We start from the raw sequence: 109,827 nt of genomic DNA on the forward strand, positions 1-109,827 counted from the left end.
TATACAAAGGAGCCATGAAACAATAGACAGTTTGTTTTGTTAATTTTATGAAAATTCTTTATAAACTAAAGGCAGTAGTTTTAATAAACCCATTAGTATAGATATTTTTTTCTGGTGTGTGTCTCCTGCTGACGACATATTACAGTTAAACTATTCTTGTTATTACCCTGTGCTTCCCCAGGAAGCAATAAGACTTGCACAACAGGTAGAGAAAAGTAATGGTGTCACAGACTTGGTCCTGTTCAGAGGCCAACAGTTATTGCTAAGGCTCAGTTACAATGGCAGATGTTAGATATTCATTTAAGCTAGCACATTAGAATCCAGGACCATCTAGTGTGTGAAGGGATGAGAAATTTTAGTTCACTCCACTAGAGAACAGAAGCAAACTCTGGATCCAAATATCTGCTACTTAAATGCTCACTGACAGAGAAGTAGCAATAAGAAACAATAAATAATAATTCTGTGCTCATTAATTCATCCTTGCTGAACAGCCCTGGTAATTTTGCCATGTGGGTTTTTTTGTTATTTTTTATTATATGTTTTAAGTTTGCTGAAAAGAAACACCACGTTTGTGATGCTTGATATTTACCATATAAAAGCCGGCATGGCAGTACTCATTAAAAAAAAAAAATCATATTAACATCTCAATACTAATGGATCAAAACTTAATTGTTTTTTGTCCTTTTTGCATATCATTAGCATGCGGTGTTTTATTTCTCTTTGACTAGTGCTTCCATTAAACAATCCAAATGAACAGTTTGCTGGCAGCTGTTTTAATGAATGTGCTATCTTCAATAATGCATTAAATTAGACCAAAAAGCTGTATTGAGGGATGATGTACTAAATTATGTGGGGTTTTGTGATTCATCAGGCCCATTTTTTCAGTGTGTAATGGATACTTTATTCTTCAAAGCTGGGGCATAGCTCTACAGGGGGGGAGAATCAAGTAATAGGAGAAAAGGACTGAAATAATGCATATAATAAATGTTGATGTATTTAAACATGTAGATGGCTTCAAAGCTACTGGTATTTACATGAACCAAGAATGCCACAAGAACAGCTCTGCTGTATTAATATATGCTGTTGTACCCTGTGTAGGTTCTTACAGAACACTCAGCCTGAGCATCCCCTCCCTAGCAGTGCTTGAAATAGGGTGACAAACATCTGTAACATTGTCCTGCCATACTCTTCCTCTTGAAATAAACATCTCTGTGAGTTTGGCAAGTCATGCCCTCCATTGCTTCATACAGCCTCCTTAGCTAGGCTTGTAAAGAACTGGTCAACATCAAAGCGGGCTTGTTTTTATTCAATAGGTCAGATCTATTCCTTGCTCCTTGGTATGGAGTTGTGGGTTGTGTTGTGGTAGTTTCATGTGTTCAGTTTATTTACTCAGGATATATAGAGGTCAGAACTCTGCTACTCCCCTTGGCTGCCTTAATACTTTAACATAATCCTCTTGTTCAGAATGAAATGTATCTGCTTTCCTGGTTGGTTTTGCTTTCTGATCATACTTGCATATTGCTCACTGTACCTACTCTGTTACACCAGAAGGTGGTTTTAGCTTCCAGTCAAGTTGGTGTCAGACTACGAGGAAGAAATGTTGCCTCCTTTTCTCCCTTCTGCTGCACTGAAACACCTCGGGGGGGTTTCACAGCATCACAACAGCAGAGACATCCTTCATTCCTTAAAGAGAAAGGATAAAGATACTTAGGTAGGCTTGATGTGCCAAAGGCTGAGATGGTCAACTCTGTTTAGATGCTTAATGGATGAAGAATCACTGACATTTTAAACCCATGAGATATCTCCTTCTTTGACTTCCAAGGCCTACTGTCCTGTTTTGTGCTTTGCCTGGTCTGAGCAACTCAGCTCTAATCTCCTGCATCAGTAAAACTGGGATTTAGAAACATTCCATGCATTTCAGGGACAAGAATCTGCAGATAATCTCAAAACATGTTTGACACACACTGCCAAGATCAAACCTCCTCAGAAATTTCCTGATAACTACTGCCTTTTAAAATCATGGAGATGGGGTTCTCCTCTTTGAACAGATCACTGGCCCAGAAAGTGAGGGGGGCAAGTTCAATTTCTCCCCCAACCTACCTATGTTTTAACTAAGTCATGTAACACAGTGGAACAGGCTGGTATGTGGAATAAATAGATGTTCCCATTAACATTTTTGCCATGTTCCTTGACCTGTTGCAGGGTGGATCCTTACGGCCCACGACCCACAGGATAGCTGCACTGCCTGCACATTCACTGTGTGCCATTGACCCCTCAGGAATGACTGCTGAATAGAAAACACAGACAGTCCTGGGAGCAAAGACCAGATCGTGGAATTTCTCCATCTCATCTGAGTGGTCTAATTCATAATTAAAAGCAGTCTGAATGATTCTCTGTTTATCTCTGTTAATGCCATGTTCCTTTCTAGCAACATTAGAGGAGCTGTCTGCGCTCAGATTTGGCTGAAATAGGATGGTAAGGGAGCAGAATTTTGGGGGTTTGCATCTGAGAGTACTACAAATGTCTTCATATGATGATCTCTTCCAAGCTTTAGTATCTTTGCCTTTCCAGTCTCTGAGCTCTTTTGGACAGGAGCGGACTCCTGTTTGTGCAGTGCCCAGCACAGCAGTGGCCTCTGGGTGGTACTGCTGCACCTGTGTAAATGGCTCAAGCAAAATTCAGATTTCACCTCCCTTTCCAAGCAAACTACTTGTAAATGTACTGGGTTTGTGGCATTTTTATAACTGTGTCAGTTATAAATTGACGGCTACAGTCTCATAGCCTGTGTCAGTATTTAAAACTGGTAAACTGGTTAGTTTTATCCTGTTAGAGTCAATATCTGAGTATACTCATGTCAAAAGCACTTGTCTGAGTCTTGGCATTGCTATGCAGTCACCAGACATCTGTTAAGGGAGCTTAGACAGCCATTGTGGTCAGAACAACGGGCAGCCAACATTTTAAAACTACCTAGTTATTAAAAAAACCCACAAAACCAACAGAATAATTTCTGGAAAGAAAAGGCAACATTTTTCTAGCGTTCAAGGTACTTTTCCTAAGGGGAGGGTGGGCGTGGGGGGGGAGGGGCAGAGAGTAGTGTTCACATGTCAAAATACCCCCAAAAAAAACAGAAAAAGGAGAAAAAAATAAGAAAAGGATAAAAGAATTATGCAAAGAAACCAATTAAGGACAGGTAGAGTCAGTGATTTTGAAAACTGGGAACAGGAATTTAAAAAGTAATAGTGTTGGCATAAATAATGGTGCCGTTGAAAGCAACAGTCAAACTTGACTTTAGGATGAATATTACACAAAACGCTGGTGTATCTTCACATCTTCTGGTTTATCTAGGGAGTTCCCACTCATGTAACTTTGAATTATGTTATCCCCGTATGTAGTTCAAAACTTGGAATGAAGAATGAGAAGCCAGCTAACCATACTTGTGGCATTATAATCTCCAACAGCCAAATATCTAAAATAACTAATATTCGGGAAATCCACAGAAGTATAGCATTGATACATTTGAACATTGCTTTTATCTGTTTACCAAACTAGTTGATAATTAAAAGTAACAGTAAAGCCTTTTGTAGCAAAATATCAGCTTTCTCACAACAAAATTCTGCATGGGAGCAAGCATATCAGTTTTGGCACATCTGTGGAAAGCTGAAGAAGGAAAGCAGGGAAGTAGCAGTATTTTTTCTGTCTCTTCCACTCTAGTGTGAGACATCTCAGACAGTCAGAGGTGAACACATGCTTTGAGAACTTCGATTTCTGGTTTTTAACTTGGAAATCACCAGGACTGTTTAAAAACACCCCTGCCTTCTAATCCAGAATCAGTATCTCCTTGGTAGCAACATAAATGAAACAGGGGAGTTGAATTAGCAGGGACTTTTACTCCCATAATGAAATTGGAACAAACACGACTAAAAGATCTAGCTAAGATTAATATGCTCTTTTTGTAATACCATGTTCATACACCCTTCATCGATCCAGTGCGTGTACTCAAAAAATGCCTTTGCTGCACTGCACTTCTATTTCCAGATTGTCCCAGAAAGGGCAGATTACAGATCAGCTCTCCAGCCTTGGAGCTGTGTCTGACGCTGGCTGTACACCTGCAGAATGGACAAATGGGACTCACAGACAGAAAGATTGATAAATCCGTCACTACCCAGAGCCAGGAGACCTGGCAAGGCAGGAGGGATGGCAGAGGTTTCTACGCTGGTCTAATGATCTGTTGCAGAAAAGATGTCAAGCACTCTGTAAGTTATATAGTATATGGAAGAGAGGGTCTAGAAAACAAGTTTGGATTTAAGTTTTTTAACTGTACTTAAATTCCCCTCTAGGTATCTTTGCAATTTATTTCATCTTTTGTGGCTGAGTGGGTTATACATAGGGCAAGGGCAGGTTTTTGCATGCTGAATGGGAAAAAGAAATCACAAAAACAAATTACATGGGCAGTTCTGGATATTCAGCAAAGGTTTCTGCTTGATCAAACTGAACTTGGATGAGAGATCAGTCACTTATGTTTTTTTAAACCATTCCCCATTTGAAAATTTAACACACCCACTTTGATACAAGAAAACCCTTCCAAGCAACTGCAAACTTCCCATGCCTTTTTGACATGGTATCGGTGCTGCTCAGATGTGCCTCCTTGAAAAACCTATTTACTCCTGGACCGAGGGGGGTTTGTAATATTTAGGTTTTCCTACATATGTGATATAAACAATGCTAAGCATATTACTGTTTAGTTTTTTAACATGGTGACTTCTAAGACATTTTACAATATCATAAAGCATTCAGTCTGTTGACCTATACTTAGTAAAACTTTGCAAACTGTAAAAATCACTTAGTTATCCATATGATGGAGCTGCTAACATGGACAATATTTTTTTCCCACTTTATGGCAAAGCTCCTCAATTTCTTGAATCTCCTTCTCCCACTGTATGGAGATAGAGAAAACTAAAGATGACAGTAGAGAAAAAAAAAAGAGGAAAAAAAAAATACCAGAATTAATTGAACCCTCCAGTATATTCACGTCATCATGAAATAAGCCATTTTTCATGTGTCAATGTCCAATGTTCCCCAAAGACAAATCAAGCTGAAATCTGGATTCTTGGCAAAATGAATGTCATGGATTTTTAGCCTCCTGGAGAGAAGCCGTACTTCTGTCATTACGGTCATCAGCATTTTACACTCAAACAGTCTAGCTGCTATTTCAAAACCTTGTAACATTATCAATTCATTTATTAACAACCTTGAACTCCGCATCTGCCCCTCTACCTTCTCCTTCTTCCTATTCATCAGTGGTAAGGTTCTGTGAAGGAAATTATACCCTCCAATATACTTGTATACTGGAGACAATGCAAAGGTTCAAGCTTATTTGAAAGCATAATTAGTCTTTGTTCTCAGTGAAGACTCATTAGGAACAAACAACCCATCCTGATTTGTAAGATCCAGGCTGATATTTTCTGTCTATAGGGAAGGGAAGTGATTAATGCCTTTGAAAGCCAGAGCGATTTGATATGGAATCGATGAGTCAAAATAAAATAAAAAAATGTCAAATTAGAGCTGTTAGGGATAGTTCTGTCTAGACAGACCTACAAACTAGCAGACTCTAAGCTTAATGCATAGACAGTATATTTGGATATCATAAATGCTGATTTTGTGGAGCAGCTGGGGCTCACAAAAAATGCTGCAATGTTAGATTTGATCCTATAGAAAATCTATTCTAGCAGTGATTACAGTGTACTTCAATTTAATATTAATTCAATAAGGAAAAAGCCAGAAGGAGTCATGGTAGTTTATAAAAGGTAACCGTATAACAAAAAGAGAAATTCAATTAGCAGGAAATTAGCAACATCTAAGAAGTCGAGATGTTTGCAAGAGACATCGAGAATGATGAATCCATGCTGTAACTCCAGGAAAACGTTTAATTGCTCAAATATTTTAGAGCAAATTTATACTTAACAATGACATATTGCTGGGACCAGGTAGTATCCATGCAAAAACTCTACAGCAGCTCAAGTGTGTCATTGCTGAACTTCTCACAGGCGTTTGCCCCATCATTCAAAGCAGGCTCGGTGCCAAACAAATTAGAAGCATCAGCTGGGACATCAGTCTTGAAAAAACACAAAAGCTGCTCTGGGGGACTATATTTCAGTTAGTCTCATTTTCTGTCAAGCTGATTTGTACAAATTATCATAAATAACTGAATATAGAAGCATCTGGATATGTATGATATATTGGAGGACAGTCCATACAGCTTTTTAAAGCAAGGTATGCTCATGAATATACAAGTGTTTCTGAAAGAGCCAATATGCTTTTGGTTAAGCTGATTTTTTTTCAGTATATTTGGATTCACAAGTATTTTCACCGTCTTTCCCTAAGCTATCGTGACATAAGAAAACATAACAGTATTAACAGAAAGGAAACAATAGAATACAAAATTCAGTTTTCACTATGGAGGGAGACAAGAAACAAGGGGAGGTTCAGCATTCAGCCCAACTTCTGTGGGGACAAGGCTATATAAATTAGGGCTTGTCAGCTTGGAAGAGAAGTAACTGAGTTTTATGCAGTCATGAATGACAAAGAGAAGCTGAATAGAGAATGATTAATCATTCTGCCTTTCTCAGAAAAGCACAACTAAGGGACATCCAATTAAATTACTAGGCAGCAGATTTAAAGTAGATAATAGGAAAGGTTTTTTTCTTACAATACATAATTAAATTGCAGCGCTAATTGCCACAGGATGTTGTAGAGTTCTAATGTTTAAATGATTTAAAAATGGGGCTCAGAAAATGGTAATATTATTACGCATTGGTGGCTATCAAAATAAACGCTCCAGATGTCCCAATTCAGCGATTTCTGAAAGCTGGAGAAAATGCCTCAATATTTTTCTTATTTCCAAGATATTTTCCTTACAAAGCTACCCAGTCTTTGTTAAAGATGGACTTCTGCTGGTACGGTAGTGGCTCTATTTTTGTAAAACTAATTTCACAGTCATTTTTCAGACTGGAACTGTACTTTAAAATAATCTCACCAGACTTGGAGTTTACTGTCCATGCTCTGACCTTATTGTAATGCATCTTTTGTATAGCCCAGACTGGATTACTGCAATTAATTCTTTACCGGCTTGCCTGAAAGGCAGGTCCAGCCTGCAGCTATTGCGGCATAAAGCAACAGGCTTATTACCAGAGAAGAGCAGATGGGATTACTAGACTTCCTGCTTCTTTGTTCCGCGTTGGGATCCTATCAGTAACTATACTGATTCAGAAATTTCTATTATAGGATACCATGTAAGCAGCACCCCATAGTAGATCTCTACTTATTTAGGGCATATAATTTCTCAGGTTCAGCAACAGCAGGTTTCACGGGCACATTAGGATGTTTGGGGTTGGTGTTGAACACATTTTATCAATGCCTCAAAAAAAGAAATAGAGCCATCAAGTCTTCACAGTGGTTTCTAAAGAGTTTATAAAGTTCTGGGTTATTCAAACTCATCACCTGCTGAATGGAGCTCATTAGCAATTTATTAGTAATGTCAATATTGGGACAAGAATAATTTGTGCTCTAAAAAATCAAACAATTAGGTCAAATATTTTAATGACTAAGATGTTCAAACCCTGTTTGCAGAAGACTAGCAGGCCAGCATGAAGATCATGAGATCATGGTTCAGGAACACACAGTTTATCTGCCAGCACCTCTACATGAAGCTACATCGTTAGTGAAATTGCATGTACATTTAAAATAAGGCAACAAACACAACACAGTGAAATGCATTTTTACCTTTTACTAGATCCACCTGGTCAGGAAATGCCTGGAAAAAAGGTAGGGTCTCACACAATGACGGTGAGCCTGCTAGTCAAAGCATGCACAAGTTTAATCTGTTTTCTACCCGTACTACTGGATGGAAACTAGGCTGAAAGCAGGCCCACTCAAGGAAGAGCCAACCTTCTGGACCACTTGCTTGGGGACAAGGTGTAACGAGCCTGATCCTGCCTGTTGTGATCAATTCACCTGAACTGCCCGGAAAAGCTTTTCTACCCGTGCTAGGGCACTATGCTCAGTCCTAACCTTTTTCTCCTTTGGAACTCAGCTCTGAAACAAGTGTCTGCATGCACATTTCTGTAGGCGGCACAAACAGTAGAAGGCAGTTGGAAATTTGCACTACTTTTACTCATAGCTGAGGGCACGCATTTCCATGGTGATTCTGTAGCATCATCTGCCATGACGCTAGGTGCTCTAGGATCTCTCCAAACGTGTCTCCTGACGTATCTCCAAACTGGTATCTGTGTTAGATTTTTTTAATGATGCAATATCCTGACCACACACTGTCATGTTCCTGTTCTGGCAACGGAAGAAATCAGATAATAATTTCCTGTTTTTTTGTCGGCCCACTAAATAACTTTGCTTGCCTAGTTCAAAGAAAGAAAGTAAATCCTCCATTTTGAATCTCTGTCGAGTATTTCCTCTGCCTCATTGCATGATCCAGCACTGATACTACCACAAACTTCTTGGCTTTTTTTTCATTGTATGTTACTGATGTCTAATAAACTCGATGCTACATACACTGTTAATTACCTTTTTTATCACTTTACAATCTTACTGGACCGGCACATGCATTTCTAAGAATTGAGGCTAGTCCTGTTATTAGTGATAACAACCTGAGAGATATGCCTTTTGCCTGGGGCTAAACATGTAAAAACTCAGTTCTCGTTTTACTTATGGGAAAAAAGATTACAGCTATCTGTACTAGTGAAAACTGGATCATGCTACTCACTTTGATGACACATGGCAGAATCGGGGCCAGACGGTTTTTACACTGTCAACTTTTTCCACTTCTTTCTTCCAAAGGGACAGAGGAGACACAAGAGAAGTGTCTGGGGGCTGTACTTGTTCTCTTCAGTGATAAAAGTTACATTATCTGGAAGTCAACACTCTCTGCCCTGCTCTATCTTCCTTTCCAGCCACTCTTGTAGTACCAGTTGTTGTTATTTGCACTGTAAAAGAGCTTAAAAGACAGACGAACAATAGTGCCGTTATCCTGTGCATGTGCAGAAGAATGCTTCCAGACTGAACAAAAGAGAGAAAACCGTGACAGGCTGGATGACTTCAAAGTTGACTTATGCCCTGAACAGAGAATTAGTGTCTGTTCCCCCCTTGCATAAGCAACCCAAGGCAGCGACAAAGCACCATGAAGGCAGCGGTGGCCGCCACTGCGACCACCCTACCTAGAGCTGCTGCTCCAGAACTGGGCAGCGACCAACTGGCAGCTATTATTAGCGGGTGTTATTAGTGCTATTAGTTATTAGAGCTATTAGTGGGTGGGAGAAGGAACTCACATGCTTCATGGTGATTTGTTCCCTATTTCATATCAGAGCTTAAAGACTTCAGGACAGTAAGTTAGGAGGTCATCCCCTGCAGCCGTAGCTGGGGGAAATGAACCCAGCGAGGGCTGTGTGATCGATGGCTGAGCTGCCTTGGGCAGCACCAAACCTCTGCTCACCTACCAGGCACGAGGGAGGGACACAAGCAACGGGTTCTTTCCACACTGGGAGATGAAGGACAATGTAAAAACACTACAAGGAGCGAACGTTACCCGTGCAAGACTTGAAGGCAACAAACCCGCCTGCGTACGTGGACTGCGTTAAAGGAAGCCATCTCAATACAAGGGCGTCTTTCATCTCGGGGGCTCTCCTACACAGAAACGCTTAGGTAGTTACGTGGCTTTCTGCTACGCTTGGTTCCGTCTTCCTGCTGCACCAGCAACGCTATCTTTAAAAATACGTGGCTTTGCTCGCTGTGAATCAAAACTCCCAGAATCAGCACAAACCCACAACCGCCTGCTTTCGGCTGAATTCGTCCTTTCAAGCCCAACAAAGCCCCTACTTGTGATTCCCATTCCCATCACACTTTAAATCCGCATAATTACAAACCCGACACCACCGGGCTCTAATTACACGGCTCACGGGAGGAGCGGCGTCCTGGGCCGCATCCAGCACGCGGGGGGGGGGGGGGGGCGGGGGGCGGGGGGCGGCACCTTTGTTTAAAGCCCCGGGCGGAGGCGGCCCCGCCGCCCCCAGGCCTGCCCGTGGAGCTCCCCGCGGAGGCGGCCCCGCCGCCCGTCCCTGGGCTGATGGCGGGGCGGCCGGGCGGCTCTTTGTTCCCGCCGTGTGCGTGTGCGCGGCGCTCCGGCTGCCGGAGTGGGAGGGGATCCCACCCGCGTCCCCGCCGCCGCTGACGGGAGGCGCGGCGAGCGGGGCGGGCGGCGCAGCTCAGCGCGGGGCCGGGCCGGGCCCCCAGCGCGGCCAGCGGCGCTCCACGGCGTTCCCGTCTGCCCGCCGCCCGCGGGGCCGGGCGCTGCCCTCCGGCGGCGCGGCGGAGCAGGTGCCGGCGGCGGTGCCGGCGGGGCGGCGGGATGGAGGCTGCCTTGCTGAAGCCGGCGATGATGGCGGAGGTGAAAGGGAGCGGCGCCGGCCCCGCCGTCAGCGCCGAGCTGGAGGTGAAGAAGCTGCAGGAGCTGGTGCGGAAGCTGGAGAAGCAAAACGAGCAGCTCCGCAGCCGCGCTGCCGCCGCCGCGGTCGCCGCCGGCCCGCCCAGCCCGCACCTGCTGCTGGCCCCGCCGCCGGCCGCCGCCGCGCTGCGCCCCGCCAGCCCCCCCTCGGCGGCGGGCGGCGGGGCCGCGTCGTGCTTGCCCAGCCCGGTGCCCACCCTGCTGTGCGCCGCTGCGCTGGGCCCGCCGGAGCCCCTCGCCTACTTCAAGCCTTCGCCCGGCTTGGCGGCGGCCGGCGGCGGCGGACAGGAGCCCGGCGGCGGCGGTCCGGGGGCGGCGGCCACGGTGCTGGACGAGGTGGCGGTGCTGGAGCTGGAGGACGGCGGCTGCGGGCAGGACGAGGATACCTGGTACGTGCGGCGCGGCCCTGCCCCGCCCCGGCGCGGGTGGCCGTGGCCCCCAGCCCCCGCAGCGCTCGCCCCGCCGCTGCTCGCCAGGCCTCCATTAGCATCCCCCAGCCCACTCCGATCCACTTGATCTCCTGCTTAAACTTAAATCTGCCCTTTAAAAAAAAAAAATTAATTATTTTTGTTTTCATTCCCCCACCCCACCCCCCCGAAACGTGCGGTCCCTGCGGCGGGGGGGCCGTGCCCGCGCTCAGGCGCAGGTGGGGGCTGCACCGGCCGTGGCGCCCTCGGCCGGGGCGGGGGCGGTCTGTGCTCGTTTCCCACTCGGAGTTAGATCGCCTCTCTCTAATGACAGGTCTCAGCCTAGTTTCAGCCTCCTGTTTACATAAGGAATTAAAAATAGCGAAATTGTTCCGGGAAAGCCTTTATTTGCGCAGCGCTGCCTCCCCATCCTAAAATCTCTGCCCAATTGCCTCCCACCTTCAGGGATTTGGGAGGGCTTTTGTCTTTTAGACATTGATCCAAATGGGTGGTTGCGTATCTTCAGCGCCCACGTTGCTCCCAAAGGCACGGCTGGGTGCTAGTATAGTCAATAAAGCATGAATGAATAGTGAATGAATAAAGCAGAAAATAAAATCACCGAGGGGAATGATGGCACTCACTTAAAAACAAACAGAAGAGGAGATTACAGGCTAGAGATACAAGTAAATAATCCTGGTGTCTCAAAACTTGTCGTAGTAATGTGGACGAACGTTGTAGGGATGCTGCTGGAATACTATGGGAAACATTGGCTGTGTAATCATGTTACACATAATTCGTGCTCAATTGTTTTAAAGTGTCAGTAATAAAATATTGTTTATCTTTAAATAACTGTTTTCAGTATCTGCGAAAGCTTCAGTGTAGTTTATGTGGCTGGTTTTTACATCTAGCTGAAGTTTAGGCCAGCCAAGAATAAAATACAGTATAATGCAGCCGAGATGCATTTAAACATCCTTATTTTTGGTAGAAGAGAAGGGATTTGAAAATCAGTCTAAATATGGGAAATATCTCCTGTATGCTGGTTCTGTGTCCTTCATGATACAAATAATACCATATTGCTATTTCAGAAAATAGCTTTTAAGAATCATCAATAAATTGCATAGGAATTTTTGTCAGTGTTGTTTCATTGTATGTACTGTTAGCCTGCGCAGGGCCGTTTGGGGCTTGTCAGTCTGGACTTGAATCAAATTTTACATCACTTCTTACCCCTGACTTACCTTCACATGAAGGAATCTCAAATTTGTTTTATCCCATCCTGTTAAACAAAACGTTTTCCCTGTTTATGTTTATGGGTGGTGGACAGTCATTGTTATTTCGTGTTCCTGTTTGATTTGTCCCCTGGAAGCAATCCTGAATGCTTTGGGGGCTGGGGGTGGGGTGGGGCAGAACTTACCTTCATGTCAGATATCTATGTGTCCACAGAAAGAATTTCATGACAGGGATTTGTTAACAAATTTATTCCAGTAAGAGCTAATTGTTTTAGCTGTTGAACGTTTTTGGTTCAAGGCTAAATCTCTGCCATTGTCCGTGAGAGGTCAGCTGTGTGATGCCAGCTACTTGGGGCTTTTTTGTAATGTCAGTCTTTAAAGCCTGCTATCTGGAAAGCCAAAGACCAATGCATATCCTACTTGATGATTAGTAATTTTAGGCCTTAAATACCTTTGCTTTTTTTTTTAACTGCAGTTACCAAAAAAATGTAGAATTGGCATCATTGCAGACAAGTCAGACCTCTTTCTGCTGTTCAGCTTTTTGCACATCAGTCACATGTTTAGCTTTTGAAGTACTTCTGCAGGTTAACAGGAAAGCTGAAAGCTTTCATCTTATTTTTTGGGGGGTTGTTTTTGTTTTTCTCAGTATCACTTTTTTAAAATGTGTAGTCAGGGGAAATGAGTCCTCTCCTCAGAGAAATTCAGTAGTTGATCTCTGCTGGGACTGCCAAGAGAGAGCAATCACAGTGAGGGTATTTATTCCTTGTGAGCTGGACAGAGTGCTGGTTGACTCAAAGGAGAAAAAAACCCAAAGATGGGGCAGACACTGGAGAACAGTTGCTCTTGGGGGACTTTGGTAACTGTTGAGCCAAAACCCTAGAGGTGAAAGACTGCTAGCTGTTCTTTTTTGGTTTTTTTTTTTTGGTCTTGCCTTTTGCACCTCCCATGTGCTGGTGAGTGAGGATCAGCCTTTTGACTGTCCGCAGCCCCATCGATCGGAGGCGGTCAGGCCAGGGAGCTGTGCAGCCAAGAATAGTTCCTTTCCTGGGAGATTTGCACTTTCCCAGGTGAACCATTGTCTGCTTGTGTCTGCTAATCTGCAAGGGCAACAGCAGCAAGGCAGATCCCAGCTTCAAGAATTTCCCCATGAAATCTGCTTTGATACTTGGCTTCCTAGTGTGCTTGACCATCTGATTAGTTGCCTACACTTGTCTGAGAATAATGCATATATGCTCGCTTTTCTTGCACTTTTTTTTTCTGCTGGAATTGAATATCAGAATTGGATTTTCATTGTTTCTCAGAAAATGTTTAATGTTTAAAAATCTGACTTGTACAACATTCGGCTCATCTGGGAGGAGGTACTCTGTATGAAAATTAAATGTAATGAGCATTCTGACAAGTTGATTAAATTGTTATAGGTAAACGAGTGAAATAGATAACAGTGAAATTATGATTTAAATATAAAATCAAATACTGGAAATTAGATGGTTTCAATAAAGATAAATATATAGGGGAAGATTGATAGCATCTCTGGTGTGTGTGTGTACAGCACTTAATGCATTTGAAGTTTGGGGCAGTCCTGAAATTCAGATAGTGGTAATGAGATGGCAGATTTTTATGAGAAACCTGCTTGAACTTTGTTTTGATGTGCCAGGCTGTAAAGTTCATATTTTGCCACCCACTTTGAGGAGGAAAGGAGAAAACAAAAGTAATGTGAACTCTTCTACTTCAGAATATCTTTTGTTATTAGATATACTGTAGGGCTTTGCATTGTTATAAATGATTAGTGGGCAGGAAAGAACACAAAAGTTTTAAGTATTGCACATCTTGCTGATACTTGTGTGTGTATTTTGGTTAAGGTTGTACGTCTTGCCTACCAAGACTCTCACTCCTCAAGAGAAATCACTGAGTCCTCTGCAGTGGTGCAGACGTGTTCTGGATCATCCAAGTCCTGAGATAGAGGCTGCAAAACGTTCCCTATGCTTTAGATTGGAACAAGGTAATCTTATTCTTTGAGTTTCTTTACTAGTAAGTTGGCATTTTTGGTCTGGCTTTTCACTTGTGTTTGCTTTTTTCCACAGTTTAGCAAGCTTTACGAATGGCAAACATGCAGGTTTTTTCCTATGTATTCAAGTCTTCCTCCACTACATAAATGCCAACAATTGTTTGAAATATTTTTTTTTTGTGAACATGCATTTTTTTACAATGTTCTTCTTCATTAATCCTTTTTTTTTCTCCTGCATAACTCTTGTCTTCTAAACTTGACAGTTTTCATCCATTGCTTAAAATACCAGACCTCTTGCCAGGAAAACTTGGATGCTAACTTTAATATTGATACCTCTATTGAGATTCGAGAAACAGTGCTTTCGGGTTTTTGTAAAGTCAAAAATTATCACAGTGCTTTTTATGTATGTTTTTAAAAACGTATTTGTCCACATCTAATGTAGTATCAGGACATTGCTAAGTGTAGGACAGACCAAGAAGGGCTGTAACTTGACTGCTGGCACCGCTTTGTTGGGCTCTCATTAGTCTCAGGTACTGGGATCAATCTGATGGCTGTTTGGTGCCAGTGAACTTGTAGTTGCATCTGGGCATGCTGAATTCTGATCTAAATAAATATCAGCCAGCATTATTTTTACTTTTTTACCATCTAGGGTCCCATTAGGATTGTAGTAAGTGTTGTTGAAGAAAGCGATCAAGGCAGGATATTATCTTAAGGGTTATAACTCACTAGGCAAGGAGCAGCAAATGAACAATATAGGAAGATGGCAGGAGAAGGAAATAAAGCTAATGACAATACGAGCATATGGGCGTATCAGTTAGCTACAGCCGCCATTAAGAGAGATTGAGCATGTTCCTGTATGCTGTGGAGGATATGGGTAGCTGTGGATTAGTCTTATCCAAAATCCGGCGTTTAACTGAGTCGGTCTCTGAAGGCGTCTGTCTCTTTATATTGACTGTAAAAGATTCTATGATGATTGTTTTCCTAGCCATATTTAGTTGAGCTCAGTTGCCTAAAGTTAGGTGGGCCAGACTGCAGGTCCTATGTTGGTAATCGTCCCATCTAGCTTTAGGGTGGAACTTGGCTCATGATTTGGACACTTGATTCAGGCATCTGTGGTGTGAGCTGGGTGTCTGTGTGTGGCAGTCAGTGGGAGTTTTGGCCGTAGGGTCAGAGGAATTGGGGGAGCTGCTTGGGTGACAAGGTGTAGGTGTTGGCCTTAAAATGAAGTCAATTGCTCGCTTGAGCCCACGGACAGCCGTGGGTGCTTGGTACTCCCATCTGCTCACCTGAAAGTGTCTCTGGTGTAGGGCACCCCAGTCTGGTTTAGAAGCTCAGTTTAGATTGCCCCACAGAGGCATCTAGTGCCATTTGAGATGGCCTTGCTTACCCTGGTTCCCACTCAGGATAGATACACATCTTCCATAGGTCCTGTGGCTTATCTGCCATTCCTTTGATGGCATAATGGACTCACAAGGGCCTCTCAGATGAGGAAGTGCATCTAGGTATGGGCAACTGAATCAAGCCCATAATGTGAATGCAGAAGCAAGCCAGAGGAGCGCGTGACCTGTTTTTCCCCTTACAAGTTATTATTTAAATTTAATAGACAATAAAGGTGAAATTATTGTTTCAAATTCAAATCACTCTGTGCTTATCAGTTCAGTCTCTGTGCAGAAGTCACACTGAGTGACATGTGTCAGAGCTATGTTGACAATGAATTGCTTTGATCCATATGGTCTACTCCTGGTGCTTGTTTCATGAGTTTCTTGGGTTTGGTAAAAAGTTTCTGAGAGACTATATAAAACTCATTATGGGAGCAGTGTGTTCAAGGAGGGAATGGACTCGTATTTCTACTGCAGCAATTCTATCCTAAAATTGTTTTAATTAGTAATTCAGTTAGACTTGATTAACTCTCACATTTCTAAAGATTTTTATTACCTGTGCTTTTACAAATTACGTAATAAGCAAATGTCATATTTCTTACCCTAATTTTGTAGAAGTTGTTTTCACAGTATTTATTTCTTCCTCAGTTTTAAAACCATGTGTGAGATTTTTGTAAGAATCTAGTAATTCTGTTTTAAAAGCACAACAAACTTTTTGTAATCTGACTTTTCCTGGGTTTTGTTTTGCAGTGCACTCTTAGCAGTAATTATGTGTGTATAAATACATTCACATAATTTTATCCTGATTTTAAAAGTGTCTCAGTAAGAATGGCATTCTTCTTTTCTGGTACTGAAGTTTAAAACTTGTGCTTGTAAGTTGAACAGTGCTTTTCCCTTTTATCCATATGCCTTGCAAGGATGTTTTAGAGGGATTTTGAAATCTAGTTGTGCCTCTTCTGTTTGGTACTGAGTCGATGGTACTTGAGAATTACTAAATGTGTAGTCAAAAAACATTTATAATATACCAATGTGTGGTTTCTGAAATGGCTTACAGGTAGAATTTGCTTAGTAATTTTGTCCATGGTGCATTAAACAAATAATTAATCCAGTTTTAGGTACTATAGTGCACATAGAAATAAAAAGCAGTAGAAACTCATTTTTGCCTGCAAAGTCAGCATATCTGAGTAAGTGCATGCAGAGAGTGTGATCCAAATGTAATAAAATTTTGCCAGGCTATTTTTCTGAGTTTTAATTGATTCCTGTTCTCTTCCTAAGATTTTTAAATCTGTGCCTATTTATTCCTGCTCTTGTAAATTTTCCTTATTACATTATATCCTGATTTTCATAGAAGTAGTCATTTGTTGTCTGAAATATCCCAGTGTTAGGATAGTGCATAACAAGGCTAAAAGTCTTGTGAGAGACCTGCCAAAGCAGCCGTAGGTGATGAAACGCTGCAATGACTACATCATCTTTCAGGCTGGAGAAACACTCAAATGATGTTATTTTCTTATTGCCTTGTTCTCAGCAGCTTGTTTCTTTTCTAGTGAAAATTACTGTTTTAAGTATGTCATGGTGGAAGTAAGATTTCATCTTGTCGTAAATCTGTAAGTGTATAAGCACAGCGGTGGTCTCTAGCAGGTGATTCTTATGTGAACTACTGTGAGAACCTGGACAAGCTTCTCAACCTTCCTCTGGTCCACCACTAATTAGGTAAAACTTCTATTGTGTTTATAATGAGCTAGGCTTATTGCAAGCCCTGTTTCCGTGGATTAAACGTGCTAGCTTTAAGGAGGATGAAAGTTAAATGTAACCTCTTATGATAAGATTTTTGCTTGGAATTGTTCCTGTTTTCCGTGAGCATTTATACTGTTGAGGTAATAATACTTGTTTATGGGGTTTGGGGTTTTTTTTTCCTCTGTGGCCTGACCTGGATCACTACTTTCTTTTTGCTTTTCTTCAGTCATCTTTTTGTTTGAAACCTTTCTGGTTTGTTTTGTTTACAGCAATTATCTTATCTACTGTAGTAGAGTCAGTTTCCCTCTCCCTTTGTTTTTTAATCTTCCTGTCTGTTTTATTTCTTTTGATGCATTCAAATCATCAGGGCCACATTAACAGTCTTAACGGTGTGGTGGATCATCTTCTGTATTTTCTTGGTAGTACTTGGAGATGTTGGGACATGGCCGTATTAAGCCCTGTGAGCAGAGAGATGTGATGTGTAAAGTTCCTAGCTGATGCAGATGGGTATAACCCCTCTAAAATAGATGGCATGGTGTTGATTGACATCCTGGCTGAAGATACCCTGTGTGGCTTCACTCCTGTAAAAGGCTCTGGGGCAGGCAGGTGGATAAACTGAGGAGTTAAGCAGCTTAGCAAGGAGTCAGTCTGTAGGAGCTCAGCTTTTATGCAGGGCTTCAGAGCATATCTCATCCAATTCAGCCTTCCAGACAGAAAACTCCTCTTTCCTGGAGAATGAAATATTGGCTAGATTCAGAGTTTGGCTTTAGATAAGTTCTTATTCAGAAATACTCCTTCAGATCTTTACAAAGAGTAAGCAACAGAAGTCTGTAGGTTTTGCAGTTGGCTGCAGTAACTTAGAGCTTTAAGATTAAACTCTGTTTCATTTCTTAAAATGAGTAATGTGCTTCAGGGTGAATGCTGTTATGTTGTCTGTGGATGAGAAGGTATGCTGTGAAACAGATCTGTGGTAGTTTCTCTCCAATTGCTTATGATTTTACAAAAACCAGGAATCTAATCGGTGACCTTTTAGCCTTTATTGTGCTGGATCTCTGTCACATGTCAGTTAAGTTTCATATCTAAACATATAACATACCTGCAAGAAAAACAAGGGGGGAAGGAAAAAATCCAAACCAAAACAAACGATTTATTTTGACAGTACTGTATTCTTTTTACATGTAACAAAAAAAAAAAACAAAACAAACCCAAAACAAACAAACCAAAAATCCCCAACAACTTGCAGCTGGTAGGGCCCCAGGCGGCAGGTTTTACCTGGACATACAGCTTGCTGCTTACACAGAAAGAGGCGAGGTTCTGTCTCATTTTCCTGATTCTCTTCCACTTCCCAAGCGTTCATAGTGAAGTCATTTAGTTTGGAGTCTTTAAGATACAAAATACATTTCATCAGCTGCTAAGGATTTATCATGGGGAATTTCTATGCTGTAGTCTAGCAGCAGTAGCAAACAGAAAATACTGTAACTGGATAAAAATTTTTATTTTGTATGCATGAGCTGGATCCAGTGCTGCACCCAGTGCAAGGTGGGATTTTTTTATTATTTTCAAATAGGTTTAAGTTTATTTGCTGTCCATTGATGCATCAGCAATGTATGTTGTGGCACTCAGGACTGGATTAATAAGATTTAATACAGCTTTCTCATTCTTATTTTTCATATAAACGAAGATTAAAGTTTTACGTAAAATGCTTTTGGGGTCGCAAATGGTAACGTCCTGAAGCTTGCAGATGATTGCGTTTTTGTTTCCCTCATAAATAATAAAATGTCTAAAGCTTTAGAAGGAATGAATTAAGTGGCATGACAGATTTGGTTTTTGTTTTGTGTGTGTTTCTGATAATAAAGGGTGATGTGCAACTGTAACTCCTATCAGCATCTGAGCACCTTTCGGGGAATGTGACATCTCAGAGGACAGGATGCATAGCAGTGTTCTGCTGTAGTATGAGCTTAGTGCTCAGAGTACACATATACATGCGTTTATTTGATGTAACCTGTTGTAACAGCTGCATAATTCCAAGGAGTTCTTAGAGATTTTGCAAATACTGGTATCACTGGATATTCTAACACAGCTGCAAGATGATTGGTATGTTTCAATTTGGAAAAACTTGGGTTTGATATTCTACTTGCATTTCAAGCAGAGTATTTCTGTCTATCTGGAACATTTCTGCTCGGCAAGTACATTTCAAGATAAAGTGTTTGGTTGAAAACCCTTATGGCAACAAATGCACAGAAGATCAGACACTTTTTATCCATTTCAAGGATATCTTTTGCCTTTTTAATATAGCTCTTAGATATGACTTCTTTGAAAGTCTTTCTACTTTTCTTTGAATTATAATATATGTACTGTTTAAGAATTTAATTTCATATTTGGAGATTGTTGTGCATCACAATTAAATATTTTCTTAGAATTGATTTCTGGTTGTCATTATAAAAAGATACTAAATTCTGAAGTCTTTGTAAAGGTTGGTAGAGAGGTGGTGTTGGTTTTCTTAACATCAGTTGAGAAGATACCCATCCCTTTTTAGAGTGTAAGTGTTCTGTTAATCCACAGTAGCTACTGAGTTGGAATTATCAACTCATCATGAGTGGCTGAACAGCTAGAAACACTGTCAAATTTTACATGAGGATTTCAGTAGGCTTATTTAAAATAGGAATAACTTAGGCTTGCAAAATAGTCTCAGTCTGTAATGCAGCATATGTTTAAAAGCAGTAGTAGTAGCATCAACCCTGACAGTTAACATTAAAAATACAGACACAATTAGTGTTATCCAGCAGAGTACTAATTGCTGGTTTTGTTACCAAAATATGCAGCTAGTTTCCTGGATAGAAATTAAAAAGAAACCTAGTTTTTATTAATGGTCCTGGAGGCACTTGAAAGCTTAACCCCTGAAGATATTTTTTCTATGGAAAGGAGGTTCTTCTCAAAACGGTGCTGTTCTGGAAGCTGTCGTTTCATTTTTGCTCCTGATAGTCTATAATGTCTTGCTCATTGTTTGCTGGTCCCCAAATTATTGTTACAGCTTCTGCTGATTTTCTTTCACTGTCTGTTTTTGATGTATGCTGAAGAGAGCTGGGAGGGGAGTAACGTTCTGGAATGTAGATGAGCCTCCCCCATGTGGTATATAGAGGTAGCACTGCTTCTTTACTAAAATGTTTATTTCTGTATTTTTGCTTTCAGGGAGCACTTAAGTTCTTGTCTTCACAGCACTGCATCTTTTGAGATGCTTTTGTTCTGACTGTTTTATGCCGTGATGCCTAAGTATATTTTTGTTGGTTACTTCTGGCATATAGTCCACAGTCCTGTAAATATGCCATACAGTCTTTCTCCTTGGCAGCTGACCTCACGTTTTAATATATTAGGAAGATGTCAATTATCTGCACTTACTTAACCAAGTGTTCCATATCCAGCACTTCTCAGTTCGTATTTTATGGAAATACAATATTTATACAATATTTACACCAGTCATTTTCTTTTACATAAGAGTTCACACAAAAGTTACTGTAATAAAATAAAACTTTTTTGACTCTACCTGATACTGAAATGTAGTCAGTAAGCTCTGACCTGAATACTTGAGGCACAGGCATTTTGAGAGTTGCTTGATCTTTATGCTGCAAGACAGAAGATGTTAGTACAAATGACAGAAGTATAGGAGTTTATAAAAATAAAATTCCTGAGCATTTTATTAATTTTTCTTTCATGAGCCTCCCTTAAAATGCTGTTTTCTTAATTCTACTTCTAGAGTGGGTTGTATTTGTAAAATGTATTATTACAGAAAATGTTTTCTTGTGGAATAATCACTTTTGGTAGGGTCACTAAGCCATCATTAAAGTCTTTGAATGTGGCTTGATCAAACACTGTAATGGAATGCTTCATTAAAAGCTTTGCACTTCTGAGAAGTCTGAGGGAGAAAAGTAGTATAAGTATGCCTGCAGGACAAAAAATTGCTTTTGTCAGAAAAAAAAGCTGAAAACCTAGGTAATTCTTGTTTTGAAAAGCATTTGCAGCAATTTAAAGTTTACATTTTTACCAATTTAAAAGGATCGTAAGAAAAATACAAAATAAGAAGATAAAGTCACAAAATATACTTCATGTTCTTGAATATTTTAGTTTAAAGTATTTAGTTATGAGATTTTATGGAAAACTGATATGAGGTAACGATTAATTTTTAAAGTGATATCGAGCTAATGCCTTTAGCGTTTTTTTCATTGGTTTATTTATTTTTAAAATGTTTTTATTTTATTACCACAATAAAAGTCATATAAACCAAAACAGAAGAGGTATTGGATCACATCCGCTGGTGAATTTGGACTACCATTATCACTTCTGTGGTGTGAAGTACTTGTAAATAGAGTCTACACAGCTAGCAGACCTGAGATTAAACCCACTTTGTAACATGAGAGAACTCCGTACCATAACTGCATTTTGAGAGAGCTTTTTTCTTGAATGTGGATGGCTGAATATACCCAACCCTGTGTGCCCCGCTACTGCAGAGGGGCATTGCAAATGCATTCTGACTTGGAGCAAGTGTTTTCCCACTTTTGAAAAGAAAGGCAGCTTCTCTTGTATTCACTTGTCTTCCTCCGTTATGTAGTGCCAGTGTTGATCTTGCTACCTGTGCTGTATTAATTCAGGATGAGATGGCTTGTACCTTGAAATGTACATTTCTAGAATGGTTACACATAGAAGTAGAGGTGGCTAACCTTGGACATATCCTCACGCAGTCAGATAAATTCCACTGTAAGAGTTCATGAGTTGTATCCTCTGCTGCGTAGGAGGGAAGATCAGTTAATTTCTCTTCTCAGCTTTGTCTGCAGCTGCTGGAGGACAGGTTGTTTCTAAGTATGGTAAGAAATCAAATCTCAGGTAACTAAAGAGCTTCTTTTGGTGCTAAAGGTTATGAATAATTTTACAAACCTTAGTAATTTAAGTTAGATACCTGGGAAAAACTGGGTACCCATTGACTCTGAAGAAGCTAAAGGGCAGTTCATCTAGCCTGTCTTGATTCTTAAACAGTTGTCCGAACTGAGTATGGAGATGCTTGTTTCTCTCTGCTAATTAGAAAAGATGTTAACATCTGAAGGAGTGAAATGGCAGTATTCCCTTATACTTTTAACAAGTCTTGAATACCCTCTGCATTTTGGAAGAATAGCCTGATGCCTTTTATTCAGAGATCGTTTCTTACTGTCTTTTCAGTCATGGCACTTTAGACCTTGCTCATAATAATTTGTTTAGATGCCTAAGTTCATTCTCCAGAATAGGGACACACAGGGCACTTGGGGTTTTTTTTGGTGTTTTTGTATACTAGTAGCTTATCTGAGTCTTTCCATAATTGGTGCAAAAATTTTGTGCCACAGTCCAACTATTTCACCAGTGTATGGTATAAATACTGTAAAATGTGTCCTCTAGTCTTAACCTGAAATACATGGGATGTTGCCTTGTGTTGCATCTGAATCACAGAGGAAAATCTGTGTGATTGAATCTTCCTTGGAAAGATTTTTTGTGTCTCAGTTACCAGGACCAGATGTGGATGCAGCTGTTTCTGTTGTCTGATGTAGGTACCTTGTCCTTGGGTCTCAGGCATTTACATGAATTCATGGAACATATATGGCCCAGATTTATTCCACCTAGTTGTAGGCATGTGCCAGATACACCTAATTTAACAGAACAATCGCTTTGGCCATGATTCATTTGTCTTAACGAGGGTGCTAAGTGTAGTTTGATGTGCTGTTGGATCCTTGAGGTACATAGAGGGGGCAGATGGGCATGATACATAAAAGCCTCACTTAACTGGACCAGCTGGAGCACCTGAAATGTCATTACAGTCAGGTTTTAGACAACTGAATCATGCCCTGGCTGTTTTGTACTGAAGGGTGGGCTGTGCTCCAGGCTGTAGGTGTTTCAAAGTGAAGCTGTGTAAGCATATGAGATAAGACACAAGAGAGCACACTCATCTGTTTCTCCAGAGCTAAAGCTGTTGGAGTCTCAGAACCAGGAGATTCCTCCTCTCCAGGCTACTAAATGTGAGACTGCTGCAATTCCCTGTTCCCATGTCCAGCCAGCTCTAAAACTGGAGTCTTGCTAGCAGATCTCACACCCACACTTGTACTTGCATAGCCATGTGGGTCCCTGGTACCTGCCCGGACCTCCAGTGTTGGGCACCAGGCCCCAGCTTTCTGGTAGCTGACCCCTAGATCCATTGTCCCCACAGCATCCAGCCCCCAAACTTCTGGTCCTATTCACTGGCTAATCTGACTTGATGTTTGTTGGCATCTCACATGCATATTCATATGGACCTCTGTTAGCTGGCCGAGACCCAAAGTCCCTCCAGCATCAAGCCTGTAGCCCTGCAGTTGCTTAATAGTGGGTTTCCAGACTTTGTGTCCTGTTCACTGGCTAGCATGGTTTGAAGTTTGCTCTCACACATGCATGTACATTTGCACACTCACATGTGGCAGAGAAGGCCCTTTGTGCAGAAAAATAGTTAGAAGTAGTAGTACTTTGAAGACTAATCAGGTGCAGGGGTAGCTCGTGTCAGTGGTCTGACCAGCAGCATGTTTACACATGGCTGGCCCCTCTCATCCCCTGTGTCTTATATCCCATGGATGTTCCTTACCTATTCATTGTGATCCCTCACTTTCTTTGCCCTTGTCTCCTCCTGACTAAGCAACCTGCCCCTAATTCCTTTTCTGCACTGGTCCCAGTTTTGCTACACCTGTACCCAGATTTGGTATTTCTGTTACTGTTACTTAGGTCGTCTCTACGTTACATGGTGTCACAGATGGGGTTACCAAGACACTGCTGAGCAGGGTGCTGCTCCGCAAAAGGTCCCTGGTGCTCCCTTTTCAGCTGCCTGTGAGATTCAGCTGTTTCTCATGTTAACAGCCCTCACCCCCTGTAAGACCTGGCCATCCCTCACTCGCTGTTAGTCACTTCTGGCAGCTTTACTGTTCCTTGTTTTGTTGAGTAACATCTCCTGTGTGATCTGTAGTTCCTCATGTTGCATCCAGTTACCTTTACTGCTGGCCAAGGAGGACAAGCAATCTCCTGGCATATCTTCATGCAAACGGTCTTTAAAATTCCCATTATAGCCAACAGAAAGACAGGACTGGGTTTGGTTGTCCATGTGTATGGCACTACTAATGCCTTTGAAATGCCCTGAGCAGATGTCTAAATACCATGAGATGCCTACATGTAGGTAGCTGAATTGAACTGTAGACCTCCATTGACTGTTTTCAGAGCTTAGGTTGCAAAACTTAATTGTGGACACTGTCAGTGTGCAGAGGAAATGTCTGCAGGATAGCAATGAATGCCTGAAACAATCCTATGAGAGAAAGTAGATTTCTTTTTCTTCTCAGGGATATATATGTTTGTGTCCTACATTTTTAAGTAAATACTGTTTTTGTTGGTAATGAAATCGCATTGATCTCTTCAATGATACAGGTATTTTTATGCAGGTGACTTGCATATGTAACTGTTAATTTGAAGGAATTACTTTAAGAGTTTTGGAAGGAAAACTTGTAATTATTTTCTAATTAATTCTGGGTGTAGCTTCAGGCTGTAGATTTTAAAATACTAACATATTGGCATGTGGTTCCCAAGGTTTTTCGTGCATGGTGTGGCTGTAAGTATTTATTATTTTGTTGTCTTTTCAGTTTAGAATTGCTTTTTACATGTGAAGAAATTCAGTATGCACTTGTGTGCTGGTAACTTTTCAGTCATGTCATTGAAAAGTTACTAGCACACAAGAAAATGAATAGTGCAAGGTAACTTGCATTTGTATATTTGTAGCACGTGAATGGACTTTTAAGTGGCATTAACTGCTAGCGGCTTCCTTTAAAGTCATTTGAAAGCCATGTAAAGATTTGTGTCAGAAATGAAAGTAAGCTGTTAGGGCCTGTCATTTGTTTTATTCTTCAGGCGTGGATCATATAATTCCAATTTCATTGGGCTCAAGGTACTACCACAGTATAGCCTTAGTAAAAGAGTAGGATTGGGTGTTAAGGCTTAAAAATTTGCATCTGACTGGTAGCATTTTTTTCTTTTTTTTTTTTAATTTTAATTTGGCACATAATCTGTTTGTGATTTTTGGCTTTAGGCCATTTTTTCTTCATAACATGTCTTAAGTCTGTTATAGGTGCATGGAAAGATTTTGTGGCCCATAGTGTGTAGGTGTTAGTAACTTTGTCATTTGTTGTGGTGTTGCCTGCAAATACAGAGGACTGGGATCAGCATCTGAACACCTTAAGGTCCTTTCTTCCTGGAAGTCCACCATGTCCCTCAAGTAGCTCTGTAAAACACTAGCAAACCTTCTCAATGTTCTTTGTTCCTCATTCCCAACCCATAGGGAAGGCAGGGGAGAGAGCAGTTTGTAGGCCAGCATAAAATAGGGCAGGATGGAATGATGGAGGGAATCACTGCTTCAGCCTGTTCCTCCACAGGGTCACCAATTTTCTTTTTTGTCATTTCTGTTTCATATGTTGCAATTATACCGCCTCATGGTTTTTTAACATCTTCTGAAACATGGAGTGTGAAAAAACTAACTGTAATCACAAGTGGATCTTTGTTTATAAATAAAATAAATTTCACTTTTAAGTAGGCACGTATGTTCTTGTTGTGTTTGACTTAGTCCAAAAAGATTTTGATATTTTTGGCTTATGTGGATGCTGATAAATCTGAGATACTTACTTGGAAAAAACAATTTTCTTTTTATGGAGAACCTTGAAGAAGCATCTCAGACTTTATTGTCCAAGCCCATTTCTGCTTACTGTGGACATGACTGCTTCTGGTGGTAGAAACGCTTAAAAGTTACAGTACAGTGCTTTTTATCCTGAAAAGGAAGACCTGGGCAGAAGGATGTTGCAGCAATGTAGTAACTGTATTGATGGTGCTTCTGGAACTTGTGTGCTTTGACTCTTGTCTCTTGTGCTTTTCTCATACTTCCCCTGTTGTAATATTCTCGTGGTTGATAATGTTATACTCCTTCTGTAGCTTATACCTATGTTAATTGTTTGCGAGGAGCAAGGATTGCCTCTTTGTTAAATGCTTGTACAGTTCTTGCTGCATTGTAGGTAGCTCTGGGAGGTACTCGCAAGGTGAAGTTTACTTACGGAATCTCTCTTGAGATGTCTGAAATCACGCCAGGGGAGCTTAAATTTAGGAACGTGCTCTGAGTTAGTGCCAGGAGAAATCAATCTTTCTCTAGAGAGTCTGAAGAGACTAGTCTGCTTAGACTAAAAAGAAGTCATTGCAGAAGCACTGGCCCCCATGACAGTAATGGTAATGATAGTATTACCTATATCAGTCATTTTACCTATTTTCCTAAAGTAACTGTTTGGTTAGCACTTCTTAATTTGACTCTAGGTTGGTGTTGAACTTTAATTGTACATGAGGATATGCATTCTGAAAACTTTTATTGTATTTGTCGGTCAATTTTACAGTATCTTTGATTTTTGAAGGGATTTGTATCTTTTCTCTGCTTTGGGTAATAGTGTTAACACTTTCTCATAGTAAGTGCGTAACTGTGACACCTGCTATATTTATCCAAAAGCCACAGGGGTCCTGGAGGGTAAGTGCTGCTTTTGACCTTGAATGGATCCCAACTTTAAGCTTTTCCAGTCTGATTCAATATAGGCAGCAGGTATACTTGTGCAAAGAAAAAGGAGTGTGGTATCTTGGAGGAGGGTGTAAGTCAGAAACTGTAGACAGAGAAGCTCTCTTGCAAAACCCTCCTGCCAGAGGTTTAACCTGTGAATAAAGATGGCAAGTGGATATAGTTGTAGGGGGAGCTGTAGTGTGTTTGTGGGTGTTGGATGTAGGAGAAATTCAGGACTAACGAGTAGGGTTAGAAAAAATGCAGTTTAGAGTTTGAATTATTTTCTTTTTTATGTGATGATAAATGATAGTTATGCATATATTTATATATAAAGTGATATAACATATGGGCAGACACATATATTTGAATTCCACCTGGTATGTAATCATGATCCTATACTGCTAGGTGAAGGATGGGAAAACGCCCTTCTATGAGTCTGTTATTCATAGAATGGATCCCTTACCCTTTGTGCTTACCTCACTTGCAGATGATAATGTACAAAAGAAAAAAGAATTATGTATGCTATCAGAAATTTTAAAAAATAATTACATATGCTACCAGAAATTTTAAATTTAGGAAATATAATTAGCTATATTTTTCCTCCAGATGCCTGTTCTCCTGAGCAAGAATTTACATCTTTGATTCAAATTGTAGCTAACGTCTGGTACATATCCACTTAAGAGAACTGTCATATGTTCTGTGTGGCATATAGAAATTAAGTTCTTTTATTAACTAGAGCAAACCCTTGCTACCTTGTCTGAAGTAGTACACTAACTACTATATAATAGTCTGGTGGTTTTTTTAACTGTAGTGCAATGAATAGACTAAAGGAATAGGATGTCTTCAGCAGAAGAGCGTGACAGCCCCTTTTGTAGTAGCTGAGCTCTGATCTGCAAGGAGAATTGAACTAATACCTGTTCTTTAAATCAAACAGAGAAGGGATAAGTAGCCTTGCTCCTCGTACTAGAGGAATCACCTAAGTGTGGACTTAAAGAGTGAATGGGCGAAAGCCATCTTCCTCTGTTTTATGAATGACAGTGAGCCCTTCTTGCAATCTATATTACAAAATCTGTTCTACTCTCTAAAGTAATCCTTTCAACATGTTTGTTTTTTAAAAAATAAATTTAACACTGTAGTTGAATGCTTGCCCTAATTGTTACATACTTATGAAGAGTTTTAGCTGATGTGGTTTCATTTTTTTCTGGAATGGCACTTCTGCTACTGTCTCCTGTCTTCTTATTCAACTCCTGAGACCAAAGCTGCAGAAAGGGAGCCTGTTCATCAGAGGTCTGTGGGACTGCTGTGATTGCAATGACTCAGCTCCTGTACTGAATGCATAGGAAGATAAATACGATGACACAGATGATCTTAGACCTACCAGTGTAAAGACACAAAGACTCAAGACATCACAAAGCAGCTGTTGTTCTCTAAGGGATGAAAACAGCATTTCCAAAAGAATGGATGCACTGCTGTCATTGGGGTTTTAAAACTGCTTTTGGCCGATTGAACTGGAGATATCTAATGTACAATTGCGAGAGATTGGTAAGGTGGGCTTTAAACTGAAGGGCTCGGGGAGGGGTCCAAAGTGGCAATGCTCAGGCCATCACATCCAACTGGGGAATAATCCAGGCCAACCAGAGCAGCAATACATGTTCCTTAACTGCCTTCCAAGATAAGAACCAGGAGGCCAGCCACCTCAAGAGTGTGCAGGGCTATGGTGGATCCACTTGCACCCTGCCTGAGAAACCTGCATGCTCAATTACCCACGCGTCTGAAATGCCTGTACACCAGCGTGCTCAGTTTGGGCAATAAACAGCAAGAATTAGAGATCTGTGTGCGGTTGCAGGGCCATGATCTCATTGCAGTTAGAGACATGGTGGGACGGCTTGCATGACTGGAATGCTGTCACGGATGGCTATGTACTTTTTAGGAAAGACAGGCCAGCAAGGAGAGGTGATGGAGTTGCTCTGTGTGAGGGGGCAACTGGAATGTATTGAATTCTCCCTAAGGGTGAATGCAGAATGAGTCAAGAGCTTATGGGTGATGATTAAAGGGAAGGCCAACATGGGTGACACTGTTGTGTGTGTTTACTACAGGCGACCTGATCAGGAAGAGGGAGTTGATGAGGCCTGCTACAGACAGCTGCAGGTAGCCTCACCATCACAGGCCCTGGTTCTCATGGGGGGCTTCAACCACCCTGATACCTGCTGGAAAGACAGCACAGCTGGGCACACACCATCCGGGAGGTTCCTGCAGAGCATTGATGATAACTTTTTGACACAGGTAATGGAGGAGCCAACAAGGCAAAGTGTGCTGCTGGACCTTGTACTCACAAACAAAGAAGGACCAGCTGAGGGCAGCCATGGTGGCAGTGACCATGAGATGGTAGAGTTCAGGATCCTGTGTGGAGGAAGCAGGGCAATAAGTAAGATTGCAACCCTGGACTTCAGGAGAGCAGACTTTTGCCTCTTCTAGGACCTACTTGGAGGAAACCCATGGGTTAGGGCTCTAGAAGGTAGGGGGTGTCCAAGGCAACTGGCTAATACTCAAGCATCGTTTCCTCTAAGCTCAAGACTGGTGCATCCCTATGAGTAAGCAATCAAGCAGAAGGGGCAGGAGGCCTGCATGGTTGAGCAAGTAGCTTCTGGCAAACCTCAAACAGAAGAAGGAAGCTTATGGGATGTGGAAAAGGGGACAGGCCGCTTGGGAGTAATATAGGAATGTTGTCAGAGTACGCAGGGTTGCAATGAGGAAGGCTAGAGTCCATTTGGAATTAAATCTGGTGAGGGATGTCGGGGACAAAAAAAAGGGCTTCTTCAAGTGCATCAGCAGCAAAAGGATGACTGGGGAAAATGTGGGCTCGCTGCTGAATGAGGTGGGTGCCTGGTGAGGAAGGATAAAGAAGGCAGAGTCACTGAATGCCTTATTAGCTTCAGTCTTTACTGCCAGATCTGGCCCTCAGGTTTCCTAGACCCTGGAGGCAAGAGAGAAAGTCGAGAAAGGCTCACTCTTGGTTGAAGAGGATCATGTTAGAAATTATTTAAGCAAACATGATACCCACAAATCCATGGGTCCCAACCGGATGCATCCCTGAGTGCTGAGTTTGCTGGCAGATGTTATTGCTGAGCCACTCTCATCTTTGAAAGGTCCTGGAGGACAGGAGAGGTGCCTGAGGACTGGAGGAAAGCCTGTGTCACTCCAGTCTCCAAAAGGGCAAAGAGGAGGACCCAGGGAAGTACAGGCCAGTCAGCCTCACCTGCATCCCTGGAAAGCGGATGGAACAGCTTCATCCTGGAGGTCATCTGTAAGCATGTGGAGGAAAAGAAGGTTATCGGGAGCAGTCAGAATGGATTCACCAAGGGGAAATCATGCCTGACCAACCTAATAGCCTTCTACTATGGAATGGCTGGCTGGGTAGGTGAGGGGAGAGCAGTGGATGTTATCTGTCTTGACCTCAGGAACATTTTTGACACTGTCTCCCATAACATTCTCAAGCTTAGGAAGTGTGAGATGAGTGACAGGGAGGTAGATTGAGATCTGACTGCAGGGCAGAGCTCAGAGGGTTGTCATCAGTGGTGCAGAGTCTAGCTGGAGGCCTGTAGCTACCAGTGTACCCCAGTGGCCAGTACTGGGTGAAGTCTCACTCAACTTACTCATCAGTGACCTGACTGAAGGGACAGAGTGCACCCTCAGCAAGTTTACTGATGATACAAAACTGGGAGGAGTGACTTGCAGGAGTGAAATAATGGTCTCAATGACATATCAATATGATCCTAGTTGAAGACGCTTTACTTAAGTTTCTGCAAGTTTATAAACAATTTTCATATTAGTATACAGATCACACCTTAATTCTATTGGTTACATACACCGTTCAGATTTTGCTATACAGATACTAATTGGTTAAAAGCATACAAGCAGTTAGTCCCATCTTTAAAATAGTTGACATTCCTGCAGTTACCAGCTCCCAACTCAACTCCTGTTTTTTTGCCTGCTTAACTGCCAGAGATCCTGTTTTCTTTGTTCTCGGTGTCTTTCTCACAGCCTTGCAGCCTTGCTGACCAGACAAAGCTTTTAATCATATCAAGCTGGTAAAGCAAGAGTGACTTTTGATAGGCCACATGTCCCTTTTCTTCCAAATACATTGCCACAGTGACTGATACAGCAAAAGGTTGTGCTGCCATTCAGTGAGACCTGGGCAGGCTGGAGAGTTGGGCAAAGAGAAACCTAATGACATTTCACAAAGGCAAGTGCAAAGTCCTGCACCTGGGAGGAACAACTCCATGCTCCAGTGCAGGCCGGGGGTTGACCTACTGGAAGGCAGCTCTGTGGAGAAGGACCTGGGAGTTCTGGTGGACAGCAAGTAGCCCATGAGCCAGCAGCGTGCCCTGGTGGCCAAGAAGGCCAGTGGGATCCTGGGGGGCATCAGAAGGAATGTGTCCAGCAGGTCAAGGGAGGTGATTCTCCCCCTCCACTCTACCCTGGTGAGGACACATCTGGAGTGCTGTGTCCAGTTCTGGGCTCCCCAGTTCAAGAGAGTCAGGGAACTACTGGAGAGGGTCCAATGGAGGGCTGCGAAGATGAGGGGACTGGATCATCTCCCTTATGAGGAAAGGCTGAGAGAGCTGGGACTGTGTAGCCTAGAGAAGAGAAGACTGAGAGGGGGTCTTGTCAATGTATATAAATATCTTAAGGGAGAGTGTCAAGAGGATGGGCCAGGCTCTTTTCAGTAGAGCCCAGCGACAGGACAAGGGGTGATAGGCACAAACCGCAGATGATCTCCAGAGATCCCTTCCAACCCTCACCATTCTGTGATTCTGCGATTAGGGAGAATTATTTCTACACAAGAAAGCCCTGTTAGGTTAACTGATTTTGAAAACAGGCCTCCTTTTCAGATTGAAGTTAAGAAAATATGGAAGACCTGCAGGTTTTTTGCTATGTGGAAAGCAACTGGCTGACAAGATAAAAATTTCTCGTGTCCTTAGTAGCCCTTGAAGGGGCTGCTTGTATGCAGAGCATATACAGGCAAACAAAAGACCCCCACCCTTCCTTGATGTGGTACCAAAACATAAGCAGGCCCTAAGAGTTCATCCTGTCAGTGCATGCAGCCTGTGTACACCATGCAGAGGCAGGCCAAACAGCCTAGCTCCAGTACATCCACACACCGCAGTGCAGTGCCGCATGGGTAATATACATCAGTGTGGCTATCGCTTTGATCCAGCTTGAATGAATGTGATGATACTCCTCGTATTTCAAATTTCAGGTCACATCTCTAGCTACCACATATGTCTCTTTCTGTGTTTTAAACATGCTGTAAGTGCTTTCAAGGTAAGGTTCATACTACTTTAAGCCACTTTGAACTTCAGGCTTGAAATTGGGGACTAGTTGAAAAACAGACATCTCCAGAGCATGAGATCTGTCTTCTTCTGGTGACAGGGAAGGACAGAGGGAAGCCTAGTTGGTTAAGTAGGACTGGAGGTTGAATTTGAACATTGAAAACTAGCTGAGGTGAATATAGACCACAGAGTTTATTAAAGATGGAGGACATGCTGTATTTTGCAAAATGTTTTTCCCCTTCTGTGTGGCTAAAATTCAGATTGGCTTCCATACCATAGCTTTTGTAAGAATTTTTAGTCGCCAAACAAAATTAATTTCTGGCCTTTACTTATGCTGTGGTAAACTGGAATTAATTGTCTTGAAAGCAGGCCTTCCACCACTGTGAAATTAACCTATGACAAGAAGCAAGTAAAATGTCTCCAGTCTCATGGTAGGAGGCGAGGTAACTAAACAGTATTTAAACAAATTATCTTTTGTAATTACATCACATGTAGTAGATAGAAATAGTAGAAAGCTTATAGTTGTAGAAATGTATTAGGAAAAAGACCAAGTTGATTCAAAACCTATTGAAATCACTGGAAGGCTTTAACTGACTTTCTTGTGGTTTGTGCATCATCCTTACATTAGTTCCTAAACATATTTTGCCTACTAATTATATGGGGCTTGGGATGAGTGTCAAATCAATTTGAGAGGCATCTTCTGCTTTATATTTTTTATATTTGAGGTTAGAAATATGATAAGCTGAGATTCAGTATTTATTGGTTCCTGCATGACTGAAAATAGAGTAAGTTCATGCTCTTGATTTGGCTGGCAGTGATCAGTACAAACTTTAAAACTCTGGAGCTCTATTCCCCATAGTCAGAGACTTTGCTTGAGGAGGACTTTGCAAAGCTTGGCTATACACCACAGAGTTCTTCTGATGCACATTACAGAGCTACATGTGGTGTCCTTGCCATTGTATAAGTGTCAGGAAGTTCAGGTCTGTGTTAGAGACCTGAATGCAGCATAGTTCTGTTCATTGGGAATGTGAAAAGATGTAACTCCATAACCTGCTTTGGCAGAAGTCCCTGGTATATATACGTTTGCTGTGGAAAGTTTTCCTTGTGTTGATGTAACTTCTTTACTTCGTGGCAGTGCTTGTAGAGTGTTGACATAAAGAACAGCTTTCCTCAGTGGTGTAAGAGGCATTTACAGCTCCTACTATACTGTATTGGCAAAATACCCCTGTACCAACAGGTTTACTTGGTCCTTATTAAGTAATTCAAAAAATTGAATGGTGCATGGAGTAGACTTGTTTGGGAAACAAGTATCTTTGAGATGCAAGAGAGATGCCCAAGAAAACCATCGTTATAATAAGTACTAGTTCAAGTAAACTGACAGAGAACTGTCCAAAACCACATTTACCTTTGCTAGCCTTTACTGCAGCTGAAAAAGATTGTCACTGCACCTACATGACTTGTACAAAGGTGGATGAAACCCCTCTGTGAATAAGGGGACATGAAACTGCTTCTGTTTCCCCTTGGATGTTGAGGCAAACTCCACAGAAGGGTACCTCTGAGGAACAGAGCTGTGTGGCTGGGGAAGAGGAGGACCTGTAACAAGAGTCACATTCCCAGTGTGTACCAGATGGATTAGTAGCTTGAAAGCCTGCTCCTGAATAATAGATAACCATGCCCAGAGAAGTGGCAGGCCAGATTTATGATCATGGGCCCATATTACAAGCAAACCCCCCATCCCAGCATGCATTATTAAGCTTATATATGATACTAGGTTTCTCTCTTCATTGATTCTCAGCTAGTGAGAGTGGTGCGTTAGAGGGCTCAGCATGCCCCAGGAGACATGCGTGGGAACAGTTGTAGAGCTACAGCTGCCCAGTTCCTTTCTGTAAAGTGATTTGCAGAGTCTCTCAAAATAGCAATGCTGATAATTACTTTTCATCTCAAAGTGGAATGACCCATCTTAGTGATTTGGTACTGGGACAGCATGCGCTGCTTCTGGGGCACAAGGAATTTGTCTGTCCTGGTTAAGGCAGTGTAATTAGCATTTTTGTTGAATATATTGATCAGATTATGGGCCTGGCTTTAGACTTGAAACTTCCTTTGTTTCTTTACAGCAGACCTGAAAATTAGTGATGATGACACATTTTATATAAAAATAGGAAATATTGACTGTGTATAATTTTGGTCAGTTCTCTGTAGCTGTATACAGGTTTTGCACAGGGACAACTGTAAAGTACAAACACTAAAACCAGCCTGATTTCAGGTGTGGTTACCAAGGCTGCACATCCTTCCTCCTCTGTGAGCATATGTTGTTGATCCCATTACAGCTAAAGGCACCTTTCAGTGAGTTGATGACAATATGGCAGTTTTGAGTGAGAGGGAACAGGTTTAAGTCCTATTTTTTATAATGCTATTCTCCACAGAACTGTGGTGTCAATAATCTAGCGCAGTAGCTATCAAACTGCTGCTCACCAATGCTTTACTGTGTGAGAGCTGGATCCTGGGCAAGCATCTCTAATGAGGATGCTGCAAGTTTTGAATTATGGAGGCTGTGGAGGTGACTGATGCAGCTGCATACTCTTTGCTGCTGCTTATCTGCAGACATTTGCTTGACTGCTTCAGACCTAGAGAGAATACGTCATACTGGTTTGCAGAGCAAATGTCCACTGGATTGAAGAGGTGTGAATTAGATGGCAGACAAAGGTTGCCAGGGCTCTGCAAGAGTAGGCAGCGAAGAAATGTCCTGAGACACAGGCACGTTATTTTTCAGACCTGGGAGACTATTCAGACCCAAAAGCCAGCATTTAAAGGAGAAGACAAAAAGACATTTTTCAGGTCAAAATTTAGTTGGTTTTACTATTTGTGCAGTATTATGGCAAATGGAGCATTTAAAATGGTGCTGAGTGATTGCAAGATATGCTTCCCACAGTGTTCTGTAAGATTCTGCTGTATCACATTTTCACTGAAATACAGACAAAGCCATTACCAAAGGTAATGAATTCGAGAAGGAAAATAAGGTTGGGTTAAGTTTCACAATGCTTATGCAGTGAATAAGAGCATGAGAGTTCAGGTTTTGCTTATGATGACATTAGAGAACTTTAATGTCTTTTTCACAACCATAATGTTAGAGTCTATGTAATAGACCTGTGCTTTATAAAGGGAAATACAAACTATTTCACAAATTGTGCCAACTGAAATGTTTTCCCTTTGCATTAACAGGCAGTGAGTAAAACATGATTCCTGCTGATCAGGATGATCAAATGACATTAAAGTGGTACATACGTCTTGACTTCTGACACAGCTCTGCTTAAATGTAACACTTTGCCATGCCATAGACTGCAACAGCAGTATCTGTGTGAAGAAGCCTGTTTCATGTTAGTGAGGTGAAGCCACCACTCAATATGGTGTGGAGATTTTTACAAGGTTATTTGGACTATTTGAGACCAGATTGGTTATACCCACCAGGTTGGTTGCAGCTAGCTGCTAGTGAAGGTGTGCTGGTTGTGAAAGAGATGTTAGTTTCTTGCTACAGTCCTGCCTTTCTCTAGGTAGACACACCAGCCTCCTCAGAGGTTCTTCAGGGCTCTTGGACACTCTGCTCTCTTGTATGGTATAAACAAACCTAAAAGTCTCTTGTGGATCAACTACATTTGGAATAAGATGATCTTAGATTGCTGTTGTTGTCTTCCTCTCATCTATTTACATGGAAATGTAACCCATTTTCTTTTTGGCAGGGATATATGTCTTGTTCTAACTTCATTTGTGCCTACAGGAATGGCTGCTCCTTCAGATCTACTAGCTGAGATGATTAGATAATGGCTTCCGTGCCCATTTCAGTCAGTCTGTGCTGGGTAAGCCTAACCAGAGACCTGATAATTTACAGCCAGAAGTAGCGGAGGCAGGAGGTCTATCCAGCTGGCACAGCAAGATTTGGAAGATGTTTCTGTGGCCTTATGTGCATTGTCTGCCCATCATGGTGATAGCTTTACTCTGAGTGCCGTGGTAAAGTGGTTACCATTTAGTTCCCTTTTTTGTTGCTCATTGTTAAAATGTAATGAAAGTGCTGTTGTTTTGCTCTGCACTGTATATGTAAGCAAACAATCAGTGTCAGACATTGAGTTCATCTCACCTGCCTTTACACACATTGTGGAGGCTGTTCTCTGACAGGCTTTTCTTTTGGAGGCAGTGTTGGCTTCAGCAGCCCCACCTTTCTGCTGCTGTTCTCTGCTGCTCCATCTCTCCCTTAAAAATGCCCAGGTACAGCTGGGTTCCGTCTTCCTGGTAAAGGAAACTGAGGAACTCTTCCTTGTTTAAAAAAATAGATTAATAAAAAGATCTTTTTAAACAGATTGGATAATTGATCTGATTTAGCATGAAGTCTTGCAAGGATGGTTGTACTTGCTGGTGCAGTGCACCAATGCAGCTGAGAACATAGCATGGGGAGGATCAGGGTAAAGCATTAGCCTGTGGGAAGGTATGAAGTGTTCCCCTTTCAAGTGGATCTGCTGCCAAGAAAGGTGTTTGATAATTTTAATTGGGTATCTGAGCTGTTTTAAGTAGGATGGATGCAAGCATTGCAATGCTCTAGCACTGCAAAAGAGTTGTCTTTTTCAGTTGCTTAGGAAAATGAAAAACTGAATACAGGCTCTGAAATCTGTTTTTAAGCTCTGTTTGTTGTTCTCTGTAATGAATGCTGTCAGAGTGAGTTTCGTTTGAATATATGCAGAGATCTGTATCAGAGCCAGTCACACTGGGCTGCCTTTGTAGGCAGCGAAGACAATGAGGCACAGCTCATCTGCTTTTTGAGTGGAGGTGAAGTACATTGTGTCCTGTGTGACAAGGTCAAGCATGCGTGTATACATAAGAGCATCTTCACTGTGTCTGTGACACAGGATCCAACATCCAAAAGTGCCATAAATAGATACTAGAAGAGACTGAGAATATGGGGAAATAGCATACATGCCTCTCCTGACAGCCTCCCAGTTGTATTTCCAGTTCAGACACTGACTGAACCAGATGCGAACTCTGATTTAGATGTGCTTGATGGATTCCTCTTCTGTGAATTTGTGTGATCTTCCCATGTAAATTTTTGCATTCACAGTACCCTTGGGTAAGAATTTCTTGTTTTGGAAGGCTCCTAATTCCGTATTTGAAGGTGCCTAAAATTAAATGGGGTAAACACTCTCTCCTTAGTGAATGAAATGCTCATAGTTTGGCAGAAGAATCTGGGGCTATGTATTGTGTTCTAGGTTACCTGATGTGATAATATACAAGAATGAGTCTTCTGCTCAGAAAGGTATAGCTTATTTCAAACTAGGTGAAAAGTAGGAGCTTGCATGCTCATGGCTTCTGGTTAAGAATCCACCAAATGGAGTGGAAATGCATCAGACTGGCAGTTTGTATAAAACACCAGTTGCTGAGTATGGGAACTGGGAACAGACATTTGGGCCCTAGGTCATGCCTAAGGCTTAATACTGCAGCATAGTATTTGGCCTTTTTCTTCAAAAAAGGGAGCTGGGAACCATGTTTGGCTGCTACCTCTGGTCAGAAGATTTGCTTTTGGACTTGTGCATGCGGGGAGAGTTGTACACACAGGAGGAAAATGAATGCTGAGACAATTACATTTTTCACAAAGCCTATGTGCTTCGCTGTTTATATAGCTTGTTCAGTAAAAAGTTTGCCTTAAAGAGGCAAGTAAAAAAACAAACAAACCCACCCAAAACACAGCAGAAAACCCAGCCTTCCAAAGCACATAACTAAGGCACAGTATCTTTTGTTGGAGGTAGCTCATCCCTCTTATTTCCATTTAATTTGTAGTCTTTTGAATAAGTTGGTGTCATAAAATATTTTTTATGAGAAAGTTGGGTCAGAGAATAGCAATTAGAATCTCTCTGCCCTCCAGCACATTGCAGATGGAAGGCAGTGTTGTTTTTCCTGGATGTAATGTGTCCAAAGACAATTTTCAGGTCAGCCTTTCACTGAATTACGTTGAAATACAGTAGTTGCACATCTGTCTTGAAAAATATATATAAATCTTCCCTACTTCCACCAGCAGGTAAACATTGGCACAACTGGAACGTTAGACAAAGTAGGTCATTCCTGAATCTTACTGAGATGTACGTTTTTGTCACCAACTGCAGTATGCCAGACACCACTGCCGATTGCTTTGCTTTGCTGCGCTGTGCTAGCCCAAAGTTCTAGGAACTACTGCAATTGGGATAGGCTTTCTGATTGTACCTTTAAAAGAGGCCTGTGCTGCATTTGCTGGGGCAGATCTTCAGATATATGAATTGTTGCAGCTCTATGTACCAAACAGTTGTATACCAATACATACCAACTGAACTGCTCTCTCTATACTAATATTACATCCTTTTATATAATTTTTCTAAAAAGGACTTTATGTGAATGAACTGGCAAACAAACTTTTTCAGGTACTTCCAGATCTCACATGCTCTTTAAAACTAACATTATTTTTCAGTGTTCCTAGGCTTAGAGGAAAGTGGGCAATCTTTATTAATTTTCTCATGTCCTCCTGTCACTGTGTGTTTGTGTGGTAGGTTGACCTTGGCTGGAGGCCATGTACCCACCCTGTCACTCCCCTCCTCACCTGGGCAGGGGAGAGAAAATGTAATGAAAGGTTTGTGGGTCGACACAAGGACAGGGAGATCACTCAGCAATTATGTCTTGGGTGAAACAGGCTCAACTTGGGGAAAATTAATTGAATTTATTGCCAGTCAAAATCAGAGTATGGTAATGAGAAATAAAACTAAATCTTAAAACACCTTCCCCCACCCCTCCCTTCTTCCCGGGCTCAACTTCATTCCTGATTTCTTCACCATTCTCCCTGCCAGCAGCACAGGGGGACAGGGACCAGGGGCTGCGGTCAGTCCCTCACACGCTGTCTCTGCCGCTCCCCCCCCTCAGCAGGAGGCTCCTCACACTCTGCTCCGGCTCCAGCCTGGGGTCCCCCCCCGGCAGACAGCCCTCCATGAACTTCTCCCACACGAGCCCTTCCCATGGGCTGCAGTCCTTCCCACCCTGCCCCAGCGTGGGTCCCTTCCCCGGGGTGCAGCCCTTCAGGCACAGGCTGCTCCAGCGTGGGTCCCCCGCGGGGTCACAAGCCCGGCCAGCAAACCTGCTCCAGCCTGGGCTCCTCTCTCCAGGGAGCCACGGGTCCTGCAAGGAGCCTGCTCCAGCGCAGGCTGCCCACTGGTCACAGCCCCCTTTGGGTGCATCCACCTGCTGCGGTGTGGGGTCCTCCATGGGCTGCAGGTGGGGATCTGCTCCACCACTGACCTCCATGGGCTGCAGGTGGGGATCTGCTCCACCACTGGCCTCCATGGGCTGCAGGTGGGGGTCTGCTCCACCACTGACCTCCACGGGCTGCAGGTGGGGATCTGCTCCACCACTGACCTCCACGGGCTGCAGGTGGGGGTCTGCTCCACCACTGGCCTCCATGGGCTGCAGGTGGGGATCTGCTCCACCACTGACCTCCATGGGCTGCAGGTGGGGATCTGCTCCACCACTGACCTCCATGGGCTGCAGGTGGGGATCTGCTCCACCACTGGCCTCCATGGGCTGCAGGGCACAGCCTGGCTCACCACGGGCTCCAGAACCTGGAGCACATGCTGACCCTGGTGTCTGCAGGGCTGTGCTTCTCACATAGTCTCCTCGCTCTGGCTGCCATTGCACAGGTTTCCCTCCCCCCTTGTTAAATAAATTATCATGGGGATGCTACCACCATCACTGATGAGCTTAGCCTTGGCCAGCTCTGGGGCTGTCTTGGAGCCAGCTGGCATTGGCTCTGTCTGATGTGGGGGAAGCTTCTAGCAGCTTCTCACAAAAACACCCCTATAGCACCCTGACGACCAGAATGTTGCCACGCAAACCCAATGCAGTCCAAACTTTGACAGTTGATTTCATTAGACATTTGAAGCTGAGCTTGGTTACTTTTTATTACTTTAAAGTAGCACAAGATGAGTATTTAATCTCTTTTTTTCTTTACATTCCAATCCTGTACATTGGCTATTAAAACTACTGTGAAAACTTAGAATTTTGTAGAGAAACTCAATTCTTGCAGAAGATGATCAAATGAAGCCATTTCATTGCTGTGTAGTTTCTCACCAGCTAGCCAGTCTTAAGAAGAGACATGTATGTGAGAAGGCATGGATTTAGTGTAGGAAACCAAAAGCAATGAAAAACGTTGGCATATATTTTTTCAGTTGTTGTAGTCTAATTATGGATGTTCAAGGGTAAGGATATACACTAAATTCTGATGGAAACCCCTGTTTACTGGCTCTTGATAGGAGTCCCCTTGTGCAGTGTATGCTTAAGGAGTTTCTCTCTGTTACCATTGCAGCTGGGAAAGAAGAGGTGCTTTGCCTCTCTTGACCAAGAAATGAAGGGACAGAAACAGCAAACAAGCCCCAAGAGCATTTTGTGAGCTGTGTGTGGTAGTGCAGGGAAATAGTTTTGGGCACTTACAGTTTCAATGTGACTGAAAATGTGCATTAAGCATGTGAAATGTGACTCTGTGCTGATGGCAAAGATGCTACCACTAGTGGGGATTGATGAAGGAGCTACAGCTGTGGTTAGGAAACCATATGTGCTGGAACAAGCTATTGAGATGACCACGCTGATGGCTGTGCGGACAGTGCTGCTTGAAAAGTCAAGGTCACTGTACAGTAATATTTACCAAGATGGGAATAGGTGTGTGCCTCGGGCTAGTTTCCAGTTTTACAAGTACAACTCGATACTCATACTTAAAGTTACCAAAGCTGAAAACATTGCTGTCGCAAAGGTTAGCTTTGAAGCGCTAGGTTTAAATAAACCCTGGAAGATGTTACAGGCCTTTTCTTTGGAGCACAGAAGCTGAACGCCTCACCCTGTAAACTAGAGCTAAGGATTGTACGTACTTCTAAGGTCATGTGTTTGGGAGCTCCTGAGGTCCTTGAAAGATGGTATCTACTCAGGCTTTGCTTTGGAAACTTAGCTACCTGAACTGTTCCTGAACAGGGGCACCACAATGTTGGTTGCAGTTAAGTATCTAGCACCTCTCTAATACCTGAGACTGCTTCAGGTTCTTACAGGAGCTCTGGGTTTCCCGTGAACTGGAGTAAATCTCTTCAGGCTGGCGAGTAGTAGGAGCCCAAGTGTCCTGCTTCTTGAGCAAGTGTCCCAACAACGGCACTATTCAGTAAGTACTGGGAGCTACTTTCATCTCTTCTTCCTCTGGCTGTGTTTTCAAGCACATTAAGACACTATTTCCAGGTGTACATCTGACTGTAGGAGTAGATTTCAGACTGAATCACTGTTTTATAGGGACCAGAAGTGAAGGTTAAAATACCTGTTGTTGGGAGGAAGGTATTAGATATATTAGATATGCTTCACTGAGGTGATGGCTCTTAGCTGGTTTAGATGTTCTTATCTATGGTAAGGAGAGGGTTTTGAATTCCCTTCTAGCACTCTTGAGTTTCTCCAGTGATTAACAGAATGCTTCTGTTTCCCATGTAGGACTGTGCATTTTACTCCTGAGAGAGATACCTCGCTTTTAAGCATGGCTGCTGTGCAGCCGTGCATATGCATCAGGGAAGTGGTTTGGGTTTCCTGCTCGAAAGAAAGTATGCAGCAGGAAAGTGCTGTATGTTCAAAACTTGCTAGATTGACAGTATTGTAAATACTCCTACCCTGTTGGCTCAGAAGAGGGGTTTTGTTCAGGCTGTGTAATTATACCCATATTCAGATGTCTGCATATATGCAATTTAATTTATTTTACCTCGAGCTTAAAAAGCATCTTTTACTCTTGCCCAAAGGTCTATATGAAACTTAAGCTAATTGAGTGCATAAGCAAGCTAGATAATGCCTTCTATAATTTAGTAAGTTTATTCAGTCGTATAGCTCAATTATTTATTTCTTTATTTTTTTCTGTCTTTATAGCAAAGAAATATTTTTTGTTTTGCTTACAGTGAATGTAAGTCCCTATTCTGGCAAACTGAATTTGTTGAGTTTCAGAATACAGTTACAAGAATGGAAGGTGTTTAAAACGTGCATGTACTTCTTTTGGTGCCTTGGACACCCTGATATCCTTAGCTAATATAATGTCCTAGGTATGTCTCGTTCATCGAGGACCTGTACTTGACCTGTCCCTGTTTACGTCAGTGTGACCCCACAAAATTAAAACAACCTAATGGAAACCTATGCAGGTTTTTACCTCGTGTCCCAGCTTATGAATGTTCTCATTAGTTTGAATAGCAAATTTCATCTTCACTTTCAAAAACATGATTATATACATTTAGAAATTGTGTACCTTATGTAGATTAAATGAGAAATTGCTTTTAGTAAAGGAATTGCTTTGGATATGGTACATGCAGTGGTTTTACAGGGTATGCCATTCCTTTTGAGCCATGCAGTTCTGTAGATGTTTACTTGTTCAGGCTTTCATGTAAATTTTCCATCAGTTCTTATCAAATGCTAATTATTCACAGTGTGGTGAATATTTGTGTTTATGTAGTTGCTCATATTTTTCTATGTGAGTTACTATTCTCATCTATTTTAGCATTTTGATGTCTCTAGGAAAGTTCTGAAAAGTGAGCTCTTAATTTTTAAACCTTCAGTTGTGCTAGTAAATATTTTTAATTTATGAACAGGCGCACTTGTTGCTGATTTTATTTTTTAAAGCAAAAGTTTGATTGCTTATGTAATCATTTTGACAAGTCCTTTTTTAAAATACAGAGTAGGCATTGTGTAATGCAGTTTCTTGGCAGTCTAGTTGCTAAGACTTGATCAAATACAAGGAAATCATACTCAAAAGGTTGGGCATTTGCAATCTAACTGTAGGCTTTGATGACTGGGACAATTTGTGCTTATTTTATTACAGAATATTAGTTCCAACAGTTTTGTGCTTCAAGAAGTCAAATTGTTAATGTGTTTAACTCTTTGCTGTCAGTAAATGAAATGGAGGTTTTGGCTTCTTTTCTCTTAATGGGTCTTTAGGTGCCCCTGTGTTCCTTTCCATGGTTGATACCTTTTCTTCCTTCAGTGCATCTTCCATGTAAGGTACTCAGAGCAGGATTATTCAGGCTTCTATTCAACTGCAAAGGTTAGAAACTTCCTTTGTTTTTAAATAGTACCTGAGTTTCTTATTTCATCTGTGGGCAACCGGAGTTGGGGTGTTAAGAAGCTACAAATACTGTAAAATTCAAAACTTAATAGCTGGGCTTTTAAGCTTAGAATAAAGATCTTAACAACGTTGTCTCATCCATGCATACCATAGTGGTGTTTTATCATGCTAACCAAAGTAGTCTCAGAATCAGTGTGGAACAAAATAACTATCCTAAAATGTCTATCCATTGCACAATTTTGAGATTTTACAGATTTCACATTAATTTATGTATTTGCCTAGATGTCTGTAGCACTTGCTTCCTGCATACCTTTTCATGGGTTTGGCATTAGCACAAGATTTCAGTAAGTCTAATTTTGCTGTGTTTGATTGATAGTGTGGAAGTACTCAATATGTACGTAGATATTTCCGTTTGAAACTTAATGAAAACAGTTTTCTATATTTGATCCTAAGCAATGGAGTTAATCATATGCCTAAAAATTGTCAGTCCTTTGCTGATGCTTAAACACTATGAAGTTTTATTTTAGGCACAGTGGCAAAAGTTCTGCAGTTGAGGATATTTTACAGTGTATATCTAGAGATTTAATACATAGATTAGTGTGGATAGAGTTTCTTGACTTCTTCATCCATCTTTCCTTGTGAATACATTCTGTTTGAAAAAGGAGTCTGAAATCTGGTTTGCCATAAATACTAATTATATTCTTCATGTGGGTTCTTGCTTTCATAGTCGTGATAACTGTTGCTTTGTGCACAGTGGGCCAGCTCACAGCGGTTATTGTGGAGGGTAATGAATGAGGTTTATTTGTGCTGTACGGTTGACCACATCTGGGAGTGAGAACACGCTGGCAGCTAATTGGCCTGGCAAATGATCAGGCTGCTGCAAAACAGGATCTTGTGTTAGGCAGAAAAATACAATCACAAGGAACTGTCATCCCTTGCTCCTTACTAATGGTTTCTGGTGGACATGAAAAACATTAGTTGTGAATATGATATTGGGATCTACTCTTACTTATCACATGCGTTTCTTTCAATGAATGCCTCAAATCAGTTTGCAGTTATTGTTCCTTGTGAGTTAGTCTCATCCCCAGCAATTTGTGTTAATTACTAATGTATAGAGTTGTGTCCATCTGCATTTGCTCTTCTTTTGTCCTGGAGGACTTGCATGCTTGACTCCTGAACTGCTCACGTTAGTGAATGTTATGGACAAATAGCCGTGCCGAGGAGCCTGTGTCGTGTTGCTTGGTATTGAGCAGTTCCCTAGAAGCCGTGCTGATGCTGCTCCTAATTAAGATCTCAGACCTGTAAGGGTTTTTTAAGCTTGGAGGAACTAGAATCATCAAAAAATGAGGGAATGGCAATAATTATTTGGTGAAGGGACAGCAAAGATCACAATTTGAATTTTTATCTTATTAATGCATAGCTTTGCTCCCTCCCGCAGAGGCTGAGCCTTGCAGATACTTCCCCTCCCTGGCAGACTGCTTTGTGCCAGTGCTGGAACCAGGTGGTTGCCTTTGCTTCAAACTTAGCAGCACTAGTGGGAAGAGTAGAAAAGGCTGCTTATTCCTTACAAACCCAGGAGTGCTTTTGAATGGGTTAAAGCAAAAGGAATAGGGAGGAAATAGCATTTTTTTGCACTGGCGACAAACTGATTACTCCAAAATGTTGCAAGGATGTGATTGACAACCTGCCAACAAGATACCATTCCCTGCTGTTCCTTACATCCACTTGTTACTGATATTATCAAGACAGAATTAAAGTTCGTATGTCCTGCTAAATCACTGTGGTGACAGTAAGGTTTTGAAACAGAGAGGCCCTGAAAATTGTTTGAATATCTATCTGCGAATGTTTAAAATAACTGGATCAATAGGTCCAGATAACATGGCAGGTTTGTTGTATTAGCTAGCCATGTGATGGAGAATAGCTTTTGAGGGCTTTTAGGCCCTTCTAGTTTTGAAAACCAGTTTGCGGCATCTGGCACCATGCAGTAACGCCTGCTAAGCACTGAGGTTATGCCACTGACTGCTAAGCTACGTGTAAGTATGTTCCTAGCTCCCTCCCTTCCTTGTGTCACTGTACGTAACATTTGTCAGCACAAAATAGATTCTATCACAAATAAAGATGTGATACTATCGTTTGTTCTTCATCTGTACAAACTTTGCTTGTATCTGAATGGGTTCTCTGAAAATTACATTTTTTTCTGGAGAGTATATCAATATTTTATATTTTACCTTTTGAATGCATGTTAAAAAATAGGCAAAGAACAGTTGTATTCATATTTTACTGCATGAACTAAGAAAATTTAAATTAAATAAGCCTTTAGGGTTTTGGCCTATTCTGAGCTCTCAGTGATGTTACTGAGCAGACAAGATGCCTTACAAGCTCGTTGTAAGCAATATGTAAGAAAATAAGTGCCCTGTTCTATTATTTGGTTGATCCTCCAGAAACAGTGAAAAAAAGTTCATGTTTATGTAATCAGGAATTTGATGCTGTAAAAAGCGAAGGGGAAATATGGTAGCTTAAAAGCTTGCTGTGGGATTACAGTTGTTTTTAACTTGACGGTTAAGCATTATTTACTGTTGTCTCTGAATTCTTATAGCTGATAATTTAACTGCTAATTCAGTTGTGTGATGATTAATTGCCATGAACCTTAAAAAGCACTACAAATTTTTCATCTGTTTTTCTCTTAACAGTAGTTTTGTTTACTTCCTGATACTTTGTTTGTTGGCACCGTATGTAATGAAAATATACCAAAATGGTGTATACACAGAAGATGGTAAACAAGACATACTTGCTAAAAAAGTTTTTGGAGCACACTTTTACATGTGGAAGGCTGTAGTGATCCTCTTGTTTGCTGTTCAACTTTGACCTTTATTTTCCTTTTGCAATAAGTAAAACATGTATAATGAACAGACTAAGATGAGATGATTTTTTGCTCTAACAGCACTATTCTATTAATAACTGTAAATCTTTTTTTCCCCCTCTTCCCTTGCATCTGTAACAGCTAGCCGATGGCGGAACCTCTTCTCTACACCTGTCTCCTTGGCTTTTCCCTATAGTCCTGTTGCGAGACTCACCCCATATACCAATGGCTTTAATAGTCCCAGCTTCTCTAAAACCTCCAGTAAAGCAATACTAACACCTGAACGGACAGGTAATGCGTATCATTTTATTGATTTACAGTGCTTGCAAAATTGCTTAATTTAATCTAATCTTGCTGGCATTTAACAGCAGTACACTGTTTGGATTGGATGATTGTATATAAACTCTCATCTCAGAGGGAGAACTTTGTAAAAAATGACCTAAAATGTGGCAATTAGCTAGCTGGGTAGGTTTTCTTCTGTGTTACAGTGCATGTTACAGGAAAGTGGTACTTGTAAACAAAGCCTATTTCTCAATAGTGATTTACCTGAGAGTATAGTTGTGACTGTGTCAGTTTAAACAGTCTCCAGCTTTGTTTGCCCTTTATTGCTCATTTCTGCCCCAGTGTGTCCCTTCCTTGTGTCTACAGAAACATTTGTACAGCTGTGTAATGAAGTTGCAGGGAGAATTTCTCTATAATAGCAATAGCCAACAGAATCGTGGCTGTTTTCAAACTGGTATTGTTGCTACTATCGAAGATTTATTTTATGTTTGCTACTGATTTTCAGGGGACACAGGAGTTTTAGGAAAAATACAGACTTTCCAGGGGCTGTAAATTGCAGAGAGTTGCATTTTTCCTTTTTCACTACAAGTATTGGGGATCAGTTTGTCTCTATGATTTCTCTTAAGCTGCAGTGGTAGCAGAGAAAATAATCTTCTGGGGAAGAGGCATTAACATTTTATTGCTGATGAGAGCAGGCCTGGTCTGAGGTCGTTAACATCAGTGTCACACTGATCCGTGCACTGTTTTCTGTGTGTGATGTCATGTGCACATGACAGAAAGCCGTTTTAAGGCGTATGGGCACTGTGGGTGACATACAGCTCCAGACTGAACACCTGGCGTAGGTGTCTACGTGTGATTGAGATGTCTGAGCCCCCCTATTCATTGGGATGTAGTTTAGTTCCTAAATGAAAGCATCTCATGCTATTGTAGATACCCTCAGGTATCTTGTCTGGCTTCACACTGCTGCTTGAAAAGGGCACAGCTGCTACTACCTCTGCAAAACCTTGAGGAACATTGTAACTTCCAAATTTGAAAAAGCAAACACATTTATTCCTTAGGATCCTTCCAGAGCAAAGTAATCCCATGCGTGTCCTTTTCTGTTGGAGATATTATTAGAGAACAGCTGAATTTCAGATTAATTTTAGGGGGCTGCTTTCAGCGGTGCTAGAGGATGCAAACACATCTGTGATACAAGCACAGCTGATGAGCTGTAGTCACAGTGGTTCTCACCCTGCAGGCTGTGGGCCTCTGGTGGTCCAGAGGATATTAGAAAGTGATTACTGTTTTATTTGAAGAATTTTTCTTTAAAGTTGGGCAACAGCAAGCTCATGCAACTATTTGCAACTTAGTTTATATTTTACTATCATGCAGGGAAAACGTAGAATCCAGAACCCTCTCCAAAAGGTAGCTCTGTGAAGGAGACATTTCTTTCTCTGTTGTTGCATAATGTTCAGTCTTAATTGTTATTGATTTCTCTGACGATTATAAACGATTTAAAAACACAGTAAAATTTAGGTAAATGGCTCTGACACGGAGTCTGAGTACTGAGCTGAAGTTGGTGACACATACATGCTTGCTTTCTAGAACAGGATAAAGAGAACCACAGTCTCGTCAGAAGGATTCAAATGCAGATGTATTTAGGCTATGCTAACTAATCCGAGCTGTGTGGGTAAATTATTTGTTGTCTGGGCAATGTGATACTATATTCGGAGCTATACTCTATTCAATAGAGAAATAGAGAAATAGAGAAATTCATGATTATTACTACATTTACTACTTTTCACAAGTATCAAAGCCCTTTGTTAGTTGTTAGTGGATTGCACTACACGTCTGAAGGTTTTTCTCTGTTATACAGAAAATATTGTAAACTACTGTAATATAAAGAGCAGAGAGTTGTGAATGGAAGATGGCCGGATGTATTCACAGACTAAAGGTTATGGTTTTTTATATAGGTTACATTTCTAGGAGTTCCCCTTTGAGCCCACAGTCATCAATAGACAGTGAACTGAGCACCTCGGAGCTGGAGGATGATTCCATCTCCATGGGATACAAGCTGCAGGATCTCACTGATGTTCAGATCATGGCTCGTCTACAGGAGGAAAGTAGGTGGCTTTTTTTCATTTTTCAAAATAGTCTGAGGAAGATTTTCTCTAACAGTCAAAACTGCTCCTGTCTGGTCTCAGTTAGGTAGATCTTTCTTAAATGCTGTTGCTTCTTGAGTGGCAGATGGAAAAACACTTCAGCTGCTCAGAGGTGTGCACGTCATTGGGTTCAGATTCAACTTGATGCTTATATTTTTCTGAATCCCAACTGGTAGCTCCATACCCATTGAGTACATTTAGATTTAGAAGATTTACAATGTCTTACCCCATTAATTAAAATAATTTTATTTCTGGGGAGGGAAGATGCTAAAGCAGTTTTCTTATGTATATGTAATGTAAAGAAACATTTTCTTATGTTTCATGAGAAAGGTAAAAGCAAGCAGCTCTTGTAGGTTTCTTTGCCCCTACTTTGACTTCCTTAATTGTCAGATTAATTTTAAAATTAATTCCCCTTTAGATCCTGAATTGGGGCGTTTAACATTTTGGTTTGAGACAAGTGACTATGTACAAATCTGAGCTCAAAACCTTGTTTGACATAGATTATAGTTTGGCTTGGTAGTAATCTTTGGAAGATGTCTTTATTTATAAATAAAGGGCATTTGACTTAGAAATCACTCAGACAGTGAGTGCAGTATCTTTCTCACTTCCTATTAGTGCCAAGTGAGGCGTAAAGGAGGAAATGATGAGATGAAAAACGAGAAGTTCAGAGATGGTGACTGCAGGAAAATACCAAGTAATAAATGACAAAATAAAATGAAATAAAAATGTGAGGAAAAAATTAGAGCTGCGATATGGTTGCAGCAACTGGACTGAGCAGGCCAGAGTGATCACTTGTCAGCAGTTGAACTTGCGGAGCATCTGGTAGCACTCGCTACATTCAGCAGAGAAATTAGCAGGTGTGAGACTTTCCAAGACAACTGAATTCTCAGCTGGAAAATGTGTATAGTCACAGCTCGGCAAATTTCTGATGTTATGTGAAAGTTATAATAATTATTAAAAAAATATGACTATCAAAGATACAAGGGATTGCATTACTGAGCTGTGCTCATCTCCTTCAGAGTGATGTTTAAAAATGACTTCAAGTACTTAGCTCTTTAAGGAATCAGGTCATTAGTAAACTGAACGGAAAACCACAGTTTTTCTTCTAATCTATGTCAGGTGTAATGGTTTTATCTCATCCTTACAGTAGCAGCTGGTGCAGAATGTTTGAGCACATGATAGTTGTTGTCCACTTAATCCTGTGGAAAGTGTTAGTGTTATACGTGCATGCAGGCACGCTCTCTTCACGGCCACGAATAAAATCCCACTCGAGGGCTGGAGGGAAGCATAAGAAGTTTCCATTATGAAGCAAAGACATCTGTCAAAGCTGAGGGCTTTTTGTAAATCTAGAAGAGTTGTTGTCTGCAGCTGCTGGCAGAGTTACTCAGCTCCTGGAAATGAGATGTACATCCCCTTTTTCCCTGGCTGCTGTGTGGCTGGGAAAAGGAGGGATGTATGCAGGATGTGGATGTTTCCCTCTCACTTGACCTGGAGCAAACATGCTCTTTTGGGGAAGCGCTGATAGTGGGATGGTTTTCAAAACCTGGCATTCTGAAAAGGGGGTGGTCAGATGTGTACCTGTCTAAAAGACAGCTGTGTTACCAATAAACCTTATCAATGAGACCAGGTGCTAGCAGGAACTAATTCTGGTTCAGGGAGGTCGGAGAGCCAGAATATTTACATGGGTTCTAAGTTTAGGAATGTCATTGTCAGCATTTTCATTGCATGAGTATAGGAGTTTAATAACAATAACTTGGAAAACTAATAGTGTTAATTCCTCTAATTAAGAGTGTTTAAAAGTTAAAAGCTTAATACTCATGTGATCTTTCTGTTGGCAGAAAAATAGGTGCCTCCTGAAGGCAATTCATCTTATGTTCAGAGAGGCATCTAAGACATCTCACAGGTACTGCATTTTGGAGATGCCTGTACTCTTTTTTTATATTTTTTATTAAAAAGGGATCTCGAGGGAAATAATTCAGGCTTAAGTGCCTGAAAGGTAGACATGGAAAGTTGGATAAGATGAATCCTACCTCAAATCTTCAGCCTGGTGATACTGTAAATGCAGTTCTTGCTGTAAAATTATGTCTGCTTACCTACTTAGTTTTCAAAATTGAAGTGCGTGTTCAGAGTTAATTACAGCAGAAACCAAATCATCTTTCTCTTGGAATTTACAGGCCTTAGGCAAGATTATGCTTCAACTTCAGCATCTGTGTCAAGGCACAGTTCAAGCGTCTCTCTGCATGTGGGAAAGAAAGGGACATGCGGTGACCAGGAATATGATCGCTATAGTCTTGAGGATGAGGAAGAGTTTGACCACCTTCCACCTCCGCAGCCACGGCTGACTCGCTGCTCCCCCTTCCAGAGAGGAATTCCTCATTCACAGACTTTCTCCAGCATCCGGGACTGCAGGAGGAGCCCTACCTCCCCACACTTCCCTTCAAATACCTATCAGCAGCCCTACTACTCTCCTCAAGCCCAAACTCCAGAGCAGCAACCAAGTAGGATTAATGGAGGTGGGTTGCATACTTTTCTGAGAAGTTGTCTTTTTTTCGCTGCAAAGTGCCAGTGCCATTTTAAAGATCAAGTTGTGTCAACAGAGTGAAGTGTGTTTAGAGTATGACAGCTAGATCAGTCCATGAATTGTGACAAGGAATTTAAGCCTGTGAAAATGATTTGAGGTATGTTCTTGCTAAGTAATTTGCTACAAAATGTGATCTGTGACTGAATCGTGGAAGTTGTTGCTTTAGTCTGTTTTAAAGTGCTGCAAGGATAACCACAAGTCAAGAAAGAAGAAAAAGGAAAGAACATCTTTTAGCAGGCTGGTAGTTGGCTAGATGAACTGATGAGGCTTTTGAGCTTGGCCTATGCAAGTCCATTGTGAATACAGTAAACTACAAAATAAGGTTTTCAGATTTTCGTTCCCTTTTTTATTTCTGACTTTGCTGTTAATGAAACTATGCTGTCAGTCTGCGATGAGTGCTTATGGCAGGGGTCAGGTCAGCACTGTGCTCGTGTTCTGGGTCTGGTAGGGCAGACTGTAAGTGGGAGATAATGTCACTCCCGAACTATCCTGAGCCATTGCTGCTTTTAGGACTGCATTTGAGATGTATTCCAGAGTGTCTGGAAGATTTGTCTCTCGGTGCTTACTCAAGACTTAAGTTTCCCTCCGTTATTGCTGTTACCTTCCTTCATTCCTTACTATGATCACAATTTTCTTCCTCCTGCTGCATCTTACTTTCCTGTTCCTTCAGTCTTTTCCCAAAATTAATTCAAAACAGTCAGTTTTCAGTCAGAGTCTTGTTTGTAACGTTACAGCTTACAGCTCACCCTTGGGCAAGAAAATAAAGGTGCTATTTACAGAGCGCTGTAGATATGCATGTTGCTTTCCTGACAAACAAGACATGACAGGTTGGTGCCAAAAGCACTTGCATTCAAATTAAGACGTGGCATGGAAGTATAATCAACAAGTGGCAGTTCATGAAGAAGGGCGATATTAACAGAAGGTAGAGCAACGTGGGTGTTACAGTTGGTACAGCATATGTGCCATATTAATTTCAGTGTTATTTTTCTTGGTGGTGAAGGACAAGAATAGGACAGCACTCATGGGCTTGCAGAAATGTTGGGGAGATAGAAAGGAAGGTTATGGGGCATTTTTTATTTAGGAATAAGGACAGGATGTGGTGCTGTGATCTTTTTGTATGGTCCTCAAGTGCTTTTTCAACTATTTTTTGGTGTTCAATGTCAGTGGAACTTAAACATTGGATTCTTGCATGGAAATCTCAGAAAGTACTTACAAGGACACTACAAACACTAGATTCCTAGTTTATTAACCAGAAAGCATATAAATATAAAAGGCCACCAACTTTACCCCGTGGTTGCTTTTTTTCTCAATAACTGTGAGGTACTGGATAATCTTTTGGTGTCACTTAGAAGGTGGACACACACAACTTCAGTTACCTGTTTGCTGGAGTGGCAGACAGTCCTATAATAGCCAATACCACTGTCTTTAGAGGGGAATTATCTCTTCAGCTTCTGTACCTTTATCCTCTGACTCATGCAGCACTGATCCACATAAATAGCAAATACTGATGGGGAGAAACCTTTTACTTCAGCCGTGTACAGTTGGCAGGCTGGCAGACAAGAATTCAAGTCATCTTTGTATTTGGTATGTCTGAGTAATATTATGACAACATCTTCTCATCATTACTTCTTACCGTCTTGGCAGCAATTTCATTGTCTTTCAAGAACTCCTACACATTGAAATGGAGGTAGACTGCAAAATAAGAATTTATCTGAAGCTCAGTGTGGTGGATGGTGTGTGACAGGTTCCACACTGTTACAGCTTACCAAGGCAAAAGAGAAGGAGGGGTGTGATAGGTGGAAGGACTAAACTGTTCAGTTACTGCTATCAATATATGTGGAAAGCATCATCCATAATTAATCAAAATCGCACATATCACATCCTGCGCTGCTCTTGGCCATTACAACAGTCTGCCCAAATCTCACTTCCTCTCTCTTCCCCTAAAGAGATCACTTGTGTTCTTGTATGTGCAGTCAGCAGTCTGTCCCCTCGTTCATCTGGTCATTCACAGAGCTCTCCGTAAGAGTAAGTTGCAAGTAACTTGAATTTATCACTTGGTCTGGGGTGAAAAAACAGTGTTTAGCTTTGACACAGTGTCTCCTCAAATATGTGTTTAGCTCAAATAAAATTTTTGGCCTTTAGGGAAACAGTATGAGGGATGCTGTCCTGCCTGCTTTTATTCATATGGTACGCTAGATGAGGTACTTACTCTAACTTTAACTATGTGTACTGTAACAAATACGCTGAAGGTGTGATAAACTTGGAAAACTTTAATAATTCTTTTAAGAGTATATTGGTGGCCTGATGAGGAGCACCTGCATTTAAATGCTGGGATGTGGGTGCCTACATGTGTATGAAGGGCTGAATTTAGCTGCCCACGTACAAGTGCTCAGCACTGTATGAGATAACTTTGATGCACCCTGCTTGGCTTCACCATCACCATGGGTCAGTGCTGTTTAGAGGCCATAGACAACCCAGGGTGTCTCAAATGGCGTAAGGTACCTATATGTAGGCAGTGACTTGTGCACTAGGTGTCTGGTCTCCCACTATAACTAATGGTCTGCTTGTTCTTTATTCACAGGCGACTGCATTTTAGTTAGCAGAGAGATAGTCTGAGGGTTCTGGCACTAATCTGCCTGTGCTTGGAATGAGGATAAAATGTTTTCCAGCTGTGTTTGAGGCTGTAATTTTGAGCTCACACATTGTTCTTGCCAGTGTATTGTAGTAAAGCGCTGCCCCTGCTGTAATTTTTACATTCTGCCCTACTTTAAATTGCTGTATATCTATTTTACAATAAAATACCATAGATCTGTTTTAAAATACCACACCATCTAGCCCCTGCTCTCTGGCACAAGTTCTTTTTCTCACCTTATCCCACCCATGTCTGAGTGAATGGTACCAGTGCCATTTACTGCCAGTCTCCAACAGCTGGCTGTACTGAAAGGCTCCTGGTAAACACTAGCATAAAGTGGCAGATGTGTTAAGATGTGAAACGTATTAAAATGTGTTCAAGTTGTATTTGGGGCCACTTTTAGCACAGACTTTAGGCATACCTGTTGTTACCTCTTAACATTTTTGCAGCCATTGCCTGTAGCGTGTGTATGTTATCTTTACTTTCTAATAAATTTTATTTCCAGTTCTGGCAAGAATACACTAATAGAAAAGCTTTGCATGAATTCTGCTTTTTTCCTTATTTAATTACACCCTCTCCCTAAATCAGCTGAATTGTCTGTAACAGTGAGTTACATCAGGAAAATTCCATCTGTGGACTTTTTAAGGCATTCTGGTTTTCAGGGATTTTTTTTTAATTGATCAGTGGGTCAAAAATAGATCATTTACAGAAGATCTGAGAGAGATGGGAGGTGAATAGCTTTTGCGTATCTGTTGCAATTAGCTAAACGGAATCAGTCTAATTAATGTGTGTTTCATAATTTGACAAAAGATTTAGTATGTTGGCAGTGGAAAGATTGCTGTTTATACCTCTCTCCCCTTCCTCTAATTTGGAGAAGTTCATGGTTAACAACTTAAAATATTGCTAATTCTATTAATACCAAGAATACTTTATATTTAGTAATTTCATATAAGAAATACCACCAAATTCCATAAAACCAAGCTGTGTTCTGCTTTGCTGTCCATAAATGCACACCATTTTTATTATTTTTTTTTTTTACTGTGACACAGAAGCCCTTTCATTTTCACTTTTAAAAAATATTTTTTATTTCTGTTTGGTCACTTTGTTCATTTTGAATATATGTTAATATTTGTACTCTTTATTACTTGTGATTTTGTGAAACCAGAAGTAAGAGATCTATAGTGCTGTGAAATCATCCAGAGTAGTCAAAATCAAGGATAGACAAGATACTGCAAATGGGATTGATCCTCTTGAGGTCAGGCCCACTTTCCAAATCTTGAGATGAGCTTACTCATAAACTTTTATTCTGGCACCCCTTATTTCATGTGCATTTTAAAGTGTCCATTTTTATAATACCTGAAAATTAGAAACTCTGTACTTCAGACAAATTATTCCAGCTAAAGAGGGAGTTTATTATAATGCAGTGAGAAGGGGCAGGTGAAAAATGCATCCTTCATTGCATAGCAGTGCATGCAGTTTGGTTAATTTTATGGTATATTTTCCATTACCTTTTCATGTTGTTTTTTTAAATTTTTAGCTTGGTTGATACCTTCATAAACAGGCCACAGATACCATTCACTTGAAAAATTTTGCTTTTATTTTCCAGAAACTTAGTGCATGTGTTTCTGGGGAATAACTTTTCTCAGGCACAATATTATGATTATTGGCTGTTGCAATACTTTGGAAAGCTACAAATATGGGGGTTTGTTGGGGTTTTTTTAAGCGAGGTCCAGGCAGGTATAGAAGAACAGCATTTCAAGGGCAGTAGGTTGATGTTTAGATATGAGTTCAGTATAGACTAACATTGATTTCTGTGTTCGGAGAGGTCGGAGAAGATCTGTTCTTGCTGATTTAGAGAGTGTTTTTCTGCTTACAACCTCTCTTCTTCAGATAAGAAGGGAGAATTCACTGTAGGAGATTGTTGCAGACTTTATTAAAGAAAAGGAGAGCAAAAATCTTACTTTGTCACCTTTGTGATTCTGTACAGCCTGCTCTAGGTGGGCCTGCTGTAACAGGGGGGTTGGACTAGAGAATCTCCACAGATCCCTTCCAGCCCTCTCACCCTTCTGTGAATCTGTGAAGTTAGGTTGAGAATAGTGATCAGTGGGGAGAAGTCATGGAAGGATAATGGAAAAATCTTTAATTTGCTGTAGCTGTCTGTGGTGGGAAACGTATGCCTGTGAAGCCAGAGCGAGATGGAGTAATAGTTCTGAATAAAATGAAAGCGTTCAATGGTAGCAAAATGTAGGTATTGAAGAATGGTGTCTCTCTCTTTAACTGAGACTTGCTTTTAGTTCTTAATCTGTATTTCTGTTTTTAAACACTGATGTCTCTGCTGTATCAACTGATGATTCCTAAGACCTTTAACTAGACCCTGGTGTATTTGGGATGTCATAGATGTTATCGCCATAACAAATGTAAGGCAGATACTGAACTCGGGTCTTCCAAGATGAGAAAGAGAAATTAATCTCTTAAAGTGAAGGTGTAATTGAGTGTACAAGTTTGTTAAGGTTTCAGGCCAAACTCTGAATATTTACATAATACAGATTTATGTATTTAAGTTACAACTTAAAATAGAAAAACACAGATACTTTTTTCCTTATGTTTTTTCCCCAACTTTTTTGTGCATACAGTACAGATAAGGCAGAGTTGAATTTGTAGTGTTTGTGTGAAGTATTAAAATAGATGTAAGGAATTGCTAATGTAGCTTAAATGTTGATACCGATTTCTCTGAGACCCTAATAATTATGGTTTACTGTATCACATTCCTTAGCAATGGTGTACTTTTGGCAAGGCTTTTGAGTCCTTTTGTTCAAATAAAACATTGGTAACACTTGCAGAGAATAACAATAAATGAATAAATGTGTTTTAAGACACTTCACTGTAGGATCAACTTAAGTCCTCCTTGCAAGGAGAGCCTCACTGGATTAGGTGCTTTGGCAGAGAGAAGATGATACGTATCAAGAACTGCTACAGAACTCCCAGTCTGGCAGCCCACCAAGAGCGCACCTCTACTGGGGCAGCTTTGCTCCCAAGGGCAAGGTCTGTGCATGCTACATGGACTTTTATCTTCAGCTGGTGATAGTATTAGGCCAGGGAAGGCAAAAAAAAGAAGCGGTGGAATAGGGGCAGCTACCTGCAGAGCTGGGACCAGAAGACAGAAGGCAGGTGCTGCCTGTTCTGGTGTCCTGCCAGAAAGAAGCTGAGCCACCAATCCCAGGCTGACTTCAAAGAAGTGGCATCAGGGGAAGAACATCCTGGAAAAAATCAGAACTGAAGCAGCTGGGTAAGAAGCAAACTGCTGTCTTTACTGTAATTTTTTGGAATGTCTGACAAAATAAGGGACACTTTTGCCTGCTTTTTGACCCGTCTCTCACTAGTAGTGAATATGATCTGTGCTGTGGGATGGTCTTTTCGTGCACATTTTCAGTTGAGGGCAAAGAGCCTGTGTTTCACAGTTCCCAGTTTTTCCTGTGCTGTAGGCAACGGGCAATTCAGTATGGATGTCACATATGGGAAAAAGTGTAAACATGCAGCAGGCGATTCTTGGTGTATCATTCTGCTGCAAATGTGTGAAACAAAGACAATGTCTGCCACCTAAAGAACACTGAGGAAGTGACAAGCCTGTGTGTACATGCATGAACTATTCTGAGAAGGTGGGAATAACCAGGCATTGGTTATTGACTGCCTTCCATGACCTATCCCTGCATTTTCTTCAGAGTTTCAAATATCTCAATAATACAATGTCTGTAGGTCATGCTGTTAACATCTCAAAGAAGGCTGGGAAAGGCGAAGATACATCTGTGATACTTTATATGGCTGCATCCTACTTAAACATTGTGTTTATTTTGGCTTAGATTATAGCTGAGACTCAGTGGTGGGTCACAGTAAATATGGATGCTCTAGAAGGTGCAGGTCCTTTGGAGTTTCCCGCTGGTGTTAATATCCACATCTTCCTAACAAAATGAACTCTAAACAACCAATGATCTTTTTAGGCTTGCCACTGAACCATGTTAGTGCAGAAGAAGTACAGAAACTGTAGCAAATACCAGCCTCCATCATACACAGGACTGTTCGGGCAAATTACTTCTCACCTGAGAAGACATCTCAGCTCTGTTCCTTCACTCCTTCTCTGTTAATTTTCTCATCAGTCTTAGAAGAACAAGGATCTCTAGAGAGGGAAGGTTTGCTGCTAGCATTTTGGAAAAGTATTTTTGTTTTCTTCTCATATACTTCCAGCAAGTCTGTATATCATCACGTCTCAGTAGCCTGGAAAAATACTAAAATCACATAACACCACTTCATACATCAGTCTCACAAGAGCCAATGTTTCATTTACAAACAAAGTATCTGTAAGACTCTTCCCACTGTTCTTGGGAAGGGAACAGGTGACAGAACAAACTTCAAGAAAGAGATGAAAGAGGATGCATCATCCAAGATAAAAGCTGCAAAGTGCTGTCAAGACAAACATTTCTGGGTTTTCCCCAAACACAGAACTGACCTCCTATTTTCATTGCTTTTCAGGGCCATTTATCTCAGCAGACACAAGGACCCGTCAAAGAAGTAACACAGATGCTTGATGGATGAGAATTTGCAGGTGTAGCAGGAATCTGCTGCCTGAGGACTGAATGAATCAGCAGCAGAACAGACTGTTGGAACAAGAAGGGACTAATGAACAGGAGGCAAAAGACGTGGCCAGCCATGACATGGAGGAAATCCAGGCTACTTCTGTACCTATTTTTTCTGCTGCTGTAGCTGCATCCACTGGACAATTCAAGGCGCAGACTGTGCCTGTGGTGGCTGATGCAGTCCCTGAGTGCAAGAACATGTAGTGCCCAAGGAATTCTGTTTGTACAATGTGATATGTGGATAGTATTACAAAAGCTATTATATGCAGTGCCATCTTCCCTACCACATCCTGTTGCTCAAACCATTTTTGCTGAGTGCTTTAATGTTGACCTAGGGTTTTAAAGGCTAGACAGGGCTCCAAAATTAATAGTAGCTACAGACAACCCATATTCATGAATTTTCTGCTGCTCCGGGCCAAGGGTTGCATCATAGGACAGTTCCCTTTCCAGTTTGCAAAGTCATAAGTATTTCAGAAATGGGGACATATAGTAGCCATGTGGATGCCATTGTTTGCATCCCCAGGACAGTTTTGGAAGCCGGGTGACTGACATTTTATCATTGTTCTATTAGTGATATTAATACCACCTGACTAAACCACAGTGGTAATCCCTTTGCTAATGTTCACTGCTATATTATTGACAGTTTCAGCCTGCCAGTGTCAATGACGAGTCGAAGCACAAGAACTCTTTAACTCTTTGATGAGAGATTATCATTAAACTGGGTTTTTCTTAGGATTTGGCTGCACTCTAGTTTCTGGGAACTCAAAACTTGCATTTCCTTTTCCTGCACTGAACTTCTCCCTATCTTACGTCCCATACCTTCCGTTTGATTTAAAAAATACGAAAATGTAGTGTATTTAACTCGCAGGGATATTTAAACTATTTCCTAGACAGCAGTGGGTTTCTGTCAGACCATCTATGGTAGCTGAAAGTCAACCTTAGTTGAGATGGAAGAGAAGGTCTGTCATTACAGGACTTAGTGTGCATGATACATTGTCAAGGGCAGGTAGGCACTAGCAGCTGGGACTTGGGACATCAGGATATTAGAAATGCTGGACCACTGAAATACAAGGATGTTTTTGACTATTTGCAAGATTCTGTACCAGTTTTTACCACGAGGACCAGTCATAAAACAGCTGGAGTGGTAGCTTTGCTGTGACTCGATTTGCTGGAGTTACACAGGCGTGACATGTATTGAAGTTACTGTTAAGTGACTACTGACACCCCGTATAGACAGAACTGTACTGTCCCTTCGTATTACTTGTCAGTTGTTAGCAGCTTTAAGGATTAGAGGAACTCATGATGGTGCTAAATAGGTTATATATTTATGTGGACTGACAGAGATTCTAAGTAGATTCGTTGTTTCCATGGACTAAACTTGCCTTGTGTGAGCTAGGAGGCTGACCCAAAACAGCGGTTCCAAGCTGTGTGTTGTTCCTGTGCATAATCAGAAATGTCAGCCTTCAAATGCCCTGCTTGCCATTGGAGAGCACTGTCGTAGCTGCTGTTTAGAAGGCAATCATACCCAGCTTTCTGTTGCAGTGTAAGAACAGGAGGCAGACATCTGCCAGGTGCTGGAACCTACAGCAGCGGCAGGAGCTGGTGGCCTCCACACTGACCACGGTACCAGGAGAAACGTAGCTGCCTCAGCAGGGCACAGCTTTTGTGTTCGTGGTGTTGTCAGTGACAATTTAACGAATGACCCATTATTTCCCCACAGCAGTGCTTTACTCTGAAGTCTTGTCACGTCACAGGAGGCAATTCATACCAGGTCATGCAGTGTGTGCCTTTCTGCCACCGTCAGTCTCTTCTGATTTTACAGGACTGAGTCATCTCCCTTTGGCCCCATGGCAGAAGAGACCAAAAGAGCTTCCCCTTAGATTACCTAATGCTGTTGTGGTTGGGAAGTCTTCTTGAGACGTCAGACTTGGTTTTGGTTTCTCTCTCCAAATCAGCTAGCGTGAGTGGGGTTGCGAACATCTTCTAAGCTTTTAGACACTTACCTTAGGCATTGAACCTGCCCCAAAAATATTTGGGACATTTGCAGCTTGCTTTTTGTGAAAGGCCCTACAGGTCTGTTTTGAAAATGCCCGCCAAATCAGGCACCACAAGCAGGACTGTAGGGAGAACCACCAGATCTGAAACACCTGATGTCAATGCAGGGCTCCAAGCAACTGAGCAACATCAAGATTTAGCAGGTTTTGCGCATAGTCACCAGCAGAAATATAACATGCTAATAAGGGTAGATACTGAATGGAAATTTTTAACATCTCAATGGCACCTGAAAGCAAGATTTATCTCACCTGTCTTTAGACATGCACAGTGTAGATTTCCTATGTGTGACATTGCCCCTGGAGCCTTGCTTTGTATTCACTGCAAAGAAACAGGCACATTTAGGACATGACTCATCTGACCTACTTTACATGTTTATGTGAAACTCATCCTTACTATGACACTTCAGTGTTTGAATCCTTGTGATTCCGATAGTGTACTGCCTGTTGGTGTCTTTAAGATGATTTGTGAATAATCGTGCTGTTACAATAGCCAGAGGGGTTCAACTAGTAGGCTGTCAATAACATATTTATATTCTTCCTGCAGAGCAAAACCTTTCTTTGTGTTGAAGTAATTTGTTTTAGTTTTGGTTTCTACAAAAATTATTCAGAGGCTGCTTGTGTTGGAAATTCTGACCTAACTATGGATGTTGTCTTCTTTTGCTTCAGATAAACTTCGGAGAAGCATGCCTAACCTCGCGCGGATGCCAAGTACCCCCACCATTAACAGTAACACTGGCTTTGCTAGTTCTCCAGTCACTGTGAGGAACAGTCAGAGCTTTGACTCCAGTTTGCATGGAGCGAGTAATGGGATTTCAAGGATGCAGTCATGTAGTAAGTACCTGTCGTCTTTGGCTGCACACAAGGAATCGATAGAGTGGTAAAATACATGTCACTGAACCCCCTGCTTTATGAGAAATTAAAAGTAGACTGTGTTACTTTTGCACCGGGTTTCAATATAGCTCAGAATTTTCAAAGTTTCTATTTTGGAAAGCAAATTCTGCTGATCCTGTTATGCAGTATTGAGAGTTTCATCACCACCTTCTTTTATTCTTTACCCATTCATTTTGTGCTAACTTAAAAACTAAAATTATAATAATAATTAGTATTGTAGAAGCACCAATAAGGCAGTTAATTCATACAAACTTACAGTTTTAGGTTTGATACTGGAATTGAATACTGCCTTTCTTTGAAATTTATACAATGCTGGCTTTACACTACATTGTATAAATACTATCTTCAAATACGTGACCTCTCTCCTTTAATAAACTTCACTTTTTAAATCTAACTTTAATAAAGTTGAGCCACTTCCGTCTGAGCAGATGGAGGGTTATATCCTCAAGTATAATATACTTGTTGAGAGGGGGGATTAAAATTACTCTGTAATTAGTTTAATTTAAGTGACTTCTTGATGAGGGGATGAAGGGTGTATTGATCTAGTGGATGTTGAATTATTAATGTAGAATGTGAACAAGATCATGATTCAGATTCATTGTTTCTAGCACAGTGGTTGAGGTACTTTCAGAGGAAATGGAAAAAGTAAATTTCATTGGATGCAGGCAGGAGAAAGGATTTAATTTACACCTCCCATGTCCTGTGAGGTTTTGGAGGGAGAGGTTAGCAAAACCTTTTCCTGTGGATATTTTCTTTCAAATTTGAGCAGAATTTACAAATGTTTTTAAGACCACTATATTGCATCTTTTCTGGAAAATACACTTAACTGCTGTATTTGTTTTGTTATATTTTTATCCTGTTTGAATAGGAGAATGGAAGTAGTTGTTCAGGTTCCCACTTGAATTCGCATGGTAGTGCACTGAAAGTTTATTTACTGATTTAAAAAAACAACCAATTTCTCTGTGTGTTTATGTATGTAATATATGTGTGTGTGTATAAAATGTGATTTTTCTGAAGTAACTTTTTGAAAAACATTTCTAATAAGTGCTGTACTGGGGTATTTAAGAAGCTGTGCTATGTTAAGAGTTCCATAGCAGTATATTGCCAATGTTGTTTAATTGAATCGCACATCTCTGTTTTCTCCTGTACCTTTAAATGATTTTAAGACAACCTTTTTCAAAGACTTGAAAAGCACTTGGCCTCTATGTGATGTGTTAGTTTATCTGCTTCAGGCTTTTGACAGTTTGCTTTTGACATGGGTACTCTGGAACAGATGTGTGTCTGCCGTACACCAGAGGGCAGGAGTGTGTAGAAGATCTGTGTGTAAAGCTTCTGAAACCCGTAACATTGATTTAAAATGGTAGTTTACATAACATTGACCTTGGTATGTGCTGTTATATTCAGGATCTTTTTGTAGCCTTTTCATTGTTTTTATACATGATGCTTAAACTTCTGTGGTGATTTATAACGCTTTAATGCAACGTTCCTTAAACAAGATTAGGTTATTGCAAGCAACCTTACAAAGATCTAAATGATATAACAGTAATTAATTGATACCTGCAGCATTTTTTCGTGTTTAAAGCTCTAATTGCATAGGTGGAATTAATGTGCTTTTAATGGCTAATTAAACCTCTTTGAGAGGAAAAAGAAGGATGAATACGGGGTGCGGTTTTTGTTTAGGATGGGGATACAACAGGGTGTTTTAGTTCAGTGCAGTGTTACTGGGTACAGTATTGAATCCAAGGGTTTTTTCAAGAGTTTATAATTAGCAAGTAAATTATATAATGATGTGTTTATCCCTATTCGGATCTGTCTAGAAATGAGCATTTACTTCTTGACCTCATCTGTTGCATGCTTGACCGTGTTATGTCCTTTTCTACCACTCTTTACAGTTCCATCACCAGGACAGCTTCAACACAGAGTTCACAGTGTGGGACATTTTCCAGTGTCTGTCAGACAGCCTCTCAAGGCTACTGCCTACGTAAGCCCAACCGTACAAGGCAGCAGTAGTAATAGCAGTATTCCAGTGTCCAACAACGTGCAGTTATATTCTAACACTGGGATCCCGATGCCAAACAAGACTGCCAGTCAAGGGATTGTAGGGCGCAGTGCCCTTCCAAGACCATCACTGGCCATCAATGGGAGTGGCATACCCAGAAGTAAAATTGCACAGCCAGTACGAAGGTAAGAGTTAAACAGGCCTCCTTCCCTATGTGGATGGCTTTGGCTTAGATTTTGGGTTTGGGGGTTTTTTTCTCCTGGACATGAAGCTGGGCTATAAAACAGAAGAGTTTCTAGCTCCTGGTGCTGACTCACTGCATGGGTGAAGATTTTTTTCCAGAAATAGTGATAAACAATGGTTGCTGGTAGCTGCTAGTAAACTATGATAATTGATAGAATGTAATCAATCACATATAAATAAGAACGGATTGCTGGCCATCAATAAGAAATCAAAATAAATGGAAACCTCAGGTCATTAACATATGTGGCCTGCCTTCTTCCAGACTTGTGCCAACTGCTATTTCAATGTCACAGGATTAGCAAATCTTAAAGAGTACTCAAATAGAAAGAGTTCCATCCCTGTGGTTGTAAGTGGTTGTAGACTGTGAAAATGCAACTCGTGACGTTACAGCATTGCAATGAAGGAAATATCCTGGATAGTTCAGTCCTTGGGTTGAACCGGCATCCTTTCAGTTCCAGCTGGGAGACAGTAGACTAACAGAAAATCGTGGAGTATCACATAGTCGCAGTGAGCTATACTGTTAAGCAAATGCATTTTTGCATTTTTCCAAGAGAATTTAATCTCCAAATGTGTGTGGGGGGGGGTTAGGGCAAGCAATAAAATAAGCTTGAGGAAAGAGACTTGTGTTTTAATCACCTTATCACAGCTGGGAGTTAAACTCTTAGGTGTATGTTCTGTGATTAATAGGTGGTGAAGTTTGTCAAAGAGAAACTTCTATCAACTTGTGTCAGCTCTTCAACTGTTTCTTCCCATTGCACACATCCCTTTTCTGGTGAGGGTCTGCTGTGTGACCACCTGATTTCCTTTTGGATAAACTGTCACTGTTTAGCTCTCACCATTTTTATACTTTTCACTAGATACTGACTAGATCCAGAATAAGTTCAATTCCTCGCATTCTTTCTTTGGTTGAGTTACTTAGGGATTACACTGATGTGACTGACAACAGATTTTGACCAACTGCAGTGAAACTCTGATAAAGAGCTGTCAGGTTTCTTCTTTGATGAAGTCTGTACCATGAGATTTCTATTATAACCTTCTTTGCTCTCTGCTGGAACACTCTGTTAGAGTTCTTTATAGTAGAGAGTTTTCTTTCTTTTCTTCTTTTGCCTTTCCTCCACTTAATGTTCTTCTGCAGAGCTCTTAAATCTTTCATAGCAACATGTGAGAAAGAGACTTTCTGGGCCACGAAGACCAGTCCCTTACTATTTTGTAACTTTTCATACATCAGACAGTATTAAAGAAAAAACAAAATTAAGAGGTTTCAGTTGGAGGGCGAGACACTGTACTATCAACACTGTTTTTATTAGAAGCTGATTCAGACCAGTTAACAAAGCTATTTATAGTCCAGAAAGTCTGGGTTCCTGTCGTCTTACCTTCAAATGTACCTTAGCAGCATCGTATGTTGCCATGGAGCCAGACTGATGATCCTTGAAGATGGATGGTCTTTGCACTGTGGAAATGACAAGGACGCTAAAAGCACAGGCAGATTGGAGTTCAGCCTACAGTTCTTTAAGACCCTCATTTCATTTTATTTATGCATGTAGAAGATAAGGGCAGTTTCAGTTCATATGGAATTTTCTTGGAAGGAATTCAGCCATCGGAGGCAGATTTTCTCACTGTTGACTTTTGTCACTATGGTCATTTCTAAGGAATGGCATTGCTAGTTATCTGTTCAAGAGTCTAGCTTCTTTCAGTACACTGGAAACTAAGCAGTGTTTTTAGTCGTGACTTGATTAAAGGTTTTTTAAATAAATCAGATGTTCAGGGAGAATGTCATATTAAGAGCAAAGCTCTGTCTTCATATGTATGGCCAGACTGTTAGGTAGCCAAGTTACTGGTATTTTTGATACTTAAAATAGAATCAATCATAGAATGGTTTGCGTTGGAAGGAACCTCAAAGATCACCTGGTTCCAACCCCCCTGCCATGGACAGGACACCTTCCACCAGACCAGGTTGCTCAAAGCCCCATCCAGCCTGGCCTGGAGCACTGCCAGGGATGGGGCAGCCACAGCCTGGAGCACTGCCAGGGATGGGGCAGCCACAGCTTCTCTGGGCAGCCTGGGCCAGCATCTCATAGGTTGTAAGACACTTTATATAGGCCTGTATTAGGGAACTTCAGTATTTACTGTGTAGGATCAAACACAGATCCCCCACAATGAGGGGTTGCTTTTGATAGTTTGTAAAATAAAACCATAATAGCCAAGATAACCAACTTGGCTAAATATTAACTGCCTTTCTCCTTGCCGTGAGAGATTCATGCATCCACAAGCAGTGTAAAGAAACTGTAACAGTACATTCCATCTCTTCTTGGCCTTACAAGTCAGACAGCGCCTTTTTTTTTTATTCCTGTTGAATGAATCCGTACAACCCTCAGCCTTCCCACTCATGCTTGGGGCTTCTTGCAGACCCCTACCTTCCAGTCCTTCACCTTCTATCCTTACACAATGTGAGGGGCAGCAGTGACAGGTCCCGTAGGGTTAGGTGAGTCGGGACCCAAGTGGGACAGCCAGGCTGCCCCACAGTGCACAACCAAGAGTAGCACTGATGATGACCAGGGTCAGCCAACAGTCCCAGTCTCCAGAAAAGTCCACAATGATGAGGCAGGCCCTAGCTGAAGTCAGGAAGTCAGTCGGCAGCTCAGGGTATGGATCAGTCCCAGGTGCCAGGCGCAGACATGGCTGCAACGTAAGCATAGCTCCGGAGGCCAAGGTGGGAGGCTTGCTTGTTCCTTCTGCCTTATACTGGAGCCAGTCACTGCAATCCAGCTGGCAATGGAAAAGTAGAAGAGGACTATAGACCCTCCAAAACTCTGTTATTGCAAATCACGTGGCATCGTACTGACAGCTTGTACTTGTTTGAAACGGTTTTCAACACTGGCACATTTTCCCGTTCACTGCCCTGTAGCAGAGATTCAGCTGTGGATTTTTTTTTTTATTATTCTTACTGTTGCTTTCTAATTATTCTTTACTTTTTACCCTCTCCATTTTTTCTTGAAGATTGTTAAACATACTTTCCTCTTTTTCTTTCTGGAAAAAAAAGAAATTAAAGCAGCAGTTGCAGAAGACAGCAGAGGCAGGTCATGTTTTATGCTTCAAGTAACTGGATTTATATCAAAGATAAGGGATCCCACAACAAAGTGGAGCTGCAGAAAAGCAGCTTGGATGAACCTAAATTTAACCAACTTTTTTTTGGTTAAGTGCAATGTTTTTGCCATAAAAAAGGAGTTGTAGCAGATAGGCGAGAAGCTGTTCTGGTGATTGCTTTTAACTTACTGACTCTGCCTGGGTTACAACATACCTCTGCCTTTTTCCAGCCAGGGGCATTGGGAAGGGAGAGGAAGCATCAGTAACTCACAAGAAAAGCAGAGAAGTGTGAGAACAAGATACCTGGTTTTATAAGAAACAGTTTCAAAGAATTGAGACACTTTATTTTCAGCAAATTCTGGTGTAACAGAAATGGGTTGTGGCAAATTCGAGATAGCCTGCCTCATCACCAGTGAGTTGGCATACAGGTGGTTGGTTTTCCTTTTTTTAATTTTTCTTGAAACAGTTACCTCAGTAGTACCTGGAGGGTTTGGAAGATGGTCAACAAGCGTTTTATAGCAAGACCCTGTTTATTAGTGAGAGATGCAGGGACGGTGTGAGAGTGGGGGCCCAGAGGAGGGTGAGTTCCCTGCAGGAGTGCTGGTGCTGAGGCCAGCAAGTCTCTGACTTTGGCTGTGGCATGGAAGTGCATTGGCACGTCTTGGATGAGGGCTGGGAGCAGGACTTGGTAGAGTTCTTAATCAATATAGGATTCTTAACCAATATAAAGTTCCTTAGTGTCTGCATAGTGTTTTTATGAAGTGCTGGGTTTTCGTGACCATGCTGAGCACAACAGCTTTTTGGAGAATATTTCCCATTAAATCTATGCTGTCCATAGTGACAAAAATAGGTTTTTATCATCTATAGCCCTGAGAAAATCTTCCCATTTAGAGGGGTCTCATGCATTATGGCAATTACTCACCAAATTCTTTTTTACAAACCTTTTACCCAGTTAGGACCAGTAAGAATAATGGGATCTAATTGGAGGTGGCCTTAATTTCACCCTAGATCTTTACATTTGCATTAGCATGGAGCCAGAAATACACTAGTGATGTGTCCAAGCAAGCCACAACGCCACTGTCACTGCAGAAGTAAATAATGTTTGTTACCTTGATCATCTTTCACATGAAACATGACTTCATTTGCCTTTTTTTTTTTTTTTTGTCATTCGGTTAATACAGTTTTCTTCAGCCTCCAAAGCCACTTTCGTCACTCAGCGCAATGCGGGATGGGAACTGGAGAGATGGCTGCTATTGATGAAGGATGCCCATCAGCAGTGGAAAATAAATAATGCGGATTTCATTACCCAGCTGGCTGGGTAACAATGATTTGGGAAAGGAGGGTCATACAGCATTATTTCCCCTGGGATTTTAATATTTAACCATCCATAATGCAATGTCATTTTTAAAAAATGAACATCTTATCAAATACTAAATATTGCACTTAATCAGTTACCTGAACAGCTGCATTGTTATCAGACTAACAATGGCAGTGTGGGCATTTGGAAATGAAGTATTACTTATGTGCAAAGTACCAGAATATTTCCTTGGAAAGAACTAGGGTGATAATGCTTTCAGTCAGCTTTGCCGTACTGAAATTTTAAGATAATTTATTCAGTGTAAAGGCATCATGCATTTTATTTTGAATTTGGGGGGACTTATGTATGTGCTTGAATTCTTTTCTAGTGTTTCCAGTACATTTTATTTTGTATACTTACATTCATTTAAACTTGCCTGAACCTTGAACGACAGAGAGATAATTTAACTTTTCTGTGCCATAAATAATATTTTTGGGGTAATGTACTTTTTTAGGGCTAGGAACATATCTTACAAAATCGTACCATTGGCAATACAAAGCAGTATATTTATGTTGCAGAAGCACAAAAAAAGTAGCATTCACTGGAAATTGCCATCCAGCTGGGTCAGCATGGTTTTGTTGGTCTTTCACCATTTGTTCAATTGTTAATTTATTGTCATAGTGTTTTGTATTTAAAATGGCAGCATAAGTCACATTGCACTTACAAAGATACAGTGATCTCTAAAACTACAGTTGATTTTCAGTACTTTATTACAAAGAATAAAATTGTAATGTTTTATTAACAGTTGCTTATGGAAAATGAGTTTTAATGCAAATCTTTTTGATAGATCTTTTACAAAATCCAATTGCACTAATCAATGCTTTCTTATAATGGCATATGACTTAATATTTGATTACAACGTGTATACTGCTGTTTTGGAATGTTTCAGAAATAAAGAATCTATTTCAGCAATAATGCTGTTCTTGAATGTGCAATATAAACATTGTCAGAATTTGGCAGCTGATACCTGCTTAGCTCCTGAATTTTTTATTACTTAGCATTTATAAAGGTTATGCTGGATTTTTGCAAATAGTAACAGAGTTCTGAAAATTTCTGATTTTTTTTTTGATTGTGTTATGACGCCATAGTATGCATAGAAGTCAAGTGTGTATTACTTTGAAATCAATCTTATTATGATCTTAAGAATTTTTTTCAGTTGAACATTCAGATTCTGCAAGTGCAAATGTGACTTGCAATGGGAAACGGAGATTGTGTACCAGGTGAGCCTTTCACCATGGCTCTGAATTTGCTCTCAGTTTTGCTCTGAATGGCTTGAGGACCTGCGTTTCTTAAAAGGGCAAACTAAAACAAAAACCAAAGAGGAAGCATTTAGTGGTGAGTAAAACCTTCATTACACTGAGAAGTGATTGTGCAGTAGTGCAGTAATATCCCTGCACAGCATAACATTGTTTAACAGAGATAAACAATTCATTTTTCAGACTTCAGTTCTTTTAATCAGTTAAAATCGGAATTTTGTGGGAGGGGTTTGGTTGTTGATTTGTTTTTTTTCTAAAAAAGACAGAACTGTTGAAGAAGGTATCAAGAAATATTCCAACAAGGAAATTACCTCTGCACAGGTAAGAATTTCAGCAGGAGTCTGCCGAACTCATCTTGTTCATAAGAGGCTTTAATTGGAAGAAATTACTGCTGGTTAAAGCAGTCATTTGTAGACAGTCTCTGTTGCCTTGAATGGTTTATCTCACTTACAGACTGATCATGGCGGGGGCGCAGAGCCAGCATGGGGGTGCTTTGCTATTTGCCTGTGACAAGGAGGGATGCAGAACCTCCCAAATTAATAAGGTCTCCTGGCTTCTGGTGCTAGGGAACCAGCATGGTCTTTTTCATCATAGATGGCTGGAAACTAGTGGCAATGATTAGCTTCTGCTCACTGCTGGCCGTTCCAGCCCTGGTCTGAGCTGTATCTTCACTTTGTTCATAGCGCTGGGATTTTATCCCTGTCCTTCCATTATCTGGGACATCACAGCCCCACATGCTCTCGATTTTTGAAACAGGTTGCAACTGTTGAAGGTAATACTGAATTGTACACAGGAGGGCAGTATATACTTTCAAAACAGTTTTGGTAGCTAAAGCTCTACTTTTTTCCAGGCTCTTGGTTTGAACCCAGTGCCTATGTTTCTTCCCAGCGTTGTTTATGTATGATGACAACGTGTGAAACTGTCTGTGATTTGCATTTTTAAATTTCACACTACAAAATGTGTCGTGAACTGGAGAGTCAAGCATTTTGGATATAATGCTTTGAGAAGATACAGTTGGTTTTCCCTTTTTAATTGTCCTGTTCACTTGAAATACGTCATGTCAGGATTTGGTAACCTTATAGCTTTCCTGTTTTAAGTGTTCTTGACAAGTATCTGTCACATTGGATGACATCAGACTTTAGGAGGAAAGGTCTGAGCAGCTTGATCTCTTCCATACCCAAAGGATCAACAGAATCACAGTCATTTCAGCAGTGGGCTGTGGTCCTGCTGCTCTCAGCCTGTAGCTGGGGAAGCTGGCTGTCTCCCCTGAGATTAACATCAGCAGACCAGATACTAGTGCACAGTGTCACGTACTTTACCACAGTCTCACTGGGAGCAAACTGGAATATGCAACACAAAACCACTTCTGTCATGCTCAATTTTGTGAGAAGCAGAATCTCCTCCAGGGCAATGGGAAACAGCAAGGCCACACACTTATCTTTAAAAATAAAGATTCAGACTTACTTTTCACAATCAAAATTTCATTTTTAAGTATAAGGGAGCATTTGAGAACTCTCTCTGCCCCCTCTTTGGTTCTCTTTTGGTCCATGAATCCAAATCCCATTCCTGTCTCCTTGTTGCTGCATCCCAAAAACTACCTACCTCCTTCTGTCCAAAATGTAGTCGGGCTCAGCTCTTGAGGTGATGACCGAGTCATGATTCTCAGTCTTCTTCTCTAAGGTTTTTTTCCTTTCCCTTTTTGGTCACTGGGATTAAAACGTTTACATTTCCAGTCATACAGCCCCAGAACTGTCTTTGACTTTTCTACAACTTGGTATTCTGGTTAAGTCCTGCATACATAATAAATTGAAGGTAGACGTTCCCTTTTTCGTTGTCCCTGTTGCAAGCAGAACACCTAGCTCCCTCTGTATTGTCCCTGACTGTGGGGGAAGTCCCCCATAAACATAAAGGTCTCAGGTTTTATTTGCCTTCAAATCCTTCCTTAAAGGCTTTTTCTTTGGTATGGTACCACTCAAAACAGGACAACAGTTAAACTGACAGTGTCGTACTACTCTTGAGCCCATTAGCACATGCTGCCTCATCTTGTTGTGGTTTTTTTCTCTGAGTAGTGATTTTTGTTATACCTAAATTGCAAGTTGTTGAAGACATGGACTGTTGTCTTTTTCCTTTGCGTTTGTATAGCATGAAGCTCAGTAGGGTCTTGGGCCCAACATTACAATGCCTGTATGCTAACACAAATACTAAAAATCAGCAAACGCTATTTAAATATCCACTGCTATGAATGATGGGTGAGGTTTCATAATTAAAAAGAATTGGGAAAGTAACACACTCTCTCAAAAAGTGGTGTTTAATCCTCAGGAATGACTTACAAATTCAGAAATTCTTGATAAAAAGGGAGATTACTAAGCCAGGATGACTCTCCCTGTCATGTTGTGGTGAAAAGGGTAAGGCCTGGCTGGTTTGGTTTAATTGTCCCAGCTGACCAGCCCATCTGCTCAGCCATCTTTTTCCATTCGTCTATACTTCCAATTCTTGCTCTCCCCCAGTTCCCACCTTTCTTACAACCTCTGTCAGTGGTTACTTGTGCTCTTGTGGCTGGTGCTGTTCCTGACCACCCACCTGCAGGTCCCACCCAGCTATTCTGCTGCTTGCTCACCAGCCAGGGGAGCAAGCCCTCGGTGCATCTTCTGTCTCCGTCACTGGGACTTTCATCTGTTACCTGGCAGGGTAAGCAGTTACACTTAATCTGAATTAATGACAGTGGAAGGGAAGTTTAAGGCATGATTAGATGCTAATGGGTCTGAGTGTGGTAATTAATGCCAGAGTTGGTGATCCCTTAGCAGGGTCACACCTCTACTGTATGATCTGACCAGGCTGCTTGTTAGTTCAAAGGGCAGTTCAAGGGCCCAAAAAATTATCTTTCTACGTGGGCAGTTCAACAACACTTTTTTTTAAAAAGCATCTCATAGACGGAAGGAAGGAAGAGATTAGATGGGTTCATTTTTGAAACCTTATTCCTCTTTTATGTAAGTCAAGCATTTAGGTGGCTTTAGCATAACAAATCCCTTGCCCATGAAAACAAACAAACAAACAAAAACTAGGTATTGGGAGTTCTTTGGTGCCCAAATGCTGGTTTTGGCATAATCCGTATGGCATATTTGTGATTGCACCACTGAAGGCTTGGCAAGACCAAGCAGTTCATGCAGCAGTGCAGTACTCATCACAACAGCTTATTTTAAGCATCCTGAGCCCATAAGGGGAAAAGAGAAGAAGCAGAAGGTCAGAAGTTTAGAAGTCTTGGTATGAAACCTATTGTAGCTGCCGTTTTCTCAAGAGTAGCTCTGTACTTTGAAATATCATTACTTTTGCAGATCCTCTCACTTCGTGGTCGTGACTGGCTTATGTGGCTTCCCAATCCATTTAAGTGCGTGTGTAAATACATGCCAATTTCTTTGCGTGCTACCTGGGAGGTTTTAGTAATCTGGGCGTAGTAAGTGGCAGCACAGGGTACTTTGAACATAGCATTAGCTGAAAACTGGTACATGGTTTCTGGATCTGAGTTAGCTCTTGTTTGCTTTACCATGGTAGGTCTCTCGAACCATTCATGAGCACATGCTCATGGCCATCTTATCTTGCACTGTGAGCATTGTAGTGCCCAGCTGTGTCTTTTTGACTGACTTTAGCAGCTTTTATTCCTCGTTAAAAGATGGACTAGTGCAGTGATGTTTATGATTATGAAGAGATAAGGTAGCTGGGAAGATAATATTTTTTCTACGATTTATAGGCACAGTGACAAAAAACATCTGGAAAGGTGAATGGTGCATTCTTACTTTGTTTTTTTAAAGAAATGCTAAACACATTAATTCATGCATTACCTTGAGCAGAGTATGACGTGATGGCAGGCGTAGATACGTACATATAAAAGCAACTAGTAGTCTTGGCTTCCGCTGGTCCATGTGAAAATGGATAGACACATAGATTGAGCTCTCTGAACCATGTTAAGAATTTTGGACAAACTTTCTGCAGGCAAATACTTCAAAAACCGGTCTCTTCTATAGACGGTCCATCTGGACTTTTTACAGGTGGAGAGAGGCTTGGTGTCTTAACACAGTCAAAAGGCATGTGTGCAATTCCCAGTGCAGCTGTCAAAATTCTATGAAACTACTGGTGGACAGACAATAGATAACATTCACAGACCATGAAGAGACTCTTGCTTGAAGAAAGATGTGACAAACGCACAAAATGAAAGCAACTCTGTCACTGCCATCACACTCTCGTTAGCTATTTGGTGATGCACTATTGAATTCAACCCTCTTAACGTGGAGAGGTTGGACATCTGAAACTGATCGAGCCAGGTAAGTTGTTTTTGTGGCTGGGCGGAAAAAAGAACCTTGCAGCTGCTACACACAGAGTAGATTTGGCCATGCAGTGTGGAATTGCAGTGCGGATCCACTGCCCTGCAGCGGCCCTGTTGCTTCCCAGGAGCACAGCGCCAGCTGTACACATCGTGCCCAGATGTGCAGCCATCACTGTCCGCTACCCTCTGTGAAGGTACCAGGGAGTGGATGTTCCTTTGCTTGCTGAAGTGGAGTGCTTAATAGAGGCTGATTACTGCGGCAGAGTCCAACCAGACGATGATACTCTTAACGTGTTGCTGTTGTTCCGTGAGCATCGCCAAAAAATGTTTTGTCTTTTCAGACACGACCTTTCTGCTATGTAGATCTCTTTCCCTATGCTCATGCATTTAGTATTATATTCTTCTATTGCAACTATTTTTTTTTAGTTTAAAGAATTAAAATAATATTTCTTCTTTGTTTCTGTTCACTTCACTTACTCGTTGCCCCTGAGATTTCTATTGTTCCCTTAGAAAAATAAGTATTTTTCCTTTGTCCTTGTGGCCAGACCTATAGAAAGAATGAGCCTGCAGGCAAATTCCCAAACTGAGCATTAGCAATCCAGCCAGCGTTCATACTTCGCAGTCTGCACACAGATGTTACTAAACAAGGTATATTATTTGTATTCAAGACTTAACTTTTTAATTGAAGCAGCAGAAAACATGGTGTGGATGTCAACTACAATACACCTAAAATGGACTATTTGGAATAATTATTTTTGCAATAATAGAAAAGATACTGATGTGTTTCTACAACTTTGGTTTTTCAACCCTTCCTGCAGGAGGTTTTAGCTTTATTTTTGGACACCCTTGATAAGTGCTTTTTACTTTCTGATTATGGATTTCACTGAACCAATCAAAACATGTTTAATTCATTTTTAGCAAAATGTTTAGTGACTATTGAATGCTTTAGAAGACTTACAGTGTTTCTAAAATTGAGGTTTTCAAATGCCAGCATCAGGGTATAGTCCATTTTCTTTACATAATGGCACTAATATCCCATTCAGTTCCTTTAAAATGTAAGCAATTGAAGTAAAATTTCAAGAACTCAGAAGAAAACTCAATATAGAAAAAGTAACTTTAGCCAAAGAAAATCATAAAAATGTGTATGCAACTTTGATTATATAGAAGGAAAATAGCATCAAACAAAATGGTGTCGCTATATTGATGGCTTGCTATTCACTGGATCAGAATTCACAGTAAATAATCTGCTTCTGCCTCCAAAGAAGGAATACTTCTAGCACCTGATCTTTTCAGTCCATGTGAAACGGCATTGATAATGCAAAATGGACCCAGGCCCGCTTAATTTGCAGATGCAGCTACTTGGCTGGGTGCAGATGGGCTTGGCTCCTTTTAAGTATGCTCTCCTCTGGTTGATGTAAATGAAGTCTGATCCAGAAGCTATGCCAAGTGTTAGTGGAGCTTATCTTGCTTCTCAAGATATCTTACTATTTTGGCTTGCGCAGATGGAAATCTGCAGCTGGGTAGAAGATCATGCATCTGCCTTACCTAGTTCAGTGCTATCAGCCTGGTAGCTGATGACAAATCTGTGGCTTTGTTATCTGCCCTATGGTTTGTAAGTGAACTACCGAGTGATGGTCTTTGATGAAGAGCCAAATGTAATTACATTATGCAGTCTCACAATATGGGCACAGTTTTTCTGAAACACAGAGTACTTGCATCTGGCTCAGACGGTAAGACTTAGCACCTCTGGTGTTAGATACTGGGCAAATTTTATCTTCCTGATATTCTCTTACTGAAGTCCCATTTAAACTGAGGTCTCATTATTGTATTTTCACAGGGCAAGGTCTTTCCACTTCAGTTATACAATGGCATTGAGTGAAAATGGCTTGGAATAAAATTCACTGTCTGGATATGGATATTCTGTATTTTTGTGGAATTCCAAACTCAGTGCACAGAACATTCTGTTAAAAATAATGTTTTAGATTGTTTCACATTTTCCAAAGGAAACAGGAAGAAGAGTGCTATTTATTTGACAAGCTATTCCAGATAATCAGAAAGATAGCTTTCCCTGGCACCCGACTGCTTTATACAGATTTGAGTGTTAAATGACAATATTCATTAAAAAGTCTTGGGTATTCATAAAAGTCCAGGTTAACTATATAACGCAGCACAGCAAAAACTACACGCAAGGAGCATTTATGTAACAGAGGACTCCATCGAGGTAAGCCTTAGCAGTATTCCCAAGAGGAGGCTTATCGCCTCCGCATAGACTAAGCCAACGATTTGCTCAACAAATTCATGTCATGATTCAAAATCTAAATCAAGGTGCTTGTTGGGTTTACATAAGCACAAGTACACTTCCAAGAAAGAAATGGAGATGTGGAAATCTTGGGGCATTTCAGCGGTGTTTCGGAACATGAATTGCTGAAAAGAGCTTTGTTTCCTTCTGCATCATTTTGTAGCTTCACTCAATATCCTGTCTACTTTATATCCTCACTGTGAACAATATGCGATAAGATGAAAGGCAGTTTACATAAAAGCATGCCATCTCCTTGAAGAGAACTTATAAAGTACATCTATATATTCCTTTAATCCTTTGTGAAGCAATTAGCTGCAGTTTTGCCCTCCGTTTTGAAACTTTTCCTTCGTTCCACAGAGCAGATAAGTTTGTTGTGAAATAGCTTTTTTTCCCCTTTTCCTTTGGGAGAAAAAAGATACAGGAAAAGCTGTCTCATGACATGTGTTAGCCTGCCACAAAAACACGAAGCAGTGAAAACGAACACTTTTTCTGAAAACATCAGTACTACCAGAAAACCCACCTGACATGCCTGCGCTTGTGTAGCAGAATTAAGTGTTTGTGGTGTGGTAGTATCTGTGGGCTGGAAGCAAGTTGGACTTTATGCAGTAAAACCAAAAAGCCTTGTCCAAAGCAGCTGGCAGTCTAGATGAGGGCATTGCCTGAGCTCTGTTTGTGCACCTTGTCATATGTATAAAGCTCTCCCAGCCGCAAGAGAATTGCAGAACTGATTCCGAGACAGGAGCGAGTAAGTCAGGACAGTAAACTAGAGATGAGAGAACCTGGGTTCTCTTCCCCAAACATTTTCTGTAGGAATGATCGTTTTTATGTTCTTTCCTAACTGAGTGTCTGCTTAAACAGTCCTTGCTTTAACAAACTTACCATGTACTCACGGGGCCTATTATTTATTATTGTTTAGGTTTCATGGGAACTACAGTGAAGCAAATAATTTCTGATGCTATTGAGCACAGGTAACTGCTTAGCAATGAAGAAAAGCAGTGGAATAATAGAACTTTCTAATTCAAATTTGCAAACAATTCCTGTATGGGTGTATACTGTGAAGATGGGTTTATTTTGTGTTAACATTTAGTAAATGAGCAAAGGCTCTGTAGCAAGTTTAGGTGTCCATAAGGAAATAACTCTGTACATCTTGTTTTGCTCTTTATTCTGTGGACTGATGAAGGTCTTATATCTTCATGTCATGGAATGAAATAGTGGAAACACAAGTGGAAGGAAAGGGGAGAAAGAAAACCAGAAATAAAGCTAATTGGTGGGAGTAGCACTCACTGAAAGACAAGGAAGTTTCCATACCAGCTACCAATCAGTCACGTGCACCAACAGTCTTGCTTTTTCCTCACTAGCTTCAAATCCCAGCACAAGAAAGGCTGCTTAAAGCAACCCCTCTGTTTGTTCTCTTCCCTTTCCAGGCCCTTAATATGTTGTTGGGTAAAGTGCATGTTTCTGAGAAGAATCCCTTTTCAATGTTCCTTAGCAACTTCATAGCTGCCAAAGCAGTTTTGTACTGGAAGAAAACTCAAAAATTTCCCTGTCACTATTCCCTGAACAGCGAGAACGAGCATGGACATGGCAGGAACTTGCTTTTTTTTTCCCTCACAAGCTGTATTTTGGGCTGACTTAGCTTTTCTGTTTTGTTATTTTAAAATCGAATAGAAAAGCAAGAACTGTGAGCCACTTTGTTGTCCCTGTACTGTTTCCTTTGAGCTGTAAACACAGCACTATCTTAAAAGATCTCCAGAGACCTTAAAACCACTTTAAATAGTACTATATATCTCATCCTTATCTCACACATGCTGATTCTTATCCCAAAGGACTGTGGACTGTCCTGGGATGTTCCAGAGACAAGGTGACACAGGTATGACCAGAATTCAGGTAGCAGGAAATTTTTGTCTAAAATGAGGAAAAATTGGTGTTCTTTAGTGGTCCACTCTTAGATGTACCAGCTGCTAATCCAGCTGTCAGGATTGAGGGAAGGAGTGAGGATGGTGGAAATCTGAGAACTGTGGTTCATCTGTATTTATTATTATATTACATTATGTTAAGGTGGTTCACAAGTGTAATAGTGAGCCAGAGCATATGGGTTAGGGCACTTAACATTCTGGTGGTATGTATTGATTACGCATGCACTTTCCATCACAAACCAGGCACTTCAGTTTTCTGTGAGTGGTCTTCCAATGACTGTAAACAAAACTACCTTTCTGTTTTCTGGTGTGCTTACTGCATAATCAGGACTGCTGTTCAGCTGCTACGCATGTGGCATTGGTAAAGAGGTAAAACTGGATCAAATCAAGAGCAATTCCCTGCCTTGAGGAGCTTAAGAGCCTGAGAAGCAGGGGAAAAAAGCCCAACATAATACTAAGTAAACCAAACTGTGTACTTTTATAGACCAGTTCATGTATGTTTTAGATTGTATGTACTTGATAGGGAAACGTCTCTGGCAACTATCTTCGACATCCTCTTTTTTGGGTTTACCACAGAAGCTGGTCTTGAGGTACTAGTTCTGAGATCAAGGACTCTGAGTCAGTGGCCACATGACTGTGGTCGTCCCTGAGCTGGTGTTGACCCCTTAAAAGGGGGAGAAAAAGTGCAAGTGATAGCATCTACGATGACTTGAAAAACAGCAAAGGAAAAGGAATATGATGCTGGTAATTGATGTTTTAAAATCTTGTGACGTGCTTTTTTTTTCCTAGCGTGTGAGCTTCTATCCTGCCTGGGCTCTTAACCACTTCTAAGCAGTTCCAACCAGGAAGCTTCTGTTCTTTGTCTAAATTTGCATCAGCAGAGGCTGCATGAGCAGAGATTAAGTTTAAGCCTGGTGAAAACCCATAAAAGAAAAACTCTCCACGAAGGAGTGTAGGGGCAGATCTGATTGTGGAGGTGGGTGCCTACATGGTACAAAATGCAATGCCTCCTTTGACATTCCCATCCCCCTAAGAGGTAGTCCAAAATCATAAGTAAAATAAGGAAGCATCCTAATTGCTAAGGGAGAGAGAAACACCTCAAAGGAGTGCTCCCATTAGGGCTAACTAACAAAAAATGCTAATTTAATCTTTCCCCTTTTCTAGACTGTAGGCGCTTGAATTAAGTCTGCAACAGAGATGACTCTGCTCACTAGGGATTCACAACCACAAATCCTCTAATGAGGTTTGACACCCACATATGTTCTTTGAAGCTACGTTTATGCTGCTAATTAAAAAGAGGCCATGAGCCAGTCCCTGATCTCAAAGCCAAATGGCACAAGCTGGCTCATGGCCGCGCAGCTGAGGGGTAGCTCCCTCTGAAACAAGATTTATCTTGGAGAGAGTTACCTGAAGCAGTCCAAAAGGGAGCCAGGTTGTGAACTAACAGTTAAATATTGTGGATGATTTGTGGGCTTGCTCCTTAACCGAAATTCCTGGCTCTCTTATTTAGCAGTAATGACGTGCCTTGAACTGGGCAGGACTATCAGCTGTAAAAGAGCCTCCAAGACAGCAACCCTCTATAGAGCTATTGATGTTGTAATGCTTCCTGAAGAAGTGGTAAACCTGGTTTCTAGGATGCTACAGCTCATGTCCCAAAGGAGTGTCACTGTAAAGAGGTTCCCTCAACCTCTCCTATTAAACCGGACAGAAGAAACTGCTGGAAACTTCAGGCCAGAGAGAGAACATAAGTTGTTGCGTAGCCTTGAACGCTAGCGGTTAAGGGAAAGGAAACACTGTGTTGCTTTGGGGTTGTTTGTTTGTTTGTTTTTCTCCTGGGACTATTTCCGTGTTTTAGATTAAATGGTTCTGAAAAATAGGACTTGCCATGTAGTTTGAATGCCTACACCTTCTTTTATTAGCTTTATTTCTGAAAAAATAAGCTTGGAAAAATCACCAAATATGCTACTGTAAAGCAGTCATGACAAATGTAGGTGCAAGATGCGTTCAAGATGTAGACGCAGGCTGTGTATATAATCACAGAAAGGGTCATGTTCTGCAGGAGGATCTGAAAAGCATCTGTTGTTATAGCCTTTCTGAGTGCTACTTTCCTGGAAGCGGCTGCAGCTGTTAGATGTATTCAGCATAGTAAACCTTTATGCAGATGTTAGTAACTAACATCAGCAGACAGAACCTGGGGTTTCTGCCTGTCTGTTTTTTTCTGGACATAGCTTACAAGAGTTGTAATTATTCTTGCAAAATGTAACCGGAAGAGGGAAGATCACGGAAGGGAAAGTTAACAGTCTTAAACCCTAGTATTAATTGCCTCGGTGTTTTGTTGCTATATTTTAAGGCATATTGCCAAATGAACATGTTCCTTTCCATTGCTCTGCAGATGAAAACTGGAATGTACTAGCCAAGGGTGAATACATCCATCCACAAATATTTTGCAAATACTTTTATGCAGTACTCCTTTAAAAATGTTGTGCTCAGTTTTCTGGCTTTCAGTATGCATTGGTTTTGAAGAGTTTCCAGAAAAAAAATGTCTGAAGTTTCTGTGTCCTGGAAGAAATCAGAGAGCATTTTACATCCTGAAATTATCCAGAGTCACCTCTGGATCCAAATCAGGCCTAAGGTAATTGAGCTGTTGCAGATCATGAGTTTGTCATCTAGCATGATCCCAGTTCTCTCTTTGAACAGAGCAGTGTGTCAGCCAAAATACCAGTTAAATGTCTCAAGAGCAGCAAGAATAAGGGAACTGGTAAGGTTTTCTTTTTGTTCTCCATGGTTCTGACACCACCACCAACAGGCACTGTCAGGACATCTGGAAACTTTCTGTTTCTGAAAAGCAGATGTTTCACAAGTAGAAGAACATGGAATGTTCATTAAAATGGTATGCTGTGGAATATCATTCCTCAGTTTCTAGGGAATTCCTATTAGAATTAAGTAAACAGAAACTGTATCTACATTGCTGACCATCTTAGAGTCTCCACTGTCTGGGGTATCTTACATAACTGGCTAAGTCCCTTCCTTCCTGGGCAGGACTTCACAGACTGCACAACCTGACTGACCTGACTGCAGTGAGAGTAACGGGGTGGGGGTGGGGGGGGCAGGGGTGGAAGGGCATGTCTGCCCAGCCAAGTCCTCCAGTTCAACTGGTAGCATTCAGGATGGGTTGAAGCTTATTTAAAGCTGGAGTACTACTCTAGTTTTGTTTGTTTGGCTTGGTTTTGTTTGGTACGCTTTGCGTTTATGACTCCATGCTGATTAAAATCTTTCCTGTTTTCTACACATTTACTTACCTCACCATTGACCTCTCTGTTTACCTGAATCTCTGGGAAGTCGTCTAGTGGTGATATGAAGTGCTCAGGAGAGATAAAGAGGTAAAAACTCTTCCCTGATAAAGTTTTCTTTTGCTAATAGCCCTCCCCACTGATAAAAATATATGCCTTGCTTCTCACCTCAGTAATGCAAAAGTCATTGACTATCATCTTGATCATTTAGGAAAAGTAGTTCAGGGAGTTTTACATCCCATGTTAGTAATAAAGACAAGTTAATAATAATACTCAGGCTCACCAAGAAAGGTAGAAGGCAAAACTTTGGAAATCAACTGTAAATGTCAGTCACTAGAAAGATGAAAAAAAAAAAAAAATGGTGTCCAGCTTGACACATTTGACTAGATTTTCTCAGTGGCAAGAATTGGTAAGCCAGGAGCATTGTGAGCTGCTCTGAGTTTGTTGTATGGCATGTCCTAGCATCACTGAACATTCTTTGCAGTATTAAACTGCCGTAATTCAAACCGTTTTATCAGACGAACACAAACTAGATTTGCCAGTAACACGGGAAACTACCCCGAGGATGTGGTTTTGAACATTTATTCAAGATGTATTTTGAAAGCTGTTTCAGCTGTCATTCTTAGATATTGGCAGAAACTTTATTGCTTTTGATTCAGATGAGCAAGGCTCTTTAATCACTCCAGATGCCAGGGAAATGAATGTTGTGAAAATACAGTTGCAAAAACAGTTTAGAGAGCTTGTACTCTGTGAAATGAACATTGAATAGATACTGTTTCACTACACACAGGGGACATGAAGTTCTGTTTTGAAGCCTCAGAAACAGCCCTACCTGTCTGATTCTTTTAATAATAACTGCGGTTGGAACCTGACTGAGAAAGCTCTTAAACAACACTGGTATCGCTCCTGTTCAGGAAAGCATGAAAATAGGTGCCTAACATTAAATACAATGTGTATTTAATTAAGAAGCACTTAGTTGCAATCTCTGGATGGGCTGTTCTGAATCTGAAGAGCCAGAGTTTGTATGTTAATTTTCTGTTCTCAAATGTTTCAAAAATGCTACTTCTTAAAAACAGAGGACCGTATCTTTTACTAAGATACATCCAGTTCGTTCAGCAGAGTTCAATGAGGCTGCTGTTCTGAGGATCTTGTTCTCAGTGTCTTAGTAGTCCTAAAATAGAATTTCATTTTCTTAAGATGGAATTGGGACTGCATTAAGTTATGTCCTTTTCTGTTTTTCTGTCCCAGAGAACCAAATATTCATGCTGTGAGAAGGCCTCTGTACTATTAACAGTGATTAGTTAAGCTTTTTAGCAGCCATTCAAGGGAGAACAGTGATGGTTCTTGCCATTTTACAATAGAGGTCGGAGGTACAGATGGTAATGTCCAAGTCTCATGCAAGTCTTATGACTTTCGGGCTTGTGCCAAGTGCTCTGCCTTCTGGAAAAGCTGCTTTCGCATCAGAGGTCACCATCAAAAAGTCACATGGTGTCTACCTGTGAGCCTCTACACAAATCAAGAACACTCGAGAAGTGTTCAGCCATCTCCGGCTGTGCTGTACTAGCATACAGCTTTTTCTGCACTAAAAATAATCATAGAGCATTGCTTTAGCAGTCCCAAATTCTGTTTTGCAAATATCATTTTGCTTCATCACAGGCTGGCTTCATTTTTGAGTTATGAAAGTGAATTTTGGAGTGGAAGTGCTACAACAATGTGTAACTTCATTACTGTAATGGAGAAAAGGATGCCACAGGCAGCTCCTATGGCTTCTGTGTATGTGATGCACACGGCTGTAAATCTTCATTCCACTTGGTGGCAAGGTTGCAGATTTGTACGGGCTAGGTCCTCATGATCATGCAGAGGTGAGAAGGGCTGTAGAACCTCTGGTTTTTTTCTTGCACTAGCTCTGCTTTGTACAGTATATGTTGCTAGTTACATGATGGGGAAAAAATGCATCACTGTGCATGTGCAACCCAGCACAGCTGGGTCTGTTTTGCTCCTCGTTACTCTGACTGAACACAAAAAAAGCCTAAATGGGGACATTTGCACAGCTATTTAAAACACTGGAATAACTTCCCTGAAGGAAATATAAATATATAAAAAGATAAGCTCTAAAACCATTTTGAAACTCAGAACTGGAAACAAAACTTTTTTTACTTGAATGCCAAGAACTTGCTTGAACTTATCTTTTTTTTGCTATTGTGAGCTATAGAAGCTAGCTTTCAAAATCATGATAGAAAATATACCACCAAATAAGTGTATATAATCTGAATGCATGCACAGGTCACCTACAATCTTGTTCATTTTAGGGAACCTGTTGCTAAGAAGAATCTTTTGAACTGAAAAGAGAACACTTTTTTTGAAAAAAAAAAAAAGAGAATATATTTTGTTGGCATAAATTATTTCCTTTAAGTATCAGAACCTGGATATTCAGTAAATCACTATCTTCAATTTTAAGTACATATTGAAAGAAGGAACAAGACTTTGCAAGTTATCTTTTCACAGCTCAAGGGGAAAGCTCCCTCCCTTCCTTTCACACCAGCTATTCTTGAACACTAAATTGTCTTCCTGCTTCCTCCCTCTTAGATTTCACGTTTAAAGCTGCAGAAAGTTAAGATAAACAGGAGTTGTCACACTAACATATGACTCAGTAATATTGCAAAGCTTTGTTGGTTTGGTGGTGATGTTTTGGTTTGGGTTTTGTTGGTTTTTTTTTTACTAGGACTAGGACTACTAGTGCTGCACAGGATTAATTGTTTGGGGTTTTTTTAAATATAAACAGCTGTCTGCGGGTGCTTTAATTAGAATTGATTTGCTCGTAAGAGATCTTTACAGTCTTACTTTTTAAGTAGATGGCTGTCAACATTTACAGTCAGACAAGCTATACATGACTCAAATTTCATTACCTTCCTTATAACTTTATGTGGTCTTTCAAATGATTCAAAAGTTGATATGTATATGTACGTATGCTGTCACGGAAGAGTGAGCAGTTTGTTGTTGGCAAAGTATAAAAGGAAAAAGTCCTAGTTTTATGATCCGTGTCCCAGGATCTCAAACGTCCACTCTGAATAAACAGGAACTTTTAAAGCTTCGTGCATGACACACGCTCCCCAGAGCACTGGTAAACTGCACTGCATTTTGTTTGCCCAGAGGATGGGAGGGAGAGTAAACATTCACAAGTTTGAAAGTTTTGATTCTGAGATAACAGGATACTTTACCACCTAACACTTAAAATACTTACTTAAAAGTAACTCCTTCCTCTTTGGATAAGTAAACTCCTAGTGTAGGGAAAATAAAAGCTATAGGGTTTGTAGGGGTTTGGCATTCTCCTAACCTCAATGGTTCTGCAAATGGTGAAATTTTCCTCAATGTATGTCTGCAGATCTTTCATACTTGTTGAAATTAATCACATTTCGTTTAGGACAGGGAGTAGCTTATCAAACATCTGAGCAGAATTAACTATATTGTTTTCACAATAATACATACCCACATGGTACCCAGCTGGCTGTGATGAGGCGCATTTAGTCCTGAGCAGTAATAGCCAAAGTATACACATATTGTAAGGCACCTAACAAATGCTTCTCAATGCCAAATGCCACCAAGGGACACACAAAAGCAGAAACACTGCGGGGTGTGGTTCCTTATTTCGAGTTTAAGGAGTACTGCTATCAAAACTACTGGAAAAGTGACTTGCTTTATTATTTTTAAAATATTTAATAAAGCTTGTCTGCCCTATCAACTCATTGTTTTGGAGGGTGTTTTCTTTACTATGTTAAGGGGAATGCATTTTATAATTCTAGCTGTATCTTTCCCATTCACTGGCTGTCACAAATGATTTTTGAGTGACTCTAGGATGCTTTGGGTACAAGATCTCTTGCATCCTTACATTTGTGCTTTACTGCAAAACACTGCACTACTGCATTCACTGCACTTTCTTCCCTTTCTTTGAGAAAGAGATTTACTTAGAAAAAGTCTTATGCATTCCTCTCTTCCTCTTAATCCCAGCTTTCTTTCCTCTTGTTTTGTGCAAGTGACTTAGATTTGGAGCACCTGAGGACCACTGCAGCCCTCTAGCTCTTCCAAAGCTGGAGAGAAGTTGTAGCACGGTGCAGCGAGGAGTGCAGGTGCCTGTGTCAGGTCTGTGCTTCTCTTTCCCAAACTCTGGCTCCATTGCTAACCCATGCAGTGGGGCTGCTTCCACTGTCTCCTTTTCCATAGCCTCCTTCCTCCACATGAAATAATTTAATGCAGAGCCTGCAATGCAGTTCTGAAACTCATAAAACATTTCATGTCCCTGTGTAAATGTTGCTTTTTTTGCATCCCTTCCTGACAAGCATTTCTCTGTACTGACCACTGAATATCAGGTTGAGGAGATCTATGTTCAGGTGCATTCCTTAATTCAGGTATGGATGGGTGTGTTGCTTCTTGGTTGAAGAAGACAACCCAGTCAGTTGGAAAAGGTTCTTTGAATTAGATGGTCACTTATTACTCACATTGGCTTAAAAAGGATTTTATTTGGTCTCATTTTCCCTTGAAAGAATGTAGAACAATGGTAAACTGTTATGGAAAATGTTCGTGACTTTTGTGCCTCACATCTAACTTGATGCCTGCAAAATCAAAGGAGATATTCCGTTTTAGTGGGATTATCAGTTTGTTTAATTTTGGAGCAATGATCTAGCCACAGCAATGCTGTTTCTTGTTCTGTTGGGCTGTGGCACTGGAAAGCTCTCTTTAGTGGGGATGCGCTGGAAAGAGCACGTGGGAAATTCAGCCAGAGGGAAACACAGCCACTTGGTTTGCTGAATACGGATCCTGTAAGGGAGGACCTAACGCTTGGTCACAAAGCACAGCACTCACAGCTCTGCTTGGCTCAATTCTTTCAAGTTCTGTCGCAGGTGAAGAAGAAACTGGTTTACAAGAAGGCCCTTAGGAATCTGGGGTGTCTTTTGAATGGCCTGCTGCCTGCTCTTGGTGAGCGCTGTTCAAAATGCTTGAACTGCTCTACCTGTTCTGGGCACAGGATTTGCGGTACTAAGGAGATCACTGAGGGCTCGGCGTCCTGTGCTTGTGATAGGAACACAAAAGAATTGGAGGACCTACCGGTCTGCAGTACTGTAACGGACTGGTTTTGGTTTAACCCATACAATGCGTTCAACCTTTGCAATGTCTTCTATATACATTACAAAGCACTATAAGATGTGAGTAGCCTAGAGTTTACGAGACAGGCACAGGAAGATCGGAAATTAATCGGTGGAGATAACTTGGTGTGTATTGTCATTGCTTCCATTGCTTCTACAGTTTCTTTAGTAATATTTGGTTTTATTTGGTTTTATTTATTTTAAGTATTTTATGTGAACCAGTAGCTATATTACACAAACTCAAAAGCCAACAAAGGCAGTTGGTCAAATTTAGATTTAAAATGTGAAGGGTTAGAAAGGAAAACTTCCAGCTTTGAGAAAGTAGCTTTTTTGTGCATGACTGCTAATGCAGTGAGCAAACTGCAACAGCACTTAAAAAAAACTAGACCCTTAGTTTAAACAGGTTTTCATCTGTATTTCTTAGCCTGCTCAGTTCTTCAGACCAAGTGTGAATTACTGCCCCAATTGTTCACCTAAATCTGTCAAGATGATCAGCTTGCTGGTGGAATGCAAACTAGTTTTAGCAATTGCCAGCAGCAGCATCTGAACTGCACTAGCACACAAACTGTCTAGTCAATATAAGAAGGTGTTTCCAGGAGATTATCTTGCTGTATTAAAATGTAATTTGCTTGTGGGCTATAGTTCAAATACAAATAGGGCCTTTCTCTTTTGTTTGGATTGTAATGTTTGCCTACTGTGTATGTCTGTTCTTTCATTGCTTTCATGTATTTACAGTGAGCACCAGTAAAAGCCTAAAACACTGCAAACAAGTAATGAAACAAGAAAGGTGATTTGAGTATTTGATCTATTGATCTCAGTGGAGAGAAAAACTGGCAAGTGGAACAACTGATAAAGAACAACCATGTGGTACACACTGCTTGCTCATGCTGCGCCCGCTGCCTTCTCCACTCCTCCAGTGTCATTACAGGTGCATCCATGTTTCTCTGTTGTCTGTTCTTCATTGATTCTGAAATATAAACCGTATTTCTTCCCAAAATATAATTTCTAAAAGTATGATTTATCCATCCAAAAGTTATGTATCTCCTCCAAGCTAGTCATACAGGATTTCCCCATATTCAAAGTAGTAAGGTAAGTTTCTCGGAGCAATTTTTCTCTTTTACTAAGACCTTTATTCAGATCACCTTCTCTGTGGAGGTGTCAGTGTCTCTCTCTCCATTAAAGCAGAGAAGACCTAGGCAACTAGATCAGACTTTGCAGAGAGAGAAATCCTGCCCCCAGTCTAACAACATACACCTGTCATTCCCTAGGGCCTCTGGGACGGCTGCAAAGGCGGTTATGCATGCTTTCAAGATTCCTGCCCATGGAACATTAGCTTTTCTAGTAAATGAATTAAAAGACACTCGCGTTGTCAAAATTGAGGTACATTGCATCCAAACACTGCTTGAGTTCCTGGTGACAGCTATGGAAGGTATTTTTATACATTCAAAATAAGTGATTTGATGTCATTTGATACGTGCCTATGAGCAACTTCGGAAAGACTTAACACTGAAAGACAAACTTTTTCTGTCGTCTTTGTACACATACTCACATATAATATTTATATATATATTTGTATAGTAAACAGTTTATGTCTGAATGACCACAATTGCTAAGTTACTCTAGACAGATTAAAGCAAATATAACGGACTGTAGCTAAACAAGTAACCATTGGAATCTGTGCAGAAATACGGTGCTGATAGGCAACAGGGGAAGCACCCATCAAACTTGTTAAACAGCAGTAAGACATTTGTCCTCAGTTTTTTAATTTCATCGTATTCTTGGTTTCAATGCTCTGCCAAATTATGATTCTTATCCTTAAATGTCAATTTGTCATCACCTACTGCTGTTCCTCTCTACTAAACAAGTACATTCCTCCATGGTTTCTGCTTGCAAATTGTTTACTTCTGACTCCTAAAGTTATATGAATCGCTTGTGTCCTCAGTAGTTAAAGTCACTCACACTTCACGCATTCCTAAGCAGGTATAAATGGGACACAGGCTGGTGTGTGGTGCCTTTACAAAGTAACAGCTATGTACAAGAAACAGTACTCTCTTAACAGATAAGAAAGAAAATCAGGTTGTCCATCTTCTGTCCTCATCCAGAAATTGAGTTTTAATTTTTACCAGAATTCAGTACACAAAAAATATAAATTACCTATTTCAGAATTTCATTAGAGGGAGAGCCAGACAATAAAGAGGTCTAAACTTGTTATTGAAGTTAGTAATACTCCTAGGAAATTATGTAAGATTTCATTTTTCTGGGTTTTATACAGAGATATTTTAAGATCTTACCTTGAATTTCAAAGCTTGACATTAATCACACTAACTACCTCAGCCTGACAGCAGTACAATTGCTTTTTTTTTTTTACTACAATATATACAAAATAAATAGACGTACATCCACAAGAGGTTCCTGGCTTTAACTTGACCATTTTACTTGATGTTAAAAGTTAAAAGTGTAGTTCTGTTTTTTTTCTTGGACATATTCCCATGAAAGTTAGGCATCTGACTACAGTATCTAAAGTGTGAATGTCATCTCCTGTATGTAGTCAATGGAGGGAAGTACGTATCAGGAAGGTAATTCAGTCTTACCAAAATTCTTACTTCTCTCCATTGAATGCAGATAAGCATCAGATATTTACCTTTCTGCCTCAGTTTTCTCATCTAGGTATTAATAACTACAGGTGATCAATCTTGCCATTATTATTGTACGTTCAGATTTTATTTTGTGGCACGTTCTGACAAAGTGTCAGAGCTAACTCAGACAAAGCATGTCCAGATGAGAAAATGGAAAGTGTAGCAGCTACCATGTGCTTTGAAAACTTGGAGAACTCAAAACAGCCAAGAGCAGATAGGACTTGAAAGAGAGCCTGCAGAAATACTTTATGTTATCTATAATGTTGCTACAGATGAAAGAGCCATTGATTAAAAGACTGAGAAAACAAAACCATTTTTAGGAAGCAGAGAAGCAAAATGAAGACAAATTCTCCATCACAAAATAGTGCCAGGGTGGGAGGATGGCCCTTAGAATTTGACCTAGAGTAAAGAAAAACAACAGATTTTTGACCATGGTGGGAGAGAATGAGGGCTGAGTGACTTTTAGAGAAAAAGTGCTGGAATTTTAACTCTTCTTGAGAAGGCTCACTATAGAAAATAGAAAATCTTAGCACATAGCTTAAATGAAATTTTATAAAACTTAATCTGAAAAAAGTGTCAAGATATAAGAGCATGAGCTTTCCTGAGGATTAACACGAGATGTTAATTATCAGATGAAGGAGTGATTTTTTGTTATGATTTTTTTAAACTATGATTTTTACTGTGAAAACCACATTTTTCCAACCCTCTTACCTTGGTTTTCATGGTGCTTTTCCATGAAGGTGAGGAAGCTTTTAGCTACTTTCAGTGTATACAAACATACGTGATTTCCCCATCCTTGTTAACCGATCCTTTTTGATATGACACACCACAAAACCCATCTTATTAAGAACAAGTTCATTACGTGGCTGTATGAGTTCCTTGCTACGTTTCTATTTTGAAATTCCCTATGGCTGATGTAATTTCTTGCTCTTTGGTGGTTTTGGAGTATTTGAGTATGTTTTAACATTAACTCCCCAAACCTCTTCTGAAATACATGCTCTTCACTGTTAGACATGAGGTTTGAAAACTGCAGCCTGCCCTGGCCCAAGACCAAGTTCCTCGGGGTGGGATTATACCTGGAGAGTACCTACATCAGTCATCCTGTAAGGCCAAGGAAAACATGACGAGCAAATGGCAATACAGGAGCTTTTGTACGAGTAGGTAATCCCTGGCTACTGACACACGGAAACACTGAAATGTAGCAAAAAACTGTAAGCCTGGTATTAAGAACAGTTCTCTCTTTCAAGGATAAGAGCTGCAGATAGGAAATGACATTGGTCTTTCCTTGCTTTCTCTTCAAGGAGGTACCCTTGATGCATACGCTCAATGCACCTTCAAGACAAGGTATCCCTCTCTGGATCCGCACAAAGGCTGGGGTGAACTTTACTTGCCTAACTTCACTTTATGATTTTTCGAACAGGAAAAGTTCATCCTCCAGCTGCTGTTGTCCACTTGTGGGTGGCCTGTGCTCTTCCCTAATAGAAGGCAGGAGGCCCAGTGTGATGCCCTGTTGTGTTTGAGCTATTGAATGGAGTCCTAAATTCTCAAGTTTCCACCACTTAAGCTGTTTGGGAATGGGATTTAGTACCAGAGTGTAGATGCTTAAATGTAATGCTTGCAAATGAACTACATATCTAAACTCCTATTATAATTAAAGCACATTTCATTACTACTGTCAGTGGTGTCTTCAGAGGTGGGATGTAATTTAACAGAAATTTTTCAGAAAACAAGATTGGTGATTATAATATTTTTTGACCTACCAAGTGGAAGCCAAATTCTTCTATTAGCAGGCATATGGAGGAGTGTTTTAGTGATTAGTCTTATTTGAAGGCAGTGGAATTATTTATTAAGAACACTTTTCCAACCTGTGTACAAATGCGGGATCTGGGCTTTGCATTAAAGTAATTGATCTGGCACAGTTAGATGAACTTGAATATGTTAATTCTAAATGACAGTGACTTTGGGTTTATTTAGCTCATAAGCCCTTTTTTTTCATGCTTATTTTATTCACATTTGTTTGAATTTTAAGTGGTAAGTTTTTATCAGCACATGTTTATACATTTTAGGATGTTTATATTAAGCTATGCAGTGCCCCAAGCAGCTCTGCAGGATAGAGGTACTCCGTACATCCGTTTATTTTTATTGCTAGTCAGATGGTATTCTGTAACATGACAGTACACCTTGTACTTGCCAAAATGTTGTAGAAAGGTAATGCCTGAAGGCATGACATAAATATTATTTAAAAAAAAATTCTGGATCATGTTTGTAAGAGACTTTTGCATGTGGAAAAATATTTTTCTGTCACAGAGGGCAATTAATAACATCTGTAAGAAGTATGACCAACATAGTAAAGGAGTAAAGGGATTTTTGTTTTGTTTTGTTTTGTTTTGTTTTTAAAATGGATATGTTCCCATGTCCAAAAGAAAATATCACAGGGTACAAACTTAGATTTGACCGTTCATGTAACATAATACCAGTTTTTGGTCTAGAAATGTGCTCTGTCATGGGCTAGAAGTCCTTTGGATGCTCTATAGTGTCTGGAGCATTTTTTAAATCTCCATTAAACTAAAAGAGCAGGAGCATAGCACAGGCTTTGAGGTGACAACTCAGTCACTTCTTTGCTCTGGCAGAAGAGTTACTCTTAAAAAAAGATTATCTGGATGAATAAACCATCCATCAAAAGGCAGCCTGGAAAGACGAATGCAGTGGGATCATTCCAAGTCAGCTCTGGGCAGGGTGGCTGACAGTCTTGAGATCCCTGATCATAAGACCCTTCCAAAGAGCTGTCAGCACCATCTGAGCTAACAGCTAGACTCAGGAACTTTTGTGTCGGTGTCAGCTTCCACAGAACTACTTGCAGGAGACTCCCTGGGACTTTGCTGTATGTCTTGTGAATGGTGCAGCACATTGCACACAGAGGAGTAAACTATGGTGCAAGGCTGTGGGCTGACAGTCATAGCTACAAGCCACCTACATACAGGTAATAGCTTGGAATAACCAAAGCTTTCTGAGGAGCAAACCAAAACAGCTAGCAGAGCTACCTCCTCTATACTGTCACAGTTTGAGTGACTTCATCTGCTTTTTTGAGCTGCATTACTGCAGCTCTTTGCAATGTCATTGATGCCTGAAAGTGGTATGAGCTCAGAATTAACCTTTCCATATTGCTTGGGCAGACTCTGGCCTCTTGCGCATCTGACACACTCCAGACTTCGCTGCTGGATTTGTTCTGGTTTCTGGTTAACACCTCAGGTGCAGTGCTTGGCCGTTCTCCCTCTGCTCTTTGCTTTTCTGTCCTGCAGCACAAAATGAAATTGTACGGCTCAAACCCTGACCAATCCCCCTGGCAGGTGGTGAGACCTACTACCGAGCTGTTCCTGCACCTCCTCCAAAAGGGTGCAGGCTCTCATTAGTTGTATGTTGGTGACATCTCCCTTCCATGCTAGACGTTGAAAGGTGAGGGTAGGGCTCAGTCATCACTGCTCAGCAGAAGGGGGTTGGGGAAAGAGCTCAGGTACTGTACCCAAGATGATCTACATTGCTTAATCCCTAGCTCATTCCCTGGCTTTTCTTTGGACTGCTTCAACTAGCCATCTGTAAAACAAATCTCTAGGAGATTAGTCCTAAGCCAGCTGGAGGTAAGCAAGCCGGTGCCACCTGGCCTTCAGGCCAGCCCAAGTGGCACACTTTGTTGAGCAGTTCAGACATAACATCAGGGTCGGTCTGTGATAATGGAGCGAGGTCCTTTTTGATCAGTGACACACTTCCCAAGATGAACACGTTGAAGGTAAGATTTCATACACCACAGCTTATTTTCCCAGATAAAACTTAATAACAGTAATCTTTTTTTTCAGGCCTTTGTTGGCAGCAACAAAAGGGTTCTAGAAGTCCCTTTACTAAACCAGATTTGCATATTCACTTAGAAACCTGGGAAAATAAACCTAGTTTTTCTGGACAAATACTTCTGCAGATGTATGTGATGAACTAACCAAATGAATAGATTAATTAGTCCTTTGTGGAAAGGAAGCAAGAGGGAAGGGAGGGATGGGAAGCGGAAACAATGTACAGCTCCTTCCCTGAAGCACGCAGCTACTAGTTTAAGTCCTTCTCTTTCTAGCAAGAGATTTAGAGCTCTGGTTACTTACTTCTCACTTTTGACTATATCCCATTCACTGTTGGACCATCCAGGTGTCAAGTCCAGGGCTTTATCTCCCAATTTAGGGTGAAGGATTAGGAGGCCTTTTACTAGAGTTGCAGTTACATAATAGTTATTTTGCATGAATTTTTAGATAAATATACAACATGAAATGAACATAAAACGTATTTAAGCCTGTTCATTGGTTCATTCCTCCAGCTTCCCCTTTTTCTCCTCTATACCAGCAAGGGGCCATAACCTAAGACAGCATCCATGCATGCAGAGCTCTTTTAAGAGAGGCTCATTTTTGCTTGGCCTCCGGACCAAAACACTTAAAGTATCAATCCTTAAGCAACATGTATGGGTCTTACGTCCAAATAGTTGTAATCAACCTTCTACTGTGTAAACTGGTTATCATAGAATCATAAAATTGTAGAATCATAGAATGATTTGAGTTGGAAGGTACTTTAAAGACCACCTGGTTCCAACCCCCCTGCCACGGCCAGGGACACCTTCCACTAGACCAGGTTGCTCAAAGCCCCATCCAGCCCGGCCTTGAGCACTGCCAGGGATGGGGCATCCACAGCTTCTCTGGGCAGCCTGGGCCAGTGTCTCACTGCCTTCACAGTAAAGTATTTATTTCCAATATCTAATCTAAATCTACCCAGTTTCAGCTTAAATCCATTCCCCCTTGTCCTACCACTACACACCCTTGTAAAAAGTCCCTGTTCAGCTTTCCTGTAGCGCCCCTGTAGGGACTGGAAGACTGCTATAAGGCCTCCCCAGAGCCTTCTCTTCTCTAGGTTTATCGTATGTTGAGGCTAATAACTATTTTTGACTAGCCTCCGAGGTGCTTTCACTGGCAGGCCTCTCCTGAAATACCCAAACTGCTGTTAATAGGAATTTGTAAGTGGTTGTTTTTCATAGTATTAAGGACCTGGGATTTAGCTGTCTTGTCTGTGGTAACAACTGCCTGAGCATGAATATCCCAATGAAAAAAAAACATCTAGCTGAATGTCTCTTATCTTCTCTCCTGAAACTGGAAATATTGGCATTTGTCTATTTTTGACAATCTCATAAGCGTGTGGGACAACCATATTAGAGTGTATCTGAGGTTTACAAGGCTGGTCTAGCCACAGTATAAAAAGGAAAAGGTGGGAAGCTGGGGAAATTTGGTCAATTGTGCTATGATTAGAATACATGACATGAGACGCTTTTAATTGGGCTTTGTCCTTCCTCCATCTCATTTGTTTTCTGATCATTGATTTCCATCATGTGTATATCTGGTGCTTCGCGTCAAGTGATTGTTGAGAATTCCATGACCATTAGATCATATCGAATATAGCTGTATTTATACTTCCACAAAATTCTGACATCAGCTTCTATCATCAGTAAAAGCATCATAATTCTTTCTGTCTACTAAAACAAATACCTACAGGTGGCAACCCATGTTTAGTTTTTATAGCCTGTAATTTAACCGTAGTAAACTTTTTCAAAGTCACTGTTGTATTATGACTAAGGGCATACTAGCAGACACTTGTCTATACCCAAACTTCACAAAATACTGCTTCTTAGTAATCTTAGTCCAGAAAAAAATACATTTATTTTCTTGGCCAATCTAAACAAATCTAAGCCTATGCTGCTCCAGGGGAGTAATTTTTTCTCTGCCACCAATAGGGGCTCTTTTACTTGACTTGGCTTGTTCTTCTGGCATATACAACACATCTTGAAAGTTTCCTCAATATCTCTGTTCAACTGAGCCAATATAAAGCATTTCTGCTTTGCTTAGGTTTTTCAATCCTTAAATGACCTGTATAGTGTTTTTTATAAAAGCAATAGTGCAAGAATGGCCATTTTTCTGTCCTTACGTGAAGATTCCATCTGGGTCTGAAAGTCCATCTTGGACTGGCTGGTGCAGTCACCCTCGGCTAGTTGCTTTTGTTATTTTGTAGAAGTCTTATCCTTGGCTAGTACTCATCCATTTTGTTCATCCTTTGCATAGACAATGGATGCTTAAAGATCCTTGAAAAGCTGTGTAACTTTCCAAACCAAAAAGTGTGGACTAGGAATCACTAGGCTATGTCTAGATGACCAGGGCTAGAACTGCATCTAGGACTGAGGTGATGAGGATACACAGTTTTCCCAGTTTACATTGAAAGGAAAGCTAGGAACGAGGGCTGAGCAGAAGTTACCGTGCTTAAGCACATTGAGATGTGGACGTTTGGGACTACATCGCTGCCCATCCAGAGAGTCAGACAGAGCTTAGATATCTTCCTTCCTTTGCTGTACAGGTTCTAAAACCTACAAAAGTAGCAGCAGTCCTGAGGCAGCCGAAGAGTAAAATTGACAGAGCCACTGCAGAAACTATGGAAACTGAAAGCATTAAAGCAGTGACAACTTTAAAAGCTTATTTCTGCTGTTTAATCTCTGTGTAGCACCTTGTCCATACAGATTTGCCATTTGCTCTCATAGGTTTACTCTGTCTTTTTGTTTTTCCACTTACCTAATTCCTCTCAGAACTCCACTGAAAAAACTTAAACAACAAATAAAGCCAATAATAACAATGCTAACAAAGCTGATACTTCCTACTACCACATTGTTTGCTGTCCTGGTATGTTCTTTCTTTCCTCTACCCCTTGTCTGTCTTGCATGTGTATTTTCTGAGTTCTGTGATTCTGGGCCTTTTTCTGATTATATATTTATACAATTGAGGTAAATTCCATGTTTTGTAATGGTCCTTAGAGCACAGTGTGAGTTTCTATTAAGCCTATATAGTATATGCATACCAAATACATGCACATCAATATCAAACTTTGAGGGAGAAAAAAATAGAGTCAGATTGTGATGACAAGTGGGAAGCAACACTTTGCTATGTGTTGGACACCAGAAAATTGTTTCTTTGATACAGGTTCTTGTGTTTGGGTACACGTGGTTATGCTTAAGACCATCACTAACATGACTCCTATCTGAATACAGCCTCAAATACACTTTGGCCTTGGAAGACAGACTACAGAACAGGGTTTCAGGTTTAAGTCTACAGATATCTGCATCTTCCTTTGAAAATTAGTCCAAAATGTAGGATGACATTAAAACATTTTACTCTCATGCTACATATGTTGTCACAATGTATCTTGTATAGTAAATGATCTACCACAAAGAAGAGTACTGTACATAAAAAGTGATTTCAAAATTATTCCATGCTGCCTGTTATATATATTCCATTTATCACATATGTAACAAAGATGGAGAGAAAGAACGCATGTTCAGCCTTTGAAGAACTTCCAAGCTTTACATTGTACCTTCAAAGTTATTAACAATGATTTAATTTGGATTCCATATTGCTCTTTTAAGATAGGTGATTCTTTTTCTCCTACATTTGAGTGTGACAATGTTCTAGCATAGGTATGTGTTGGAATCACTGGGTCAAAGAGTAGTATAAGTTGGAAGACATGTCTTGATGTCCTTTGATATAATGCTCTGCTTGAAGCAGGGTCAACTTAAATCAGGTTGCTCAGGATCTTGTCCAGTTAAGTTTTAATTATCTGCAGTTCTCTATATGACAGAGACAGGTACCTAACCTCTTAACTGGACTTGCTACATAATTTTTCCATTGCTGTGGCTGCTAAGGTTGTTGATGGCAGTGTTATGCCTTTGACTGGGAGGAATGTTTCATGTTTGTTCACGCCCCATGTGTTGGAGCAAAGATGTCTAGCATGGGGTGAGTAGCCCCTGCCAAGACAGACCTCTCTCATCTCAGAAACTATCAGACAAGGCTGTTTGGACTGGGACATTATTCTTTGTCTCACTTTGTCAGGGAGGCAGCCACAGTCTTTGTTGTTGAGTGGCAGTTTTTGACTGGGGGAGGGGGGGGGGGCAGGCAGGGGGCAGCCTCTGATGGAAGCATATTTTAGACTCGGCATGCTCAAAGCATCTCCAAAACTTTAAGGTAAGTATGGGAACATATGAAGCTCTTTGTGGAGAGTTCATTCCTGCCCTGCAGCAGCAGCATGCCATCATCAGTGCCTTTCTGTGACAGATAAGATGTGGCCCTGGGGGGCTGTCCACCCAAGCAAGTTTGGAAAGAGAAAGTTCCCTGCCAGGTAACTCAGAGGAAAGGTAAGCAAGACCCTCCTGCCAGCTGTCCATGTCCATGCATTGCTGTGCTCTTGACCTCTTCCCACTGTGCATGTAAGACACTAAAGGGACACTTTCCTCTGGATTTCCCAGTGCTAGGACCTACAATTGTGTGAATCGGTAGAGGTATCGCCCCCTAATCCTGCACTGCATTGTTGATTAGTAAGGAGATTCATGAACGCTATGACCATGTGCCTGTCCACTTCTTCCTGGGGCCCTCACCGTCATGGTTGCCACCATCCGGAGGCTGCTCTTGTGGGATGTTGCACAGCTGGGCCCTGCGGTGTCTGGAGATGCTGAGACACAGACCTACCTCATGGACTCTGGCACCTCTGTATAGGGCTTGGCTTGAGTACATGGGATCATGCGTATATTGCACAGTTATTTCTCCATCCAAGTTGCTGTGTATATTTTGAAATACTGAAATTTCCTCAAGTTCCAGCTTCTTTCTTTGGCCTAAGGTGCATTTTCTAAAGAATTCTAAGATTAATTTTCTGAATTTGACCTGGTGAAACCAGGAGTGTTAATCTCCTCTTGACCCCAGTTGGCACTTCTTTAAATGCTGTTTGACACCATTCTGTTCAGCAATGCACACAAACGAGACAGCTGCCTCCCAATCTAACACAGGAATGTTTTGTAGCATGTTGCCAAGGCTAAGGCATGTTGTTTTGGTCTATAGCATGAGAATCAGGAAGGGCACACAAGGCCATGAAGCCTGCAGGCTGAAGAAGCCAAATCTTCCAGGATTTATTTTTATATTTTATATAGGAAAGAAACCCCGGCATGCACTGTTTTCCAGTTCATGCTTGCAAATTTGTTTCACAAAGGAGCTGTTCAGGCTCCTGTCCTTCCAAGACCACCCCACAGTGGGATCTTGGGTGATAAATAACATGCACGTAGCCAGGAAGATCAAGGGGCTGAGACATGAGTGTGAAACGCAGGACATAGCAATGCATGATGCAACAGCATAGATACAACACTGTTTGGAAATCTGCAATGGCCAGGACTCCTCTATATTCAGTGCTCTTCTAACAAGCACAGAAAATACAGACCCTGTCCCAAAATTAGCTGAGACAAGAACTGAGAAAGGGCTAAGAAAAGATGTGGAAACAAAACAGAACTATGACACAGTATTATCCAGCGTAACAAACATGCAAGCTGTTGCTCTCCTCATGTAAGAGACTGAGGAAAATTTCCTAGCATTAAATTCATGGAGCAGTACACAGAGAGCATCCTGTGGGAGACAGTCATGCAGAGACATTTTTGGAAGAAAACTTGTATTTCAAGCTACTATCAGTGCAGAAGCACTGGCCAATAAATCAAAAATGTTGAAAACTTGTCTGCAGGGGCATGATCTGTCCTGGCAGAAAAAGAGCACTTCAAATGAAAAAGTAACAGTAACAACACATCAGTGATAAATACAAGAGAGAGAATAAAGAAGTATTGAGCTGTGAAGGACCAGGAAAATAAATGTTTGTGTTTATGCCATGAAAAAGGAACATTAGAAAATTATTTAAAGGGGTTTGGAGAAGACAGAAAAACACTTTGCTGATTTCAATGGTTAACTTCAACACTTAGTGAATATTAGTCCAGGATACCCCAGCTCCCTTTATAAGAGCCATTAGTACACTGAATTGCCATCAAAATCCACCATCTAATACCAAAATGGTTAGCAAATAAGTCATCCTACAAGAAGCTCTTTCAACTACTGTTTTTTTGGAATGTCTCCCAATAATATTAATGGCATGAGTTCTTTCAACTTGAGTCTTTTGGAAGGGCTCCCAATAAAGTTAATGACACAACGCTCTTTCAACTAGTGTCTTTTGGAATGTGTCCCTGTAATATTAATGTCATTCCCTCAACTCATTCATCATTGTAACGTCTTAGTAATTACACATCTATTTTCCTATATATTGAGCTACGTTTCTTTGTAATAAGGTAACATTTTAGGTAATTAAACAGCATTTTGATCTAAACTATATTTAATATTAATATATGCTGTGTTTACAGCCAAACACAGAGAGCTGAATTAGTAAAACAAAAATTTCACTAAACTGGAAATACCGACATTTTCAGATGCAGTACATGCTTTAATGAGCAACTCTATTATAGGATGAATTTAGGTATGCAGAAAGTAATGCAAAGAAGACTTGTTTCATAATTCACCCAGTAGACTTGTCAAGCTAATTGAGGTAACAAAATGGTCTGACTGTTTTGTGGGGCTACATGGAAAAGAGTCATAAAAAGACAATTTATCTTATAACCTTTTCAAAGGGCCTATTCCTGAAATACCTACATTGTTATGAGATGTAGTTATTCTCTGATGTACTTTTTCATGCTATAACAAAGTTGATTCTTTTGGACTCATCCAGACCGAGTTGGATCTGTGGGTTACTGGGGACAATAGCAACTTACCTTTTTACACTGTCTAAATTATATCTACTGAGAACAGACTGTCTATCTGGATCACACTTAGGACTTTAATGAACCAGCACCAAGTGACCCAGGCCAGGATTTTCCTAACATTCCCCCACCTCTTTCATTTTTTGTTTGTTTGGGGGGAGGGGTGAGGCTAGAAATACCGGATGCTCAGAAAATTTGAAACAAATGCAAAGGAAGCCACGTGAATGGAAATATATATCCAGGCTGTATGCCACATGTTTTTTGTTGTCTCATCTGTTTCATCCTTCATTCTCACATAATTGCTGAGCTCTAGGAAGAAGGGGGAAAAAGTTCTGTATCCTGCTCAGAAATAAAATAATAGCCTCAGGTGGCTCCTACATGGAGATAAAGAGAGAAACATCCTTTCTGTCAAACTTCTGAACAGTCAAAGAGTTCTCATATTGCAGAGACAGGAATGCCAGCATTGTGACAAGAAGTCATCTGCATATAAACATTTCTAGAAAGAAGTGCTGTTGCCAGCACTTGGTTTCCTTGTCATGCCACAATGCCGGTTCTTTCTGTACAGCCTTTCCACCATCTTCTTTCCTTCCTCCTTTCAGAAAGAGTGAAACTGAGTATGTTTCCCATATAAGTGGAGAGTTGAAGGAAGCAGGCACCACGACATCATCCAGGTAAGATTAGTTCTCACTCCACTGCTGACCTATGGAAAGGCCCACATGGACATCATGGATGGGGTCAGAAACAGAGGCCTTTCCTTCCTAGTGCTAAGGGCATAAAGAACTTTTGGAGGTGCTGTCACCTCCTCTGTTCCCTGCCAGAACCTCAGCTGAAGACAGCTTCCCTTGTCCTGTTGCGGGCAAAACAGTCTAGCCTCTGAGAATTTAACTTGATTGGATTTATAGTCAATCAGCATGAATTTTTAATTACAATTTTGAGACACAAAAACCCCCAAACATACATCAGGAAAACACCTTCCCACCCCTTTCCACAGGCTCAAATTCAGTTGACATGGCCCTCAATCCCTTCAGTGAGGCAATGGGTGGCAAAGGAGGTTGACATCATTTCACAGTGGTTTCTTTCTGTTGCTCCTTGTTCTTGCTCTTATTCCTCTGCTCTGGTGGTGGTTCCTCCACTGACCATAGTTCCTTCAAGGGCATACCTGCTCCAGCACAGGCTTATCCATGGGCTACAGTCTTCTGGCAATTAGTGCCTTCTTCAAGAGTGCATCTACATCCATGCCCCTGCTAATGTCCGCTTCTGTGTGCCTTCTGCTCTATCTTCACATGTCCCCTCCTGTGTCTCCTTTTGTGTCTCCTCACATGCCTCCCTTTGGGTCCCCAGCCCCAGGCTTTTACTTACATATGTCCAAGCAGAGGCACCATACGCTTCTCTGACCAGCTGAGGTCACAGGTTGGGTTGGTTGCTGAGCTGTTTGGAACTGGCTGTGATTGCACAAGATGGTTCCCACACGAGTTACCCCCTGCAGTCCCTTGCCAGTTATGCCCACTATACCTTCCCAGGATGGATTGTGGCCAGGCTCTGCTCTTGCACACATACAGGCACACACATATAGTTTTTCTTGGCAAAACGATTTCCTCTTACAGAGACCTCAGACATACCTGCAGGCACTGGATCAACCAAAGCGGAATGAACAAACCTCTAGAGATAGGACTTGTGAATGGAGCTCTCATGCTGTACTCATGTACATTTTATAACCACCTTCTGCTGTCTCCTATCTCAGGGCCTCTCATACTCCAGGGTCTTGTGGTTGCAAGGAAAGAGGGTAGAAGAAAATGCTCACTTCTTTATACTGACTGCATGGGATGCAAGAGAAGATGCACACACAGTGTGCCACCTGGGCACACTGCTGGCTCATGTTCAGCCGGCTGTCAACCAACACCGCCCAGGTCCTTTTCTGCCAGGCAGCTTCCCAGCCACTCTTCCCCAAGCCTGTAGTGTTGCTTGAGGTTGTTGCGACCCAGGTGCAGGACCCAGCACTTCTCCTTGTTGAACCTCATACAATTGGCCTTCGGCCATTGATCCAGCCTGTCCAGATCCCTCTGCAGAGCCTTCCTGCCCTCCAGCAGATGAACACTCCCCCCAACTTGGTGTCATCTCCAAACTTACTGAGGGTGCACTTGATCCCCTCATCCAGATTGCCAATAAAGTCATTAAACAGGACTGGCCCAGTACTGAGCCCTGGAGAACACCGCTTGTGACTACCTGCCAGCTGGATGTAATCCCATTCACAACCACTCTTTGGCCTCGGCCATGCATCCAGCTTTTAACCCAGTGTAGAATACACCTGTCAAAACCATGAGGTTCTCCACAAGAATGCTGTGGGAGATGGTGTCAAAGGCTTTAATAAAGTCTAGGTAGACAACATCCACAGCCTTTCCCTCATCCACGAGGTGGGTCACCTTGTTGCAGAAGGAGATCAGATTTTTCAAGCATGACCTGCCTTTCATAAACCCATGACTAGTTTATCAGGCCCCCATGACTAGGCCTGATCACCTGGTTTTCCTGTATGTGCCACTTGATAGCACTCGGGATGATCTGCTCCATAACCTTCCCTGGCACTCAGGTCAGACTGACAGGCCTCTAGTTCCCCAGATCCTCCTTCTGGCCCTTCTTGTAGATGGGCATCACATTGGCTAGCCTCCAGTCTTCTGGAGGTCCTCCCTGGTTAGCCAGGACTGCTGATAAATGGTGGAGAGTGGCTCAGTGAGCACTTCTGCCAGCTCCCTCGGTACCCTTGGGTGGATCCCATCTGGCCCCATAGACTTGTGTGTGTCTAAGTGGTGTAGCAGGTCACTGACCGTTTCGCCTCAGATGATGAGGGCTTCATTCTGCTTCCTGTCCCTGTCTGCTGGCTCAGAGTGTTGGGTACCCAGAGAACAACTGGTCTTACTGTTAAAGACTGAGGCAAAGAAGGCATTAAGTACCTCAGCCTTTCCCTCACCCTTTGTCGCTATGTTTCCCCCTGCATCCAATAAAAGATGGAGATTCTCCTTAGCCCTCTTTTTCTTGCTAATGTATTTATAGAAACATTTTTCATTGTCTTTTACAGCAGTAGCCAGATCAAGTTCTAGTTGGTCTTTGGCTCTTCTAATTTTCTCCCTGCATAACCTCACAGCATCCTTGTCTAGACTTAATTGGTTTTATAAGCTATATGTAATTCAGTGGTGTGGACTTCCGAATAAGATATTTTATTAGTAGGAAGGGTTGGATTGTTTAGGAACATGGAAAAGACATGTAGGGCTTTTAACCTTGAGGTCATTGGTTTGAGCTTGGTCCAGCCTGATAAGAAACCAAACCCATTAAGTCTCTATGTTCTCATGCAACTCTTCCAAACAAGCGTTTCCTAAAGTATAAGAGGGAGGTCATTGCTGTTGTTTTTCATTCTTTTTCCTGCTTTCCCTTCTGAGTTCAGACTTGAACACTTTGCCTAGTATGGTGATCTGCTTCTGATTTTAGAAGAAATGCAGCAGGGTTTTTAATGAAATTTTTCTTCTGTAGAAAGAATGTTTCTACTTCCCACATGCATATTGTATATAAATAGTACTTTACTTTATGATTAACCAGTTGAATTCACTAAGATATTTAAATGGAGTCTCAGCTAGGTATTGTTTACTGTGAACAGCCTTTTGAGATGTATGTAGCTGAATTCAGGGTGAATTTTGACGCCAAGGTTCAAAAGAGAAATTAAGGATTTCTACAATTGATAGCTGACAGCTATGACAGTGCTCAAAAACATCTAATACTATTAGACTTGCAGTGCAGAGTTCCCTGAGCACCAAAAACCCAGGATCCCATATATCATCAGAAGTTTCCCACTCTAGACCTGTGGGAACCTGAATTCCAGAAATTTCCTCTGATTAGGGCTTATTTACAGTGATCAGACTGGTTAACACACGTGAAGAGCACTGATTTCACTTAATACACACAAACTAGAATGTGGTGCAATTGCCTAAAGACTCTTTGAGTCTGAAAAGGTCCCGGAGTTTGGGCCTTCTGCTCCTGACACTACTGCCAGCTTCTTGTGCTTCAGGAAGCTCCCTCTTCCTTCACTGCGCAATCCTGGGTTAGACACCAGTACAAGGATGAACAAATGTTGCGACTTTCTTATTAGGTACACTCGGTGCTCAGGGTCTCAGATTGTGTAAGATCAGCATTCAGTGAATGACCACAGAATCACAGAATGGCTGGGGTTGGAAGGGGCCTCTGGAGGTCATCCAGTAATCCCTCGCTAAATCAGGGTCACCGACAGCAAGTTGCACAGGATCATATCCAGGCAGGTTTTGGATGTCTCTAGAGAAGGAGACTCGCAGCCTCTCTGGGCAGCCTGTTCCAGTGCTCTGACACCCTCCGAGTAAAGTTTTCCCTCATATTCAGATGGAACCTCTTGTGTTGCAGTTTGTGCCCATGGCCCCTTGTCAGGTTGCTGGCCCCGTCCTCTTGACACTCTCCCTTAAGATATTTATATGCATTGACAAGACCCCCTGTCAGTCTTCTCTTCTCCAGGCTAAACAAGCTCTCCCAGCCTTTCCTCACAAGGGAGATGCTCCAGTCACCTCATCATCTTCGTAGCCCTTCACTGGACCCTCTTCAGTAGTTCCTTGTTGTTCTTGAACTGGGGATCCCGGAACGGGACACAACACTCCAGACGTGGCCTCACTAGGGCAGAGTAGAGGGGAAGATAATGTCCCTTAACCTGCTGGCCACGTTCCTCATAATGCCCCGCAGGATTCCACTGGCCCTCTGGGCCACCAGGGCACGCTGCTGGCTCATGGGCAACTTGCTGTCCACCAGAACTCCCAGGTCCTTCTCCACAGAGCTGCCTTCCAGTGTGCTGGAATGATGCTACAGATGTAACTGTCCTTATCTTTTCTACTGTTATTCTGAACAAGATGTTTTATTTTTATCATTATTGCACTATGAATGTTGCTTTTTGTTAACAGTAGGCCATTTTTTTACTGTATACCTAAAGGTATTTCATGATTACTGCCAGAGTGATTATGTTGTGCACAGTTTCTGAAATAAATGCTTCACACAGGTCTTATTCTAGAAAAACCATTCTCCCTGCTGCTGAACATCAGTTAGACCTTCTTCCACCAGAACTCACCACTGCTTTGATCAGAGTCCTGCTTAACTTTGAACCTGTTTTTTCCAGCTGACACCCAAAATACAATTACTCGGCGTGACCAACTACTCAGACTGCTTGTGAGCCCTAATCCAAGTAAAGCATTTGAGGAAGAGGTTGTCAGCAGTATCTAGGTCTTCAGGTCCGTTTGTTTTGATGGTCAGGAAGCAGCACAGACACAGTGCTGATGTGAGTTGATGTTGATCTCTCTTAGTCCAACTTGCATCTCCGTATTTCTCAGTTGCTCTAAAGCAGCTGAGTGTGTCTGCACTGTTTTCCTAAGACCATGTGAAGGCATTAGCTTTATATGCCATAAAAACGCCCATAGCATTCAGCTGGCCTCCTTTTGTCATTTTAGCAGCTGAGCAGAGGGGAAGCAGAACAAGGAAGAAAATATGTCCCTAAGTGTTCCAGCAGTCAAGTGAATGGGGTATGTGTTACTTGCAACTGCTACCAACAATAGGGTACTGTTGATATTACTAGAGCCTGTGATATTTTTGGAGATCTGAAAATGGCATTTCATTTTCAGCAGCAGAAACACATCATTTCAATTGCTTATACTTTCCCATGTAGTAAATATTGCTGATACAAAGAGGAAATAATCAGCTTCTCATGGGATTTGCATTAATGATTTGCCATCGTTAATAGTTAAGCATTCAAAGGAATTTTCTTGTGAGCTTTCCAGCAGTGGTGGTGCACTGCTGGCATTGTATGCAGCTGTGGGAAAGCTGGGGTGGCACGGGAGAAAGGCAGCAAAAGCCCTGTTTGTGCAGTAGCCTTAAGCTATTTCATAACCTGGTTAGAGCACTGCTTTAGACAATTGTAATCTGTATCTGTACCTGTCATGGCTTGGTCACAGACACCAAAGCTGTATTTGAGCCACATTTTAACCTGATCACAGTACTAAGCAGTTATTGCATTATATAACATTAATTCCATGCACATAAACATTCAATTTTATATCTGTATAGATGGGATAGCAAGTTCTTCAGACTGCTGCTTATACTTGAGGTGATCACATATGTATAGTGCTTCGAATGTTTTGTTTGCAGTTGAGTGTTCATGCCCTCTATCCTCACACGGAAGTACAGTGTTGAATATACAACAGGTAAACCATTGCCAAATTACGTTTTTTAGCTGGAACTGGCTGCCAACACTCACTTCTCAGAACTGTTAGCAGTAGCTGTCAGTCATAACATAATCTCTGCATACATGTAAGGGCATAGGAGTGGTTCAAAGAGTCTCTAGCCAGTACCCTGCCCTAGCAGTGTCTGTATGTGGACATGGAGGGAAGGGAAAAAACAGGGCAAGTCATTGCCAGTTCCTAATATCCTTTCTGCAAGGAACGCATCAAAGCTGTACACAGTATTTATTAAAGGTATGGGTGAACAGTGGATTTAAACAACATTGTAAAGATGTTTTCTGTTCTGTTTGGTATCCCTTTCCTAATGTTTCCTGATATCCTACCTGGTTTTAGAACGCCAAGTTGGTGCTTTCACAGCACTATCTGGCCTAACCACAAGGTCTTTCCCCAGAATATATTGGCTCATTTCATATGTAATCATTGTTTTACATGTGATACTAGGTCTGTTCTTCTACATGGCTTCCCCATTACTTAGCATTTATCTGTGTTGAATTCCACCTGCCATTTTACTGCTCAGTCACTGAAGGTGCTTCTGTAGTTCTTCACATCTTGCCTTTGCTTACACTACCTTGAATGTCTTCATATCATCCACAGGCTTCACCACAGCACTGTTGTCTCTCTTTGCCAGGCTGTTTACAAACATCTTAAATTGCACACGAATGTTGTGCATTTCTTTGCCAAGAACTTGTGCCAGCTCTGAGACTGGTACAGTCCTGGAACTGAGGTTGCTCAAACTGATCAGACATCCGAAAGAACTTTATCTGTAGGGAGAGAGCATCCCCTAACTACTTGATCCCTGTGAACAGTAGAACTTAGAACCAGTAGACCTGCATTGCAATGTTCTTGATACAGAAGTTTTAAATGTGTCCTGTATACCTACGTGGGGGTTTTTATTGTAGTTATGCATTACAGATTTCTTTTGTCAGTGCTGAATTTTCTCAAAAGGTTCCTGTCCACCCACAATTGCTTGCTCCCCTAAAGCCACAATAGCTATGTTTGGCAGGCAGTAGAGGTAGGGCTGGTTTTGGTTGTGCTTTTTAAAACCTAGATCATTGTAGAGACCTGGCACATCCCTGTGATGTTTCCTGAGCACTGCATAGGGCATAGAACTACAACGGGGGAGGGAACAAGTGATAGAAGGGGATGGGACTTTTCAGGAGTTAATTTTGTTGCCAAATAAAATGGAACATGTAACCAGAGCTCTAAGAAAAAGATAGGTTAGGTACCATTTCCAGGATAAACTGTGCTTAAGCAATGTTAACTTAAAGCTTCAGTATTCAGACACTCATAATTTCTGAAGAAATTCTGAACCAACAGGAATTTTCACAGAAAAACTAAGTGACTCATTGGGCCGTAATGGAACGATCTACAACTTCCTGCCCTGAGCAGCAGTTCTGGGTAGTTGCCTATGATTCATACTGGGCGTGATCCCAAATTCATCAAAAATATTGCTAGAATTGTAAAAAGTGGCAAGTCATTGTGGATGCATGGACCCTGCCAAAGGCAGAACTGAGGAAGCTGAGGCTCAGCTAGTGTTGAGTCAGCCTGACTTTGCTGTCATCGGTAGAGCAATCCTTTTTATACTGGCTGACAACCTCATCACAGATATCAGATTGCAGACCAAAATGTAATAGGATTAGAAGCAATCCCTGTAAATTACTGCTTTGTGCAGGACAACTGGAGGGCTCAGCAACGGATGTGCATAGGTAGCACGGAAAGAACTAGGCAGCAGAGACAAAAAGTAAAAACATCAACTAGGCAAGCCAACGATCATATCAAATTATCAAGATAATATATCTGCATATTACTGAGGTTTACTTGCCTTCGTAAGGTTTGTTTCATAAAAATGTTGTTTGTCATGCAGGAATGTTCACTGTCTAATTAGCTGATTTGGTTCTTTGCAAGGAAAGATTATTCCGTCTGCCTTTTCAAATCCATTTTCTGTTTAGTATGGGAACAGTCACCCTGGATCTGGGTTAATCCATCTTCTGGTTGGACATGATGAAGATCTGAATGAACTGAAAAAAAAGACAAATTGCAGTGGGCATGTAACAAGCCCCTCTTCTTTCTGTTAAACCTCTGTTAATAACGTGTGAAGGAGTGACAACAAAGAGCTGCTGTCCCCTATATAAAGGACCCTTAAGGGCAGAGGCAGGCTGTAAGACACTATTCTTTTGCTAATGATAGCTGGATTACTGAGAAAGCTCAGTGTTAAAAATCCACAAGGATCTTGTACATGGAAAGGAAGTATTTCCTTGGATGACTTTCTAATGACTGTCAAACATTTGCAGCCATCAGACAAAAGAAGCATTGTAATGACAAGGCACTAGCAACCTAGTGCCACTGCTGTGGTTACATCTGCCAGTTGGGTAGCTGTGAGCTGTAAGAACTCGAGTGGTCCCACAAACAAATTAAAAACTGACTCCTGATTCTGAATTTTCTTTCCATCACTCTTCTTACTTGTTCCTTTTGTGTTTGGGTGTTGGGTTTTGGTTTTGGGTTTGTTTTTTTTTTTTCCCCCCAAGAGTAGCTTGATTTATCATGATTTTACTAGAAAGGTCTTAGAGCCTTTCAACTGCATACAACTTTTTTTTCTTCTGAGTTATATAAAAGTCTTTTTCATACCGGTGAAGTTGTTCACTTTTTCAAGATCCTTAGGTTTCTATGTGACCATAACGCTTTCCTTAGCTCAAACCAAACCCATTAATATATGTGCTGTATGTAAAACTTAGTGGCTTGAAGAATACACTTGCTTAGACAGAGCTATATGTTTTCTATGTGACTTAGAGGTTTATGTCATTTCCTGTGTTTTAACACATATTCCAGCAGGTAGTTTACCAGTGGGAATTTAGTCCTAGGCATATATTTTTTATACTTTCAGAAAAATCCACAAAAACCTGACCTCCCTCTATGCAATTATAACTTTAATATTTGGGTTTGGGGTTTTTTTCTCAAATCTGAGGCAGAACAAGAACAAAAGAATTCATGGTTTGATAATTAAATCATATATAACAAAGCAACCTCATCACAAAGTGCACAACTGAAGTCTATAATAGTAATATTTCACAGTAGTCATATTTTGGCGATAACATGGAGAATTAACAGTTAAATAGTGACAAGGAAAGATCATTCATGCAGCTCATATTTCAAGCTAGGCTCAAACAGGTGTTACACACGTTTTTTCAGCACTGTGGTGGCAACAAGGGACTGATTTTTGGGGGTGGCACTTCTATAACAACAAAAGATATGAGGCAGTACAGAAGCATGTCAACATATAACGGGGGAATAAGTGTGTTTGCTAGGGAATCTGGCCAAGTAGTATCCCCAAAAATACTTCTTGCTGAAAGCTATGTGTAAGTTCAGATTTCTTTTTGTTTGGTTGTTTTTTTGCCCTAGCATAACTCTATTAGTAAGGCTCTGTGGGCAAAATTTTAAGTATGGATCCAGTCTATGATAGTTTTTTTGTCAGTATGGTGTCTCAGTTGAACTGAGGGAAAAAAAATCACACAACCTAAACTCCTGTATCTGTCCACACAAAATGCAGCTCTAATTTTGGCATAGCTCAAGTCATTAAAGTAGGTGTGGTAGAAACACTGGTGGAAAAACTCCTTCAGTATATTGTTTTGCTAAAATAGGTCTGCCAGAAAAGCAAATTTGCAGAATCACTTTAGTGGAGACAAACAGGTTTATACTACAGATAATTATAAAGCATTCACTGTAGAAAAAGTGAATATAGACTGTATTACCAGTCAAGGATATGTGCCTTGAAAAGCAACGTTCCCAAAAGCATGAAGGAGTTTTAGTGCACGCCATATTATCTGTGAGCTCCTCATATACTGCTGTGGTTAAGAGGGCTAATGCAAGCCTTGGATGTGCGGACTGTGAACTACAAAGTTAGAGAGGATTTGCATCAAACATTAAAGAAATGATGAAGTTCTACCAGAGCTAGAAT

The 109,827-nt window shown here is 41.1% G+C and overlaps 1 protein-coding gene across 3 annotated transcripts; it reads left to right on the forward strand.

Annotated features, from left to right (window-relative positions):
* Nucleotides 1-10,059: 10,059 nt before the first annotated feature.
* SLAIN1 (SLAIN motif family member 1) lies at nt 10,060-68,981 on the forward strand. 3 transcript variants are annotated; one of them, XM_037377874.1, is made up of 9 exons: nt 14,026-14,139; nt 27,469-28,404; nt 28,959-29,145; nt 46,316-46,465; nt 48,409-48,558; nt 50,772-51,110; nt 61,159-61,323; nt 63,276-63,567; nt 67,891-68,981. In XM_037377874.1, exons 5-9 carry the CDS (start codon nt 48,498-48,500, stop codon nt 67,964-67,966), a joined length of 933 nt encoding a protein of 310 aa, XP_037233771.1. In that variant the 5' UTR covers nt 14,026-14,139; nt 27,469-28,404; nt 28,959-29,145; nt 46,316-46,465; nt 48,409-48,497; the 3' UTR covers nt 67,967-68,981. The 3 variants fall into 3 exon arrangements, with proteins under 3 accessions (XP_037233769.1, XP_037233770.1, XP_037233771.1); XM_037377872.1 differs by lacking the exons at nt 27,469-28,404; nt 28,959-29,145 and adding an exon at nt 10,060-10,896 and having other exon boundaries at nt 14,000-14,139; XM_037377873.1 differs by lacking the exons at nt 27,469-28,404; nt 28,959-29,145; nt 46,316-46,465 and adding an exon at nt 10,060-10,896 and having other exon boundaries at nt 14,000-14,139.
* The last annotated feature ends 40,846 nt before the right edge of the window (nt 68,982-109,827 follow it).

Source organism: Falco rusticolus, chromosome 2, assembly GCF_015220075.1.
Source record: "Falco rusticolus isolate bFalRus1 chromosome 2, bFalRus1.pri, whole genome shotgun sequence".
NCBI classification, from domain to species: domain Eukaryota; kingdom Metazoa; phylum Chordata; class Aves; order Falconiformes; family Falconidae; genus Falco; species Falco rusticolus.

What these genes read in the sequence shown, in the direction of transcription:
- SLAIN1 (XM_037377872.1), top strand. Translation starts at nt 10,412, where the DNA reads ATGGAGGCTGCCTTGCTGAAGCCGGCGATGATGGCGGAGGTGAAAGGG. An exon ending in ACTAACACCTGAACGGACAG is followed by an intron (nt 46,466 to 48,408) that starts GTAATGCGTATC and finishes TTTTTTATATAG; the next exon opens with GTTACATTTCTAGGAGTTCC. An exon ending in ACCAAGTAGGATTAATGGAG is followed by an intron (nt 51,111 to 61,158) that starts GTGGGTTGCATA and finishes CTTTTGCTTCAG; the next exon opens with ATAAACTTCGGAGAAGCATG.